The sequence below is a fragment of the Centroberyx gerrardi genome, chromosome 1, assembly GCF_048128805.1.
Source record: "Centroberyx gerrardi isolate f3 chromosome 1, fCenGer3.hap1.cur.20231027, whole genome shotgun sequence".
NCBI lineage: Eukaryota > Metazoa > Chordata > Actinopteri > Beryciformes > Berycidae > Centroberyx > Centroberyx gerrardi.
In genome coordinates, this window is record NC_135997.1 from 23,407,815 (window position 1) to 23,518,597 (window position 110,783).

The 110,783-nt window shown below is 41.7% G+C and overlaps 5 protein-coding genes across 7 annotated transcripts in view; 2 read left to right on the forward strand and 3 right to left on the reverse strand.

The window, feature by feature from the left end:
- The window catches only part of LOC139920934 (ras-specific guanine nucleotide-releasing factor 1), a 28,635-nt gene extending 15,370 nt beyond the window's left edge, over positions 1 to 13,265 (reverse strand). Inside the window, exons 1-10 of the mRNA XM_071911040.1 lie at positions 12,990 to 13,265; positions 7,849 to 7,955; positions 6,266 to 6,413; positions 5,197 to 5,289; positions 4,157 to 4,410; positions 3,958 to 4,037; positions 3,109 to 3,302; positions 1,572 to 1,681; positions 393 to 511; positions 1 to 31 (exon numbers count right to left, since the gene is read on the reverse strand). The exon at positions 1 to 31 is cut by the window's left edge and continues 130 nt beyond it. Of these exons, the coding sequence (XP_071767141.1) occupies positions 1 to 31; positions 393 to 511; positions 1,572 to 1,681; positions 3,109 to 3,302; positions 3,958 to 4,037; positions 4,157 to 4,410; positions 5,197 to 5,289; positions 6,266 to 6,413; positions 7,849 to 7,955; positions 12,990 to 13,265 (1,412 nt within the window). The remainder of the gene's footprint in view (positions 32 to 392; positions 512 to 1,571; positions 1,682 to 3,108; positions 3,303 to 3,957; positions 4,038 to 4,156; positions 4,411 to 5,196; positions 5,290 to 6,265; positions 6,414 to 7,848; positions 7,956 to 12,989) is intronic.
- A 29,577-nt stretch (positions 13,266 to 42,842) lies between these two features.
- LOC139920942 (retinol dehydrogenase 12) lies at positions 42,843 to 49,438 on the reverse strand. Of its 2 annotated transcripts, none has more exons than XM_078283740.1 (7): positions 49,214 to 49,438; positions 48,494 to 48,655; positions 47,596 to 47,787; positions 46,258 to 46,419; positions 45,734 to 45,850; positions 45,351 to 45,555; positions 42,843 to 44,589 (listed from the first exon to the last, which is right to left on the reverse strand). In XM_078283740.1, exons 1-7 carry the CDS (start codon positions 49,284 to 49,286, stop codon positions 44,493 to 44,495), a joined length of 1,008 nt encoding a protein of 335 aa, XP_078139866.1. In that variant the 5' UTR covers positions 49,287 to 49,438; the 3' UTR covers positions 42,843 to 44,492. The 2 variants fall into 2 exon arrangements, with proteins under 2 accessions (XP_078139866.1, XP_071767150.2); XM_071911049.2 differs by having other exon boundaries at positions 42,844 to 44,589; positions 48,494 to 48,634.
- An 808-nt stretch (positions 49,439 to 50,246) lies between these two features.
- tmed3 (transmembrane p24 trafficking protein 3) lies at positions 50,247 to 54,225 on the forward strand. Its single transcript, XM_071911050.2, has 3 exons — positions 50,247 to 50,603; positions 51,086 to 51,331; positions 53,212 to 54,225. Exons 1-3 carry the CDS (start codon positions 50,460 to 50,462, stop codon positions 53,443 to 53,445), a joined length of 624 nt encoding a protein of 207 aa, XP_071767151.1. The 5' UTR covers positions 50,247 to 50,459; the 3' UTR covers positions 53,446 to 54,225.
- Positions 54,226 to 54,866: 641 nt separating this feature from the next.
- Positions 54,867 to 62,934, forward strand: LOC139920941 (isocitrate dehydrogenase [NADP], mitochondrial-like). The gene is made up of 11 exons (XM_071911048.2): positions 54,867 to 55,095; positions 56,595 to 56,686; positions 57,103 to 57,268; positions 58,288 to 58,448; positions 58,552 to 58,695; positions 59,083 to 59,219; positions 59,830 to 59,981; positions 60,711 to 60,823; positions 61,945 to 62,042; positions 62,162 to 62,254; positions 62,421 to 62,934. The coding sequence occupies exons 1-11, from the start codon at positions 54,972 to 54,974 to the stop codon at positions 62,503 to 62,505; spliced, it is 1,365 nt and encodes a 454-aa protein (XP_071767149.1). The 5' UTR covers positions 54,867 to 54,971; the 3' UTR covers positions 62,506 to 62,934.
- A 164-nt stretch (positions 62,935 to 63,098) lies between these two features.
- znf710b (zinc finger protein 710b) lies at positions 63,099 to 93,086 on the reverse strand. 2 transcript variants are annotated; one of them, XM_078283737.1, is made up of 5 exons: positions 92,969 to 93,086; positions 72,204 to 73,790; positions 69,094 to 69,285; positions 68,316 to 68,487; positions 63,099 to 66,923 (listed from the first exon to the last, which is right to left on the reverse strand). In XM_078283737.1, the coding sequence occupies exons 2-5, from the start codon at positions 73,746 to 73,748 to the stop codon at positions 66,742 to 66,744; spliced, it is 2,091 nt and encodes a 696-aa protein (XP_078139863.1). In that variant the 5' UTR covers positions 73,749 to 73,790; positions 92,969 to 93,086; the 3' UTR covers positions 63,099 to 66,741. The 2 variants fall into 2 exon arrangements, with proteins under 2 accessions (XP_078139863.1, XP_071767145.1); XM_071911044.2 differs by lacking the exon at positions 92,969 to 93,086 and adding an exon at positions 75,938 to 75,982.
- Between the last annotated feature and the right edge of the window lie 17,697 nt (positions 93,087 to 110,783).

Here is a 110,783-nt window from a genome sequence, read left to right on the forward strand (position 1 = left end):
TTCTCGCTCATTGGCACCTGGATCAGGGAACCTGTGGAGATCCAGTAACACACACACACACACACACACACACACACACACACACACAGTCACTTATGTTGTGTGTACAATAAACTTACATGATTACTCCAGCAAACAGGACCAATATTTGACTGCATCAATTCTTCTTTTTAGTGCCACTGTTATCATCCTAATAGAAACTGTAGTGTGATACCGATGCTATAGACCAGGGTTCCCTCTCAATTCAATGCATTCAAGAAGATGCAATGTTCAAAAATCTTTTTTTTCATAAAATTATTGACAAAGTATGCTCAGTGTAAATTTAAATGTAAGTTTTATTACACTGAAAATGTCTTCATCCCAACACTGCTGTGCTGTGCAATGTTTCTTACCTTGCCTGACGAACGTCTGGCTGGTGTCCAGCAGAACCTCACAACCCTCAACGATCATGCGCTCAATAGCCAGGTTCTTCCTGATGTTCTCGGTCTCGCTCACCTCGTCATGCATGATTCTGAAGGGGACACAGGAAATCCTCATGAGTTCAGTCACTTCAACATGAAAGTTGTAACTTCCATTCATTTCCTCATGATAGAGTATCCATTCACTGCAGACTGTCAACACTGAATTTTTCGGAGTTTGGCCCATTGGTCACCTTACCCAGTATGTGACGAGAGGATTGGCATCAAAATTATCTCTGTGAGTCCAATAGATATCTGTCTGGAGCGCAAGCTAACGCTTAGCATACAGCATGTTATCGCAGGTGACTAGCATTATTTTAAAAGTGAGAAAATTAGAACTTAGCTGCTCTAAGGCTGAATGTTAGTTACTTTTGTGTGTATTCAAAAATAATTAATTTTCAATGCCAATCACTTTTCCTGTAAGACTTAAAGCATAACTTGTTTTGTTTACACAAAAGTGAGCAAACTTAGCCAGATAGTTAAAGTTTTTGCGCTGTTGATTCATAAAGGACTTCACCAATGATGAAGATTGAGATTTTGTTTTCAGAAGTTATGAATCTAGAGGCCATAGAATAAAAACCAATACCAATTTTGGATTACTAAAAGTTTTTTCTTCATACTTTGGATAATGCTAAAGGCCTATGGTTACTGTATGCTACAGTGTTAGCATGTGCACTGGACAGGGCTATCAACCAGAGACACAGACATGATTTTGGTGCCAATCCTCTTGTCTAATATTGGGTGAGATGACCAATGGGCCAAACTCCCCAACAGTTGGCGTTGGATGTTGCGTAACAACACGTTTCTCAAATATAAATCCTGCTGTAAAATTTGCCTTGATGTGGTATCTTGCTTCCTCAAGAAAGTAGCTTAATTTACAGCCAATGGGCACTCATCAATAGATTTACATATCAGTCTTTTAGCGTGGAATTATTTCCTGATCGGGTAAATCATGAATATCTGTAAAGGAAGTTTGTACAGAAGAGGGTTAAGTCCTGCCAAGCCCAAGATCTAGCACATTGAGTTTCTTTGAGTGTAACAAATGATGTCTAATAAAGTTTTGATTGACTGACTGACTGACTGACTGACTGACTGGTGCTGTGCACAAGTTACCTGGAAAGTTCCTCCAGTTTTGACTTGGCATAGTCCAAACTGTTTCTCTCCACATGCTCATGGGGGGTGTGAGCCAGCAGCTCATGCAGGGTCAGGATGTAACGAGGGATCTGAGAGAGAGAGAGAGAGAAAGAGAGAGAGAGAGAGACTGATTGAACCACTTACTGAGGACTACAATGACCTTCAACAGGTGGATAGCTGGTCATGAAGGCTGTCTGGGGTTGTCTCATCCTGAAAGCTTATCTTTGAAATTAGAAAATTGCATTGATCTAAATGTGTCTTTGATCTTTTCCTCTGCTAGACAGCTAATAATATTGGCACAACAACCACTTGTGTACGCTTTTGCTTCACACATGAGGCTAACCTCACGAACATTACATTTCCAATAATATTCACCACAACAACCACTTCTGTGTTTTCACTTCAAGCATGGGGTAGTCTCAGCACCATTGTTCTGCTAATAATATCACTTTGAAAACCTAGGCCCTCACTTCAACACAAAGAGTATTCTATAATAGTGCCGCTGCCATCACCACTCCAGAACCAGTAAGTGGAGAACAATGTCATCTGATTGCTGAAATTCATCATGCATGGGGCCAGGTCTTCATTTTTTTAAACAGTGACCAGTCAAGTGATTTTATTCCAGTGTCATGGGAACGTGACATCTGACGTGACACGTGACGCCTCTCATTCACAGTGATGGACTACCTTTACCAACCGAATTAGAAGTCTTTAAAACTAGATGGGAGTGAGCCCGAGAGGTATGGCAAAACTGATTCAAAAATATCTTTAACCGTAGCACATACATGTAAAAACTGTCACAATTAATATTAAAGGGATGGAAATGTAAGAAATTAGCAAAAACTCAAATCACAATGGAATTGTCGCGCTATAATTAGGTCAAAATTTCTAACTTTGAAAGTAATTTAGCCTCCTGTTAAAGGCCCTAACACCTGCACCATGAATCCAACTGACATGAAACTTGCTACACAAATCCAGCTATCCATACAAATTACACTGATTGGTCTTATGGGGGCGCTATAATTAAAGGTCGAAATTACAAACTTTGAAAGGTCATAACTGCTACACCACCGATCTGATTATGATGAAACTTGGAGGGATGAGGCATCTTGTTTCTGACTGGCCCTAGGGTGCCTGCATCGTTCTTGGAGGACAACATGTTTACTTGTATTTAAGTATCAAACTTTATACAACCTTAGTACAACCTTCTACATGAAAGGAAAAGAAGGCTGCTGGAGCTGTAATACCTGAGAGGGTGCTCCTTGTTGTATTTCGGAGAATGACTGTGACATGAATACTGTTAGGATCAACAGCAGTACCCAAGTACCCAAATAACATTAAAATCATGCCCAAGTGCATTATGGCTTTTATAAAATGCTGTCTGAAGTTGTTTCAGTGTCATATACATACATAGGAATAATAATAAAAAAACAAAAAAATAACCAGAGGAATGTTAGGATCCATTGTGTGTGCTAATAATACTGCTACCACTAACACTATCCCCTTATAATCTTACTTGAAACATGGGGTAGGTGAGGAAGGTCTCCAGCGTCCTCTCCTCACAGTCGGGCTTGGCCTCGTACTGCTTCAGCAGCTTGTCGAAGTCCCGGTTCTGCTTGCAGTGGGCCAGGATCTGCAGGCTGTACTGGTGGTTCCTCACAAACTCCTGGTAGATGTTCAGCATGGGCAGCAGGATGTCAAACAGGTCAGCTGTGGGGAGAAGCAGGAACTTTCTTGAATATATTTTAACAGCATACTAAATCTAATTCATTCATATGTTACCTGTATACTACTAATAAAATCCTGTTTTTATGTAGCAAAAAAACAGCTATTATAATAACAACCAAGGACACAAATAAGTAATGAGCGAGACATCAGAGCACAGGTGTCCTTGTTCTGTTTGAGAGTCACATAAGACATAAGTCTGAATTCAAAGAAGTGTCAGGTGGTCAGATTATTGCCCAGTAATTCTGAAAATGGCTGCATAGTCCTAATGTAGGCCTCAGTACTCAGAAACAATAGATTGTAATTTGTTTTTGCACTGACCTGTATTCTCCTCTAATCTTGTTTCATCTCATCTCAAGCATGTGTTTTTCATTTTACAAACAACCCATTTTAGAATGAGGCGCTCTGGTGCCTTGATGGGCTTAAGGCGCACCATGAACACATGATGGTTTTGGTTTGAATCCAGCTCACAAGCTTTGCCGCTTATCACCCCCCTCTTGCTTTCTCCAGTACTTTTGTCCCTCTTCATTATATCCTATCTAACAGCACAGCAATGCCTTAAACATCCTAACAGAAAAAAGAACACATTAAAGTGTGAGTTAAAACATTAGTTAAAACAGCGTTTCTGTCCGTCTCTTACCCAGCACCAGTGTCGGCCAGCTGGCTATCCTGGCCTTCAGGCCCTGGTAGAAGATCTGGTGGAGGAACATGATGGTCTCGCTGCAAAACAAACAAGCAAAGATGGAGGTCATGAGCTCTCATTCTGTAAGTTTCTCCCTCCCGTGTCGATTATTATTGGCCGCTCCCACTCTACCAAATCACATCACTATGCCAGCCACCTGTTGAGGAAGATGCTGCTGACGTCGTCATGGGTGATGGGCGGCTTCTTGGAGCTGGCGGCCATGCGGAGCGGCCGCAGGAAGTTGTTGACCAGGATGTGGAGCTGCTGGACGTATTCGGCCTCTGCCTCCAGCATGCTAAACACCACCTGGTTCCTCTTTCTCATGCTCTCGGCATGCGGCGAACGGATATAGTCCTGGATGATGGTTTTCCACTTTCTGCGGCAGATCCAGCCACGCAGGAAACTCTGGACCTGGGGTGAAAAAAGGTTAGCGCAAAAAAGGTAAGGCTGTGTAAGTCTAAGACTAAGTGTTGCCTGTCTGTGTTTTGTGTGTGTTTGCATATATGCATATATTGTATAATTGGCAAAAAAATATTACATTAAAGCAATACTTGCGAGACTGACTCACTGGTTTTCTCACTCACTGGCAAGTCTGTGAAATGTTATATTAGCCAAGAGGCCAACCGCTCCGAACATCAGGGATCAGAGTTAGCCTCATGGTTAGAAAAGCTGATGATTACAAGATAACCAGTTCCAGTTTAAATTTATGGACTGACAGTGAAATTCAGGCTGAGGGAAGTACATGAGTAATGCTCTCTCCACTGTTACTGACAGGAGCTCTTGAGCAGGGCACTTGACTCCCAGCTGCCTCAGTGGAGCTGCTCAGTGGCCAGCAGTAGAAGACTGTGGTTACACTGGGGAGCTCCCCGCTGTGGATGTGTGTGAGCGTGAAGCAGACTGCTGAAAAAGAGCAAGTGTGTTCAGCCAACCTTCCCTGAATAAATGAAGGTTAAAAATAAAGATTGCAGGTGCCCAGAGATGATGTAGTGTTTAAAACCCCCTGTCTCAGAAACCATATGTATCTCTGCTGGCCCAGAATCAAACCCCAGCTCTGCCTTCCCGACTCTCTCCCTCCCTCTTTGCGTTTCTACTGTCTCAATAAAGAAAATTGCTCAGGGAAGTTGAGCTGTGCATTTTCCTTTAAAAAACAAACTGCACACCAGAATTGCTAATATCGCCGCTGCAGACAGATCTCACCTTTTTGATCTTCTTGATCTCAGTGTCGTCATCGCTGGGTGGGACCTCTGGACTTGATTGGATCTTCTCATTGTCCTTGAGCAGTCCAGCGATCTGATATTCACCACAACGAAACATTTCATTTATTTTCAACCAAACTGTGCAAGCTGTAGACATTCCATTGGCTCAGTGGGCTAAGACACATACCACATACTGTCCATGGGTTAAAATCATCATCACTGTCCCTTATTTCTTGTCAGTCTCCACAGTAATCATGTCAGGAATATAAATAATACCAGTTGTTTTATGCCGATTATGCTTGTTTTATTTTATGTTTTCATTTGCGTTTTGTTCAAGTTTGTTTTTCCTTTGTTCATTCTTTCCATTTTATTTACTATGCTTTAGCTGCTTTCCATCTGCATGAGTTCACCAGTCTCCAGTTTGAATGACAACATATACAAGCTGCATCAAACTTCAATATCTTTATCAATCTATACTTATTTCAGTTGTTTCTAGAATGACACAGTATATGAATGAGGATTGACCTAAGGAAAACTGCTTTTAATAAAGGACTAAAATGAAGAAAATAAACCCTAAATCCATTGCTACTCCATATTTTAGCATAATGAGTGAGACAGTGGATTATCATTTTCTGGTGCAGGCTGCAGTATCAGGTACAATGGATGCTGATTCATGAATATTGAGAACATGGATTCAATTGGAGCTAGCCATTAGCACATTAAAGAGAGATGCATTTGATCTGGTTTAGACTGAATAATGAGGATACAAAGCACTCAACACTATCACAGAGGTCTCTAACAAGGACATCCTGGTGGCTCTGCTGGCTCAGGCACATGCCCTGTACTCTCAGCATTGTGGTTTTCAATCTGGGTCATGACCTTTGTCCCATGCCCTCTCTCTCTTTGTCCTCCCTCTGCCTGACCGCTCCTCTCTCTGCCATCTTTTCTCTCTCTCCACTGTGTACAATCCAATAAGACAGAACCACAGAACACACACACACACACACACACACACACACATACACACACACACTCAGGTATTAGTAGCATGAAATTACAAGACAAGTTACCTCTGATTTTAGTCGCTCTATCTCGATTTCCCCATCCTCTATCTGTTGTCGAAGTTGCTTAGCAACCGTTTTCTCCGTCTCCACTATTTGGAGTAGATGGAGATACTTCTGCATGAGGGTCTCATGCTCTGTAGCCAGGTTCCTGTAACTATACAGACACACACAAACAGACATTGTAAGGACCTCATTAATGCACGTTTTATAGGATTATCAAAGCGACAGCAGACTTCTTATCACCATGTGTTTGACCCATAGACCTTCCATCAGCACAGAGCAAAGGCACTTATGCAACCAATTCTTCAGATACAAGCGGGCTTAGCAAACCAAGTGTAAAAGCCGCTTCTGCATGAGCAGTAATTCTGTACATTGCCCACTTCATCATTTTATGTGCATACTAGTGAGGCTTGAATTCAGTGCAGCCTATTCGTTCGATCTAGTGTACAACAGACCACAAACGATTCTGAATTAAATTCTGCTGGATCCTTCCTGACACTTGGAGACCCAGCAAAAGGCTCTTAGCCAAATTCAAAACAACACATTTAAATTTGACTTGCCAATCAAAGGTAGTCAAACTTGAATGTGAGCTGAAATAAAAGAAAAATAAGGGTCAATGTCTCTCATTAGAATATGGCATCCAGATCTTGACAGCCTCCAGAATATAATAGAATATGCAAACACATGAACCTCTTCCTTTCCCTGCTGTGTAGTACATGCTTACAGACCAACTTACTCCTGTACAGTAAGTGCTGCTGCCTTTGAGTGAGCGCAAAAATCAATGTAATCTTCAATGAGTCCATCTAATCAATTGACCTTTCACCATACAAATGTACACGGCTGACATTTACAGTGATAGTATTGCTTGGCTGTCATGACCCTCTTAGTCTGATTCTTACAGGGGCATTTCTCTAATTATACACCTCAATACTATTTTGTCCATTCCTTGGAAGCAATTTATTCTCGGATAAAGGTAACTATGATCTCCAGTTCATGAATTTAGTTTGAATTTGTTGTTTTTTTAATCTTAATTTAGACAACTCAGCGTCCTCCAGATGCCATCAGGGAGAAGATAATGTTACAAAGTTTTGAAAAATGTGTAAGATAATGTAAGAAACGAATCAGTTCTCTATGAAAGTGGCCCTTTCATAACGACAGCACTGTGTGGGACAGCAGCAATCATTCAGTCAGAAGATCAGTCTATCACTTTGTGATTTATCAGCACAGTCAATCACAACATGGTCCGTACATCGAGTCTAAAAGGCATCTACACAAAACTAAACTCAGCTCACCCACCTTTCTATGACTGAAATACACTTAATCCACCTTGTTAAGATGATACAAATTTCTCAGATAAAAATCCATGGTAAATACATTACATTGAAAAGTATCAGGCTATTTCACTGTAGGTTTGAGGTAAATATAACTTATCATTTATTGATTGACTAGTAAACTTAATTATCCCACCACATCGCTGCATTTATGCTTACACAGTAATGAGAATTTTCTTTCTAAAAATGACTTGCTTGTCCTCAGCATGTCCTCGGTTAAAGGTGGAGAGGTGAGAGGTGAGAGGTCATGTGAGGTACCTGGCCTGTGTGATGGCAGCCACCCACTCGTCACAGTCCTTGACGTCCTCCGTGCGCAGCTCCAAAGCCTTCTGGTTGTCATGATTGAAAGTGACGGTGAAGTAATACTGGAAAACAGAAAAGATACAGAAAGACTCAAAATATTTTGTTTAGAATATTTAGAAGGTTTCTTATTTGACCCGCTTGGTTGAGTAACGGTTTTCATAAAAGCATCATTTTACGACATGAGGCAACAACCTAACCACAGCTGTCTGATATTCATAACATAAAACTTCACACCATAATCATCTTTCACCTTTTTTCCCTTCAGTATTCAGTTTGCAGAATTGTGAATTTCCACAAAAGTTGTACGTTTATGCACATGCAAGCCTATGTGTTTGTGCATTGTGCGTGTGTGTGTGTGTGTGTGTGTGTGTGTGAGAGAGAGAGAGAGAGAGGGAGAGATCCTATGGGAGAAGTCCTTGGAAATTCATTATATAGCCTGTGTGCATTCAGTCTGTAACCTGGCAACTCACCTCTGAATTGGTGGAAGCCTCTCCAGTGACTCCATGTTTTGGGTTTTTTTTTGTTTTGTTTTTTGTCTTTTCTTCCAGTGATTCGGCCGCATTTTAGTGACCCCTAGAGTCCTCACCCCGCTTTGTTCTCCCACCAATTAACACCAATGGCACTAGCCTCAAATGTTAAATTATGGCAATTATAGCAAATGTGTGTGAATTTCTTTTCAAACAGGCTTATCAAATAAAATCCTCAAATCAACAAAGTGGTGGTCATTGCAATAATAGCTCAGCTAGCCTATTTGTGGCAGAAATGCATCAAATTATATAACACTGATGCATTGTAAATAGACCCCCACAAATCCAATATATTGGATTTTTATCCCTTCCAAATGCCAAGAGCAAATCATCTGTGAAGGGGAGTAATGTTCCATATTTCCTGATGAGCAGCAGAACGGGCCTTTGTCAATAATGTGCTTCCCATCTCCCGCTTCCTGTGAGCTGGTGTGTCAAGCCTTTTAGGCAGCTATATTTAGCACGACGCCACTACATTTTTTGCCACAGAGACATTATCTCTCAGTGAGTGAGACAACATAGCCCATCAAGCGTTTCCACTTGTTCTGATTTCCAGAAACCGAATGTATCATCCTGCAGCCGACACAGACCCCCCCCCCACACACACACACACACACACTCCCCACCTCCCTTCAGCCCCCTCCCCAACAAGACGCACCTCATATATCTCATATGAGCAAATTTGCAGTATTTGCTAAGCGAAGCACAATGCCGAGCCATGTTGTTGCACATTTTGTTGGCCCCTTCAAATGCACTTTTTCAGATGCAAATAGGGGTTGCCATAGTAACTGTGGGCTTAAACGTAGCTCTCCTTCTAAATGGGGAATAAGAACATTTAAAAAGTAGAACACTCCAAAGAATACAATGAGAAAGGAGAGAGAGAGAGAGAGAAAGGCAGAAAGAGAGAGGGAGAGAGAGAGATGGAGAGAGAGAGTGGGGGAGAGAAAGATCCTTTTGAGGAGTGAGGCTATAAAAAGCGCTATAGCCCTGCAAGGTGGCAGTTGGCTTGGCATCTATTCTCTGCATTGTCCCTCTCCCTGTCACACACAGATAAGATCCAGCACTCACCCGGCCATTCCTCCTGCGTCTCTGACACACACACACACACACACACGCACACACACACACACACACACACACACACACACACACACACGCACAACTAGCACGGTCAGCAGTGGAATCTACTGTGATCTGTACATGTCGTATGTCTTATGTAAGAAATATAGGATCGCCTCACACACACTCTACAGTCATTAACCTGAGCGTCATTCTTTGTTTTTCCATAGTGGAGAAAGTGAAAAGGAAATCTGTATGCCCTCAAACACCTAGACCATGATTGATTACTTTTTCTGTCCTCATCTCACCTTTCTATGGAGCTGCTCAGTTTTATAGATCACTGGCGTCGATGTACGCAGGAGGACACATTGTTACGAACATAGACTTCAAGGAACACACACACACACATACACACACACACACACACATATAGATGTGCAGACGTGCACACATGTATACATGCACATCGGCATGCATGCACACATGTACAGACACACATTTGTGCGCACACATATCCACATTTTATATGCACACACACATTTAAAACACAAACAATTCGCACCCACACACAATACAAAACTGACACAATTTATGCCTGACAAATATTATGTAAGGGGACACGTGCTGAACAGAAGACTGTGTTATGCTGATTAAAGGCTTTCAAATTCATTGAATTCACTGCTGAAATAAATTCACTGGAGCAGCCTGTATGAACGGCTGTCATCTTGGATGTCACTCGGTCCATCATTTCATCCCCAGATTGGAGCGCGGCTCTCGTCTTGACATGGTTTTAAGATGCTCGGCAGGAAATAGGCTTGACAGTGAACAAGTTCTAATGATTCACACCATGTGAGTAACAGGTGTTTGTATATTTTGAAGTAACAAAGCAAGTAGCAAAGGGGTTCAATATCATTCCAAATCCTAAATTCGACTTTATTCTCTCACATGACAGGAAAAATCTTCTCTCAGATAAAATGGACATGCATTTACTTGTCAGAATGGCAAAATTTGTGCTGGCACATCTCTGCAGAGCATTCCTTATGACACTGATACTAATCCTGACAGCTCTGCCGACAAAGAGCAGAGGGCATGGAGTTTGAGGAATCTGACTTGACAGCAGAGTTCAGCACCGTGGACAGCGACACCAGGCAATGTTGCCCATACAGTTGCAGCTAATGAACCGTGCACATAACAGTGTTAGCTGTTGGAGAAGAAGTCCCCCATCATGCATTTACCCTGCATCTATCCTGCATTTGTACATCAAACAATATTTTCTTTCAGGTTATACAGTAAAATCATATAATATATTATATAACACAAAACTTGAGACCGTAAATCAACTAGTAACCAGACAAACTAGTAAGCAACTAGCAACCTATCATAGTACTAACTTCTCACAGCTGGGAAGTTGAGTTTTCCAATCAGGCAAAAGTGAAATTCAACATTTAGCAGATTTGGATAGACAAATCTTTTAGCTGTTTCCATGAAATAAGCCCTGTCAAAGAATGATACATAATCAATCAACATGGCACCTAGGGAAATACATTATATATTCTGCATTTTCAATGGATGTTTATGTATTCAGACTAGGAGTCAGCCATTTTTTTTCTCAGGACCCAGAACATTAAAATTTGCTTCTGGGAGAGCAAAGAAACTGTTGCACCAGTCCTGCAAAGCCGCGCAAACCTTTTCTTGGCCTGCTGTATATTGGGGGTTTGGAAACTTTCTCTGGAATCCAACAAGTTTTTTTTTTCTCGTGATCCAAACTTTATTTTTGCAGGCTGATCTAACAAACTGTAGCCTTGTCAGGCCACTGATATTATTTTCTTACCTTGCACTGGAAGGATTTGACAGAAGTGACCCATTTTAACACTCATATGCTATGCATTTGTGCCACTTAATCAGCTACTTGCAGTATGAAACTTGATTGACTTTAATTTGTCCTGTCAACTTTCATATGAAAGTTTGGTTGGGACAATATGGCATGAAATAAATATACATTATACATTTGGATTTTTGTAAAGCCTAATAGTGTGATAGAGGTTTTACAGCATTGTATTGGGGGAAATGTAACCTCTCACAGGGTGGTAGTCAGAAGTGTAAGTAGTGGGACAGTGAGCCAAAGTTGGTCTTTTCCCCTCTTGTCATTAATGTGTTTTAACATGGAGGACAATAAAGACCTTTCAAAAGCTGACAACCTGTTTGTTTGCCTCATAACCATTGCAAGGTATTAGATGCATGCTTTGTGTATAGATTAATTAACACAAAAAATGACTAACTCGGCTTACTGAGCCATCACTTTGACTTTTGTCTTGGATTCTGTATCACCCATGGTGCAGGGAAGCAGAGACATGCTGCTGTGTGGACTGCAGCTGGCAGAGCAGATTTCAGAAGGTGACTGCAGTCATAGCTCAGCTGCTTGACCACTTCTCTGCCTCTTAAATGCTTTCATACCACAAGCTTTATTTCTTTCAATAGCAACCTTCAGCAACTTATTAAAACTGTTTGGATAAAAACAACCAAGTGTTTTGTCTGGGTTTATTTTGACTGTGTGTCACACTGCTGTTAAAACCGTGCCAATGGTTTAGCCCTCACACATTTTAATCCATGGCACAAAACGACAGAGAAATTGAAATGAAAAGGAGATGTATTGAGTAACAACAACATGCCTAGGAACATCGCTGGTTTTCATTCATGCTTGTCGTTAACAAGCCCATGATAATGAGAGGGCTATCAAATGAACCGAGCCGCTATAAACCGGGGAGACGCAGTTGCCAAGGTAGGATGCTATTAATATCAAGACGAGGAATTAAATCAATACGTCAAAACGACAGGGAAGGGGCAGCTCTCCTCCGCAAGATAGCAACCTGCAAAGTTTGGATACAGTTTAAGTTTACTCCCCACATATTATAGTATTCCCTGAACGCTGTTGATGTATAAAAATAAACTCTCTATGAAGGCTGACGCCAACAAGAAATATTATGGCGATGATGAGAAATGAACTGCCTATGCAAAGTACAGCAGCTTATGTGTTTACAAAGTTTCCATAGACTATTACATTTTATACAGCTAACTTTGAACCACTGTTTATTTTTTGCATTTTATGCATTTGATAAGTTACCTTTGAGCCAGGCTGTGATGCTATTTTAGTGCAGAATCAAGACAATCAATCAGTTAGGATGACGCCATTACGTAACACTGAACGTCAAGTCAACTATAATGCAAAAGCATCTCTGGGAAATTGTTGGCGAGATAAATAGATATTGGAGGGGGAAAAAACCAACTAATCTCGTTTGCATTTTTGCTGTGTCTTCAAAATGAGCAGTGAGATAACTGCTGCTTTAATGAGAAGTCAGCTTAATAAAAATATGTTTCTTCTATAAAGAGAAACAGCTACCCAGTTTCACTCACATAACAAGCATAACATTAATGAGTGGATCCGTTTTGAGAGACGGATTATGTTGACAGTGTCAGTCAGACTTATCGGAGCTCCCTGTGTGATCAATATCTTACCTGCTTCTCTAAGCATTCCTTCGCTGAGAGAGATGGTTTGGGTGACGGCGCCCTGTCACAAACACATCCCTCCAACAGGTACAGTCCGGAGGGGCGTGAGCTGGAGTCATTTTCGAAATAAAACAGCATATTCTGCAACAAAGCGAACCACTTTGCATGCCATTTTGTGTTGTCTGAGCTTTTCTTACTCAGGCAACCTCGCCTCGTACCATCCTTCTTCGCCAAAAGAGCCAGATAGGTGATATGGCCATCATTGAGTCTCATCCCTTTCTGCATTTTGGCTGTGAATCCAAAAGGAACTGGGGGGGAGCCTGCAGATTCTTACATGTTCTTCTCAGCGCCGCACAAACAGAGTCCGACTTGGTGGGCAGCAGCCTACTCCTGTGTGCCCAGCCACAGTTGCCACACTAATGTTTGAAACCGTGGGAAAAAAAGGAGAAGAAGAAAAAAAAAAATATATATATATATATCAGCAAAGAGTCACAGTTACGCATTCAATTGCACAAATTCCACTCTAGAAGCACACTACAGCAAACCCGACGCCGTCTTAGAAAAGCCTTCCTCATGAGCCGAATTGCTCATGATGAGGATTGAAGTGTCCGCGCGCGCGCACACACACACACTCCACACACACACACACACACACACACACACACACACACACACAGCATCCTGCTCTCTCAGAGGGAGGAAGCGCAGTCACGTGACGCGTCCCCGGAGAAGCAGATTTCAGCACCTTGGACAGAGACTCCGAGCAACCGAGACGAGGAGAGCCGCAGCATCAGCGCAGGGACGCCCGCTTCCTCATGTCAAGAACCCCCGGACAGATACAGACCCCCATTTCATAAGATTTTATCCACTGATAACCCCCCAACCCCCCTCCCCCACCTGAGAAGGTTTTTGTAGGTAGAGTTTATTTTTATAGACGAAGAGACAACAATGGAGAGAGTGAAGCCCGTGATCAAAATCGTCATTTTAGTACATTCCTTCACTACACTAACTTTTGGTGCATTAAATATCAGTAATAAATATATTTTATTTTGGACCCCCAGGACCCTTTCAAGGACCCGTATTGGGCCCCCGACCCCACTCTCTAACAGAGAGTGAACATTTTGGCCAGATGGGAAAAGACTCTAATATTTTTTTCATGATGAGAAATCAAGACAAAATACCCCCGCTGACATTGTCACTCTCACTGTAAGCTACTTAAAACCAACGCCACTAAATTGCCCCTACAGAGCCAGGATTTACTTTACTTACTTAGATATAAATGATCATCACTTAGCTGAGTCACTCTGTTATCTGTGCAGGTTTTGGGTCCCTAATAGGCCACTAATCTCCATTAATAAATATGTGACAAAGAAAGGCTTTCAATCTTGTCTCCTGAGAAGTTAGCCCTTCCTTAAAACATTAGACTATCTCTAGGCTAATGTTTTGGACTTGGTAATGATTAGTATTACTATTTATAAAACACAACGTCAGAAAATGACAATTAAATGCATGTTATGCAGTACATTTAATACTCCATGAATTGGCCTTGGGTCTCCTCGGTTCATCAAGGATTCACACTGTCAACCTCTGCTCTATAGACAAAGACTGGCTGTGCATTGTTGACATAAAGCCATGATGAACCATAAAAGTCTGACTATTTGCAAGCATGTCCTGAATCAGCACATTTTCATCTTTGTAGTAAGCTACGTAGCTGAGCGGAGAAAATCTCTCTACACCTCCAGCAGAAATCCCCCTCTTCATCCCTCACCTTCCATGGGAAGAGGAGGAGGAGGAGAGTGTTACAAAAGCGCACTTCCGCTGGCTCTGCCCATGTTCGCACTTCCTGTGTAATTAATAGGCTGAAAAACAATTCAGCACCCTCGCTCTCAGGGAGACAGGTAATTCCCAGTGATGGTGAGTTGTTACTCTACATCAGTGGTTCTCAACGTGGGGTCCAGGGACCACCAGGGGTCCTTGAGGTAGTTCCAGGGGGTCCCCAGCAAATTGATGAATTGTTAAACTTCAGCATTTCCTTTACAAGAAGTTAGAGAATGTAGAAGAATGACTATTTTGATCATAGTTTCACTGTTATTTCTCTATCTACAATACAGATAGTCATGGAATTCTGGACAAAATCATATCTAACAGTAAAAATATTCTCAGAGACAAAATCTCATCAAAAAGGGGTCCGTGGCACTAATGTGGACTAAACTAGGGGTACTTGATATGAAAAAGGTTGAGAATCACTGCTCTACATAACCCAGCAACAGCTAGACGAGATGGGTCTGGGTCAGTTTGTGTCATGCAGAGCTGTGTGTGTCGCTTATGGAGATGTAGGCTATGTATTGACATTTTCAACATTATCTCCACCTTGCTGTAATTATGTTCTCGGCAGGTTAGAACATAAATATCAAAGTTTCATTGCATTTTTAACTTTACTCAAAGACAGTCTCCCTGAGGTGAAGCTAACATCATGGACCTATACAGAGGGAGCTTGCACAGGACCATAGACCTAATTTTAACCCAGCAAGTTTTGTATTTTAAATAATCTATCATTAAACTATCTTAGAGCTTTGGAGAGACTATCTCAAAATAGAAAACACACCTGGTTGAATCTGGTCAATGTAGGCAAACTGGTGCTCAAACAGGAGATCTTCATACTACAATTTATAGGAAACCCACTGATAAAAACACAATTCATCATGCTGATAGTTTTCATCCCATCATCTAATTAAGAATTACCCTTTGGTCAGTTTCAGAAACTAAGATGCACTGTGACGGCGACACAGGCTTTGAACCTGAATCCATTGAGATGTAGGCTATTCCCGTTTCTCCAGACGTGGCTATGGGGAAAAGGTCCTGGAAGATTCATATCAGAGATCCAAATCATTTGACAGAAAAACCCTTTCGCAACAAAAACGGACACCTGGCAAATCAGTGAAGATCTCGTCACACAAAATAGGCCTCTAACAGGCTTCTGGTATTACGTAAGAGTATGATCAAACAGAATTGGGCTGGAAGTGATCCTGCACTAGTGCGCTATTGAATGAGCTCCCCACCTTTGCAAGAAAATTGATTATTGGATGGATCAACTCAATTATCCAATCACTGACATTCTATAAGTGCATGGTGTGTTTGCTCATCTCTTTCTGACTCTTATGAAGACCTGTTTGGGTCCACATTGGTTGGTCATTTTAAATATGGATTCACTACAATAAAGGCTTTTTTTTTTCTTTGTGCCTGCAAATGGAGTGCCTTTGGTTTTTTGGGAGATTTTACATGTTTTTTCACTGGCCATCTCCTGCAAGTTGTAGTTTTGGAAGAGACACCTTTCTGTAATTCTTCATTCTACCATGTTCCTTTTATATTGCCCACCCTGTGAAAAGGACAGAGAGAGAGAGAGAGAGAGAGAGAGAGAGAGAGAGAGAGCGGGAGAGAGAGAGAACTGCATTGCAGTAGCATGATATTATAATCTCTCATTCATGCCCTTTCCTTCAGATCATAACCTAGTCAGCCTAAAACCAGCAAACAGGCCTTTGCTTGTACCTTTGTCCTTGTCTGTCTCTGCTCTGTCTGTCTTTTAGAGCACAGAGAGGACAGAGTGAACAACTGCCTCTCCACACTGTCCACTGCTGGGACATTTACATATCTAAGAGGGCGAGAGAGATACTCATTAGGGTTGGCCCATAATTAACCCAGGATTAGCATATTGGGGCGAGGACACACACAATGGTTTATTTTATCATAGGGTGGCTCACAGTGGGATCACAGTGCTTTGTCTGTGTGGGATCATTAAAAGGATGCAGGGAGGGAACAGGGCATAATTGAACGAGATTCGACTGTTCTCCTTGCTAGATTCAACCTGGGTTTATTTTTTTCAAAAGCAGAGAGGGCAATCCACCTTTCTCAAGTATTTTATTAGTTTTTTTGTGACAGGTACAGTGTAGAGTGACAGGAAAGTGGAGAGAGAGAGATGCAACAGTGTAGATTGAGCCGCAATTCAAACCCATGCAGCCATTAGCTGACTGAGCCACCAGGACGCCCCAGGCTCAACTCTGTTGCCGGGCTCCTTCCATCCCATAATCAGCCCCTCAGACAGGGGTGGTAATGAGGTGGTGATTTTCCTCTCTGACTGGGGGTGATAGTAAAGATTATTTTTATGGCATTCTATTATAGACGGTATAAAATGGAAAGTGACAAGGAAGATGGGAGAGAGAGTGGGGGATGACATTTGACAAAGGTCATGAATGGGATTCAGACCCATGATATTGAACGCACCTGGGTGTGTTGAGCCAGCAGGACGCTCCGACTGGAGGTCATTATAGTCGCTGTGCAACATGATTTTGGGGCAGGATGCTTGTCCATCCCATTAAACCACACAGAGTGCCACTTTAAGGCAATGAGACAATTTGAAGGCTGGAGACACTTTGTTAATTATGCTGGGTTGTTTCTGGGCTGCTGTGTATCTGCTGTGTTGATGAAGAATCACGGCCCATATAAATCAGTGCTGTTGGGACACAAAGCTGGGTTAAAGGAAGATTCACGTAGGCACAAAATATTCTTAGGAAATTGATCATACTGAAGGCTAGGATGTTTTACAATAAGTGTTAATATTGCCAGTTTGCCACTCAAGTCATGTTACTTAAAAACTACTGTAAGAAGCTTAATGCACCCAGATGTCCATTCTGACCATCAGAGCTCAGTTCAGGTCTTAGGTTGGACTGTACTTGAATATGGTTTTAAATATTACAATAACATGCAATGTGTTTGATTTTCCATTCAAAATGTATTTGTCCCATGTCACAAGGTTTAATAGACTGCCTTTTAAATTGTTTTAATTGTTGATACCTTTACAAATGTTTACCATTTCAGTATTTTTCGTTTATTTTTGATTTTCTCATCCTGTTAATGAGGACTGCACAATTGATTGTGTATAATCATGTATTGCAGTTTTAGTTTCCAAATGTAATAATCATGGGATATTGGCTATTTTGGGATATTTTATGGGATTATATGGGATATTTTATTTAATTTACTGTCTGCTGTAGTTGAAGATAGTCAAGATGTTGATATAATATGCCAGAACTGTGGTAAAGTTATTTTCTGCCTCAAATCATCAAGACTTAAAATCATGATTATAATATGTAGCTAAATATTTTTTGCCCTAAATGTGGAACCCTACAATAAATGTTTATGCAGTTCAGTTTTTGTTCATGTAAACTGACATATGAATACTGAAATTATTTGAACTTTAACTTGAACTTGAACTTGAAAGTGCACAGTTGCTGTATTGTCCATGCAGGTCTGGTAATGTGTGTGGATGCAGACCGGCCAGCCAGCTGTCTCCCACCAGTTGTGAAGCTGTGAAGGCCTTGATTCCTCTCTGGACTGCGTCCCTTCAACCACAGTGATTGTCTGAAGTCACATCCCATTAGGGGCCCTGTCAGTCTTCAGGGGACATTGCAGGGATGCAAAGACTCATGGGAATAAGGAAGCTGTTTTGTTGACACTCACTGACATTTGCCTATGAAATACCAATTTACAGCACCAGGGTACGCATGCTTAGATCAGCAATCATCATACACAATTTCTACTGTGGTTTGACATGGGAAGATGTCAGTTACCAGTGTCTAACTGCTTGTTTTGGTCATGTTATATTACTGAATGAAGGAAAGAGCTGGGATTCATCAAGTGGATTAATACTGCGTTGCGTTGCCAAGACATGGCATGCTGAGGCTGCACATTGCACCACATGTAGAAATGAAAGTGCTGGCCAGTAGAAGTTTCTCCCCTCTCTCTATCTGGCTGGAGACAGGAAGATGCCACCATGCATAGAAAACTAAGTTTGTTTCTTTAAAAAAGAGACTATGATGTCACAGCAGACAGTAGCATCCTATTTTGGGGAGACGACAATTTTTGAGAAAAAGACAGTTAGGGACTTGGAAGCAGTGAGTGCAGACTTGTGTTTGTCTTTTTTGGGGCACATCACAATTCAAATCCCTTCAAATCAAATCAAATAAATATTTTTTGAAAAGAACACTTCCCAACACACTTAAGACCTACACAGAGAGTAAAAGTAATGAGGGCAAAATGTAAGCAGCAATGAAAGTTGTTGGACCAAAGAAAATGTTGTGGGTTTTGAAAATGTCTGTTTTTTTGCTTTGATAGAGAGCTTCACAATACGAGTTGCTATAATAATATGCTGTAATGATATACACATTCCTATTTACTATTTCCCAGAAATAGTTTACAAAATACAATGTACAATTATTTCTTATATTTTTAGGTTTTACTGAAAATCAAGCAAAATTTAAATGCAAACTCTGATCCACACTCTCAAAAACAAAATCGGCTTTTTATTTCTCTGCCGGAGTATCAATAGATATCAATGACAGTGTCCACAGCTCGTGTCCCGTATCCCTTGGTGGCAGATTGGCCAGTATGGGCGGCTCTCAGACTCAGGGATTTGGCCGGCGCTCTCGGCACTGTGCCGTGTGCCAGGTGCTGCATGCAGGGTCACCACCTGGTTGCAGCATCCTCAGCCCGCCCAGCACTGAAACTGCCCAAAAGGAATGAGCACAAGCACATCTCGCCCACGTATTACCTCGCCGGTCCCAACAAATACAAACCCAGGAGGAGGAGTGAACTGGCTAAACGATGACTCAGACCTTTACTCTGAAGCGCAACACAACCGAACTGGAAATATGTCATTGTTTGAGGGAGATGGAGAAGATCGATCCCAGCCTCTGATTCCTCTAATTTGTCGGTGCTGGGGCTCTGTAGTTTGAGGTTATGCAGTTGCCTGTTTTGCAGGCGAGAGAAGAAGTGATTTCTGTTGTTTTGAGCAGTGGAATACAAAATTGCTTAGACAGGGAAAAAAAAAACAGTTTGCTAAGCTTCCCACACCCTTTCATTTTTTCGTCCCTTCACTTGTCTCTTTGTTGTTACAATGAGTCATTATTTGTGATGGCACACTATATGAAGGCGCTGAGGGAAGGCATCATGGCAATGGGACAGAGAGATGTGCAGACACAACAAGAAGTGAAAAATTTTGTTATCCTTGAGAGAGCGTTAGAGTGTTCTGGTGCTGATGTCTCATTTTGCCAGCCAGGCTTCATTTGAGTGGAGTTGGAGGAAAACTGCACTCTCTCACCAGCAGGCAGGCAGGCAGGCAGGCAGGCAGGCAGCTGGGAAAATGCTGTGTAGATCAGTAGCCTATAGCATAAACACTATCAGCACTACTGCAGGCTAGCTGTCAAAAAACATCCCATGACATTCTGTAGGTTACAATTACATGTCTTCCTCTTTCATGGCTATATGGATACAGGAATCCATGTTTTAAGATTTTACACTTACCATAATGTAAACACTTATGCAGCAACATAAGTATCTTTTTTTTATTGTAATTTGTATATGTTGTTTACAATTTCTGTGTTTGTCTTGATGTTGCTTTCATTGAGATTCTTAATCTCAGAGGGAGTACCTGCTTTAATATAGGTTAAAAGTATTATTATGTTTAGCTAAAGATATTTGATACATTTCAGACAGACCCAAACAACGTGTTCATTTTTACGCATTTACTGTAGCTTTTTAAGTAATTAAACTAAACCTAAGTTGCTCTGAACCTTTACAGTAACATGACAGATCTAACTCTTAACTTCCCTCAGTTCAAACAGTTCTTGAACATAAAGGGAAGAGGGTTCTCCAACCTTTTTGTGCTGAAGACCCCTGAATAAGCTGAATAAACATGCTTTAGATCCCTTCTGATTTTACCCCAGGTATCATTATTCAAGCAATCTCTACCTGGAACTCCCAATTGGGAAGATTTTCTTTGGTGGGGACATAACAGAAATCAGATTAAACCAACCAAACAAAATCTACTGCTGTCAAAGCAGCAATTCACAAATTGTTTAAGTTCTAAAGGAAATAACACTGAAATTAAATTATTCCTCATTTTGCTATGAACTCTCTGGTAACCCTCAACATTTAGCTTTTTTTCAAGGAGCATCTTAAACAACCAGTGCAACAGGGGATGCACCAGTCCTATAATGCAGCTGAATATATTACCATACGCCCCCAGAGCTGTCTGTGTACACTCTCCCAGTCTCTTTCTCTCTGTCCCCAACTGACCCCCCCCCCCTCCAACTCCCCACCCTGACCCTGCCAGAGTGGCATCTGCCTCTCTGTCTAACAGGTGTCGTTCCCACAAGCTCCCGCACGCTGCCGCAGCAACAAATGGCTGGCCCTGAGATGTATGCTAATGTCATGCAAATGCCATATAGCAGAGCTGGAGGTTAGGCATATTAATGAAAGGCAAAGCGCCATAATCATCCGGAGAAGTGCACTGTCCTTGACAACCGGGCCGCCGCATCTTCAAATGTTACCGAGGGTCACTGGACAGCACATCACTGGAGACCGCCGAGGGTTTAGTCAACATCTGCTGCGACACATGGGCGCACACACACACACACACACCCAGGCACACACACTCATACATCCAAATCCATGCATTTGCACGTACAGTACAGACCCCCCCACCACACACGCACACACACACACACACGCAAACGCAGTCCTAGATGTGGGATGAAGGAGGCTGACTCAGGAAGGCATGTGTTCATTATTATAATATAGTCAGTGTGGGAGAGTCTTTAGCTGAGGCAGTTAATCATATTTCGGATCAGATGGATTTCCTTGATAGAATAATGTGATTGAGTGGTAGATTCTCGCTGCAGCGGGCTCACACTCTCCTTCATGTCCTAAATACACACTCATAGCCCACAATGCGTGCAAAAACAAATGCGTTTCTTCAGAGAGGTCAGAGGGTTGACTGCAGTGTAGCGATATGTAGCACATATTTGGCGCTCGGGGCTTTGCTCATTTGCACTTTGGCAATGTTGGCGGACACCGTGGATGTAATAACAGCCATGCTCCAGTTGTCAGCTCACACCTTGAATACACCCTGCTGTTGGTGACAGGAATCGAACCAACACTCTTTTAGTCAGCATCTGTGCCTCGAGGCTAATCTACCACCTTTGTTTGGCCTCATAGGATCAAACCATAGCAGATTGCAATTTGACTGATATATCTTATTGTGTTAAGACACTTTTTCACCCTGGGACTCACATTAAGTACATTTACCATCACCATGGGATGTAACAGCACTTTTGGGATATGAGGATCTGATAGGAAGAGGACCATTCTTATATGGCAATTGGCTCATTGCTGCCCCTGCATTCGTACCCCTCTGGTGAACAATGTACATGTGCGTGTCTCTCAGAGAGACATGCGATGAAACAACTTCCCAATCACACTGTTTGTAATACTGATTGTTCGAAATTCCTAAAAAAAACTGGCATAGTCTAGTATGGGATGCGACTACATTTGAAGCTCTTTCAGTGTCTGACTCAATTAGAAAATTCACCACATTCAAATGTATTGTTGCCCAGGCCTGACATGGATGTCTCTTTATCTCTGACAGCTATTAAACTTCTCTCATCCACAACCCTCTCTGGCCCTCTGCTAGCCTGTAAGTTATTTCTACGTCTGAAATTAAAAATTGAATTATTCTGAAACTTATTCCACAGACTCCGCTCCATCGAACATTCTCTTACAGTCTTTGTTTATGACCAACCAAAGTCAAATGGTATTTGCAAATAATTAGGTGGAGTTTGCTGCATCAGGATCATTCAGATCAGGTTTCCAATCAATCACAGAAAAGTAATTGACTTGCACATTCTTTGCAGTCTAAAATTTGTGGATCTCATTGTTTTGTCCTATGTGCCAAACCCCATCCTTCTGGCACTCCAAGCAATTTAAAACACAAATTAATTAATTTGCAAATACTATGACCTAGGTCTGTCAACATGTCAGCGTTACTTGCACTGTTGGCTAATTCAAAGCCAGTGAGTCATTTGTCATCAGATGTAACACTGATGCAGTGAAGCACTGAGGATGAACATGTAGGCAAACAAAGAAAATAATATCTCCAAAACAACCTTACAAAAGCAAAGAAAGCCACAGAAGCACAGATGATTGCACATGTCCACTGTGGAACTGTTACTTGCTCAAAGGAACAAACATTTACTGTAGATACACAGGCACAGACATACCCCCCCCCCCCCCCCCCCCCACACACACACACACACACACACACACACACACACACACGCACACACATTTCAGAAAATGTCACCCTCCGTTCAGCCTCACTTCTTTCTTGTTCCTTTTATGGAAGATGTTTGGTGGAGAGGCCCAAAATTCGATCCTGCGTTTTCTCTTCACTGGAGCACTCCATATTTAGAAAATCTATTTGTGGCAGTGTCTCTCCACAGTTGCCTTTGCCATGCCCTGAGGAGAGAGAGGGGGACTAATAAACCTCCCAGAGTATGCCTCGCTTAGTCTCAAAACTGCAGGAGAACTGGCACTCACCGCCCGCAGTGCACAACAGTGCATGAACACACTGATAAACTGGAAGAGGCACGGTGCTGAGGGTCGACATATCTGGAGGAAGAGAGAATCTGACCCGTATAGATTGTTCAAATCCCTCCCACTTGCTGTGTGGTTGCCTGGGGTCGAGCATCATCATCAGCTTTGTTACTTGAAGAGTTTTATTCCAAAATGAGATATCCACCACTTGCACCCCTTCCTCCAGGAAAACAACAGTTGGCATGAAAGTACAACTCACTATTGCCTATTGTTTAATTTATTAGCTATCTTGAGCCCTAAAAGGCAAAAACGGATCAAAATGATCAAACCATTTTTCTGTGATCCTTTATATTCTGCAGGAAAACCAACCATGAAAGAAATACTGTTCTTTTTATGGTTAGCTATTGTGATCTATGAGCCAATGATATTGCCATAAACAAAAACGATTATCTATCTTTTCCCACACAGTTAATAAGATGTTTAAGAGTAGCAGAAATAGTTTTTAACAATGTATGAGGTGACTAATTTGGATTTATAATTAGATAATTTCTGAGGGCATGTTGAAATTAATCTTTCATATCATTCTCTTCTCCCTTCGGGTCATTTCCTATTGTGAGACTGAATTTAACATGCTATATGGAGCAGTGCATGTATAATAAGCCCTTATCCTCACTATACTGAGGAAGAACATAAGGCTTTGTTCACTGACAGGGAACAACCAAGTTTGTCTGATATAATACATTGTCTCAGCTTAAACACAGCTTCAAAACAACTATGAGTACATAAAAACTACAGTATGAGTACATAAAAACAAAACAAAAAATCTCTCATCATTCATTCAACATTCACCAAGTGCATAAAAGGTCTCAGATTGTGGCACTGGTGAGCAAGATGCAGAAATGCTTAGAGAAGTTTCTGTGCTGCTCCTTGAGGCATGGCGAGGTATCATGAGGCACAATGCTCAATACTTTGAACGATCTATATGAGAGCAACTGTGACAGATGCCTCCATGTGATCAAAAGTCCTTCTCACAACTCATTTCAAATCCCCACACTGATCATATGTAACATTCACTGTATATGTCCTCTCCACATTATGAAATGCCTTACTCACTACTCATGTCAGATTCTGTACTAAATATATATAACATTCACTTAAGGAGACCATCCCTCAACTGGAGGACCTGGGTTCGAGTCCCTGTGTCGGCAAGTATCCACCCTGCTGAAGTGTCCATGAGCAAGACACTACTGATAATAACCATAATAATAACAATATACCAAGTGCATGAAGATGGCTTGACATTAATTTGTATCTCTTATGTGCGCCACAGTCCAAAGCTTCCAAATTCAATATCTGCTTGTGCCAGTTCTGGAGCTATCTGTCCATGTTGCACTATGGGACTGGACAAATGACACCAATCTTCAAAAGAGCACCATCCCTATGAAGCCACGCCCATTCAGTGGGTACAAAACAACAGAGTTTCTGTTGAGGCCTTCTAGGTACAGGTATAGGAATCACTGATTTTATTAAAGATTATATTAAGTGCACTCCTGTTTTTAGGACACAGTGTGCAGAAGAGAATGACAGGAAAGAAAGGGGAGAGTAAGATGCAACAAAGACCATGAGCCAGATTCAAACACACAACACCAAGTACATGGCAAGCGCCTAATCCTGCTGTGCAACCAGTCTGTCCCCTCTTGTTATTGTCCTGCAAAAACCTTTCATTTCTAAGAAGACAAGTTTTTGGAATTGAGTAATACTGGTTGATTTCTCTTTTGTGATTTATGTATTGCACTTTTCAATGTATTAGCACTGATGTGGCTTGGCCCTGGGCTCATGAAACCTTCTCTACATACAGTCAGCATCACAGAAGACACAGGGCTCCTGCAAGAGACTGACACCATGAAAGTAAACGCAAACCTCGCCCTCTAGTGTTCAGAAGCTGACAGTGACACTGGAGAGATGTTACATCCCAGTCCGCTGGGCTTGCCATTTCAAGTGCCGGGTCCTGATGTGTGCTGGCAGCCCTCCATGATCACATTTCACCCTTCAGTGAACAACAGGGGTGTAGCACAGCACAACAACAGCAGCAGCTCCTGCTCCGGAAGCTTCACAGAGTTGCTCCTCATCTGTCTGCTGCCCAGCAGGGCTGACAGGCTTGCCTTCAAAGTGTAATCCATTACAGATTACTTATAACATGCTTAAAACTGTAGTCTGTATTGTAATCCATGGCATTACTCCCATGCAGTAACATAATGTGATTACTTTCAGTTACTTTTGATTTACCTTGCCTCCACAATCTAAAGGACCATTGATTTGAATTGACAGACTGTAATTTCAGTAGAGGGACATTATTATTATCATCAATTACTTCAAGATGTGCAAAGTGATGTTTATGTTCAGAATCTCATAATCTCTCTAAAAGCCCTTTTTTTCACTTAGTAACTCAGTAACCATCAATTTTATTTTTATTTTGTTTTTCAAAAATATCTGTAATCTGATTATTGTTTTTACAATGACTATGTAATGGATTACAGATACTATTTTTCACCCCCCCAACCCTGCTGGCGCTCCGTCACTGGGGTTCACAACACAACCTCCTCCTCACTCTGATGAGTACACAGAGCGTGCACAGACAGTATTTCTACCCAAAGAGTGAAAAGTGCACCACGGAACTGGAACACCCACATGTGGGGAAATCAAGTAATGTACAGCAGAGAGTCACACAAACGCACAAACACACAGACGCACTAACAAACCAGTGCACACGCTACAAATGCTATCCAAAATGTGTGTGCGGGCATGCAGCCACACACACACACACACACACACACACACACATACACAGAAAGCTTTAGTTTGTTGTCAAGGACACATTATTCAAAACCCCACATGATCTGTGTCCATGGCAACTGAGTGCTGTTCAGTGCGCCGAAATGGATTGGGGATGGTCTGGAAGTGCAAAGAAACCCATGGATCATATACAGTGAAAAAATTCAGACTCTTTAATCAGCTGTATGACATTTCAGTTGAGTATCTAGCAAACATAAATCAAGTGCACCTCCAGTGATTCAAGTATTTGAAATACGATATAAATGTAGCTTTCCCAGTACTGCAGATTACCCTGCTATAGCTCGCCTCCTGCTCCAGGACTGCATGCTCACATTAGATTTTTTTTCTTCACCTACAGTATATAATACAGATCTGATCTTTCTATGTATTTTTTGTAATATAGACTAAAATATCACATGGATTTTTATCCCACATAATGATGAAAAGAGCAGCTCTTTCACCTATGGGTGAAAAAGTCTTATATCAGCAGGCAGTTAAATCCAGCCTAAGACTCATGCTGAGCTCTGACTGTAAGGGTGGAGATTTAGGCCCGGATGCAGTAACCGGTCAGATCATGTGACCTTATGAACTTCACCACAGAGTGTCAGTCCTGCAAATCTGAGCTCAAACTGTGTGTGTGTTAGGGTGTTCATGAGTATATTTGCTAACCTGAATCCTAAACAAATTTGTCAAAGTCCAAATCCAAAGTGTATAGTTTTTTGTGAGACAAAACCTGACAAAAGTCCAAAGTAGCCAGTATTCTTTGATAACTCACCAGTACATAACATGAGGCCTATGTATCAGCAATTTCAACTCAAGCCTGATACAGTTCAGATCAATTAAAGTGAGACATTTCACTCAAATCATCCCTTCACTTCCATCAAGTCCAGTTGGGTCCCATAAATGTAAAGCTCTACCTTGGAGACAAATTTGTCTCAGAAGTGTTCTCCATATTTTCACATGCTACATGAGTGATGCTGTACATTCAGTTTTAGCTTTTTCTCTAATAATAAATGATAGGCTTTATGAGCATTGTTGTGGGAAGCAACTGTAATCTTTGGATTATAAAATCACATTATTCAAAAAACTAAATGTAATCAACCCAGGAAACGTTTTAGAAACTATGAAATCTGATTACAGGTATTTTTTCACAGGTTTCACAGATTATATGGATTTTTTACAGGGTTGTAGCTGACAGCATGTCAGAATACTTTTTGAACCCATGGATCATATGTTATGTGGTCATTCATGCAAGGAGAGAAGACCATCTCTACTTTGACCCTCATCCGGTAAACAGTATGGATTTTGTAGAAAAGCAGGAAAAGATTTAAGATTTCCAAGAAGTACTCATACATGTGCATGCTTGGGTCCACACCTGCACAAACACACACACACACACACACACACACACACACACACACACAACTTTCTCAGTCTTTTAAGATGAACGGTTTCTGCGTCCATAAAAGAGCGGAGAGAGTGTGTGGGAGATGAAGAGTCCCCCGTGTCTCTCCCACACAACTGCCTTTCATCATTTCACAATTAGTGAGCACATCCTCCAAAGCGGAGATGGGTTTCCTCTTGCGTCGCTGCACTGAGATTCTCAGGCTAAAGAGGAAAGCTTTAAAGGCGCGGTCACACTACGCACCAAAGTGTGTGAAAATATGTTTAGCCACAATTTCCACTGAAAACCACAACAAGAACCACAAGAATAAAAAACATAAGATCTGGTTGCGAAGCAATTTCGCTGCTTTGCGTTCATGCTCTTACAAATCTGCATGGCTGACCAACAGAAATGCTGCTTTGGGAATGTTGAAAGAAAATCCAACATGGAGAAGTCTCTAATCATGGCAGTGTGACCAAATGTATACAATACTGCGCTAGCAGAGCATAAAAATAAGCAAAGTAGAGATGCAGTCATGAGGCAGGACCAGATACATTTCTGCACATATGATTTGATAGATGTTTTTAAGTTACCCGAGCAATACTAACTACTACTCAGCAGCATAGCATTGCATGCTTGCTACTAGCTAACACCAGTTAGCCATTGCCAGTGTCGTGGTTGAAAACTTAAGTTAAAAGATGGAAAAGCATTGTGATCAGCCTCTCAATCAACCTGCCCCTGCAAAGAAAATATACACGCAAACACAAAAAAGTTCAACATTTGAACGCCCTACTTAAATAACAACTGCTCTATTTTTGTCACGAAGAGCAAAGATCATTTGTTGGGTGAAATAAGATGTGACTGGCCATAAGGAAAGTGACATGTATATTTTTTCCGGGCAATGTTGATGGCAACAACAGCAACAGGCAACAAACAGAGAATCGAAGGACAAAAATTCAATTTTGAATATATTGAATAATATTCAATATATTAAAGCACAAGGCTGAGGCAATTCCTTGGCCATTGTTAGATGTTGCCAACAATTACGACCCATTGTAGTTTTTCATCATGCATTTTTTCCTTATTGCCCACTTTGTAATCCGCATTGGCTTCGTCCAATTTGCAAATCATCCAAGCTGAAGGCAATATTGTCCATCTATGCTGCCTCAAAAAGTTCATGGCCTTTAAAGGCTGTGTGCATAATTACTGGACTGTGGGATGAGGAATAAAGAGGTGGAGCACAGCATTAAAAACAAAACAAACGTATGAAAGATAAACTGCCTCGGGCCTCACACCATCACTAAACAGGCTTCAGAAGAATCGGACATGTTTGGATTTACACACACACACACACACACACACACACATACACACACATACACACACGCACACACACACACACACACAAAATACACACACACAAAAAATACACTGACGCACACAAACACACTCAGACGTAATTTTGATGATTTACTAGATGATTATCTTTTGTTGTTCTTTTCTGGCCAAAGGTTTTCATTATTTTGTAAATTATTTTTTAAGTATAATCACATGCATAACTGACACACTTGAAAAAACATTGATTATCCACCCAATCAACCAACTCTCTGACAATTCCCATTACCTGCTCTAGGAGCCCTTTATGTGTCTGTATTTTTGGCATGTCACCACTAGAAGGCATTATACACTGGGTGATGGGTCAGATGGTCGGTGTTTTAAGGCCACAGGTGATAGGAAGTTAATCAATCAGGCAGGTGGCGGGAGTTGTTTACCAAACAAATAACTACTGGATTAATTGGACTACCAAACAACTTTGAATACATGGGGATCATGGAATATCTTATCTCCCTATACTTTAGGGTCCCTTGGGTCCTCAAGCCAACAGCTCTTGGTCCTTCCAGGAACCAGGCTAAAACTAAAGGGTGATCTAAACTTTGGAGCAGCCTTCCCCTTGATATTCTCTTGCTTTTGATTTTGTCAGATCTCTATCTTTGCTTTACTATTTTTTTTTACTGTGTTTACTGTATTGCTATCCATGTTTTACTATTTTACTCAGTCAGTCAGTCAGTCAGTCAGTCAGGTAACGCTTAGTGAGATGATGCGCTTCATCAGATGGCCTCTAGAGGGCGTCTTTGACTGTGAGATGCATGTATATTTGTCTAAGAAACAAATTTCAAGCATTTAAGATCAAAATGGCTTTAAGATAATGAAAAACATAGTACATTCAATCAGGTGGGTCCAATCTTTTGACTGGTTGTGTAGATATAGAAAAACGTATAAACATTTCACTATTTTTACCCAAAAACTGTATGGTTTACGAGTTGTGTTAAGCACTGAGTGTTGATATGTAAGTATTAGCCAGATGAATGCAGGTTAGGTAGATGAATAAAGTAATAAATGAAACTCTCTGTCTCAGAAGACTGGAGTTACACATGTAAACACTGCTAATTCACCACTAAACTGGAAGGCAGTTTGTAACGACTAAACAAAAAGCTGCAGATGACGCACCTTAAATTATTTAATTTCAATATTTCACGAGCGGGTGGGGAGTTTTTGTTCTAAACCAGAATACAGGCTGGAAAAAGAGTTTTGAAATCCTGAAATCTCAGCAGCTGGTGAAGTAATCTTTGGATCCATGGTATGATCAATAACCTGATCAACCCACTGCAGATATACTCTTACCGGCCACTTTATTAGGTACACCTATCTAGTGCCAGCTGATCATCTGTTTTGTTGTAGCCCATTTATCATAAAGGCCAACAGCTTGTGTGTTGTGAGATGCCCATCTGATTACTGATTACTGAATACTGATTTTCTCACTGACAGACATGTGTTTTAAAATTGTACAATGGGAGGTTTTAACAGGGTTATGAAACCACAACACATAAACAACCATGGAGACTTTCAACTTGAGAAAAGTAAAAGAGAAACCCCCAGAGTGCAGCGATACACTATTAGAGAAAACTGATTTGTATAGAATTAATATTCATAATCACCATAATTGTCATTATTACCATCATATCTGTACCAACAGAAAATATATCACAAACTAAATAAATAGAATTGAAAGTTCATCACAAATGAATCCACTTGCACCAAATGAGAAAAGTTTATAAAAGTATACTAGTAAGAATACCAACTGGTTGAGAAAACCATTAAAGGGTTCAAGTTAACTCAAAGTACACTACCAGCATATTTGATGGGACTGAAATATCAACTTGCTGACATGTAACCTTCAGCGGGAGAAAAATCTGGCAAAGCGAGACTGGTAACCGGCAATATTTCTCTGTAGGTACGTTTAATTTATCCATTAGCCTTCATGCCCGGTTTGTCCTTAAGGGCTTCCGTCACCCAGTAGCTTTGCTGTGTGTATACAAATGTGTTGCGGTTTCTGTCACCCTCTAATGGTCAGAAAAAATCACTTAGAGAAAACTGATACTCTATTCGAGAAAACTGATTTGTGTAGAATTAATATTCATAATCATCATAATTGTCCTTATCACCATCATATATGTATCAACAGAAAATAATTACAAACTAAATGAATAGGATTGAAAGTTCATTGCAAATGAATCCACTTGCACCAAATGAGCGACGTAGTCAGGAGCTAAATCATGCATTTATTTGAATGTAATCAATAAGATTGATTATAAAATCAATTCTAAATTCTAGCAGTAGTAAATGTAACAGGGTTCAACTGGAGAGAAGAGTCAGTCCAGATAATTCAGGTTAGAAAGTTAGAAAGACAGCAACACTGAATCAAACTTGGAAAAGTTTGGCTTCATTTTGACCTTGGAATCTGTACAAATGTTCTGAAACTAATTACTAATGGAAGAAATTTCTAAAATTAACAATGATTGATTAATTATTTTATTTTATTAAAGCCAATAGAATTGCCAAACCACATTGCTGATTGGTTGGCTGATTGGCTAGCTGGCAGGTTGGCTGGCTGGCAAATTGGTTGGTTGGAGTAGAGGAGCCTGTGGTTTTCAGATGGATTGCAGGCTGAAGCAGCCGTGCAGAGGGAGATACGTGCCAGCACAGATTGAACGTCTTGCAGAATTAAACGTCCTTGCTCTTCTTCTTCCTCCTAAAACAGCCAAAAAATCGGCTCAGTCCTTTGCGCTTGGTCACTGCTGGGTCAGTCTGAGTTTCTTGGTCCAGGATGTGTCTCTCCTGAGCAGCTGCTGTCTGTTGCTGCTCCTGGATCTGCTGCAGCAGAGCCTTTGCCTCCTTGCAGGACTCTTGTTCCAGGAGGATTTTGTCCTCCAGGTCCTTGGTCTTGCTGGCTTCTGTCTCCTTCAGGCTGTCCACAGTGAGGAGAAGGGAATTGATGGTTTTCTCCTTCTCTCTCAGCTGGATCTCTGCCTCTCTGGCCTTCATCTCAATCTCCTGTTTGTCTCTGCTGCAGTGTTCCTGCAGTGCTGCAGAGAAGGCTTGCAGACCGCTGATGGTGGCGGTCATCTCTGCCTTCTCTTTGTCAGCAGACTGAAGCTTGTGACGAAGGAGGTTGAGCTCAGCATCCTTCTCTTTCTGCTGCACCAAGCCAGTTTCTTCAGCCAGCTTCATCCGGCTCTGCAGCTCCTCTCTCACCTTCCTGTCTTCTTGCTCATGGGCAACTTTGGCCTCAAAAGCTCTTACATCCTCCGTCCACTGCCTCATCCTCTGCCTCCGACGGTTGAGGGTGTCCACCAGAGAGTTCAACATGCTGTTGTTCTCTCTGCGTGGTGTCTCATCCCTCAGCTCTGTCTGTGTTTCCATCTCCTGCTTCTCCTTCTCCCTGCTCTGCTGAGAGATGGCCTGGGCTTCCAGAGCAGCGACGGTGGAGGACAGCTGCTGCTTCTCTGCAGTGAGAGAGCCGATGGTCTCATTGAGGGTGAGGATCTGGGTATTTTTCTCCTGCACCTCTCTCTCCATCTGCTCCCTGTCCTCCAGGGCCTTCACAGTCCATCCCTGCTGGACCTTAATATTCTGCAGGAGAAGATCGATCTCCTCCATCTTCTCTTTGAAGACGGCGGTTCCCCAGTCCACCGCCTTCTTCAGCTTCTCCTCCTCAGTCTCCCCCTCTCTCTTCCTTCTCTCCTCGTATCTGTTGTTTTTCAGGAGGCTCTGGGTTTCCCCCAGAGTTTTCCTGAGGAAGGAGAGCTTTTCATCCTTCTGCCTCAGCTGTGAGGCCCACCAGACTGCATCAGTCCTCCTTCTCTCCTCCGTTTCCCTGATTCTGTTCCTCAGGGTCTGAAGTTCATGGTCTTTGGCTCGGAGTTGAGCCTCCATGGTAGCTGTAGCCTAGATGTTTCACAGGGTTTTCTAATTGTTTTCTCTCTTGTAGGTTGGAAGTCGTTCACCGTTCAAGTGTTGAGACGAACATGAGACAGCTTGCATATTTCGTCAGTATTTAAAGCAGTCAGTCATTGTGACATCACAGTGAGTGGCAAAGCAGTCAGTCATTGTGACGTCACAGTGACGTCACAGTGGCATCACACATCATTCTATTGGGACTGAAAGTTCTGTGCTAGGAGTTAGACCCCCAACAATCTAATAGAAATTTAATTTTATATTAGTTGTTTTATTTTTACTTAAAGCTACACTAAGTGACTTTTTCTGACTACTAGAGGGTTACAGCAACCGCAACACATTTTGTAAACACACAGCAAAGCTACTGGGTGACAGAAGCCCTTAAGGACAAACCGGGCATGAAGGCTAATGGATAAATTAAACGTACCTACAGAGAAATAGTGCCAGTTTTTTCTCCCGCTGAAGGTTACATGTCCCACAATGACAAGTGAAGAGGTAGGTAGCAAGTTTACTACTTGAAAACATTTACTCCCTCGCTTTATCGATTCGCCTTTTTTCGGGCCGACTTTGACAACAAGCTTTAGGAAAGAGATGAAAACAACAACACAGCTGGTCCGCGTGTGTGGCTGTTTGTTTATATCATTACATCTCACGGAAATCTCCACGTAGCACACATTAGTTTCAGGATTGTTTACAGGGTCTGAAATCGCTTATTGCAGGTTTAATTTTGTGTGTATTTCATTTTATTTTATATTAATTAATTTTAATATTTATTTACTCAAATCTTCATTGATATATATCCTATATTACAGCAAAACTGCCAGTGTTCATTTTTCAGTGTTAGTTGAAGCCGACAGAGTTCAGTGTTATTTTAACGCTTAATTTCAAAACTAACACCTCAGGAGTAATTTCCTTCCTTTCAGACTGTAAACACTAGCTGCAGCGCAGAGCTGAGCATAGATTCGGCACCTATAATCTATTTTCTCCGCTCGCATATTTCACAGGAAAACAACATGGAAACACACTGTAGATGGTTATAGCTGCATCATATCAACACAGAAGCATAAATGTATTCAATCAATAGTCAACTTATTTGTGTCTTCACTGTTGTTGTTGATTAATCCATGTGTGGTGCAGATGCAAGTTTTAAATGCAAGACATTTTAGGATGATGATCTTATCTGGTTTTGAATTATCACTTGCCTTTTGAAAATTGGGTTTGTTATTGAATTGCCTCAATGATAGAATTTAGATTTGTTTATGGGCTACTCAATTAATTTAGGCCTATGTTATTATTGAGAGAGAGAGCTAGGCTACATTACAGTAATGTAAAGTATAGCTTATGCAATTTGTAGTAAATGAGCTAAAACATGCGAGACTACCAGTATAGTCCCTTTTAACCATGTGTATTTTAGCTAACTCTAAACATGTGCAAGACATTGTTTTGTAAGTAGATTGTATATGTTTGGTAGTATGTGTTATATTTGCTATTCTTCTCTTTGAAGGTTGTGCGATGCTGGTTCCTGTAGAGTAGGCCTATAAGGGAGTGGGCAAATGGGTCAGGGTACCAAAGACAGAGGATGTCTACAATTACTCAGAATTTTTACAAGGAGGTAATTGAGTGTCATAGCTTTATTTGTGCCTTCAGTGGTTTAACTTGAAATAATGTTATGTTATGGCCCTTAGTGAAGTTATCTTTTCTGTTTTAGTGCTGGCAAAATTCAATTTGCCAGATTTTACTCATCTGAGGTGTCTTTCAAGGCCTTCACTGAAGAGAGCAATGGTAAGAAATTGCAGCCTTGTATTTCTCTCTAAGTGAATTGTTTAATGTAGTAATTTATAGCTAATGTAGCTCTGTTATTAATCTTGTAAGCTGAATTTTGCAACACAAGGCTGTGTGTGTTCTTAGACAACAGTGTTCAGGAGTCTTCTTCTGAGTGCTCATCTTTATCAGAGTGGTCAGCCAGAGGGTCATCATCGGGTTCAGACCAACAATAATACTTGAATCTACCAAAGCTCGGAAAAAACAGCTGATTGAAGGACCCACTGACCCACAGCAACATTGCAAGAGATGTAAGTTATCTTTAAACTAGGGTTTGACTGACAGGGATTTTCAAAAACCGATACAATTCTGTTATTTTTCCCACAGAGCGCCATGTGGCTGGAGCAGAAAATTGCAAATTCAGGTCGGTCACTCACTCACTCACTCACTCAGGTACGGTGCCTGCGCAAATCGTGTTGCAGTGTTTCAGTGCATAGAATTGAACACACGCGCCACGGGTCTGCGCAGGATCTGTGCTTGTTCTAATATCCCATCATGAAGCTCTTTGCAACCAAAGTACCAGTTTAGAAATGTGCTATATAAATAAAGTTTGACTTACTTACTTACTTTGCCTCTTTCACTTCACCTCATCACAGTAATCAGTTTCACTGCAAACACTGTAAATAATCAGACACTGCAATAAATGGAAAACCCACCCATAGATAACTTCATATATGAACATTACTTAATTAGACAACAGGAAACGCATCCAGAACATTCTTTCCACCAATGCAAGTAGCTCAGTTGGAATATTGGTTTAAATTGTGAGTCACTACACCTGCAATACCAACCTACAATATTTTATTCAGGAAGTTATATTGCAGGAAGTTGGGAAGGCTATGGCAACATAACAGAGGCTTTGAAGACCCATTTCTACTGAAAAACACTCATGTACAAGGTGCAGCATGCAAGTCAAAGAGTTTCTCCTTAAGGAGTTCACTAGAAAATCCTAGGTTATGCTCTGTATGATACTGACGCCACATGACAATTGTCTGGTGCTAATTTTAGCCTTTGTAATATGCTGCCACTCTCCAAGGAGCTGTGTCATCATTGGTAGAGCTTCTACGTCACAGCCGCGTTATGAAAGGATGCTTGCAAGCTTTTTACAAATACTATACAACTGAGCTGCTCAGTGACCTTGGCTTATGTGTGTGTGAGTGTATGTGTATGTATTGTACGGCAGGACTCTGTGTTTGCGAATGAATGTGTATGTATAAGGGCATAAGGGAATGCTTGTGTGTCTGAGTTGTGAGGCGATGATTAAAGCTGCATGAGAGAGTCTGTTAGAGTGCGCGCATGTGTGTGTTTTTGTATGCGGGCATTTTGTCAGGCTTTATGGGTGCACTTCACTTCTGCTCTTCCCAAAAATAACTGCAGAGATATTTAAAAGTCTAGGTTTTGTTTTAAGAGACTAGGTCACTGAGCTGCTCCGCATAGTATTTCCTGAGAGGCTGCAAGCATCCTTTCATAACAGGACTGTGACGTAGAAGCTCTGCCGATAATGACCCAGCTCCTTGGAGAGTGGCACTATGTCAGGGAGGCTAAAATTAGCATTGGGTAATTATCACCGCCGAAGCATAGTATGCCTAAATTTCCCAACAGGCAGTGGTGGGGGAAGGGGGAGACTGACGGTCAGGGAAATTGTGACCAGAAGATCAAAGTTGAAATCCTTAGACGATGAGGAAAATCAAAACAAGGGCAGTGCTCTCCTTCGCCCTCAATAACTAATTTTGATATTACTGAGCAAGGTATTTAACCCCCAAAAACTTCAGTAGAGCTACTGATGGCCGTCAATACAAGACTGTAGTTGTATTCTGCAGCAGTGTGTCTGTGCATGTAACGCTCCCTTCCCTTCCATTGCAATTACTCGCCCAAGCTTTTGTGTGTGTATGTGTGTGTTTGTGTGTGTGTGTGTGTGTGTGTGTGTGTGTGTGTGTGGGGGGTTAATAAAAAAAAGATGCATTATCACAAATAAAAAATAGAGTTTATGGCCACCAGATGGCCATGAAAGAGTTAGTAGACAAATATCTAGAATCCAAGGCAGAGAGAGGAAGAATGTGTTTTTTTCATACATATATTTTTGACTGGTAATGAATTACAGTGCCCAATCAGAATATACTGATTGGGCATTGTAATTGTAATATAATTAGTCTTGTGTGTCTGTGTGCACACATGTGGACACACACACACACACACACACACACATGAACATCCCTCCAGTCCAGTGTGGAGCTGAGTGGTGGGAGCCGGGGAGCAGAGGGGCTGGGAATGTGTCCTCCCTAATCCCAGTGAGGGACAGAAGATGTTTTAGCAGATCTCCTCTGGTCCACATGAGCGGCCCTGGTGTCTGATGCACCCAGGAACTCCGGAACTGGATAAAGAGAGGCCGAGGCCTGTTTGGTTAGCGCCAGACTTTCACACCGACGGGAGGAACTCAACTAAATAATCGGCAACAATGCCAGCAGAGACGGCTACAGCCCTTCCTCTCCCAATGGTATGCTAAGACATCACAAAATATCAAGAGCAGAATGTCAAGCCAGGCGGAAGCAGGCCGGGCGGCAAAGCTGTGTGTAGCACTAAATGGAAGAAAAAATGTAATCATATGGGAGAAAAGATATAAGCATATTGGTAATATGCAAGCTGAACAAAAAGAAAATCTCGTTATTTTCATATGAGGAATTTAAGCTACGTTATTATGTATCTATGGATACCTCAAATTCAGTCAGAAACGTCACCAAAATATTGGTGAAAAAAAGCTCTACATACTCAAATAATATAAGACAAATATGTTTTCTTAATTATGTTTTCTCTTTGTGGTACTTTTTGCCATCTTTTCCTTTTTAAATATGAGTTACACAGAGGTAAATACTTTAAAAGCGTTCCATCATGCATCTATCTTACATTAGTAGCACACCTTAGCCTGTTGAACCTACAGGCTCCTGATGTGTCCCATTTTAAAGCTAACACAACTTCTTAAAAGCCTGATTTTTATTTTTTTGGACTACTTCTTTTTTTTTTTGTCTTCATCCCAACAGTACCCAAAGTATGTTAGGGGTATAGAGGTATAACTTATTCCAGAAACTACTTAAAGTTATAAAATATATAAAGTTTTATAGCATAGCAAAGTATTATAAAAGTAATTATGAAACTTTCTAATCAAAATACTACACTCCAATGTGTACAAACAATATAAATGTAATCAAAGCTCAAAATACATTTTGAGCAAATTTTGAACAAATTTGTGTTTAGCTCCCATTTAGCGGTGGTCACTGTGTCGAGCAGAAAATGTCTCCAGTCCTGCATTTTGGATTGCCAAGTTACTTACATTCTTATAAAGGAGTGGGCCTTTGAGTGTCTAAATCAAGACAGTCAAACTATTTTAAAACATTTGGTCTTTTTTAATAGAAACTTGCAAGTCTAGCAGCCGTGACTCCTGACTTGAGGAGCGGATGGGAGTCGTGCAGCGGAGAATCCGGGGCAGTGCAGCGTGTGCTAAGCCAGGCGGACAGCTGACTCAGCACCTCCCCTGTTGTCTGTGTGCTCACTCAACAACGTCTTTATCCCTGGCGACAGAATACAGCCTCGGGGCCTGAACATCCCTCACAACCATCCGCAAATCCTCCCCGCCCGGACCCTGGAATTCTCACGGACACCCCTGATCCTGATCCGCCCTCACTCTCTCCACACAACCAGAATTACGGGACAGGAGGTGGGGGTGTGAAGCCACCAGCACTATCTGAGTGCCAGACTAGTAGCTCATAGGGTTGCATTAATTTACTATGGGTCTGAATAGGCAGAACATATTGAAAAGGCAATGATACACAGGTAACAGTATGAGGCATATATTATATTATATAATATATATAATATATTCAACTTTGTCAAATAATGTTTTGTAAAGTTTTGTCTCATTTGCAACTCCTGCTGAAGGCAATAAATACCCATCTACACTAACTTAAATGTTCTGTGCCCTTAGGGACAAATGTTGGTTAAGCAATACATTGAAGAAATATAAAATGTACTTGATTTATATTACCTTGAAAGTGGTATGTCCAATTTTGAGGCCAAGCACGCATGTAATTCAACACTGAACAGAAGCAGATTCAGATATATTTTTGCTCGGGTCAGATAAGAGAGGCAGTTGATACCTTTCTTTGTTAAAGAAAAGCACTTATTTTCTGTGTGAAATAATTCAATTCAACCTTTCAATAATTCACTGATGACTTAAAATCAGCATCAATACCAAAGATCAGTGTAATATGGTATTTTTTTTTTATATCCAACCTTAGTCATGGTGATCAATATTTTTCTTTCACCTCTAATGCCTGGCGGTCGTGTCTTCTCCCTTTTATTTTAGTGTATGAACAATCATCTCCTTACTCTATACAGCAAATAAAGTCAATGTATAAAAAACACTTGATTGCTGTGGTTCTTTCTATAGTCCTTTTGCTCTATTAGTGTTACATGACTGTAACTCAGAGGATGGTGGAAGCCAATATGGAACATGTTGGTATATTTACACTCAAATCAGTGAGATGTATATTATCCTGCTAAGCCTGCATGCAACCTGCTTAGCTGGATCAGCAGTGCAGGTTTCTGAAGTGAGGTTTATCTAAAATTTTACAATTAGGATGCTTTTGTAATAAACACCCATATCCCCATGGCAGAATTAGTATGATCTGAAAAAAATGAATCTCGACATTATTATTGAAATTTATACCTAAAGTTAATTCTTCACGTCTTGACATGCTGCCATTTCCATGTATTTCATGGCTTGCTTTACACCAGTGTTCCTTATAGTCAGAGTACGGACCCAAAATGGGTCTCAGGCTTGTTTCTAAATTGAGAAATTTCAAGATCGTTTACACCTTTACACCAATAAGACAGTCAGTGAGGACTGAGGAGAGCTGGAGCCACACTGTGGGTAAGTGACTGGCGACAGAGTGGAGCTTAGTCACTGTGGCTGCTCTGATCCAGCTCACCACATGCTCAGACTCGTCCAACGGTAATCATGGCATGGGCTGCTCTGCTCTGCTCAGCTAAAGGCCCATGAATGCTGCAAACCTGCATTCCCGCACCTGCCTTAGGCACACACTGTACACTTCTGTACTCTCTGAGAGAGAAAGAGAGAGAGAGGGACACAGAGAGACATGGAGAGAGATGAAGAGACAGTAAGACGGAAAAAGAGAAAGAAAGACAGAGACAGAGAGGGACCCACAGCGAGATGAAGAGACACAAAGGAAGACGGAGAGGCAGAGAGACACAGAGATGAAGAGACCGAAAGACAAAGAAGGAGAGACATAGAGAGAAAGATTATGACAGAGACGGAGAGAGAGAACAGACTGCATGCCAGAGGGGCAGACAAGACAATCCTCCACTTCACACACATTCTCGTTCAGGCTTTATGAGCTCCAGAGGGAACAAACAGGCGGGGATGATCTGATGTTCTTTGCTGGGGGGGAAGAGCACATGCCACTGCCTGCACCTGTACACTAACTGCCTCAACATGGGGAGGGTTTGCTGTATTACAAGATATAAATGATGGCAGTCTGTAGTTCTTGGAATACTAGGTGATTTGTAAAGACTCACAACTTGTCATCATTCACATATACGCACATAGAGCAGAATTAAATTGACGACAATGCCTTTTGAGGTCTTTAAAAACGTGCTTGTGAAACATCGTTCATAGCGGGTCACAAGTGTTTACATACCAAACAGTTTGGGAGGCACAGAGCAGGCCAAATCATTGGTGACATGCAGGCCCTCTCTGTTGTCCATTATCAATGACAGGGAAGTTTAGCTCTGCCATTCATGAGGTTTTGCTCCTGAATGAAATGTCCACATAAAAGCAACTGGCATCATTTAAGAAAGAGTTGGAAAGGGGTACATATGGGTAGAAAATCGCTTCGTTGTGAAACTGAAATAGGAGCTATTCCCTTCTCCCTCTGCTTGGGCCCCAGGAGGAGGAGAGGGGAGAGCGAGTGGTCAACGGAGGTCTCACTTTCTAGGAGCAGCTGAATACCAGAGGAGCTGACAGGTATGTACATATTGGAATGTGCTTCTCAGCCACACCTGTGAGGAACACGCCCGCCAAGCCTGGCCTCTCTCATCCCACTGGCTGATCTCCCTGTGATTGACAACTGGAAGAACTATTTGGCTCCAGTCCACAGGCCCCAGGGGGCAGGTATGGTGAGTTCTGAATTTGAACCAATGGCAGCCAAGAGATCCCTCGGAGCCAGGCGGGGCCACAGTGAAATAAAACTCATCAATGGGGTGTGTCTCAAAAGGTTGTCGGCAGTCAACAGTGAAGGGCTACTGGTGCAGGGACCCACTTTGGCTAGTCAAATCCTAACTCCTGGCCACATGAGGAAACAAGCGGTTTTCACCTCCACCTCATCTGGCAGAAATGGTAGGAAAAGCCACAGAGGGACTTTTTTTTCACCTCTGCTGTGGCGGCCTGGCTGGCTGAGGGAACTGAAACTCATCTGCTCCGACCACGGAACTCCAGTTTTAGGGCCAAGAGTCGGAGTACATGGATAGTAGCTTCAGGCGGTCTTTGGTGGGGGACTTCAGAACCGCAGAGTCCCTTAGGACTTCTGGGACCCACTTTTGTCCTGAAAGAATAGATCTTCTATTACAGTATTGTAGAAATGTAGTTGCTGTTGTGGCACTATGGTCGCTCACATCTCCTTATCACTTTTCCAGCCCAGCTATCGATTCCGTATCCGTTGGACGGAGAACTGATAAGGGCATGTGCATGACATTACCGACAGATACTGAAGAGACAACACCTGAGTAAGAGAGGCTTTGGGGTCATTACAATGTAGTCGTTTACTGTTTCTGGTTACGTTTTAGAATATTCAGTTTTTTTATTTCAGCTGTTTGCTTTTTAAGCTTCCGATGGTAAATTTATTATCAGAATGACGATTAGAACTGTAATATATTTCTTTTTTATATCTGTAAGAGTTATTGAGTTGAAGTGTGAACTTTCAAATTGAAGAAGTAGCTAATGAGAATTTGTTAAAGTGAGGAGTTCATGTAAGTTCATAACTCCCCACAGAAATACACTGAGGTAATGAGTTTTAACTATCTTATGATTTGTCTATAATTAAATGATCTATAGTTTTTAACGCTTAAAACAGTTTTCACAGTACTGAATGCATCAAGTGTTACCTTGCATCCAAGAATTGAAAAGTGACAATGTTGCATTGACAGGGCAAAAACTTTTGTGTTTGCAAATCCTTTGTGCAAAATGAGGTGCATTAGAACATTAACCGGAACATGGATTCCCTGCAGGCAGCTCAGAGCATATAGATTACACTCTGTGGTTTAAAAACATACATTTACCAATCTCAGAAACTTTTTTTTCCAGGTGAGATTTTAGACAAGATTATCTATTTCCCTTTATTTGAAAGGGCAGTGCATAGGCAAGACCAGAGTTTGTCACAATCTGGTTCAATCTGGCCAAATGTGGGCCATAAAAATCCCATGCAATAGTAGGACAATTAATAAGACAATTAAGAGTAGTATATTTTGTTGGATTAGGCTTCAGAATACCTCTTAAAGTCCATTTTGGGGAGTGACAAAAATATTTAGAAAATTTGGGTTCCCCCAACAGAAAGTTTGAAAACCAATGGGGTTAGATTGAGCTTGGACACACATCCCAAAGTGCTACAGCATGATTGACATAATCCATTAAAACCTGCACTGAGGATGATGCAACTGGTGAACAGGAATACAAGATCAGGTAAGTCATCTCCATATGATGATGCGTGTCAACATAATGCCACGCTTTTCACACCCACAAACACGCAGCCTTGGCATTTCTACTCTGTAATTAGAGCTCAGTGCCAAGGTTGTTTCATATGGAAGAACACCTCTCACATTTAACATACAAGAATAAGCAAGTTGATTCAAACTAGAGATGTGAATATGGCAATTAATGGAAACTATGTGTGTTAAATAAAGTCCTTAGATTAGACATAAAAATCATCCCCACAAATATGTTGATTCATAGGGAAATCCTCATACCTTTGAGTAATTTTGATGTGTGGTTGCATGTGTGGTTGATAATAGCTGAAAGATGCTTTATTTTTCCACACACAGTGCATAATCTAATAAAAAATATTTGAACTCAGATACTTGGTTACACTAATATTTTCCATCATTTGATAGAGGTCTGGGGAAATAGATGATATTGTTACTAGCTGAAGATAAGAAGCTTAGATTTGGTTTAGTTTAGGCCATAACCTGTTTTCCCAAAGATGCATAAACTCCTCTCAAACACAAGATGGGGCTGTATTCACCTTTTTCACATGCTTATCTTTTCCATTAAGTTAAAATGTTATAACAACTTTGTCACAAAAAATATGCAGCTGTATTCACGCGCCAGTTTTTCCATTCAATGTGTCTCTGGAAGTGATGGAATGGCACTGACCAAATGGGTCCATTCAACTAAGTTACAAATGTTGTGGATATTATTCCTAATTTGTAAATAGCCACTATTGTTGCATAAATTCATAATTTATTTTTGCATTCTTTGTCTATGCAGCTCTGTCATCCATTGATAATCTTTGATAAAAAGACTAGAGTACAAGGTTTATCAATATGCTAATTTATTACCAAATAAAATCAACTTGTTTAAAATTGTGCCATCATTTTCAATCTCATCTTCTCATCAGTATATTTCAATATTGTTTTGCAATAATACTGCTAATTGTAATAAAATGCTTGCAAGCCTAAGGTCCCCTGTTGTCGACTTTTTGTTAATTTGGAGCAGGTTCGGTTAGTACCACATGTACACAGTGTGTCTCTTCTCACTTCAACAAAGATAAAGAAGACACCAACATTCCCTTGTCACAATACAACACACGGCATCCGCTAGGTAAGGAAAAACAAACATTACATTCTGTAAGCTCACGAGCCATCTGGATCTCTGCTGGGAGCTTCCTCAGCACTTTCCCCCCCGAGGCATCCACTCCCTCTCTCCACCTGATCAAGGCTTCTGTCTCTCCTTGCTCCTGAGCGCTGGAACGATCTTCTCACCACAGTCGGTACGGCGAGGTCACTTCCCACCCTCCGGGCTACACCTCAGTGCCACCTCACCACAATTTACCTCATCCTGCACTCAAACAGGCTCTGAGTTTTCACTGCTTAACAAATAGATCCCTTCCCATTTTGGTCCTTAGCACTATTTTGTTTTCCCTCGCTTATCTTTATTACTATGGCAACTGCAATGAGGATGACACAAAATATCCTACTTATAATTATTCTATGTTTGCAATTATTGTTTGATGCTCTGAGCGTCAGCGCCTTGAAGGTCTTTGGGAATTTGCGAAACACATTTCATGAGATGAGAAAATGAGAGCTGGTGATCCTGATGGCCCACATGGTTAGCATTTCTCTAAAACAAAATACAAAGTTATATGCATGAAGGAAATCACTCATTATAATGCAAAAATCCAGCCAAGGTTGTGGATAAAACAATTGTCAGTACCAGTATTACCAGTATTACCAGTATTACCCACATGTGCATATGATACTCCAGCATAGATACAATCAACGAAAAGCTATGATTATAATGTGCAGAAGATTGGAAGCCAAATTATATTGGTTTCTGGAAAAATATCTCTTTCTGCAGCTAGAGCTCTTCTCGAGGTCATATGTGTAAAGCCACAATTTTCACCCATGTAAGTAGGGTGTTTGATTTCAGCAGGAGGAATGGTTGATGAGGAGCGGGACAGGCTGCTGTGTTAGGCCAGACCAACCATGGAGGCACTGAGGTCCCACAGCTTCTTGGCTGCGGCATCGTCCCGGGCCTGTGGGGCTGCCTCTTTGGGGGCGCAGTCGCTGTACAACAGAGCACAGAAAAGAGCAGGACATGATCACCTGAAGTCCAATACAATGAAGTCATTTGAAGTGGCTACTAGTTCAGAAGAAGCTTGTGCAATAAAACTTTTATCATGCAATAAAATGTGATTAGATTATTTTATTACACCATGGACATAGAAGAGTGGATATGATGAGATTCAATAAAGTGCTACATTGCTTATTTCAGTCTCAGTTATTACGACTTGTCTAACAAATGGGCATGGTGAATGAAAAGAATCAGCAATGCAAAAATGTATGAAAGGTTAATTCATCCATTTTGAGAAAAAAACGTTACCAGAAAATATGATGAGCCGATCGTCAAAATGTTGCTACTTTGTTGGCAAAGGTGTTGAAATAACTAATAATGTAGATGTGTTTGCTTGATTCGTTTTACTTTCATGCCAATCATTTAATCCGTGTAGCCATCATCAAAATGTGAAAATCTAATTTTGGAATAAAATTCTTCATTCTTTTTGTTCTTTTTTTTCCAAAACAGATTGAATTAAAGACAAGTGCAACTGCAAATTAGTCCATAGTGTGTTTGGGGAACTTGAGCATCAACGTCATCTGAAATGAGCTTAGTCTTTCAGATTGTCGAAATATTGAAATCAGATTATTTTTTCACATCAGAATCAAATAATTCAGTCTCAAAAAAAATGATCCTAACTATTGTATTGCTGTCACTTGACTAATGAAAGTTGTATTGACATTCGAGCGAGGCTTAATGCCAATGCCCTTGCCTGTAGTAGAGGCCGCTGTCGTTTGCCAGGCTCTCCTCCACAGCGCAGTGGATGGTGGTCTGAGCTCCCTCTCTGGGAGTTTTTATCAGCATCAGGAGGGGAAGGGCTATGAGGCGCTTCCACAGGGCAAAGCTAGGGAACAAGTGCCGGCCTAGCTCAGTGTGGATCACCCCGGGGTGAAGGCTGTACGCCGTCACACCGGTGTCTAGTGAGAGGGATCGGTCCAATCAAGTCAAATGTTATTGGCAATGCATTCACAATCATAAGACAATTAACAGAGCAAAAACAGTTACAAGGCAGAGGGAAAGCAGCACCGAGAGGCACAAAGGCTCAAAACAAGAACGACAAAGCAAGAACAAGACAAAATGTATATTGTTCTCTACCTTGCAGTCTGGCAGCCAGTTCTCTGCAGAAGAGAACATTGGCCAGCTTGCTTTGGCTGTAGCTCTTCTCACGTTTATAGTCTTTGTCTAAGTTGATGTCCTCAAAGTGGATATGACCTGTGAAAACCACGGCATTTATCCTTTAAACAGAAATGACGTTTTAAATTCAAGAGGCATGCAAGTTTGATCTGCTGTGGTATAACTGCTGCAGTCTTGAATGAATGAATGAAATAATTTCATGTGGGTCTACTTTGCTGATTTGGAATATCAAGTATCATTTTTAGAAGAGATTTTCAAAACAAAGGTGGAGACTATTTATGTCACCACTATTGGTGTTTGACCTCGTCTATAAAATAAAATATTACAGATATTACTTTGTTTCACTTATAAAGTATCTGATGAAGATAGCAGACTGAAGAGTCACTGTCTTAACTTTTGAAGAGTATTGATCCCAGTTGCTTTCATGGTCTAAAATGTATCTAAAATTAGTGAAATTCATATTCATAACATAACATTCTCTTCACCTCTCTCATGGGCCAGACTAGAGACAATAACAACACGGCTTGGAGTTGATTTCTTCAGCAGGTCAAGGAGGCAGTTGGTGAGGAGAAAGTGTCCCAGGTGGTTGACACCAAACTGCATTTCAAAGCCATCCTCGGTCTGCCACTTAGGACACATCATGATACCTGAAAGTCAACATCGTCATTTACCAACAAGGATGAAACAAACAAAAACACTTATTCGATTTTTTATCTAATAAAACTGACGCACGGCGCAGTCATGAGTCAGCCTCAATTTCCTGGAAAACAGACAACATCCTTCGGCTAAATGGCTGCTTATTGAAAACGCATGTGATGTGTTTAATTTAGCTTACAGGGATAATTTAACATTTTGATTTTCAGTCTGTTTGTTTTTTCCCTCACCACAAGCACGTCACATTCTGGGAAACAATTATCTACATTTGTTCACCAGCTACCTCAAAAACAGCTTATTAACACTATTGAAACCAAAGGTACCAGGTGCATTGTACTACAAAGCTAGCTTGTGGCTAATAGTAGCCATTGGTTTTAAAGAGTAACTAAACCCCAAACACAATCTGTGTAAAGCCTGACATTTAATGGTAAAAAGCATGCTACTGAAATTGCCATCTGCTATTGGCTGATCTTTGGTGCCAGGTGATGTCACCTTCTATAGAATACAAGATGTAATCACATCATCTGGGTTTAGTTACTTTTTAATGAGGAATGCTAACGCAAACGAGTTATTTCTGTTAAAGTACCAACAGACAATTTTCACCTACATTGTGACAAATTTGTGTTACATTGAGCGCACCTCAAGTTGCGTAACATTTGGGGCGGGCAGGGTGAGCTTGAAGGTTACAGAGAAGCAGGCTTGTGACTGGAAAGTCACAATCACTGAATCCTTGGTTAGTCTGGGAAAATCACAGTAACACCCAGCCTTTATACCCTTTACCCTTTAGACTGACAAGCTCATGGATAATAGAAAAACGTCAGGTAAAGAAATTACAAGCCCAGCAGAAAAGGTAACACTCCTAAACATCTACTGTTGAGGTGACCTGGAGCAAGAAGTAGAATCTAGAATCTGCTCCATTGGATCTGTTTAGTAGTTTTAATGTACTTTTAATGTAATGATACACGTACAATTAAATTGCACTAATTTTGCATTGAGTTGTGCTCTGACTTTACAACTTACCAGTGGAATTTCCAACAGGGCTCTTAGTTGAATGCGGATGATATGTTAGATATGTATTTGTCTGTTGAGGGTCATGGACTCTGTATGATGTTTTTGTGATTATTTTAATACTGTTCTGTCTGAAGATAAGGAGAACCACTGTGCGATACCTGCGTTGTTGATGAGGATGTCCAAGCGTTCCTCGTTCTCCTGGACGTCTTTGGCCAGGTCTCTGACAGACTGCAGCGAGGCGAGGTCCAGTTTCTTCACCACCACGTTGCCGTTCCCGCTACGCTGCCGGATCTCGTCAGCTGCTGCGTAGGCTTTGGTCATATCCCTGCAGGCCAGGACCACTCTGGCCCCTAGACAAGAATGAAACGGAAAGGTCATTGTGTTTTAGCTTCAAGTAGTAACAGTGGAAGGAGTACTGTAGTAGCAGTCATGGTAATAACTGTTCATTAGCTAATTTAGGTATGGGCTATAATGAAAAAGTAGGGATGGGACGATATATCGAAATTCAATATTTCGCAATACAAAAATGTGACAATACGTATTGTGGAGCAGAAAAATGAATGGTGATATTAGCTCCATTTTATTCTGCTGTAGTAATCACAAATGAGACGGCATGACAATCACAATTTCACAAGCTCTCCATCCAAATTATATTATTTGCACTTTGTAATGACATTTTTAAATTGTTGTTTACATTCTAGCAAGACAATGCTATTGCTAGAAAGATTTGTGGCTCAGAAATAAACATAATTCTGCACAGTCATACTTTGTTGTCATTGAACTTTTATTTATTACATCGTATCATGGTTGTATCGAATCATGAAACCCATGTCGCATATCGAATCGTATGGTGAGGTAAGCGTATTGTCCCACTCTTGATAAGCCAAAGCATTACACAAACAACACTGTGAGAGAGAGAAAACAGCTCTTCGGCTCATAATCAAGGCTGACCATTGAGGCGATGTGCATGTATCTCTGTAATAGGCCAGCGTCGACACAGGGTCAGTGTTTCTGACGCCACCAGATAGCATCTTCTTCTTATTTACAGGGTCTCACCTCGACAGGCCATATCCAGCGCTGTCTCTTTCCCAATGCCAGTGTTGGCTCCAGTGATCAGGACTGTTTTTCCATCCAGCCTGACCTTGCTGCGACAAACTCCCCCAGCCAGCCACCTGCGCAAGGCCAGCACGCCCAACCCTAACAGAAATGAAGATATTCCTGTTGTGACACAAAGTTGCATATGAGATGTATTTCAGTCAGACATATTGAGCTCCAAAGAGATAAAATGGACATATTTATGAATAGATTTAGACACTGTACTGTTTTGAGAATTTTTATATAGGCTACATAATCTTTGAAAAAACAGTTAACTATAGTGATTCAGTTACAGCAATGGCAATTATTTGTAGATAGATACATAGACTGACAGACAGACAGATAGCAACAGGGATGACTGCCTCTGTCATGATAGGAAAAAACAGGGACATATGTGACATATGTTTCTACAAAATAACTGCTCTTTCTGTTGCTGAATACTGAAGGCTACTTATAACCAAGTCGATTGGCATATGGTCACCAAGTGCACATGCATTGATAATCCATTGCATTCTTATACTAGTCTTATATCAAGTCATCAAGCTTCAGTCTCAATCTCAATCCCTGCACTTGCACTGACAACTAAATTAAGAAAATGTGGAAGCATGCTTTAAAAAAAATAAAAATAAAAATAAAAAGAACATATCCACAATTTACTTTATAATAAGAGCATTGATTCACCTGCAAGGGCAGCTGTGAGCCCGGTAGCATGGTTCTTTGTAAAGTGCCAGATCTCCTCTGTGTAGTTTTGCATAATGTAGGCTGGTAATAATAGTTAAAATAGAAGCTTAGTTTGAAATCACTCTTCCGACGATCTTTTTGCTTTTCCCTAAAATGCTACAATGGAAATTAAATGTGGTATCGTGAGTGAGCGCTCAGCTGTGCGCGCGCTCTCCCTGCCTGTTATCTAATGGCACCGCAGGGATCTGCTTGTGTCATTTAACTTGCAGCTATTCCGCGTTCCACTATTGACATCCCGTAACAGCCAAACCAGCAGGAATAAATGTACTGTACTGTACTTGGCAATGCATGTAGCACTGCCGGTTAGTTTTACAAAATAAAACCCTTATTGGCCGGCATATGTTACGTTTTTTAGGTAACACGAAATACCAACATGAAAGTATTGAATATATTTAAGGAGTAATCTGAAGCAGCCAAAATGAAAACACAATTGTTTTTTTCCATAATGTCCTTTTCATATATATCTGCCACAATTATCAGTGTCAAGCCAGCGAGAATAACACCGGGAATTAAGCCATTTGCTGTCAAAATAAAAGCGTAGAATTTGTTTCTTTTGAGAAAAAAATGAATAGCCTGAGTATCGGGGTGCACAGAACAAAATGCATATGGAAACACTCAAAATACTCACAAATACATTGACATCACTGAAATGCTATTGTACCCGTCCATAAGGACATGAATTCCTTTCTTCTCAGTATCTATTTTACAACTGTAATTTCACTATACTTTTAATATAAAGATTCACACTGTTGTTCTGCGTGCCATACCTTTTTTCCCATATGGTATGTTTTACTGTGAAGTTTTGCCTGGCTAATTTATCTAACTTTTGGTATATGTTGGCGAAGATTATCACGGTGTATCGTGAAAAATGTCCATAGCTCCTGCTATTTTAAAATTTGCCAGGCCGACATGTAGAAAAATACACTTCGTAAGTTGTACTGCTTTTATTTGATCAAATAATTTTCTCGTTAATGACAGTAAGTTCTTGCGGGGAAAAAAATACAAATAAAAACAAGCCTGCCCCGGAAGTGTTTCGGGCGCGTGCCACGTCAGTTGTGGTGGAGCTAAACTTTTCCCCTCTTCCAGCTGTCATCATCAGTTTAATATTTTATATCGTTGCCGAGCTGCATCAGCAACACTGTAGCGTTCAGTTCTATTGCAGGTTTTGGCAAGCCGGGCCTTCAACATGCGGTACATCGGACTGTGCTGCTTGCTGCTGCATGTGCTTGCTGTTTGTGGCACGGAGCTGACATTTGAATTACCTGACAATGATAAGCAATGTTTCTACGAAGAACTAGAGAGTGGCGTAAAGTTTGACATAGACTTCCAAGTAAGTTACTCTTCAAAAAGTTAAAGGTTTCAGGTGTGTAGCCTGTTGTTTACAAAGAGTTGTCATCGTGGGTTTTTGGTGATATAGAAAAAGTTAGTTGACTGTTTTCTTGTTACTTGAGAAGTGTGAAGAACATGCCTAGTTGTAACGGTTTAGGTATCACAAAACACACCTGGTTTTTCATGAGATGTACCCACTTAATAATCCCCATGACAAACTCTTCCACCTCCTTTTCCTCTAGGTTAATAGCACGGATACTGACATCAGATTCTGTGTATTTGTAAACCTTGAACAGTTTGTTGAATGGCCACAGTTTCAACTATTTCTGCATTGCACAGTCCATCCGTTATTCAGTAACCCTCCTCACTCCTCAGGAATTCTCTCATGCATATAGGTCACATGTCCCATAGATATTTCCATGAGGTCCACACACAACCTTTATCTGTTTTTTGTGCTATTGTGTGTGTTTTATGTTCTGTTAGGTCATTGCAGGGGGGAACTACGATGTGGACTGCTTCGTCACAGATCCTCTGAACAACGTCCTGTATCAGGAGAGGAAGAAGCAGTATGACAGCTTCTCTCACACCACAGCCATGAAGGGAGTCTACAAGGTCTGCTTTAGCAATGAGTTCTCGACGTTTTCACACAAAACGGTGTACCTGGACTTCCGTGCTGGAGAAGAGCGACCCCTCCTCCCAGACATGAACAGAGCCACAGCGATGACTCAGGTAAATCCAGTGCACCCTATCTACTAGCTACTGTTGAGGAACCTTTTGGCAAGGCACTTAAACTCCATCTGCACCAGTGGAAAGCCTCAAAGGGCGAGACTGCGGCTGTTACTTGGCAGCTCCCACGTGTGAGTGTGTGCGTTACAGGATTGAGGCAGGGAGTGTGAGGCAGGCCATTGTTGAAAAAGATCAAGTGTGCTCAGTTAAAACAGTCAGCAGGCTGCAAAATCCCAAATGTTCACCAGTGCCAAAGCCCTTCTAGGTCAAGGTTAGGGATTTGTTCAATTGTTTTCATTCTGCTGCCCCGCTGAGCGTGCTGTTTCGTCTCGTTGCTCAATCTTGAACACTTGCAAAGATGCCTTGGTGGGCGGACAAACAGAATAACATGCTAATACAAGACAAACACAGTGCATGTCTGCATATGTCAGATGTAAAACAGCTCAAGGGAAAGTGAGGGGGGGTTTAGTGGACAGCATCTGGTCACAGTGGAGGGTATTGCTCATGCACAGTGCTGGAGAGAGAGAGATGGTGAGAAACTGCATTAGTCAGAGAGGAGTCTCACTGTGTGTGTGTTACACCCCAAATTGTGAATGGCTGTAGTGTAACTGTATCCTTCTGGAGCTTACTTTTTATTTAAGCACAAGGAAAATCAAGAAGGAAGAAGAGGTGGGCAGCTGGGGTGTTAAGATCAACATTTAAGCTTGACACACTTCAGTTTTCCAACACACTCTGCTTCAAAACAATGGACTGAGCCTTTTATTGAAACCTGGCCGTTGTGTTAAATTGACGATGGAAGCCTCAACATTATACCAAAATTTGCATTCTTCAAAATCGTTCAATAAAGGGGCAGTTCAGTGATTGATCACTGATCGTGCCATTTGCAGTTTTTGAGAAAATGACATTGTATACTTTTAAAACTGACTAAGTTAGATAAACTGCTAAAACTGTAGCATATGTTCCTGATGCTGTACTCTCTAGCAGGCTAAACTATCTTATCCTCAGCCAGTGTAGCAATCCAAAGACAGACTAAAGTGACGTTATTGTCAGAAGTGGGACAGTTTATGTTGGTTAAGCCCACTAGGTGGAGCCAGAGATGTTCTGACAGAGTCAAGAAGTCTCAGCGGGTTCAACATACACCTTAGCTGTGCTGCAGCCTTAGAAAGCTGAACTTGCCACCCCTAGTGGACCGTATTGACATGACCAGTCAGAATTGAGGGTACAACATTAGTGCAGTGGCATGCTTTCTCACTTGGAATCAAAAAAGTTTGGACAGATTGGTTAAAGGTCTTATTGCACATGTTACCCTCAATTATTTGATGATACTGGATGTGATGACACAGTCCATTTCTTATTTTTACTTCAAAAGAAAATCTGCTTCCCACCTTGGTTTCGTATTTTTTTTCCATCAAACAGAGGCTGCTGGAATCCCAATCCCTAAAAAGAGACTGCTGGCAACCCGTTTGCATACACAGTGTTTGTTGTTGGCGCTTTTGAGTTTAAGTTTATTGCAGAGGATAAAGAAAGGGAGTGTAAGGTACTCCTCTAACAAATAGGAATAATGTCTAACAAATAGGAATAACATAAGACTGAGCCATCGGCATGAACATTGCAGCCTCCTGGTTTGACATCACTATACATGCCACAGTGTAAAACACCCAAATCTTAACATCTGCTTTTGCCAGCGTGGGAAACCATCAGAAACGCTGAGTGCCAGATGAACAGGAAGGACAGAATGACATGACATGACAGTTCAAGAAGCCACCATCTCTATGCCTTCACTTCTCCATTATGTAGCTCTAAACTTGCATGCTACCCTATACAGAGCTATAGCTTGAGGCCGATTTTAATATGAAACGTTCCCTCGACTTCTCTGTTTTCAGATGGAGTCGGCGTGCCTCTCCATCCACGAGATCCTGAAGGTGGTGTCGGACTCCCAGACGTGGTACAGGCTGAGGGAGGCGCACGACCGCATCCGGGCGGAGGACCTCCACGAGCGGGTCACCTACTGGTCCGTCGGAGAGACCATGCTGCTGTTCGCCGTCAGCATCGGCCAAGTCCTGATGCTGCGGAGCTTCTTCAGCGACAAGAAAGGCACCGTGGCAGCCTCCACCTAAGACCTGCGGCCTCGACGCGCTGTCAAGAAGACTCGTGTAGCAAGCAGTCGTCATTTTCAACACATCAGTGAGTGGATCGGGGATTACTGCGTATCTTGTGTTACTTTTCAGCATAACGTGTTTTGCTGTTAACACATGTTGTATTGAAAAGTAACACCACTCAGCGTTGTGTTGAAAATGAGTGTCATCTCCCAGCCTTGCAGAGATAGATTCTATTTTTTATAAAAGTGTTAAAGAAAACGGGTTCAGTTGGTTGACCTAGTATCTGTTCACTAACCAGCTTGCCTTAGGACTTTTGTGGATTTTCATCTCGGAGATAAAGTTGTCGAACTCAGTTCCATTGCCTTGTCAAGCTGTGACAATAGCTATAGTAATTTCAGTGAAGTATGTGGCACATGGGTAGAAACCAAAGCATAGGTGTTTCTGTTTGTTAGTTTTTATTTGTTTTATAGTGCGTATTAATTTTGTTACCTTAATTTATGTGCAAGATGTTGTACTCACAAGTCTTTGGAGCTCTGTCTCCCTACTGTACTTGTCTCTGTTTTTCTCTCTTTTTTTTCTCTCATGCAAAGTGCCTTGGAAAAAGAAAGCTGAATTGTGTTGGGTTTTTTTTCATTTCACATTCAAGTTGAAGGTTTACTGTTTTTAATTTACCCGTTACATGCCAGCATGTATTTACTGGTTGATTGGAGTCCCAGTTTACATTCTTTTGTTTTGTCCGTAAAAGCTATTCCGTTTTAAATGTGGAAATGTAATGTAAGCCCATGACATTTCATAAAGGAATGTGTTTGGTAAAACCTGTGTCTCTGGCTCTCTATGAGATGGGATGTCTGGGAAGTAATCAATCATTATGTTATGTTTTTTTGGGTCACCGACCGATGAATCGCATGGGTCGGACAAAAGGTCTTTCCGGTCTACTTGGGCCCCCATTAGTAGCTCTATTTCTTTTTCCTTTTAACTGTTGGACTAGAGCAGAGTCTCCCAGACTTCTGTATATCAAGAACCCACAAATATATACACATTAGGCCACAGACCCACATTTGATTAGCTTGTATGACTTATTACAGAATTATAACTGTCTATAGGCCTCCTCTGGATGGGGTAATGACAGTATTGAGGAGAGTGAGATGCATGATCAAAACATTATCTCGTGCTATAACCTCTACGAAGTAAATACTGAATTGAAACTTTCACCTAATTACTCCCTCTGACTCCTCCCACTTTGGCAACCAGTGCACCAGTCTACTGCAGCCTGGTGTGTGAGGGAAGTCAGGTGAAGTAGCGCTGGTTGAGGACAGTGGAGTTGAATCTCGACTACACAGCACTCAAAGCGCATTTCGCTCTGATTGGCCCTGAGCCGCTTCCGCTTTATTTCCAAGCTGACGTGGGTTGAATTCCGAGCGCCTACCTCCGGCGTCACCCACTTACCGGGCTTTGTCGGCCATTCATTAATTTAGCCGTTCATTCATAAGGAAGAAGGGTAGTCAGTAGCCTCGTCGGTGTCCGTAATCAACCCCTCAGTAAACATGGCAGCTTACCTAAGGTCTCTCACTTTCGTGTCGAGGAGCGCTGCTGCTGCTGCGCTATCGGAGAGTCCCGCAGTGCTCGCTCCGGCCGCCGTCTGCCATCACAGGCTGCAACAGAGGAACTGTAAGTCATCGACTACAAAAACAACCATGATCTGACCCATCGTTTATCTCCAGTGCGTGTTTACAACGACAGTTGCTTATTTAATCCGGTCATCGGGATGTGTAATGTGCAATGTCGACTGAGCTTTGTATGAACAGGCTACTAAATAATATACAAGGTAATGGTAACCGCTATGAGGACATTACAGAGGGCGACTTGACATCACTGAATCATACTGATCCAATCATATGATCTTGTGATACAATGTATCACAAGATAATAATAATAATAATAATAAGTATACACTTTGTTTGTCAGCCTTTTAAAACAAGTTTACAATGTGCTTTAAGTCGAATAAAACAGGTATCAGAAGATGAAGACAGAATAGAGGATATAAACAAAACAAAAAATACTAAAATAATAATGATAGTATATAAAATCAAGTCTGTAAAAATAGGTCTTAAGAAGTGACTTAAACGACAATACTGATGTTTTTTGCTATATATAGAAGGTCATTGCAGTGTGGAGGAGGGAGGACCAGAGTTAGAGCGCAGACCTATTTAAATCAGTCTGGGCGGTTTGAATAAATCTGTCACAGGCAAATGCATAGATGTGTTTCCTGCAGATATGAATGCGAAAGCTTGAGTGTTACAATGGTATAGCTCATGCCAGCCAAGCCTTGGCATGTGAGTCCACGTGTTGTCAGGTCCAAAGAGGGCTGGACAGGTAATACCTAACTGTTATCAAAGTTGGTTAACTGTATTCCTAAGGTCACAGTGACTGGCTGCCCGGGGTTAACTGTTTCAAAGAGAATAAAGACTGTAATGAGGGGTGGAAAAGATATAAAAAGAAACACAGGTGTCTTTTTGTTATCAACTTGTTCGGTGGAAGCACCTTCTCTCTCTCTCTCTCTCTCTCTCTCTCTCTCTCTCTCGCTCTCTCTCTCTCTCACTTACTCACTCACTCACACACACACACACACACACACACACACAGATAACATCATTGAACAATTGAACATAGTTTATGTTTTCCAAGCCACAAGTGAGACAAGTACAGTACAGATAACCCTTTTAAGAGTTATCTGTGGCTTTTTGATGGTTTAGCTTTCCTTTGAAGACTTGGACCACAGAACAACTTCGGGGACAGAAATGAGTCAGCTGGACTGAATTCAGGAACCTTATGAAGTAAAGAGTATTACGCAAGGAAAAGATACAAATTATATTTACTCTTTTAAAGTTACCCTTAGGCCAGCTCAGTGTTAGGCAGGTAAGGGAAACACTGACTACTATGGCAAGCGGCAGACACCTCCAGTGGTCGAAATGTGCAAACTGTTTGTGTAAATTGTTTCCCCTGACGTTTTCACTAAAATCTACAGCCAGCCAGGAGATTCATTTAAATTTGTGCTGACAAGGGGGTTCAATTTCGTTTCACCTCCTCTCAAATAGCCTCCCAGGTACAAACAGCTGTAGCCAATACTGTCACAGAAAATAATTAAATTTAAGTTTTACTTTTTCCAGATGCTACCAAGCGTATCAAGGTGGACCAGCCGGTGGTGGAGATGGACGGAGACGAGATGACCCGCATCATATGGGAGTTCATCAAAGAGAAGGTAGTTTATAGGCCTGCTGGACTGATCTTTGAGTGTTTCACATAGCCATTGTCCAAAGAAATTATAAGCCGCTTTTACTGCCGTGCAAATAAGGCTGAGATTGCTTCCTTGAAAGCCTGGTGTCTTGAGAATAAAAATGGGTCATGATCTTCCATCTAGCGGATCCACACATAATATAAGAGGAACAGTGTTTTTTCTTGAGCCTTTTCCTAGCCGAAAACAGGCTTTTGACAGCCTCGTCTGTAAAGAATTCATTAAAACCCTTGAGGAAGATATGAGGGACACATATAATAGAACAGAATAGATCTTTACTATCCCTGATGGTGTTTGACTTGCACATAAAGAAAGTACAGGAGCACAGTGCAGCACCACTCGTATTACAAGATGTATATACTGTATGTCTTGTGTATGCACAGCTCATCCTGTCCAATGTGGATGTTGAGCTGAAGTACTACGACCTGGGTCTGCCCTACCGAGACCAGACGGACGACCAGGTCACCATTGACTCGGCCCTGGCCACCATGAAATACAACGTGGCCGTCAAGTGTGCCACCATCACCCCCGACGAGGCTCGAGTTGAGGGTATCAAGTTTTTTTGCCTAATTATATGCTCAAGCGTTCATAAAAACAGCTGGTTTTCCACACACTGAATCACTCACAGGCTGGTATATTTATCATGTGAATTATTCATAATGCAGATGAGTGACTGTGACAAAGCAGCACTGCACTTTGTTCTTTCTAAATGTTTTTATTCCACTATGGACAATTAAAAAGCAGGTAAAAGTAGTTGAAATCAGTCGGTCTATGAGTGATCAAGTGTGTGCAAACATACAGTTTCTATGGACGTTGTTTTCCTGCGTTTTTCCAGCACGTCTAAGAGCTGCAGTTGTGCACAGGACACTTTGATTATATGCTGAAGTGTCTCTGCACCAATGTCACCATGGAAAATTCCTGTGCATTTATTATACTTGGTGATTAATGTTATTCTGAGTTGCGTTTCACACCTAACCCAGACCCTAAACAAGAGTCCAATAGGTGCTCAGTAGGCCTCCTTGGCCTCTAGGGAAGGGAAGAAAGGAGTGGGGTGGCAGATGTTTGATGTTTTGCTTTAACAAATGTATTGTGAAAGTTTAATTATGTATGCTGATACGCGTTTTCAAATTGAAAAGCGGCCCATATTATTTTGCATCGGTGCCCACCACTATGGGAAACTATTGTGGGAGATATTTGGTGGCATTGCTCTCTTCAGGTTAAGCCAACAGAACACTGGGCCTCATTTATTAAGGAATACATACTGATAAATTTGTGTTGTATCTCAGCAGCAAATTGGACAATTGGAAAACAATTTGGAATGCATGTTTCTTTTATTGGACAAGTTCTTAACCAGCATTACAGCATCCTTCATATGAACAGATGTTTATATTAATAATTGGGTCTGTTGTATGTATGCATATGTATATGACAATGTACAGTACACTACTAATTTTCACTGTTTGGTCTTCAAATGTCAGGAGCACAAATATGTTTTAATGAGCCTTGATCTCTGGATGAGTGGCAACATTTCTCATCTTGGTGCTGGTCTGTATTATTTATTTTCTCAGAGTTCAAGCTGAAGAAGATGTGGAAGAGCCCCAATGGAACCATCAGGAACATCCTGGGCGGCACAGTTTTCCGTGAGCCAATCCTCTGTAAAAACATTCCCCGTCTTGTTCCTGGTTGGACACAGCCCATAACCATTGGCAGACATGCCTTCGGAGATCAGGTAAGCACAGCAGATGTGTGTTTACTCAGATGCTCTCCATAGATGTGGGAACATGTGCAGAAGAACCATGTCACTTACCTGCTCCGTTGTTTTAATCTCACAGTACAGGGCCACAGACTTTGTTGTTGACCAGCCTGGCAAGTTCAAGATTGTGTTTACGCCAGCTGATGGAGGCAAAAGCAAGGAGTGGGAGGTGTACGACTTCCCTGCTGGTGGCTGTGGGATGGGAATGTACAACACTGATGAGGTAAGAATGAGTGTCTTTTTATTTATCCATTTATTTATTTTTGTGATATTACTAAAAATTCAAAGCAATATTTGTAGACAGCAATGTTATCTCTGCAAATAAGAATTCATGTTTTTTGTTTTCTGCCTATATTTCTACTGTTTAGTGTTTTTATGTTTTAAAAGAGCTGAGGAAATAGAAACTTTGAGATTTACAGTAGATCATTTAGATTTTAGTAATGCATTTCCAAAGGAATACTTGTAGACAATGTTAATTCTATGAATTAATAATAGGTTAAGAATCTGTGTTTTAGTGAGTATTTTCTCTATTTTGTGATTTTATCTTGGCTTTACTTTTTATTCAATTCCTTGTTTGTAAAGATTGCACCTTCACATTTTCTTTGAACAGTCCATCACTGGATTTGCTCACAGCTGCTTCCAGTATGCCATCCAGAAGAAGTGGCCTCTGTACATGAGCACCAAGAACACCATCCTCAAGGCCTACGACGGGCGCTTCAAGGACATCTTCCAGGAGATCTTTGACAAGTAAGATACAGAACAACAAGGGAGATTTGGATTTAGTGCACTTTTATACATTTTGTACAATTTTTATACATTTTAGTTATAAAGCGCACTTTACAAAAGATGAAAAACAGATATGTAAAATATCTTGATTGCTTTATAGAAGTTCATGGGAAAAAGTAGGCTCATCGCAGTTTCAAATGATAAAAACAGATGTATAAAAAGTGCATTGTCTCCAGTTTTACTATGGGATGGTATTTTATATAACTATCTTACATTAACTATTTTATAACGGTCAGGCCGTTGGATATAACTGTCACTGCTAAGGTGACGTTAACAATTTACAATTTAGCAGACGCTCTTATACAGAGCCACTTACAATAAGTGCAACAGTAAAATAAGTGAACATTCCTCAAGCATCAGCGGGGTAAGAAGCCAGATATTGACAACAAAAAGTGCTAATACATTAATAAAGAAAAGTAAAGTAAGAACATCCCTCCTTTCAGCAGTTATCTTAAGCCGATAAGCACGTGTAAGTATAGTGATATAACATAAAGACATGTTGGGGCATATGCAGAATATGAACCCTGGTTTGGATAAGGTTAACAGTTCTATTATTCTCTGTCTCCTTCAGGAACTACAAGCCAGAGTTCGACAAGCTGAAGATCTGGTACGAGCACCGTCTCATTGACGACATGGTGGCCCAGGTCCTCAAGTCTTCCGGAGCGTTTGTTTGGGCCTGCAAGAACTACGACGGAGATGTGCAGTCTGACATTCTGGCTCAGGGTGAGCACACTTTCATCACATCGTTACCTTCACTAACTATCCGATTTTTCCTAACACTCTCCACTGTGTGCTATCTACTAAAACAGAAATGTGATAAAGATTATTTAATAAACAAGACAGCCCAGGAGCTATCTGTACTCACAGTAATTAACTGCAGGTAAAGGGTTCCAAAAACATGACCTGACGAGGAATGTGTACAAAAATGGCAGACTAATACAATTATTTTTTTAAGGTTTCATTCCAAAATATTTTGGGAGGAATTTGTTACTTCAAATTCATGCCTAAATATTTAATAAATATAGGTCTTAAGATAGCTGATAACTTAAATGATATTGCATTGTGACTTTTATTTTTAAACCATTTTTTCTGAATGGTGTATCTCATTTTGCAACTATTTTAATTTTTAAAGTGATTAATGTTTCCGTTTGTTCAAATTTGAATCCATAATACATTGAAGTGTTACAATGCATTCAGATCATCTTTGCATATCTTCTTTGAACTTAGATTGAATGCCTTTATTGCTGATCAGAGTCCACCTTGTAGTGATTATAGCTTACACTCAAGACCCAACCCAGTGGATTCAGCTGACTCAGCTCTCAGAAAGGTCTTTTCATGTTCATGCTATGGGGATAATTTTATGATGAGGTATATACACTACTCTTGTTTTGTGATCTGATTGCCCTGTGACGACATATGTGTGTGTTTATGTGTTTGTGTGTGTGTCTCCAGGTTTTGGCTCTCTAGGTCTCATGGCATCAGTGCTTGTGTGTCCCGATGGCAAGACTATTGAGGCGGAGGCTGCCCATGGCACTGTCACCAGGCACTACCGCGAACACCAGAGGGTAAGAGTTAAGACCAATCCACTGCTGATAGTAGTGTGTTTACATCATGAGGAAAGAATACAGTGTGTGTGTGTGTGTGTGTGTGTCTGTGCGTGGGTGAGAGAGAGAAAGAGAAAGAGAGGACTGTGAACTAATTGCCACGGAGCTGTCAAGTGACTGTCACTCAAGTCAATTCATTCAGTGTAATCCTCCAGACTATGGCTGTGCCAGCTCAGTGGCATTCTGCAGTTATTTTACCAACAATTTCCCAGTGTTAGAAGTCAGGGCAAACCCCTCGAGAATGGAGGTTGTTCAAACTAACGAGTTCTTCAAATGACAGAAATGCATTGAAATTCCCGGCAAAAGCTTATTCAGAATATGGAAAGTGAATCTACACAATTTGCAAAAGCCTCATCTGTATTTAACCCATGGAAGTATTATATTACATTATTATTATTATTATATTGATTTAACTGCATGTGTTAACAGGGAAATTGCAGAAATCGGGTACAATTAATAGAACATATTTTTGCAGTGCAATATGTTTTACTCATATTGACCATTCAATTTGGATATTTGAAATTAGGAAATGTGCCACTGTATATAATGTAGACTTTGGTGATTATGTATTTGATATCATGTCATTATGTACTGTTAAACTATGTACTATGTTTTGTCTATGTCTCTACATCAATGTAACCAAGACAAATTCCTGTGCATTATTGTAGTTGACATTGTGATTTGGATATTATTGTCCAATGTCAAAGGAAAAATCCACCTGAAAACACTTTAACACTGCTAAAAAACAGCTTTGGATATCTGGTTGAACATAGACGATGCGACGTCACTTTGAGATATTTCCACCACAGCTGCAATGGTGTTTGATAGTAGAATTTTTTTTCCAACTGTCTAAAACATCAATGGCAAACATCAGGTTTTGATGTCAGCTCCTTGGAATCAAAGAGCAAGAGCTTCTTTCTAGACTCATCATTTTCAACATTCAATAATCATACAGGAAGAAATCCTTCATAGAAGAGGCAGAGAGACCAATTTCTCTACCAACAGTAGCCTCAATAGACCATAATACCACAAGACATGTAGTGTTTTGAATAACTAATGTTAATTCTGTCCTTGTATTATAGGGAAGACCAACCAGTACCAACCCCATTGCTAGCATCTTTGCCTGGACCAGGGGGCTGGAGCACCGAGGCAAACTGGATGGAAACCCTGATTTGATTAAGTAATATCATGTTACCTGAGTAGCTAGTGTCCTTAGACAATAAGCACATGCAAAGTGTATCATTCGACATACGCTTGTGTAATATTACATTTCACCGATTGTGCATTGTTGCTCCCCAGGTTCTCCCAGACTTTGGAAAAGGTCTGTGTGGCGACTGTGGAAACCGGTGTGATGACCAAGGACCTTGCAGGCTGCATCCATGGCTTGGCCAAGTGAGTTTTCATATGCACATGCCTCAGTCATGCTTACCGTTTGTTGCATGTGTATGGTTGGTTTTAAGAAAAATTACAATTATGGCTTTAGGTAAAGAAGGGCATAATCTAGTTGTATATATATTTATTGATCATAAATACTAAACCCTGTGCTGTGATCTTGCAGCTGCAAGCTGAATGAACATTACGTCAACACATCAGACTTCTTGGATGCTATCAAGACCAACCTGGACAAAGCTCTGGGCAAATGAGGAACAAGCACAAGATACTTTGGCCAATGTAGAGACAACCACTTCTTCCCGTCCGTAGTTTTTTAGCTCACAAACCCCTTGTTTGTATGAACCTTTGTATCCAATTTTGAAGGAACTCAGTTTGCTATTCTTTGTGCTATTTTAGTCTTTGTACAGTTCACCGTCAAGCCGTGTTTGTGCTTCTCTGCCTTTCCTATTGCCAAGGGTCCATTTTTGTATTGCACTGTATCTATACTGTATGAATTAATATTATTACTAATGTTATTAAGTTATAATGGCCACTTTAAGGAAGTGTCAAGATATCTTTCACATTTGATTAGAAGACAATTTTAGGAAATACAGTATATACAAACAGTGATAATATATAATAGTCATGTTTTATTATATACAATTGCACTATCAGCATGGTCATGAAAACAAGGAAATAGATGACTGCTAATCACTCAATAATGATTTGTGTGGTTGTCTTTTTTTTAGTTAAGTTGGTGTTTTGCTTCAGCAACTGTGTTCAGGTGTGCAGTGCTGATATATTTTTAACGATGGAGCAGAAAACTCTCATCACTATAGGCTGAAGAGAAAGCACTTCTGGACTGCCAGTGCCTCATGTTTCATAAGTGTGATTAGATAAGCATTCAAAACTCCCTGCACTACTATACTCACTAACTTCATTAGCTAGATAAATGGGAATATTCACGTGCTGGGGGATGTTTGTTAAATTTTAATAAAGGGCTTAGGCGGGCTGGTTAACTTTTTGTTTACTTTAAGCAAATAGGGATAGTTAAATCAGACTGAGTGTAATGGTAAATGGCATCAACATGCAGTTTCATCTTATCTTACACACTGATGCACAGTCTCACATTTATCTCCCATCCACCAGTGCATTCATGTAGCGCTGTGCACTCATTTGCTACAGTAGGTGTCATATGCAGCCTCCAGTGCATGAGGCTGTAAAGGATCTACACACCAGCAGAGGGCCAAAGCTGACGGAGCTGTAGCAAGGCTCTCGGCTGTGGTGGCTCCTGTATCACCAGCAGATGTCGACATGGTCATGGTTAGTCAGCCTTGTATCTGAAAGCCTATACTGCATTCTACTTACAAAAGATGCACTGGTCTAGAACTTAAACATGTTTATGAGTAAATTAAACCTGGGTCAAATTGTAGATGCAAATAATACTTAGTGTTGGTTTCAGTCTGCCTGGAATGCCAAATGGGTGGGGTTTGCTGCATCAGCACAATTCAGATGTCTGGTAAGTTGCCAGTCACAGAAAAATATACTAAATTGACTTTCAAGTAATTTTCTGTGATTATCTAAACTTCCTGGCTTTCATTTTGTTGACCAGTGTAGCAAACTTCACCCTACTGGTACCACAGTAGACTAAAACAAAAAAGTATTTGTAAATACTGTGTGACCCAGGTCAAACCCTACTAAATGGAAGGCAGCATGAGCTTGCAGACACAGCACAAACATCTTGAATGAACAATGGCAGACAACAGGTTTGATATCTTCCATTATTCTTGTGTCTCAGTCTCAATCACCAGATCTGAAGCCTTGGGTTTGGACAGTCCTGACGAAGGTTTACTATTTATACCTGAACCACTGACCTGGGAATAGGCCGGTCTCTGCCTCTCTCTCTCCCAGTCATGGAAAAATAGGAACAAATGGACAAGGTGCCTCTCTCAAAAATTACCAGAAATTAGCATTTAGATTAACTTCTTTTTAAATTTCCTCCTAGGGGAGCGCTCCTCTGGAACCCCTACTGCTAAAGAACCTCCCACCACTTCATATGATCTGCGGCCATTAAATAGACCTATAAAAATATCTTTGGTAACATAATCACCATACATTAGCCTTTAGTCTGAAAAAGGTGTCAGTGCAACAAGAAGAGTTCTGACAATGAGTAGGCCTACATCTCTGACCAATTTGATCAATAATGGCCTGAAAAATGGTTTCCTATAAAAGTGGGACTCCTGCACAGCATAAAGCATCTATGTAAGGCAGTGTAGGACCAATCCAAGGGACTGGTCCTACACAGGCACACTGCACAGTGGCAGGGTCTGTATTGTTCTCTACTGAGAAAGACCATCCCATAACCGAAAGGTCACAATTCAATTCCCACAACAAGAAATATATCCATTTATACCACGTGTCTTGTTGAAGTGTCCTCCTTAACAATAAAGGAGGCTGCCCCATTTACACACTGGCTCCATTCCACAACACTGTAATCTCACTTAATGACTGCTGTGTGTGCACATTTGTTAAGGAGGAACACATTTTATTTAATGTTTAACAAAAGCCCCTCCTCACTTTTGTCCAACTCCTCTCAGAAAAAATGTTCTGGGAAGTTTATTGCTTCCTCAAAACGTTGTTTCATTTCTGATAAGCTTAAAATATGTTGCATGATAGCCGTGTAACCCTTCTTTAAAATATTTTATTTCTTTTTCTTTGCTCACTCTAATTTTTGTACCATAACTCATTGGATATGTAATTAAATTTGTATGGCCTTGAGCAGTGAACGATAATATTATGATACGATGATTAGTTTTAACTAAATTTGGATTCTTAAGCCTCTGAGATAATTTGATAGTAGAAAAATACCCGACTCTGAGGATTAGCCCCAAAATAGTGACAGATTAAAACACAGGCTCAGTCATTTAAACTAGAGAACCTTTATTAAATAAATCATGGTCAATTTCCATGAGGTCTCAGTTTGATATTCCTCATTCCAAAAAAGAACTAGTAGACCATTCCTCTGGTTTAGTGTGCATATCAAGGCTGACCTGCATGGCAGGACAGGGGGAGTTGACTGTCTTCCCCAAAACAGAACTATGAATAGCAGAACTAGTGTCAGCCATTTTCAATTCAATAAATTCAAAATGTAACTAGGACCTCCAACTCATTTGCTACTGATAGAACACTCATGTTTTAATCCATAGATTGGATCTGACAACCTTTTTCAAAGTTTTTTCCAACTCTTACATTTTGGAAAAAAAAAAAAAACCACGCTTCCTGAATTGATTGAATTGAAAGTGAACAGACCCCAGCCCTGAATTTAACAGAGTGCTGAAACTACAAACAACAAAAAACCCAAACTGCTGATTCTCCGTACAAACTGCTCGTTCTTCAATTCGCATTTGAATTGACAACTGTGAAATATCCATATCAACGAAACTGCAGTTTACAAAAACCTACTGAGAAGGCATATCCGTTTGTGTTTAATAATATTGCCGTTACGGGGGCATGGAAGATTCTACGATCTTATTTCCCCCAGCTCTTCTCCTTGAGGCAAATGAGTTCACTCACTGAAGACAGCCTTCACAGGAAAAATGACAGGTTTCAATGAAAAGTGCATTGTACTGTTCACTCGGTAATTATTCAAAACTAGAGCAGTATATTCACTACGGGGGGATAGATTATTAATGTAAAGCTAAACCATGTGAAACAAAAACGGTGGGTTAACACACTGAATGCTGCAGAATCGTTTGTACAGTGGGAGGGCTTTACATGTCGGCAGCATGGTTTTTTCAGTATCAGCCGACATGGGACAGTAGCAACTTTGGTAGCAAGTGCTCTGGCGGGGAAACGGCTCACAATGTCCTGTGCAAAAAAAACACGCATTGCAACACAGGCTTGTTTTGACTGAGGACTGGGCAGGAACGGGTAACTACGATTAGGAATTGTTAAGTAAGAGCATTCAAACCTATGAATATGTTGTGACTATGTATCAAACGTTTGATATACAGTGAGTAAATAGCTGACACGGTGGAAGCTTAGTTGCAAATGTATCTAGCTGGCACTTTAAGTCAAAAATATAAGGGCATACATTGTTTGTGAATGACAAAATGGTAAACAAATTTCTATCACATCAAATGTAACTGTGATGGCTCTGCGACTGCAACTTTTTTTCTTTTTTTTAAATAACTGATACATACACACAACATACAGATTTGACTGTCCGCCAGACAGTTTTTGAGTCGGTAGCGTAGTAATTCCAAAAAGGAGCTCCGGACCACGTCGACGGTCTCAGTGTCTCCGCTATCGGCAGCAGAGCTGAAACGTCTCCTTTGAAGTGCGTCTCCTTCCTGGCCTCTCATCAGAGTTCATCAGTTCTGGCTCTTGAAGGAGGCCAAAACGAAAAGAAAACCCCCACCCCAGAGTCTCCCAAAGCCTGGACAGCAATTTTGCTATTTTTTTTCTGCCTCAGAAAAAAAGAAACATGTTCTCTGGTCCGTCACCACTCACGGTGTAGTGTAGCTGCTTGTATCCTTCCCAAAATTGTAATACTCCTCCATGTCCTCCATGTTTGCTGTAGTGAGTTTAGTGAGGTTTTGGGAGCCACCATTGTCCATATTGTCTGGTGATGTAAAGTTGAAGTTTTGTCCTTCATACTCCCCCTGGCCCTCCATTTCTGGAAGCACTTCTGGAAAATAATAATAAAAAGGTTATGAAGCACATTCCTAAAACCTTCTTCATTACACTCACCAACTACTGTCAGTACAGTCAGTTACTGTCATCAGTATAACTATGTTGAGGAAACGCCTGATGAGATTTTGCACCTGTTAAGGCAGGAATGGGCAATCATCTGCCATAAAGAGTCTGCAGGTTTTCATTCCAACCAAATATTACAGCAGCTGATTAGCGAGATTAGCACACCGTCAACCAGACAGGAAGAACTAATCAGTGAAATCACCTGGTATAGTGTTTGGTTGGAATGAAAACCTGCAGACTCTCTTCCCTTTATGGCACATGATTGCCAATTCCACATTTTGTCCCACATTTTAGAAGACTGGGCAAAAAAAACCCTGATCATAATTTTTGGTAAGGGTTTTTTCAGTTTAAGATATTCCTGGAATGGTAAATGTGGTGCTTAATAGCAAAAAATCCAACCTTGCCCGCCCTTAATGCAGCAGTGTCCAATCATGTGCCATGGAGGGATAAGAGTCTGCAGATTTTCCTTCCAACCAAACACTACAGCAGCTGATTTCACTGATTTGTTCTTCCTTTCTGGTTGAAGGCGTGTTAATCAGTGAAATCAGGAACACCTGCAGACTCTTGGCCCTCCATGGCAGACGGTTGGACACCACTGGCTTAATGGAACAAAAAGGAATAAAATAATCAACAGGTCAGTTAGCTACAATCTGCTAAAAATGAAGTGAAGTCAACGGTAAAACTATTAAAAACAGATGTGATCAGGAACATCACATAAAAAGCAGGATACAATAAGAGAAAATGCATCAAAGAAGTAACCTTTGTTAGGATTGAGAGGGAGTTGCCTGTACAAAAAAACCCTACAATCCTGAAAAAAAAAAAAAAAAAACCTAAAAAAAAAAAAAAATCACATCCCTGATTAAGAGAGCGCAGCTGCATCTTATGTAATTTCTGTCTGCCAAATAACCTGTTTAAAAAAATATGTTTGCTCTGTTTCTATCGTGTCTGGGAAAAAATAACAGTGCACATTATGAAACGGGCCGTGGCAGCCTTGAGGTTGGAGAAGCAGGTTTATGATCGGAAGGTCAATGGTGTGAATCCCAGACCGGCTGGGAGAACATGGTGGGGAAAGAGAGCGACAAACTGTCTTCTTCCCACTAAACTACTGTCGAAGAGCTCTTGAGCAATGCACTTAACCCCCAGGTGTTGCAGCCAAGTTGTTCAGTGGCCAACGGTAGAAGACTGCGATTGTAATGGGCAGCTGTCATTGGTGAACGGGTGTCACTAATATGAGTGTGAGGCAGGTCATTGCTGAGGAAGAGCATGCATGCTCAGTCAACCTCCCCTAGATGAATAAAGATGAAATAAAAACAAAGAAACAAACCTTGTCCGTCGGGCGAGACGTCCATTCCGTGCTTGACCTTCATGTGTCTGCTGAGGTTCCCCTTCAGGTTGAACTTACTGGTGCAGTACGGGCACTTGAAGGGCTTACTGCCGGCATGGAGGTGCATGTGGCCCAGAAGGTTGTACATTCTGTTGAAAGACTTGCCACACACCTGGACAAAACAAAAATAATCCCAAAATATTAATACAGATGAGCACAGACATGGAAAGTGATGCCAACTGTAAGAATATACCTACATTTAGTGACTGGGAGATGAGGATTTCGGATAAAAAATATCCTGCCTGACATTGGTTTCTTATTGTAATATTTTTTTTCAGATTGTTGCTATGAATAAATCCCAACCTTTTTTTAAAGATGGCTCTATTCATTTCCTCATTTAAAGGTAACCTCTGTGGGATTTTCTGTGACGGTTATTGTCAAATTAATTGTGGTAACACCGTTGGTAGCACATCCTGCAGCCCTTATGAGCTGCTTTCTAACAACGTTTCATCATTTCTCCTCCCTGCTGGTTTTGATGCATCATCTAGTTAGTTAGCTAAATCAAGTTCAATTGAAGTTAAATTGGACTGAATAAAAGCATAAAATGGATAGTTGGGGTTCCCGCTTTTAATTCTGAACAAACAATATTTCTGCATTAGAATGTGTCATCACAACTAATTTCACACCAAGATTAATGAGAAAATCTTACACTTGTCATCTTTCAGGAAATATAAATATATATATATATATTTTTTTTTAATCAAGCTCTAATACTTGCCTTGCATTTAAATGGCTTGACAGGCAGGTGGACGATCATGTGGGTCTTGAGCGTCTGTTTCTGGATGAAGCTCTTGAAGCAGACGTGACACTGGAAGGGCCGGATGCTGTTGTGGATGAGCATGTGCCTCTTCAGGTTGGCAGACAGGGTGAACTCGCGGGAACACACGTCACACTTGTGGCCCTTCATCCCCTGTGGAGCCCGAACAGAAGGAAAGGGTCAGTCAGAGCCAGTGGGTGATTTGTCCAAATTTAACAAAGGGGACTGCAAATCGTTCTCTGCCTCACATCTTCTCCTAAAAATGAGAGTGGGAGTGGTGTGATTGTTTTATCTGTGCTAAAATAATTTCATCTCTAAAATCTAATACCTGGCCAGGGTGAAGGTGTAACTTCTCTGTCAACCACGCAGGCCAGAGAGCAGTTTAAACACTGAATTAAAATGAACACAAAAGCCTTTCCCCATTCAAATCAATGTATTTAAATGGTCATCAGGACGGTATGCTCTAGGATAGCTGCCATAGACGTTTCCATCATGTTGTCATGCAAATACAACATGGTACAATGTGCCACGATGGCAAAGAGACTGTTCAGTGGCAGTTGTGCTGAACATTTTAACCTACTGATTCTCATGCCCTGCCCATGAGACGTTTATTTTCCTTAACCATATCAAAATGACATGGCAGCCATAGGTGTGCTAAAACAAATTACCACAAAACACCAGGAGGTTCCCTTGCTACGATATCCTTTCCTATTCTGTGCTTTAAATATTCTCAACCACATGCCACAAGGAAAGTATAAACATTGGGAATCATTTCACGAGAGAAAACAATTCACATCATCTAGGGCCTTGAGGCTTAACCAGGTTGTCTGCATCAATGTGCTGCACTCTGCACTCCACGTTGCAGTCAATGTCAGTTAGTGAGTAGAGACAGTTTAGGACAACTGGGATTTTAGGTTACAGAGAACACGCAGTATGAACTCTTTTGAATTATGGGTCACTAGGAGGCCAAGAGACAGCGTTTGTGTAACCAGACGAGCCTGGCAGACTGTCAGTCCACCCACTGTCTGCACTACAAAAGGTCTGTTCCTTCCTCCACCAGGGGGAGCAGTGAGCGGACGACAGGCTCACTAACAGGCAAACGGAAGCCACAAAAGGGAACATTCTCACCACACTGACAATACTGCCTGCTCACTGTACATCTCTCCCATTCTGATGATGTATGTGGGTTAGGAATTTTCTCCTTCTGTCTCAAAAGTGATTAAATTCAGGAAATTCCCTAGAAATGAAGCATTTTCATATTCAGAACTGTGTGTGATGTAAATTAGGAACTTGATAAAATTATCAGAATTGCTTTGTTAAAATTTGCATACAGTTTGGGTATTTTTATTTATTTATTTTAAACTAATGAATCTAAAAAAAAATCTTGGAAATGTGGCATTCTCCTATTTGTATCTATTTATATCTGTGAGGTATAAAGTAGGAGCATGGCAAATTTCCAAGAGTTGCCTCACTCTAATGATGAAATGATGAGTGTGGTTTCGTAGGAATGCCAATATTTCAGATGTATGCATATTTTAGAATGACAACAACTCATCAAGGCCTCAAACTCATCAAGAGTTCTATGTTTATATTTTTTGTCACTAATGAAAAATTCTCATCTCTGTGCATCTTCATGTCTCTCTTCCTCACCCGTGTGTGAGCAAATGTGTGCATGTGTGTAGAATGGGCGGGGGGCACTAAGCAATTACAGATGTTTCATTGAAATGACGACTATAGTGAGGAGTATATGATAATGCCTGGTACTTTTGACGTATAGCATTAAAAGAAAAAATGCAACATGTGAAAATAAACAGACGTGCCTATTCTACTTCTGCTCATTTCCTTTGCTTCATCTGATGCATACATGCAACAAGGAAAAAGATGCTTCAAAATGTAGCTTGGAGGCACACTTCATTTTGAGATTTTTTTCAATTCCATTTCTCTCAACGCAGAAGATGAAATTTGCACAGTGCAGATTAGGTGGTAAGGCTTTTCCAAACGTACAGTCAAACATCTGTGCAGTGCAAATTTCATCTTATGCAATGAAAATATGTAATTAAAACAGAAAACTTTGAAATTAAACTGATTAAACACAGCTTAGAAGAGAATTCAGGCTATTTGTAGGATCTTGAACAGTTAAATCTTGGTTTGTTAACATGAACAAGCTTCTTCCAAAGCTAGAAACACAACTCTCTTGATGATGCTCCCAGGAGACATCCTGGAGCTTGTTCAGTTGACAGTGAATGGGAGATCAGCTGTACCCAGGGTGAATGCACGCACATATGAGCACATTTTCTGTTCCATACCTGTTAGCACTGCAGTGAATGAATCATTTGGATGTAAACTCTCACACGAACTTTCAACAAAGTCTGTCTCTAACTCGTCAAAGGAGTACCTCCGGGTTTTGTCTTTTAGTGACATCAAAGATTAGAGTCTGTGTTCTGTTATCTAGCTTGGGGAGATGTGCTCATGTTCAAAAATAGTGATAAAACTGTCGAAGATAGAAATAATGGGAATTCTCTTCTAAACTAGACATTCCCTATTTTTATTTTGACATTTTATTTTTAAATCGACATTTTTAGTCTAGGAGCTTTTGTATAAAGTGCAGACCATGTCTTTTCTTGGAATGGGATGCTTTGCTGCTTCTACGCACTTCTATTCAGACCTCTGAATTGGGTTGAGTGCCATGGATTTTTCATTCAGAACATAGATCCGACATGAAGACACAGAAGGACGCAGTACGGTGGATGGATGCCTGCCAGGTTGAGTGCTCTTACCTGTCTACTTCACTCAGATCTCAGTGGGTGAAGGACAGAAGATGAACTGAGGAGAGGCCCTGTGGACAACAGAGGTGTGGTAGCCTCCCTTTGGCGCTCCGAAAGTGCCTCTTTCTTTTTTTGTGTCTGTTTGTTTTTGCTCTCCACTATCATTCTTTTTGGGTTTTTTTACATAACAAAAGAAAAACCTCAACAGTCTAATGAACTATGCACATGATATTTACAGTGTGTCTGTGACTAGAGCAGTCAAGGAGTCTGGGTGGGAGCGGAAGTGCCCGGCGGCGGTGTCAGTACCTTATGAGTGAGCGAGTGCTGCCGTAGGTGGTGGAGCTGCACAAACTCCAGGCCGCACTGGGAGCAGGTGTAAGGCCGTGGGCTCTGGTGCTTCAGGAGATGGTTCTGGAGCTGGCTACGGTAGGCAAACGACTTGTTGCACTCTGTGCACTGGAAGGTGTGGGGGCCTTGGTGGCTGGTCTGGTGGCGTTTGAGGTGGGCGTAGGTGGGGAACTCCATGCCACACTGCGAGCAGACGTGGCAGCGGCCGCGCTCATGCTTGGCCTCGTGGGCCCGCAGCTCGCTGGGGTAGGCGAAGCCGCGGCGGCAGAAGCGGCAGCTGTACGGCTTGACGTCGGTGTGCTGCAGCATGTGCCGCTTCAGGTGGCTGGTCTGGGTGAAGCCCTTCTTGCAGACAGTACACTTGTGGGGCCGCGTACCCTGATGGGTCAGCAGGTGGGTTTGAAGATGACTAGGCTGCTTGAAGAGCTTCCCGCAGTGCGGACAGGCGTGCGGCTTGATGCCATTGTGGCCCAGGATGTGCGTGACCAGGTTGTACTTGGAGGTGTAGGATTTGTCGCACATGCGGCACTTCCAGCGCTTCAGGCCGTCTCCCACATCCACGCAGTACGACTCGTCGATCTGGATGTTGATGTCTAGCCGGTCCACTCTGCGGCCGCCGTGCCGACGAGGAGGCTGGTGGTGGTGGTGCTGCTGCTGGTGCTGCGCTCCCCCTCCTCCTCCTCCGCTCCCGTCGGCCCACATCATGCCCTGGCTGCTGTCTTCGTACTCACCCCCCATGCTCATTTCCCCCGAGTCATAGCTGCCCACCTCACTGGTCTGGAAGTAGCTGCTGATGGCCTCCTCCTGCTGTGTGGGCTTCATCATGTTGTTCCCCTGATGTTCTACCTCCTCCTCGTCCTCCCGGCCACCTCGACCGTGGCCCCCCATGCCGCGCTGGCCCTGCACCCCTCTGTGGCCCTGCTCCCCTCCTCTGTGGACCACCTGCGAGGGAGGAGGGTGCCCGTGTGTGTTGGCTTGTGGCTGACTGGAGGTATCCCGCTCACACTCTGCGCAGTTCTTGTTGTTGCTTCTGAGGCTGGCTGGGTCTACTTGAACTAAACCACCTCTGGGAGCCATATTGTTCAGCACGTGGACGCACGAGGCCAACCCGGAGTTCACCCCTTCCCCTTTCACATGGGACGAGGACCCATCGGCACCTTGAATGCCGTGTCGATCGGGGCCGACCATTTTCGTGTCGGGGTGTTGGGGGGGGCCCTGCTGCCACCTCCTCTGACTGCAGCTGGGTTGCATCTGGCCGTCTTCTCCCAAGTTGTCTCCCAGGTAATCTCCGTTGGCTCCGATAAGCTGGTCTGCGTACTCGTAGTCGACTCCGTCTACTGGGGGCGCGGGGGACTCTTTGGGTTCGCCAGTGTAGAAGCCGTTGGGTGCGATGGTAGCGCCAAACACTTCATTCTGGGAGATGAGACCTAGCACGGCGGCCTGGGCCAAGGACAGCACAACTACCGGATCTGTCTGTGTGCCTGCGTCCACCAGCCTGGCCATTACCTTGGGCTCACATCTACCCAGGCGCCGGCTCGCCTCCTCCTGGAACAAAAACCAACAGACATGCACGCACAGTCAGACAGCAGCACTGTGGGGAAGCAATTAGCAAATATCTTCACAAATAAACATAGTCCGAGGTGTCAACAGCAAAAGGAGTTCATTATTACTCCTTCTACTGCAAAGTATTGTGGAAAAAAATACTTGTACTAGAGATTTCTTCTTTGTCATCATCTTGAGCACAAGTGAGGGTGTCTCTTTTGTTGTTTCAGGCAATTTCTAAGCTTTTGGTTGGTGGCTATCGAAAATGAATGTCTACCATGAACAAAAAAATTGACTAAAATCTAAGAAAACAAATGAAATATTGTATCACCTTCTCTCTACTGATAATTACTCTTATTTGAGGGATTTATAGCTCATGAGAACAGCCCAAACAACAATCAATACAGGATAGACATGAAGACGGGAAGACATGACCTAGAATTTACATAGGTAGAAACTAATGACAGAAAAGTCATGATAAAAATGACAATACTTTGCAATGGCTTTCCCCACTACCAAGGTGGATGCACTACACTGTCCTCCAATGGGAATGTGCCCTTCATTTATCCTAATCCAATAAGGACAAAGGTGTTGAGGCCCATCCTCCAATCAGGGAGTCTCTCTGAGCCAGTTGTCAAGAGAGAAAGAAGGAGCAAGAAAGAGGGAGAGAGAGAGAGAGAGAGAGAGAGAGAGAGAGAGAGAGAGAGAGAGAGAGAGAGAGAGAGAGAGAGAGAGAGAGAGAGAGACTAGCCTATTCCCAGGTCATTGGTTCAGGTATGAGTAGTTTACCTTCGTCAAGACTGTCCAAACATAAAGCTTTAGATCTGGTGATTGAGACTGAGATGCAAGAATAATGGGACTATGACAGACACCATCCTAATCCAGTGTGCTAACCATGTATGACTGGTGTGTGTGTGTGTGTGTGTGTGTGTGTGGTGGGATTAGACGGCCTGATGATCTACACACACACATACAAGTGAGACAGAAAAAAAAAGAAGAGAAAAAAAAAAGAAAAACAGAGCCAGATTAAGAAATAAAAAGAGAATAGAAAAGCAGGGAGGCAAGAAAGACCGAGCAGAGAGAGAAGAGGAAAAACAACAGAGGAGAGCAGAGAGAAAGAACAGAGGGGAAAAAAAGAGGAGAAAGCAGAGAGAGAGAGAGAGAGGGAGGGAGCAGAGAAGCAGGAGAGCTTAGAGAGAGAGAGAGAGAGAGAGAGAGAGAGAGAGAGAGAGAGAGAGATAGAGAGAGAGAGAGACAGAGAGAGAGAGAGAGAGAGAGATAGATAGATACAGGCACAGAGAACAGAGAGAGGAAGAGAGAGAGAGCTTACAGAGAGAAGGGGGGCATAGAAGCTGGGTAGAGAAAGAGAGAGAGACAGAAAGAGAGAGAGAGCAGGCAAGAGAGTCTAGTGGAGGGGAGGGGGGAGAGGAAAAAAGAAAAAGGAGAAAATGAAAGAGGTAGAGGGAGAGTGAAGGAGAGATAAGGAGAAGGGGGGAGGGAGGGAGGGAGGGAAGGAGGAAGGCTGAGAGAGAGAGAAAGAGAAAAAGACACTAGAGAGGAAAAGAGAGGGAGGGAGGGGTAGAGAGAGAGAGAGGCAGAGAGAGGGAGGGCAGAGTGAAAGAGTGAGAGGGTGAGAGAGTGAGAGAGAGAGAGAGCAAAGCAACGAGCAAAAGAGAGCAAGAGAAAGAAAGAGGAGAGAGAGAAGAGAGAAGGGGAGGTGGAGAGAGAGGGAGAGGCAGTGAGCAAGCAAGAGACAGAAGGAGAGAGAGGGAGAGATAGAGAGAAAGAAAATGACAAAATGAAAGCCAGACAAAATGAAAGATAAAATTGTGAAGTGAAAGAGACGAGCGAGAAACAGGAACGGAGAAGAGTTGAAAAGGGCTTGAGGAGGACGTGTCTGAAAGCTGTTGGAGAAGGCGATAATGAGTTAACGCCAGAGACAATTCTTACTTAATGTGAAGCAAGAAACTGAGTACCTGCTGATGGCAACTTTAAAAAAACACAAAGAACATCAAAAAAAAAGCCAATGGCAATTTTCTACCTGTCTGTCAACTCTGAATGTGATCAATCAATGTTGCCCACCACCTTTCTAACCCACCACTTAACATGCTATCAGTAAATGCCAATTGCTGCCCGGCCAATAAACTCACCACGCTCCTCCTGCTGTGAGGTTTCAGGTGCTTTAAGGATCTCATTCTTCAGTGCGAGTGTTGAGTGAGAATAGGCTATGTTCCCCTCCTATTTATACGTGAGGGAAGAGGGGAGGCGGGGCTAGCAGGGCCCGCCCCCTCAACACAGTTTCGGTAGTGACTCTGGGCACACCAGCACAAACACAGTCCAGACACACGCACACACACACACACACACAGAAACAAACAAACAAACAAACAGGCTATTCTCCCAACAAATGTGTGTGGCTAGTAGATCAAAAAAAAAAACAAAAAAAAAAAAACAGCAAACAAACCCAAAAAAAAAAAAGCACATAGAGATCATATATCACTGACGCACATGGCTCCTTGATAGTCCGGTGATAAATGGGCTAAGTCACCTCAAAGTCACAGGATGAAAACACACATAGCCCATACATACGGTGAAAAACACAGAAATAAAATCAACATCATATCAGTCTGAAATTATAGCTCTACCAGGCAGCCTTCATGCCATCCTATTCACTCAGCCTCTTTTCTTCTCTCTCCGTCTATCTTTCCCTGTCTTTGTATCTCTGTCTATCGCTCACTTGTCTTTGTCTATGTATGTTCCATGTATCTCTCTCGCTGTCTCTCTGCCTCTCTTTGTTTCTGTCTGTCTCTCCCTCTCTCTCATTTATCAAGTAAGGTTTATGAGTACAGAAAAGTACTGGAAGATTGTTTCGTGCACAGACTTGGATACAAGTATGCGATAGGAGAGGAAGGAGAAAGAGAGGGGAGGGAGAGGGAGAGAAAGGAGAGAGAGAGAGAGAGAAAGAGATGGAAGGTGACTGACAAGGAGATGAGCGAATGGAAGAGAGAGAGAAGATGGAGAGAGAGAGGGAGAGAGGAGGAGGAAGAGGAGGAGGGGAGAGTGGAAGGAAAGAATATTGAAGAAAAAGAGAGCGGAGGGGGTGGGTGAGCGAGTGAGTGAGTGAGAGAGAGAGAGGGGAGAGACAGAAAGAGAGAGAGAGAAAGAGACGGAGGGGGATGGGAAGAGTGGAGCAGAATGCGGTAAAAGAATAAGAAGAAATGGAAGATGGATGGAGAGAAGAAACAAGACAGAATGGGAGTTGTGGGAGAGAATGAAGGTATTATGCTACCGTTAATGATGCATCAAATAGGCCTGCTAATCACTCTTAGGTTGCCTCCACGATAAACACAAAAGGCCCAAATTAGGACGCTGATTGACAACTAAGGAACCATTGACGTTTGAGTGAAGAAGAACTTTCATCTTGTTTCACGTCATCATGCAACCAACAAACCACCAGTGAAACTATGGATGAGTAGAGAGATGAAATAGCCATGGACATGTGAAACGGTGTCAACACTGGCCAGAGAGAGCAAAAAGGTCATGTAGGTATGCTACCGGTGATGAGATTGGGACAACACAATAATAAAAGCGGCACATAATGGAGGGGAAGGAGGAAAATCGTAATCTTCTATAGGAAGGAATGGTCATGAATGGGAAAATGAAATTTCATCCCATGTTGTCCCCTATGCATGCCGTATTTCTTTTGCCAGAAATTTCCTAACATGATAGCTCACACTGGATGGGATGTGAGACACAGAGAATGGACAGTTGACAGTAATTGTTGATGTCGATGTGAAATATTTATGAGTGTGTGAGCCAGTGTGTCAACAGTGTTTTTTCTAACATTGTACAACCTCAAGAATAACATACATTTTCAGAAAGTGGCCATCGTTTCCCTTTAGGTTAAACATACATTCTCCCCATGACACTAAATCACCACTGGTAACAGCCTGTGTCCACATGTTATTAAGTTACTGCATCGTGGCATACAGACAAGGAAAATTTCTCCAAAGGTCTTTGCATCACTGGTAAATTCACAATATGAACATAGTCTCGTGTTTACGGTGGGCTGGCCAGCTACTGTTTGTTAGAATGCTCCCTTCCAAGCTGGAGAGGTTTTGCTTGGCTCCCTTGAGACTGAAATGCAAGGCAGTACTTTGACTCTTTGGGTGGAGGGGTGTAAGGAAGAACCTACTTGGGTTTAGTAGAAGACCCATCTGACCACTTTGGAGACAAAGGATTTGATTAAAAGAACATGAAAATCTGGAAAACATGGGGAAAAAATGCATGCCAACAGGAACAACAGGAACTTCCATGAGAATTTAATGGATCTAAACAGTCCAAAAAGCAGGAATTCACAATAAATTGTGAAAAAATGTCATTACTGAGAACGTCAAATGTATGATCACTGCTCCAACAGAACGCATGTACAGTAAGAAAATATAGAATGTAGGTAGTCTTTGGAAGGCATTGTGGTTTGATTCATTTACTAAAAAAAGGCAAGGCCTGACAAAGTTAATTAAGGCTGCCTAATTAGAGTGGGTAGGAAGCATCAGGGTTACCAGTAGGTGTTTAGGAAAGTAGGCTATCTTCCCTACAAAAGCTGTTCCACGGATTTGATCGGGACAATACATAGAAGAAATTAAGAAAAGAAACAAGAATCTTATTAATCTTCATTAGAAATGTATGAAGGTTGAGTATCATGTAAAATCCTAAACAAAAAAAACAACAACATCCCTGCATGGTGAAGATGGTTTCACCAGATGGGAGAACTTTTTTTGTTTTTACTTTTAGCACTTTTCCCCTAAAGTGGGCTGTGCTGGTAGAGTGTTTTCATAGACATAATACCTAGATACCTAGAAACAGGTTGGGCTCAACTAAAAAAACAACAACATTATTTTACTAGTTTGTTACAGATAGACAGTACACTGTTTCCTTTGTGCTTGTTTTGCAGCAGTAATGGTTATGGGTAATTTGTGCATTTGGTTCCAAGTCTATCTCTGTTTTGGTCCCAGTTTTGGTTCTAGTAGAGGTTGCATCATTAAAACTATTATTTATATGCTTTACCATTTTTGAATACTAGACCAATACTTGTTTGGAGTGAAATTAAGCTAAATTGTTATTATTTGTAAATTTCACATTTTCTCAAGCACTGGTAGCAGCGTTCTTGCTGTGGTGGCCCACCACTGCTGACTGAATGTCAAGGAAACACTGTAGTATTTCAACCTCCAGCTGAGGAGAAATCTGTCCTGTTTGACCAGTATTTGAATGGGTCCTATGGATAGATGCGGCAGCTAAACAAACTACTGGGCTGGTGGCCAAAAACCTTACGTTTCATCCCTGGCCAGGGCAAGTACATGGATGATGATTTCCGCCCTCATGACTGCTATTCCTAACAGCCAAAAGAGTACAACTTGGTTTCTTCTTGAAGCACTTAACACAAAAAGACAAGGATGGCAGACACTCTCTTCCTGAAATCATTCGCCTTCTGACTCTAACCAGTTCAATCAATGGGGAACTGCTACATGTTGAAGTTGAACATACTGTATATTACTGGTCACATGACTTTATAATCCCAAGACTTTTTTTTGGTAGTTTCTTACACAACGTGCCTCACCATACTATGAGCCTCACCATACTATGACTGCATTTTAAGGAATCAAACCACTGGCCTAAACCCTATTGGTTGGAGCACCATGTTCTACCCATAGAGCTGCACTAAAGGATCACAGGGAGGTAAACTACAAACTTAGCATGGGAACTAGGAATGTAATGATACATTAAACAATTTGGTTCGATAGACTAGGTTCACGGTTCGATATTACCACAATACTTTGAGCAAAATCTTAATGAAGACAATTATGACTGAAATAATCCCTTTTGAGTTCTGCGGACGGAAAACAAAAACTAAAGTGCAAACCATAAACAGGGTGACTAAAGACCTTTTTAATGCCAGTTCAAGTAAAATTTAAGACCAATTTCAACCCCAACCATAAAAAAATCTCACAAGAAAAGTAGTACAAAGAGAAACAGCTACAGTTTTAAGACGTCTGAAACCATATTTAAGGCTCAAACGCAACATTTAATCATACACCGGCGACTGGAGGCTTTCACTGTGATGATGTTGCACATGGTGCAGCCTGTTGCTAGTGTTACTTGTTAGGCAAGGCTCTCTTACAATACTTGACTTTGTCTTGTCAGCTGCCGTTTTCTTCCTTAATCAGAAACCCGAAATGCTGCCACACAGCAGACTTAAAACTGGACGAAACCTTCTCAGTTTCAGTTTCACCTGCATCAATCTTGTCGCCTACTAACCAATGTCTCAACAGTAGGGAGTTCAGCTGGGCTCACTGGAAGTGTGATGACCCAAATTAAAACTTGCTAGCCTTGTGCTACCTAGTGTTCAAACAATGCAAACGATGCATATGGTCAAATTGGGAAATTTCATGTCACAAACTTTCACTACATCCCTAATGGAAACATTAAAGGAATAAGCGAATGGAATAAGTGAATGGAAAGTAATGTGAATGGACAGAATGAGTGATGAGAACCAAAATCTTCCACGAGTCCCTGGTAGATCGCTTGCGATGGTGCTCCATACTAACACTTAAGCATACACTATATTAAGGGACTGTATACACCACATTCACTTGCTATGGAAACAAAACAAGTCACGCTCCAAGTCTCGCGGGAAGAGAGAGCTTTCAACAGGGAAATAGTCACTAGTAGTTCAGAACAGTATCTTTAACTACAATAACTCCGGTTATTTTCAACCTGGGCCCTATTTTCCTATTTTTTGACATCATGATGATTGATTGTGTTCAAAATTTCGCCACTGTAGAGCTTTACGTACTTCCAGTTAGTGAGGAGCGCTGCTCTCCAATACACAAAGGCCAAAGCAAGCTCCATTCTTGCAGTTTCTTTTCACTTTTTACTATCCTTCGCTACTCTCTCCATCTATGTAACCCACAGCTGGAAGCAACAAGTTCACACCCGTTCTCTGGGGGTCGTCGTAAGTCATTCTGGGAAATGTAGGAAATCACTAACTGAAGTTGATGTGGACGAGGCAGGTTGTGGGTGAAGTGGACACACCAATAAAGTAAATTACAACACTTCATCACAAAATAACTCCAGGCATGTACTGAGCATCACAAATCGACAGTATATAGCAGTGCAAGAGTATCTGAGGGTGGATTTTTCCTTTCCTTTAACGGGCAAGTTGACCATCGGGCCGGTGTCCCAAAAACTCTGAGTATTCCTTTAAATATCAGGCATCTCGCTTCCTCCATTCCCTGGAGACGGACAGAGCCAGGACAGAGCTGGCTGCCTGTTCCCTATGGCGTCTCTCACAGAGCCATCGATAGACACTTTGGCCATTGCCGTCTTCACTGGCAGCCATGTTAGCGCCACATTCCTGCCCTACGGCCGTTGCCAAGTAACTTCTGACTCAATGCCAGCTAATTTTTAAAACATTAGGAATCTCACCATAGGGATATTTTGGAGACATATTTGTAACAATAGCTCTTAGTGCTAGAGTAAGGGCAACAACATGCCACTCTCAGCACAACCTCACCGAACTATTACGCCCCCCACCCCCACACAGCTCATCCCAGCTGTGAAGGAGGAGCAGTTCAAATTATGAGGCCGTCCTGTCTGTGAACCTGAGAGGTGAGGCAGTCACCTGGTTCATCTAGTTTACATTCCTGTGAGGCTGACGACTGTCAATTGCGCCTGTTTTCTAGCCTAGCAAGTTAGCCACTTGTTGAATACAGGCTAACAGAGCCACCATGTTGGGGTGAGCTGCTAGCTTCTGGGCAGTTTATTACAGGAGGCAGGCTATTATATTTGGGTTAATGTGAATGAAACAGGCCAGTGAATGGCACCGTAGTCTGTTTGCTTTGATAAGAAAATACGTAATGGTAGGGAAGGAAGCCTTTATTCAAGGTATATAGTTTTTATTATCTAAATATAAATGTTGCTAGTCCCTCCCCACCCCTAACATGTTTGTTCTATTTGTTTTATCTTTGATAAGAAAATGTTTTTTTTAATAAAGTTTCAGTATCATAAATGGCATGGGGGAGCGTGGTAAACAACAGGATAGAGAGAACATGGAGGAAAGAGAGAGAGAGAGGGAAACGGCAGAGGAGAGGACAAAATGGGGGCGTAATGGAGGAAGCAGAGAGAGAGAGAGAACAGGAGAGAGAGAGAGAGAGAGAGAGCAGGAGGGAGGGAGAGCGAGGGAGAGAACAGATGATTGCATGGAATGAAAGAGGGATTGAAGGGGGAGGGAGGGGAGGAGATAAAGAGAACAGGGAAGGGAGGGGGAGTGAGTGAGCGAGTGAGGGAGTGAGTGAGTGAGTGAAATGGTGGAGTGAGAGAGGAGAGAGAGAAAGAGAGAGAAAATGAGAGGCAGCAGCAGTGGGGGAGGGGAGGATGTTCGAGAGCGAGAGAGAGAGACGGAGAGCGAGACAGAGAGAGAAAAAAGACGAAGAGAGAGACAGAGAGAAAAAAGAGACAGAGAGAGAGAGAGGGAGAGAGAGAGAGAGATGGGGCAGGGAGCAACGTGAGAGAGAGAGAAAGAGAGAGAGGGAGGGGCAGTGTGCAACGTGAGAGAGAGAAAGAGAGAAAGAAAGAGAGAGACTGAGGGAGGAGAGAGAGAGCAAGACAGAGAGAAGCAAAGAGAGAGAAGAGGGAGGGGTAGAGCGAGATGGAAACCGAGAGCAGGAGAGGAAAAAAAAAAAGGAGAGAAAGAGAGAGGGAGGGAGGGAGGGAGGGAGAGAGGGAGGGAGGGGGAAGGGAGAATGAAAGAGGGAGAGAGGAGGAAAGAGGAACAGAAAGAGGGGGAGGGGAAAGAGAGCTGGAGAGAGAAAAACAGAAAGAGAGAGGCAGAAAGAGAGGTAGAAAAAGAGGGAGCGAGCAAGAGAGGTAGAGAGCACAAAACGTATCTCGTTCTATTTTGTGGTTTCACAAACATGGCTGCAGCAAAAAAACACAATTGCATTGTTGGTTTTCACCAATTCACTCACACACACACACACACACACACACACAAGTTACCAGTAACATTACAATATCCCAACATCAATTCTATTCACCCATGTAAATCATTCTAGTGAAAAGCAGCTCCTTTCAGGTGTATTTTGAAATCCATGCCACTGAAGTGCTCAGATGGGATGCTAGGCCTCGCTAACTGCCCTCTCACCCGGCTTAATTAAAGGTATATTACGCTCAAAAAGATTTAAGTTGCTCAGACACCATCATATCTCAAAACGTGCTTTGATTTCCTCATGTCACACACACCAGTGTCCACTGGGTGCTTATGATTCAACTGCAAATGAATGGAAAAGATGTGCAGTGGAAATATCAGATGATTATGTGCAAAAAGTGCCCATATTGGAGATTCAAGTGACATTAATAGACCTAGAAAAGAGACGGATAACAAAAGGGCTGTGGTTGGTAGGAACATTTTACACATTTAGACTTTGCAGTTTATGCCTTTAAAGGGCTTAGCAAGGCCACGGGAAGTGATGGAGAGTAGACCCTAAAAGAACCGACCCCTCAGGGCTTCATGTCCCGGGGACAAACAAGAAATGCATTAGGAACGGTCTGAATTGTTCTTCTGGACGCCTAAGGGACAAGAGAGGAAAGTCCTTTTTAGGTTAGCCTGCATTTTAGAGCCAAGCAAACTGTGTCTCTAACATAACCATTATAATACTGTGTCAGGACTGCATTATTTGACAGGTTGACATGTTGATGGAGCAGATTTAAGGAGAAAAGCATGAGTTTCATCTTCACTCCATATGAGCCAGTGAGACCAACAGCAACAGAGCTTGTACCGTAAGTGCTCACTTTCATTGGTGTCAAGATCTTATACGGCTAATGTTAGCTTACTTAGCTAGGTAGCTAAACAGACAGTTAAACCTGCAGTAAGCGATATAAGACCTTATGACCAATCCTGAAACTAATGTGTGCTATTTGGAGATTTCATTGAGATATAATGATATAAACCAATATCCACACACGCGGGCCAGTTGTGTTGCTGTTTTCACCTCTTTTCTAAAGCTTGTTGTCAAATTCCGCTCCGGAACGAAGCTCCTCCCAGTTCATTCAGTAGCTTTTTATTTTTTTTAAACTAGCTTGGCACCTCCCTCGCTGTTTAAAAGCAGCTCTCATTCCTGAAAAGTTTCTCGTAATGGCGATATCGATGAAGTGAGTGAGTAAAGTTAGTAAACTAGTTAGTAAACTACTTGCTACGTACCTCTTCACTTGTCATTGTTTGTAGGACACATAACCTTCCGGCGAGACTTCTCCGTAGGTACGGTTAGCTTAGCTTAGCTATTAGCCTTTAAGCACGGTAGCCCTCCGTAGTGGAGGGAGGGAGTGGCTTTGCTGTGAGCTTGTTTACAAATGTGTTGCAGTTTCTGTCGCCCTCTAGTGGTCAGAAAATTTAACCAGCTAAGCTCTAAGTGTGCCACTGAGTCGAGCTGGTGTTGTGATCGTTGTTTAGGCCAAGTAGGCCGACCGTAGTGGCTAGCAGATTGGGAAGGTAAGGCTATCCTTCACCACATGGCTGTTTGATGGCTTACCGCGTGTCTTGTATCATGTATCATGTATGCAGTATCACAGTATCATTACCCAGCATGCCTCATTATTCTGTGGGAACTGAGCCAGCACAGTTCTGGCATTGTGTGTCTGTTTTGTGTTACTATCTTTTTCTACTGTTCACAGCTAAGTATGTTGTAGCATGGCTAATGCGAACATGTTAACAAGGAGAGAACCGCCCCTCAGACCCCAGTAGGATGTCTAGTTCAGTGGTTCTCAAAGTGGGGTCCGGGGACCCCCAGGGGTCCTTGAGGGGGTTCCAGGGGGTCCCCAGCAAAAAGGGAAATAATTTATTTTCACTATAATTCCATCCATAAGTAACACAATGACAGAATGTATGACTATTTTGGTCATGGGTTTCATACACTTTCTGTAATAAAACATCTAAAAGCAAAAATCCTATCAGATGGGGGACCCTGGGACAAAATCTTATCAAATGGGGGTCCATGGTCTAATTTGTGTCAGTTTAGGGGTCCTTGACATGAAAAAGTTTGAGAACCACTGGTCTAGTTGATGTGGAGGGCGGGGCTAATTTTGGCTCATTTCCAGGATCAGCTCCAGTAGGTGTTGCACTTCAAAAATGTTTCTTATATATTTATATACTGTTTATATATTTATATCATGATAACATGGACAATTGTGCTGTAATTGCAATGGTAATATTGTAAATGGAATTGTTTTTCTTTGGTGGGTTGGGCTGAACAATAAGGCAATACAATACAACACATGATGATTTTTTTCTAGCTGTAAGGGGCCACTGCACCTAAATGAATGTAAAAAAACAAAACACTGCAACTACTTTGTTTAGGCGGCCATTCAACAATATGGTATGTTCCTCAAATTTTGAGGAAGATAGGCTGATGGAGAATAAATTGGGGAAGATGAAAATGGTGCTGGGAGAGCAGCCAGCGGGATTTTCTACATATGAAGAAGTACATATTCTTTTCAGAACATACATTACTACAGAATAAAACTTGTTCTGGGTGTAACAACATAAAACACTCATTCAATCATTGTCCATCGAGCAGCTCCACATTTGATACCTGAAGACATCACATTTGAGTCTAGCCACTTTTCTATTTAAAAAATAGTCATTATCTGTGTTGAACAATGTTTTGGGTACAAGTTTCTTTAATCGATCCAATGAATCTGAATTACTTTTTAAATAACTGACTAGATAATAATACATCATAAATATATATTGATTTATAATACATTAAAATGCTAAAAATGTGATCAAATAGTTGCTACCCTAAAGCAATTAACTAAAAAAATGCTATTAACAAAACCATTTTTTTTATTTGGGACCGTTTGCATGAACTGCAAGACGACTGTCAGGGTCGACTCCTGCATAGCAATTCAGAGAGTCAAAACACAGTACAATCAAATATTTGACCCCACAGATCTTAAATTTCAATGCAAAGCCATACAATCAATACAAATAATTGTCTCTTGTAGCCAGATGTCACAATAACCAGGGTTGTGAGGGGGTGAAGCCCTCTCTTTAAACACACACACAGCCAAGTCAATAGCAGCTCTGACACAGAAATACCCAATTTGTGTCAATTTCAAACGCTGGAATCGAAGCGTCGAATGTCGGGGTCGTGCACCACTGGCCACGGGTCGACCACCTTGCCCTGCAGTTCACAGACCCACAAACTTCTCACTCTTTTCTTGAAATTCCATCGGGTTAAAGAAAAACATACAGTCGAAAGTATGAGGACAGTCAGCTAGAGGTGGTCTTTTTTTTGCTTATGCCATTCTTACACATATTTTTCCCCTATGGAGCCAAAAATCAAAAGCTGATAGCTTGTTTTTTTTTTTACCTCGCACTCAAGCTTTGATCTGAAAGCCATGTTACACTGCCATCTATGAATGTGGCATCAAAGCTGACACCAGGTGTAAATGGTAGATTTAAGGTTGTCTACTAGCTGTGGTTCCTGAGGCAAATATATATTTCATGTAGAGCTGTTCTTTGGGTCCCACTGCACATTCCAAAACATGGTAGTTTAACTGTTCATGTGTGCTGTATTCTCTTTAAATCTCACTGAAAAACAGTAACATGATTTCTAGTGAAAGGGACACACATACACACACGGTCGCACATATTTCTCCGTTTTCACATAATATGGATCTGAGTGACAGAGCAGACAAATCAGGGTTTGTTTTATGTTATGGGGTAATCAATCCAAACCAACCTAACAACATTAAGAATAAACATCCTTTTTGAATTTGATTTGATTCCTTTCATGTTTCCCCTTGTATAGAAAATTCATTTAGAATGGCATTATGAAATATCTAGGTATGAAACTGTCACACAAAACCACTTTGGGTCTAATTATGGGCATAGTTACAATTTAAAATCTCAATAAACGTTGACTCTGCTGCTCAGCTAAATGCTGCTATGGGCGTACCATTTTGTTCCAGTGCTTTGTAACTAACAGTTTCAAACTACATCACTCCTTTCTCCTCCTCTCTCCCATCACTCTTTCCTCATGTTTCCATGGATACCTTCCCCCCCTCTCTCTCCCTCTGTTTCTCCCCCTTTTTCATCACTCTCTTCTTATCTTCTCTCCTCCAGTATCATCTCTACCATTCCTCCATTGCTCTCTTTTTTCCCAATCAACTTCCCTATTACTGAGACCTAGTTTACCATATCTGTAGCACGGTGATCAGGACCCCACCCCCCACCTCCAACCCACTACACACACACACATACACATACACACACACACACACACACACACACACACACACACATACACACATGCACACAAAATACAAACCGGACATAACAGGGAAAAAGGAATTATAAAGGAACGGGAGTATTTCTTACACAACAGCGCCCCTGGAGCTGGTAGGGATTCAGTGTCTTGCTCAAGGACACTTCAGCAGGGCGGGAGCTTGCCAAAACCAGGGCTTTAACCCGAGTCCTCCAGTTGAAGGTTGGTCTCCCTACTCACCACGCCTCCCTGCTAATACTGGTACATCCAGCCATCGTTATCTAAACTGTGGATTCTTAGAAATGGATATCTAGTGGAAACAAGGAATTCTTGAAAAGCCAGGACAAATCATGCCCCTGCATGTACTCAGGAAGATATCCTCTTCCTTTTTCTGCTGTATTTGCTAAATACAGTTGTGATGGTGTTCATGATTAAGCCTAAATGTTTCAAGCTCTCAATTACAGTCAGAGATATCTGGCATCAAGACAGACAGCTGTCACAAGGCCTCACAATACACAGTCTGCCGAGTGCACACAGCAGACTAGCACCTATTGGGCCTATTTAATAGAAAACGCAGCAGAAAAGAACGTGTTATTTGCATAAAGACTTGCAAAACAAAATATGGCACTTTTAGCATTTTCAGCATCAAAGACTGTATTTAAATGCAGCCAAATAATCCCTTAAAGGAATATGCAGATATTTGGGAAATAAGCCTGATGATCAACTTACCATTCGATGAGGAGACTGGTAGCAGTTTCACTGTTGCATGCAAAGTATTTAGTGCACTATGGTGCATAATATGCTAACACTTTTTAGATGATGCTAAACCAGCTTGTATTGTCCACTAAAAATACACAATCCTGAAGCATAAGCATGCACCACTGCAAACTAATTAAGTACTGGCCACACTGAGGTGAAGCTGCTACCAATCCTCTAATTGCACAATGCTAAGTTGATCAAAGAGCTCATTTGCCAAAATGTTGGACTATTCCCTTAATAAGCCTGTTTTACTCTTCTGCCCAATGTACTGACCTTATACAAACACCTCATCAGACAAGAGTAACCTACCAGGCCTCATACTGATTGAAATGGAAAGAGAATTGGATATATTCTCACGCATCTAACCAGTTAACCCATTTCACCAGTCCAACTACTTTTCGCATGGGTCAAAAAATAATCCAGTTGCAGCTTCCATATAAACCAGACATTACCGGTAATGCCTGAGTGATACGAGGTGTCAATCATACCAACACTGTAGTTTCTCTAGTCTCCTAGAGGATAACATCCATAGAGCTGTAGTACAGCTAAACACACATCACCATCTGTAAGGCGACTGAGATAGTGCACCCGGCCCAGCATCACTGGACCAAGTGTTGCACAGTGTCATGACAAAAACCTAGTCACAAAAACAGAGCCAGACAGTGTGAAAGGAAAGAGAGAGAGAGAGAGAGAGAGAGAGAGAGAGAGAGAGAGAGAGAGAGAGAGAGAGAGAGAGAGAATGAGAGAAAGAGAAACAGAGAACAGAGAGAGAGAGAAACAGAACAGAGAGAGAGAGAGAGGCGTAGGTGTACATGTGCACGTGCACACACAAATGCATGCGTGTCTCCACACACACACAGAGCTAAAATTACATTCAGGAGGGCATGAACCAGGCTCCTGCTCTGCACTATGCTGGAAAGTGGTAGTTAGCTAACTGAATAGAGGCATGCAGGGACCTGAAGGCCAGCGCTGACTATAGTTACCTAGCTGACAGGCTGGCTGGCTGGCTGGCTGGCCGGCTGGCCACCTGGCACAACACCATGTAGGCCCTGGTGATTACAGTCCAATCATGAAGCAGGATGTAGGCTAACAACCAGGATGCAATCAGGATACAACAGAAAAAGGAAGAAATAATGAAGGGCAAACAGTCGTCTTCATTAAGAGATGCGTGGGAATTGAATATCCAAATTATGAAGCACGAACAGAAATAACAGAAGTAACAGAACAATTGCAGCCACAAAATAATGAACAGACTGGACAATACTGTATTCTGTTAAAATGCAGCAAAATAAGTTCCACACCGATAATCTTTTTCATGCAGAGAATTTGGCTGGATTTGGGAGGATTGACAAGCCCAAACCAACTAGCCAGACAACTAGTAACAACTTCACACAGCAAAAGCTGGCAAAGACACCATTTAGCCAGACCAGCAGCGAGACCAAAACTGACAGGCATGACTCGCACTTAATAAGCATTACATACTGGGCTCTGTCTATTAAAAATCTCTTCTAAATACACTCCATGAAGCAAATCCCAAGCCAGATTTAAGATTTATAAAAAACTGATCTGTGCGTCAAAATGACCAATTTATATTGCTGTTATTCCAGTCCTAAGTGATATATCAACAGCAAACATAGGCCTATGCAGCTACTGTTGCCAACTGTATGGATTTGGGGGTGGCATCCTTTTTCTTAGCACAAACTAAATGTATCCCCGATCTGAACTACAGATTTTAGGTCAAATGTGAGGGCAAACAGAAATTTGCCTGCCCACCATCACCCTTGTTAAAACATCACTGAATGATGATGACAGATGATTTTCGGATTAAATGAAGAACATAGCCTATTTCATAAATAAGGGCTTCCTCACTAGAGACCAACCTGTCTAGTAAGGCTGCTACTAGTGATAATACTCACAGTTGACAAGACTGTTTTGTTTTGAATCACAATCATCTTTATCCGCTAGGTTCATAACAAGGAATATGACTTGCATTATTAACAGTAATTCAGCAGAACAGTGACACAGACAAACACAAGCACTTCATTAGTGGAGGCGGGGTTTTCAGGTTGGGTAGGAAATTGTGTTAAGCGTTAAAAACAAAACAGTAACCCAACAGCCAATTAATTGGCCCTCATGCACTGGGGAAAAAAACTAATTGCACTAATTATTAACTAAGCTGTATATAACAAACTGTTAACTTACTTAGACTACACAACCAAACTAAAATTGATTATTCATGTTTATTGAACAATTCAGTGCTGCAGCCCTTACATTTCCTTTAGCTCTAAGTACTGTGACATTCAAAACACACATTACATTCATAGACAGTCCATACAAACAAAGAAGCATAACACTCTGGAGGTCATTCAGCATGGCTATAACCAACAGGCCCTGCACATTAGGCCTTTGTGCTTCGAGAAACATCATCCTCTCTTTTTTTTAACCCTGCCTGCAGCACAGCAGAGCGCTGCAATGTGCTGACACCATCATCGGCTGTTCTGAACCTTTTACCCCAGCCATATTCCCACTTCCTATTAGACTTGGTCAAAATAGCAGTTGAATGCAATTTGAATGTAACAAAAAATAAGATTTTCATTTATCTTCACTTAGACGTTATGTGTCTAATTTTCAGTTTCAGGTAAGATAAATCAAGTGTACCTGAATCGGTTCAAAATGTTTAGTATTTAAATATTCTGCGCTATGTATGTCCTGGTCTGCTTTCTGTGCGGCTGGAATGGAGCATAGTCAACATAGTCAGCCTGCCACTGATGATCCATGGGAGAATGGCTTATGATCCCCCGAGTAGCATACAGATGTGTAGTAGCAGCAGCAGTAATAACACATTATTGATCCAAACTTTGGGAAATTCATTCATCACTGTACAACTCAAGCAGGCCAAGAAGTATAGAAATAGTTCAATTAGACTTGGAGGCATCATTTCGCTGACCAAGTACGAGCCCAAAATGTTGAGAGCAAGCCAATGCTTTTTATTAATATTGACAATTGTTGGGCACACTCTGTTAGTCCAGCAAAAGTTGTGGAAACAATTGTACGTACTGTTTTAAAGACTTGGTGATTGTTAAATCAAACAGCATCCTCCCGTCTAAATGTGTAATGCAACTGATATACAAACATAATTCCATCATCATCAGGCCTTCACCACTACAAATACAAGTACTTTGAGGCTGATAGCTGTGATAGCTGATAGAGTGCAACACATATAGCCTAGATCACAATGCACAGCACATAAGACAGACCATTAACATACAGCAAACACAGAGGATGAAGACTCAAGCAGCCAGTGGAGAGACAGCGAGGTCGCAAATTTAATTCAGATTAGGGGAAGATGCCTCCATTCGAACAAAACTAGAGAGGACGGATCATAATCAGTGTTCAAAACAACTGCAATAGAAATGGCCGAGCGGGGCCACAACAGAACTTAGCTGCAGTGTCAACGAAAAGTCAAGAGCCTCAAAGCCAAGTTCAACGAGGCGAAAGACTCCAATCAAAGAAGTGGCCATGCCTGCATAACATGTCCTTTTTACAATCAACTTGACCGGATTTTGGGGCGATAAACCCAGCAGTCACCCCATTTCAGCTGCTTGATAAGTCATGCATGCGGCTCATTTCAGGATGGAGATCTGTGTAAGGATGTGGGTCACTTTCAAAGACGAATGTGAACAGTCAGACAAAAAATAACGTATCAGAGCAAAAAAAATCAGAATTACTCACTAAGGCCTGCAGTGTGAACGCAGCCTATGGAGATTTGTAGCATTTGCATGGCAGTAATACCTTGGTGAATGATGCCAAGCCGCTTGAACATTTCCAGCTCCGTGACCATCATTCATATGACCCATAGACCACAAGAGGGGGATGTCTTTTTAATTATTATCAGCCACTGAAGTGCACTGGCAGTGAATAGCACCAGGACACATCTATAGGCCCCAGGCTGCCAACTGGTATGTAGAGTATGCAGCTGCCTAGGTAAGCAGCAGGCAGGCACACACACAGCATCGTCAATATATGATTAAACACTGCATGACAGGTATGCAAAGGGGTCAGCGATATTAGTAGATCTGGCTTAGCATGTCAATAAAGCAACATAAAATGGCAGTAAAGTCACTCAACACTGTAGTCCACTCTATTCCATATGCAAACCCAGACAGCCATACAGGCCGCTCATCTTCCTAGACATCCAGCGTGAGATGCATTTCCCTCGTTTGTGCAGCGGAGGACACCTGACACACTCAAGTGGCCTATCAATGGTATCTGACAGCCAAGTGACGCGTCAGCCAACTGGTGGTAGCCCGTCTCCCCACCGAGACCGGCGGCTCGGGCTATAGGTTATCTGCTGCATTGCATCTTCCCGGCTGCGGTGTCAAAATATCCACGCTGCAAAGGGGTTGTGACCAAACTGTGGCCTCGGTCGCTCGCCACACCAAAGCTGACCAATTGGCAAAAGCGTGTCGGCGGGTATCAGCGCCGGTTTCGTTTCACAGTGTAATTGTGCACACTTGGCTGCTCATAATAAAGACATATTCTCCCGCACACGCGCTGTATCTTTAAAAAAAGGCCCGACAACTTAACAGGAAAAACTTTGTTCAAGACGGGCCTACGCAAGACATCTTGGGCTCGGCCCCGCTGTTCGCATGGAGGGGTAGGTGTATGTGTATGTAGGATATACATTAGTGATGGACAGACACGGGCTAATGTGGCCTGTTGTAGCCCCTACTCCTTTATGCGTCTCTTTCCCCATTCTCTCCATCCCCCCTCTCGACGCCATCTGTTTGTGGCATGAGAGAATGTGGAAGTAAAAAAAAAAAAAAAAAAAGAAAAGACGACATTTTGACTGTAGTTGCTGACCTACATCGGCCATTTGTTTTCGGTAAAGCGTAAAAACGCAGCGAAACGTGCACGGCCGACATGTAGAGCCAGTAAAATCGCCATACAGACACGCATATATTTTCTCGACTGGTCAGGAGGAATTTAATAAGTTACGGTAGGAAACACTCCGCCTCGCCGGGCCGGACAAGTCAACGCTCCAGCAGCAGCCTATTCCCTCTATTATCAGCAAATGAGAAAAAAATCACAACTCACCTGATTCCAAAATCGGTTTATGGTGGCGACGTGATTGTGATTATTTTTAATATCGGAAAAACAGTTACAACGGTGGGTCCCCGTTGTGTGTAGCAGGAAGGAAGGAAGGGAAGGAGAGAGGGGCTGACGTGAATGAATAAACAACTGAGCTCCTCCTCAACGCCACAAGTAAAGGAGGAATGTGGCTGACTTAGTGGAATTCACCACCAGCCATTATTGGTCCCCTTTTAGCCCTTATCAATTAACACAGATTTTTTTTTTTTTTTTTTTTTTTTCCAAGGTGTAGGCTAAAGCCTGTGCTATCGGCTCATATTTATACTTAAGCCTGACGATATCAATGTACCGATTTAAAAGAGCTCTGTAGTCTACTTTTTGGGGTAACATATCGTGACAATTTTACTGTTTTATTATTACCCCTCTAATTTTATTTAAACAGAAACAGCAACCTAATAGCCTACTAATAATTTTGCTGTCAAGCACATAATTTGTATCACATTAACAAAATCCACCAGATGGCACTATGTGTGCGTCCTGACAGAACTGGATTTTGCATGATGGGCCAAATTCCTTAAGTGCATGCAATGAAATAGCCCTTGCATGTCACACACACACACACACACACACACACACACACACACACACACACACACAGACACACACAAAGCCCTTATAAAAGAATTATAGCAGTCATGTAATAAGAAGAATAGCCTACTATACAAATACAAAGCGAGCAAACAGCAAAACTATAACCTTTACACTGTAACCATTAAGTATGATAAGGTCCTACAGGAATATTATAGGGATTTTTTTGTTAGGGAAGACAATTAAAAAGAAACAATGGGGAAGAAATGCAGAATTTCAGTGGAAATAAATGGCTGCTCTGTACATCAAAAACATGAAAGCCTGAAAAAAAATGTAATAAAATACACCCGTGTTTTAAATTGGTGGGCCATTGATCCTTTCCTGGGACACTAGTAGTAATGATAGTGGTAGATGACTGAGCTGGTCTGGACTGTGGGCTTTCTCAGTCCTGGCTTGGCCTTGCTAGTCACATCTAGTCATAGGGCCCAAAACTCCTAGCAGTGCTCCTAGTCATTTCTTAAATAAGCAGTGTAAGCCTTCATTATTTAACTTAATGTTCACTGAGGTTGGGATTGAACAATGTGTTGTTTTCCCTCACATGTTCTCCCAAAACCTATAGTTAATAAAGGGATGGTGCATTTTGTGTGATCAGTATTATTTCATTTATTCCACCTAAAAAAGTTGTCATCCAGTACCCTCAAATTTTCTGTTCATGATGTTTTAATTAACACAGAATCAGAAACCATGAAAGGAGTAAAAGTTGGAATTGTGCTGGAAAGTTTTTTTTCTACCTGTATTTTGTGATGATATCTTGATAGAAATGCACAACTCTGACACTAGAGGGCACCAGCACTCCATTGAATTTGAGTGAGCAGCTCTGTATGATATGTTTCCAAAGGTGTGTGTCTCATATGATTAAGACACAATTCATTGCTGTTATTGCGGGAAAAAATACACCAGTGCCCCCCTCAGAAATTGTTGTTGGCAAGGTGGCAAGGTCACTGAAACAGCATTAGAACACGTGACACTGACATTTCCCCATTGAAACCAATAGAAATGAAATTATTTCAATGGGGTGGCAGCTCCTCCACCCTGTCTGTTCAGTAGAGCCTCCTCTCCTCCTTTAAAGGGACTTATGTATCATCACAAAAGGAAATGATTTTCAGATGGGCGTAGTTGATTTGTCACTGAAAATTGAAACCTGATGGAGGTCTGGTCTGTAATTCTGAGGAGCAACATGCAGATGTGCTCTTGGTTTCTGTCAGTCTGTCAAAACAACACTGAGCAGTCCTGGTGTACCGCACTATCAGTCCACAGCAGTGGGTGTGCAGTCCCCCTGTTGGCTGTGCCTAATCGTGATATCAAGCCTCAGTGACTGTTCAAACAGCCTGTGATTATCCAGCGTTATTGACAGAATATCTTCCACATAAAGATGCACTTATGCCCTACAGTAATCAGAGGCCCATCGATAGAAATGCACTATGAATCTCAATGTTTGCAGGTCAGTGATCTCAAACGTCAGTTAAAAACTCCGTAGGCAAAATGAGATGAGTCTTTATTGATTGTTATCTAAATGATTCAAGGGTAAGAACATTGTGCATATTGTCAGGGAGACTACAGGGCAAATACACTTGCTTTCCCATAGGTAAAGAACAATTGAAGCATATAACAGACAATGTGGGGGAGTCTGGGAGGCTCACTGGGCTACGATTTATACCATGTTATTAGGCACCGGGCCTTTGAGGCTGTCTCACAACCTTAGGCGTAGCTCTCTTTCTTCCATTTTTCCTGTCACTGTCAGCAAAATGCTGTCTTTCAAAGCAAATATGCTTTCTGAAATAAAGGACAGCCTGTGTGAAGTGATATGCAGCAATTGCTTTGACTTACATTAAAACACTCTCCTTCATTTCCATGCTCACATATTAATATTCTAGTCTGGTACTGTTGGTTCATCATGATGCACTACCATGATAATTTGCCTGCCTGCTTTCGCATTGCAGAATTCTGCGCAGTGGAGTCTTTGAAAATGGCTTTAAAAATGTTTTCCCTGTGGGTGGTTGATTTAATAGCAAGGCCCATCTCCTCCTCGCCTACCTCCTCTCAGCCCTGCCTGTCTAGACTGTGATTACGATCTGCTTCATCACTTTGGACTGTCCACTGTTTACTGTACTTTCTCTTCCTTGCTCTATCTCTCTCTCTTTCTCTCTCTCTCTCTCTCTCTCTCTCTCTCTCTCTCTCACACACACACACACACACACGAAAGATAGCAGGGCTGGGTGGGTATACTTGTCAGCCTGATGTGCCATTAAATCCAGTCTTCTTTCATTCAAAGTGCACTGATTCGGAAATGGAGGACAGCATAAGAGGCTGGGCTCCATGCTGTAAGTACAGTATGACCATCATCCTCACTTTTGATTTCCAGAGTAATGTAATGCGGGGATTGTGCAATGAATGTAGAGTTTATGTCTCCCATTTCTTTCTCAGCCTGAGAAACCGGTTGCACAATGAATAATTTGCGACAGAAATACTCTTAAAGGGAAAATCCACCCTAAAACTGAATTGCCATGTGCTACTTGTGACCTTGGCTTGTTGAGTCCAGATTTGCGATCATATATAATTCTCTTGCAGGTAGACACAGGAGAGCCAATGATAATGTCATCAACAGACAAACTGTGGAACTACTCTATTGACAGTGAATGTGAGACAGAGTTTGTGACACAGTGGCAATACCCAGGATGATTTTACAGGAATCTGGGCAGTTTTTCTGCATCATACCTGTTAGAAAGACAATAAAATGAAGCGTATTTTGAAGTATTTATGAAGCTCAAATAAAAATTCAGTTAGTCCAATTCATTGTTAATGAAGCAGCTCCAGGCTTTGTCTCTTAATCAGGTGACAGATTAGAGCCTTAGTTCACAGGAATCTAGCTTTGGGACAGAGCTCACTAATATTGATTGGACTGTCCAAGAGAAGAGGATGTGAATTCTGTTTTAGGGTTTTTTTTTTCCTGTAATGATTAATTAAGGAAATACTCCTACAATTTAAAAAATCCAGTAATTGTTGTCCATTACAGAGGCTATATTGCTACGTTAGAGTCCATTTGTATCTCTTGTAATGAATCAACTTGACCCAGCCCCCCTCGAAGACAGTGCACCTACTCATCAAACACTCCATCATCCTTAATCACACAACTTGGAGAGGGCGCAGAAAGGAAGAGCTCAGTGTACTCAATTTGTTACTCCATTGGGTTTTAACTGTGGGCTGACAAATCTGTGGGCCGCCATGTGTTTGCTATTCATTCAAGGCGGTTAATGCACTTGCTTTCCTATTCAGTGGACAGCGTGTTTTATTAGGGTGTAACAGTATTACCTCATGCATCCTCTGACAGCCAGCTCCGAGCCCTCAGCCTTTTCCAGGGATGTGCAGGCTGGGCGTGTTGGGGCAACTCAAGTTCACATGTTCAAATCCTAGCCAGCTCCCCTGAGAATCCGCAAGCTATTGCATAAGAACGTGCTTCAAAGAAATACCCTGTGTTTTCCTGGAGAATTGGGAACGGAGAACATTCTGACTGTTTCCTGGACAGTTGCACATGTAGACTATGATGTGACCTGATCTGATACATGGAAAGTTCAGCATTAGCCTAAATATAAACAATTGCATTTATCTAACTATATTAAAATATTGTGTTTTTTGTATGCAACTGTACAAAATGCTAAGATACTGTATATTGACAAGAAATGACTGCACACACATTCCAAAGGATTGTAGGGCAAGCATGCGAACTACGACTGCAGTGTGAATACCAGAGTGGGGGTCAGAATGTCTCAAGAATCCCACTCCAGTCAGGGGGCTTAATATAGCCGAGGTCGTTCTCACCCCCCGATGAGAGGGCAGTAATTAACACAGTGGCATCCCACTCCTACATGACACACTGCCCCACAGCCCATTGGCCAGAGCTACAGTCTATTTCTGCCCATTTCAAGATATATGGCTCCGGTCAGGATTATTCAGGTGTGTGTCTGGGAAGATTGCATATTTTGTGAGCACAGCATGTTGTATAACTGCAGACAGGCTGTCCACAGACAGACAAGAAATGGAAGAGACGTCTTCACAGACAGCTGGGCAACAACCTCAACACATGCAGAGAGGGAGCCGTCATGGAAGTCCAATATCATGCATCTACCCTGCATTTCTTCTCGATTTGTACTGCAGCAGCCGTTGCAGCCCAATCTTTCTCAAAAGTCTCAAAAGAAGAGATAAATAATAAGGCATATTGTGAAACAAAGCTTAACAAAACTGGTCTCTCAATCAAGTGCTTGGCAGATTTGTCATTGTACCTTTTGAAAATTATTTTTTTCTTGTTGGCAGAAAATTTGTTCAGTAGTAATCTACTATTGCATGCAATCCATATAGATCAAAATGGGACTTCACAACATTAATTAGACCTGGGTAAAAATATATCTGAACATTGTTTTGAATATTGCAGTTGATTTGATTACTTGAGTGCTAGGAGTATTTGATTTATCTTCCTCAACCAACCTCGAATGTGGTTACATTATTCACAAAGTAAGATAAATCAAATGCTCCTCATGTTTTCCCAAGTATTTCTGAGCTTTCTTCTGGGCAGTTTGAAGGGTTATGAAGGAAAAATACTGGATCTTGCAATTTACATTGTCTTGTTTTCAGCAAGCAAGAATTATTACAGCCTGTACAGTCTCCCCTATTATTATAAACTATCCAAATTCAAACAAATGATCCACTTGCTAGGGCTTTTAGAGTATACCCAGAAGTATCACATACTCTATAAACTCAGCAAGTGGGGTATCTATTGTTAGTGGGGAATGCAGTCAGTCAGGCAGCATATGCAGACAGACAAGATGGTGGGATTGATGTCTTTTTGGACAACTGGACAAGAGCTTTCCCACACACGGGCAGCCAAACACTGACTAATGCAGTGCGGAGCAGCTGATATTTCAATACATGGTTGTTTCCTTTAATATCAATTTGCATGAAAAACGGATCTTTGCACATTTTACCGTCATGACACATGTCTGACTCCTACATGTGTATATCCACCAAGAGATCAAGGGTCAGCCAGCACTCCTTGAGACGTTAAGGGTTCAGTGCTTTGCTAAAGGGCACTTACAGTTAGTGTGCACTGCTGCTGTAATACCAGCTACTCTCCAAGTGCTGCAGCTAGAATACACCAATGCCCGAGCCTGGCATTGAACAAGTAACATTCCAGTCGTTAATTGGTCTGACTATTCTCTAGACTATTTCTGTTGTATGGGAAACGTTCTCAATGTGATATCTTTTAGAGGTTCTTTCAATTTACATTGTCTTCTTTTCAGCAAGCAATAATTATCACAGCCTATACTGTGTATTGTTGTGCTCTACTTTTTGATAGACTCGTAGCAGACTGGATTCCAGCTAATGTATTTTTTCCCTTTTTACATGTTGAAAGCGGCCTCACGTCTGTGAAGGAAATCCTCATTATATGGTGTTGGACAATGGCACTGACCTGTCGGGTTTCCTTGAAAACGGCAGTTTTAATCAGTGTGGAAGCAAGAACACACTGAACACTTCATTGTTCTTGTAGCACTTTTTTTTCTTTCAGAGCCTGACCATTTTCACTCTTGTCTTGAAGAAAGAAAAAAAAAAGTACCTTTTTTTTTTAGATTCTACTTAAGTCCATTTAGGATCATTGGGTTCAAAACCTAGCTGCTAATGAGAAGTGGCTGTTCTCAGGTCTGAACATGTTTATAGACTCATTTGACCACCAAAGACTGGGGGGATTGATAAGAGTTCAAAGCAATTACCCTTACACTGAAAGGTACCAGTGTTCATTTGGCTGATGCTGGGTTTGCAAATGAGGACCAGAACAGAAGAGATATTTTTGTGAGAGATGGCATATTTTGTGAAATATGAACACTGAGACATTGTGCCATGTCCCTAGGGACTCTAGAGGGAGAGAGGAGCTGTAATGACAGTCAAAGCTGCTATGATGTGTTGTCTGCAGTATCAAACTTCCACTGAATACAGCTAAAACCCAAGAGATTTAATTTGCTTATGGCTCCTTGTCCAGCTGAAGTCCTGGAGGATGCGAGTGCTTCTCTGGAAGTCGTGGGCAGCTTACATATGAGCAAGCAATCTTATTCAGCTGGGAGAAGGGAGAACTCACAGAGGTTGTGGGTGTCTCTCCGGCTCCAGTACAAAGCTTTGATAGAAACCTTGTGATTTGGTGGATGGAAGGATGTAAGCTGTGCACCTGTTAGGGGTTTCTCCCTCGTTCTTTGAAAGAGCATTTTACAGCCCGAGGTGAGCGGCTAGCGCAGGTGCTGCCTTTATTTGATGTAGAGCGAGTCTCTCCTGACTGGGGGAAATCCACCCACCTGTATCCATCGAAGTTATTGAAAACTTTCTCTCTTCTGAATTCAGAGTGGGTTTTATAGGGCCCTCTGACACATAATAAAAGGAAAGTCTTTGGCACATAACAGAGGTGGAGACTGTTCAGAAACATAATGTTGCAATTTAAACTGAGATGAGATGTTAACCTGGAGGTTTCTTCACTACAGGTGGTCTGAAGTTAGATACATTGCCTATGGTTTATTTATATCAAGGGGATCACAGCAGTTCTTAATGTTTTTTTTTTCAGCCTGAGCATCTTATTCAGTAAACAGTCTCTCTCTGGCACAAAAACTAGCACTCTGATTGGTTGGAGACCCACCAGAAACAGGCCATTGTCCCAACTCATAGTTGAAGAAATGTTCCAGTAGGTTGTTCCCTAACAAGAGACGACAACCTATTGCTCTTCTGCCCTATTTCGAACCAAGAAATAGAACACTTTTAAACACAATTAAACATTAAACTAACATTTTCTCCTTAAAAGTGCAAGTAATACACATAGCTAGCTGTTTGTCTAATATAAACAGCCAGTCTTCTGGCATCAATGAAATGTTACCCATCTTGTTCCTTGTGGCTCTCTGGTGATGAGGAAGGCAGGCCTTTTTCCAAGCGCACATCTATTCCAAGGTAGATTAGATACCAAACCAATCGAAACAGATGGTCTGCATTGATAGGCAAACTGTTATTATAAACTAATCCAAGCATAAAGAAAGATATTAGTAATACCTGATCTGTGCCCACATTGTCTGAAGCTAAGCAGCAAGAGCTTTATTGTAATGCTCATTGTTCCACAACTGTTCTACAATTTGCTGCCCTTAACTGTAAGTGATTTGCATATACTGTATGTCTTGTTGTCATGTCTCTCGTTTGTGTATTTTTAATGTTAATCCAAATCAATTCAGCCTCCACTTTTGCCTTTTCCAATTATGAATAAGAATTTGTTTTTAATCTTTGTTTTTAATCTAGTTGCATGGTTAAGCAAAAGTTAAATAAAATAAAGAAATAATTGTTTACCACATAGCAGATCCAATTGTGCTTGGTTTAAGGAAGAACTGATTGTGTTTCAGTGCTTTATTAAGGAAGTGAAAAGCTGGTGGTAAGCTGTTGTGGCAGGTTAGTGTAGTGTTTCAGAGAGGCCAAGTTCACTACACCATAGCTGAAAATATGAGATGGGGCCTTGGAGTGACTTAATACAGCTGTGCTTCATACCCAGGAGATCTCAAGTTTCTGAAGGAACTTGCATAATCTGTCAGTGCTATCGTCCAGCTGTAAATAGCAAAACACAACGGGATTTATGCAACACTACATTGTTTCATCATGCACATTCCAATTCTTGAGTTTCCTCCCTCATGTTTTTAGAGTTCTCATTATTTTACTCTAAATTAACGTACCCATGAAATCATTTCTGAAACTTGGCTGAGTCATGGAAAACCTCTTCAATGGAACTGAAATAAAATTGTCACAGAGATACGAACATGTTAATTGGTCGTCACATGAAAGAGTTTGACCTTATCAGTTTCAGCCAAATGCACATCCATTATAGGCCATTAAAGCACGGCAATGGCAACTGACTTATATGTCATCCAGATGCATTCCTACATGATGCCTCACACAAGCCTATATGGATCAGTTATCAGAAAATCCCATTAGAAAATGGATGAGCCTGGGATGGTGCCTCAGTGCATCCTGCTATTTTGAACCAATGAGTCACTACAACACTGAAAGACCAATTGTATTCATTAAAGAGAAGCAAATTATCCCTGTGCCCTTGTTGGCCACATCTCCCGGCTTTTATTGTGGGCAGTGATGGGTTATTACTCTTCTCTCAAAGTGTCATTAAGCCATTTTAATTCTCCCCACTTCACTTTGATGTTTTGTGGTGTCAGACTTTGAGGTCACAGCATGGTTTAACTATCACTTTGTCTAAATTGTGGCTTTATCTGGTGCCAGGAGCGTGCTGCTCTTGGTCTAGACTGGAGTACCCAAACTCTTTGACATGGAGATGCAATGGGCCAAAATGTAATATGGGTAGTGGTGATTGTAATGCAATTGAATGTTGCATTCTGACCTACTGTGTAGCCCATATTCTAACCTATATCAGTGCCTGTTAATATGCCTTTTGACAAGCATGCCATCTTAAAATCACTCTTCAAATAGCTCTTCAAACTCTTATACTCACTCTTCAAAATACAATCTAATTTTATTAAAACAGGCCAAATATAGAATATTTTATCACTGTCTCAACAAAAAGCTTGTTGCACTTCTTTGGGCTGGATGGGACATTCTGTGTAAAAATAAGGAGGCAACCACTGAAGTCTCCCCACTTTTTAAACGCAACCCTGCTATTCTATTTCTCCAAGTCCAAGAAGAATTGTCTGGAAAACCCTGCAGTTATAATACAACAGGATAGATGCAGGGTGAGGGGACTTCTGCAGTGGAACTGTATGTTTCTGTGACGCTCCACCACTCATGTGCAAGTGCCTGTGACATTTTTTTCAACTATGAGAGCTACTCTAAAATCAAGCCCAGATGTATTTTTTTTGTCAGCTGTGTAGTGTTACATAAGGTTGTTTTGACATATGGATGGATACAGGCACGCCAACCAAATGTGTTTTAAAGCTACACTAGGCTAGATGTTATGTAAAAATACACCTGTCTTATCGGTCTAAATCAAAAAGTGTGGCTGCAATAAAGAGAGTCCCATCCCCTCTAATTGAAATGCTGTAGATTCGCACTATTTGCCCCCGAAACTTAAGAGTGAAATACAAACTATCGTCTGAACAGCAGTGAGTGAGCGCTCCGTCCAGTGAAAGCTGGACTCACCAACCTTAAACCTTTTGCCTTTCTTGTCCCTTTGGTATCCTTCAGTACAAAACGATCACAGATTTGGTAAACAATGAACATGCTGTGTGCTGTTTGCTGACATCATGTCCCATGAGTTCCCTAATGCAGTTTTAACTTCGTATCAAGGGATTAACAAAATCAAAGTTTTGGCATGAAATGGGAATTAGTTGGCAAAATGACGCTGAGGCACAGGACATGACGAGCGCTTCTGGAAAGTGACTGTGTTTATAGTCAAAGCCCATGTCATGCATTGCATCATATCCTGTTTCCCTCTGGAGTGACTGGACACGTAAGAGCTGGGATGGGCTGGGATGGGATGGGCCGGACAGCGATGACTACCTCCTGCTTCTCAGAGGGTCAGAACTCAACAGTGCACGAGTATTTGTTGTCTGCTCTCTCCTCTCTCCGTCTCTCTTTCTTTTTTTTCTTAGATGTGTCAGTCCATCGATGAGTGATGTCTCCCCCTAAGACTTGACTCATCTTTCACCTGCAGCCTGCCTGACAGCTGTTCAGTCGGCTCAGCACGGGCCCCAAACGCATGAACACACGGCTCTGGACGCCATTTCCCGACTCATATAAGCTCCTCAGAGGCTATGTGGTTTCAGAGAGTACAAAGACTGATGTATCGCTCGCCTCTGTCTGTAGATGAATCATTTCCCATCCAATATTTTTCTCCCCACTGGGTTTCTTCCTCTGTGTGTTTGTTTCTTCTTTATGGACTGGGTGGAGATTGGGGAGTGACAGATCGGTCCAGATGCTAGATCGCCTCCCTTTCTGCCACTACATCTTTGTGTGAGAATCAATGCTTTTAGTCAATACGTGCCCCACCCTTTAACGCCATTCCCAGGAGCACAGAAATAAAAAGCCACTTTTCAGCTGCGAAGGCTGTAATTCCATGTTGTCAGAGCCTATTGTATTGTAGAAGCTGCATCTGTTCTTGTCTTATATTGTCTATTGATGGTGTGGGAGCAGCAGACGCCTCAACAGGCACAATTATGCTGCTTCACGAACCAGCAAAACTGCATTTCCCTACACATGGATCAGCATTTTCTCGAAACCAAAGGTGGGGAAAGGCTGAATAAATATGTTTATCCCCTCCTATTCCTCTTCGACGATGGACTTCAAAGCTTTATGCTAACACTCAGCTCCGCAGCGCCTACAGTAACATATTCAGGTTCATGTAAATGTGATGAGCAGGTCATATACCCTCGGCGCTGGCTTAGCCCTGGTATCGTTTCTGTTTGTTTGGCCTTGGTTTTCGGTTTCGGGGAAAGATTACGCTTGCACAAAGTTTTAAACCCCAATCCTCACTTTAAACAGATAGACCCGGCAGTGTTTGGAAAGATGTCGACAGAGCTGTGGAGGGGTAACTTAATCCTTCAAAGATGTGAATGCTATTACCAAAAGTTTCTGATAGTTTCTTGACATTTCTGGAATAAGCAAGTATTTCGTCATCACAAACACACACGGATCAATGATCATTCCACAAAACAAGCGCTGCATATGCACAATATTTACAGAATGTGCCTTGAAAAGAATGTTTGATAATTCATGTTATTCAGCTTTTTTGACCTAGCCTTGCTTCTCTGTTAAGAAAAATTCAGACAATTACGACAACAATAATGAAGTCTCCTTGACGACAATGTGGGACCGACACTGGAATCAGAATTGTTTTTGCTGGGACTAGACAAGCTGTTTTTATCCAAACATCAACAAGGCATGTGAATTGAACTAATGTTCTAGATGGCTGGTCATACGTCCACTTATTGAATCGATTGCTTCCTTGAAAACTGACGCAACCCTCTAATAGTCCACCCAGGGGGAAAACACACTTCCACTGCTTGTGCCCCCCCCCCTTGGCCTAAGAACCTAATGTAAACTACTTCACATTCCCATCAAGAATTACTCGTCTCATTTTAAACAGTTTGTCCGTGTTCTTGCCCCCTTCACTCCCACAGTTGGCTGTATAAAGTCAAGTCATGTACAGTCAAAATGGCCTCCTGGCACACACAGCCTAGAGGGAACATCAAAAGGGAATTTAAAGCAAAGTTTCACCTTAGTAAACCATTTTCATGGTTGAGTATTGATACACCCTCATCAGTTCATCATTACAATCAAGCACTAATATTGGCCTTCTTGGATATCTGTACTGATATCACTAACTTGCTCACATTTGAAAACATCAAATAATCCCTATATTATTATTTTCTTGGGAGCTCAAGTTATGTTACCTCTTTGGAACAACTGATATCAAGAAGAACAACAGATTATCAGGGTCATTGGAAATTGAATCTTGATGAGTTGAGTTACGTTGAGTGTTAAAAAATGAAAACGTTCCACCAAAATTCAACATATTTAACCAAGCGAAAGTACCACAAAAATGTACTTTATTACATTATTGGAGTAAAAAAATACTCTCTTCTCTTAGTGTAAGCCAAAAGCTTCTTTGAAAAGTCTTCCCGACACATGCAGCCTTGAGAGGGACCCGTAGTGGAGCCAGACCCCTGATGGAGCTCTGTTCCCGTTTAGCCAGGAGGAAGTTGACCTCATCAACATGAGAATCCTCAGATGGCTGACATCATGGGGAACCTATCCGCCACACTAATAATCCCCCTGTCACATCTGAAAGAGTTTCCTCTCCCCCCTGTTGGTGTGTATGGCTGCTGTTTAGTGGGATTGGGGAGGTCGAATATGTGTGTGTATTCATTCCTGGACTGGCCCGTGCACAATGCGCTATTGAGACGCATCAGGGGCATCCGCCTCAGGCTCCCCTTGACGTCACATTAGTTACAATAAGCCAATCAATCGCTGGGCCTTCCCCTATGGCGCTGTGAATGGGAGTCTGCCACCGCTTGACAGGTCTTATTAGTTCTTGGGAGTTTAATGCCCTTCACATTTAAACTAAGCCCAGTGTGGCCAAGCTGACATTTGCCAGTGACCCTGACAGATTAGATACAGGCAATTACAGGGGCACCGGCGAGGTTTTCAGGGTGCGTTTCCACTGGGCATGAATATAAATAAATATATGATCTCTCTTGTTATTGGACAAAAGAGTGGGAGTCGTCTTGAATGTACCAAGAGGTCATGACCTCAACCTGTTCAGCGAACATTCAGAACATACAGCAAATGTTGCTGAACTCATCATGTCAACAAAGCTCATTATCTTCTCTCTATCTCTGTGAAAAAAAATTTGGATCTTGAAGCACTATGATATGATGAGAGGAAATATTACATGGTATTAACCTTTTTTGAAAGAGACCCAGTCTCCATCTTTTTTCCCATTTTCCTCATGTTTCAATCATATCATCTGTCTTACTGCTGACTGGCTGATTGATTAATTGGCTGGTTGGCTGACTGCCTGCCAAGGTGACCGACTGGCTGGCTGGCTCCTTTGCTAACTGTCTGGCTGACTGACTGACTGACTGACTGGCTGACTGACTGGCTGACTGCATGGTTGGCTGGTTGGCTGACTCACTGCTGGTTGACTGACTGACTGACTGACTGACTGACTGACTGGCGTTTTATCTTTGTGTTTTTTCAGTCTGGACTAGGAGAGAACATCCAGTCGGCCAAATCATTAGCTGCTTTCACTCATACCTGCATCCCAAATTGAGTTAAAATGAGGGATGAAAAATAGCCACCAAAATCTCTGCATATGGCATCTATGACAAAGGGTTATCTACTGTTGTGCTCCCCACAAAAGGGAGAGAGCTAACAGAGCATCTCTGGGCTTAGGGCAATCAGCTGGATAATATGAGAGGATCAGGATGGTCTAGACTTCAGAATCCCATATAAGGTTTACTTATGTCTTCTTGTTTTTGGAATGATCGTTCAATGAACCTTGAGAGCAAGTCCTGAGTTGTTGTGAGAGATGTGTCAAGTTGATGGAAGGAGATGAAAGGGGGTCAGGAGGGGATAGATTATCTCGTTCTCATAAAGCTTTTCTGCAGTCATTGTTTGTGTTTTTGATGGAGTAATTATCTCATGATGTAACTCCAGCGATTTACATCTTCCATTGCCAGCATCAACAAAACAAGCTGTTCCAAAAGATCTATCTATCACCCAGGGAAGTCACAGTCAGGGTTCTCTTGAAGAAAAGTCCATATTTGTCCCTATCTCTCCTCAACTGCATCGCAGAAGAGGGTTAAGTGATAGTTTAAGGCTGAGACATCCTGTCCCTTCCTCTCTCCCTCTTTCTACTGTCAGCCTCTCCCTCTCTCTCTCTCTCTCTCTCTCTCTCTCTCTCTCTCCTCTTTCAGATAAGACATTCCATCATTAAAAGAAGCATCTGTTTAGACTCTCGCTATGTCTGGAAGCTACTAACAGACAGCTCTTTATACACAGTTTTTGTAACTCAGAACATTTTGAGGTTCAATACCTGCAAGATGCCAGAAAAAGAATGGTTCAATTGCTAAAGACTGTGAGATTACTATTTGTAGTTTTTGTGTATTCTTACTTCAAAAGGTGTGAACTTCCGTCCCTCTCGTTCTTTGTTCCCCTGAGCTCTGAGAGGACCTTGACCTGAGAATCCACTAAACTCGAAGATCTTGTTAAAACCAGAACAATTTGTTCCGCCAAAGGGGGGACAGGCTGATTCCAACAAAACATACACACACCAATGAGTAAAAGTTCCCGCAAGACAAACTAGGCAATTAAAGCCGATGAGTTACAGTTGGGGAGACAAAGTGATGGCCATTCTCTTGACACTTCATTAAATCAGTTGTAGCTGAACATGGGAAAAGGCCCCCCAGTCTGTATATTGCATTGTGTGGTGTTTATGTGCTGGTGAAATGGGACGTGTTGAAGAGTCAAAATGACAGCATCCTCCCTCCAGCCTGTTATCAACTTGATTTCTCTTTTGCTTTAGTCCATGTGAATGCAGTGAAAAAGAAAAAAGCTCTAGTGAAAAAGAACACATTTGGGTTTTTCAGTGCTCAAGAAACCTGTTTAACTTTTATACCGGCACAATATCAGGCAAAGCAATCTGTGCTGGTATTTTCTAGATGTCACTTGGAAGGAGGAATCAATGAATTTTGCCAGCTGGACAGTCTTGGCATTTCCCAGAATTCACGGCCCAGTTCCACGAGACAAGCTATTTGATGGCTTACCTTCACAGAGCAATTACCATCAGACTGACAAGTGTTATTAAAGTCACAATCAAATGAAAAATGAATGGAAAACTTTTGAACATTGTTAGCTAGTTTTCCATGTCATAATATACACCTATTTAACAATAAATGCCAAAATAAATTATACAATTTTTAATTTCTTGTACTTTTCAATAAAATCCTATTACCTTTACTTATTACGGAAGCACGATGCTCTCAAAATTGTGGAAGAGCATTTGGGCAACATATGAAAAAGAATTCTGAATAAAGAGATTAAAGTCAGACAAGAGCCAAAAGATTAAAGTAAAAATTCTGAGGAAAAAAAGCCTGAATTTCAGAACTCAAATGCATTTTTCAGATGTGGCCCTAATCCTCTTCTGTACATAAAAGTGCCATTTCATTGTGATTTTAAAGTCATTTTGTCTGCATACAGAGACACAAATTAGGCAGGTTGATGTTGTAGCACTTCAATTATCTCAATCGATCTTGACAGAGTCCCCTTTCAGTCATATAAAGTTTACTCAGGGTCACTAGAGTCCAAAATATTATCTGGATCTTTTCCCATACAGCTAGACCTTTCTGCTCTGTACAGGTGGCTTAAGATGGATGGGCAAGATATTGGATGAGAGCAACAGAAACACATTTTCTTTGCTCATGCTTTATCATAATAGACACAAATCCATTCTCATAATCTCACAGCACAGTATTTATTTTTTTTCTGTCAGGCTTTCATTCGCAGTTGGAGCAGGCTTCACCCATCTGACCTTGGAGATGAAACTCAATCGCTGTTCAAACAAGCGTTTGACCTTTACAGTGCAGTTTTCAGAATATATCTTAAAAAATTCTTTCGCCGGTTTGAGCGGTTGCTATTCTCTTGTTTGCGGTTGTGCAGGTGTCTCACTGGGGAGAGAAGAGAAGGACAAGCATGTACCTTTTCTCTGCACAACCTCAGTGAATCCTTCAGCTGCTTGAGGGCAAGAACAGAACTGCCTGTGTATAGAGAGAGAGGGAGAGAGAGAGAAAGAGAGAGAGAGAGAGAGAGAGAGAGAGAAATAGAGAGAGAGAGAGAGAGAGAGAGAGAGAGAGAAATAGAGAGAGAGAGAGAGAAGCCTGGCTGGCCATAGGGTTGCCAAGGCAACAGGGAACAGTACACGGCATGGTGGTGAAAGAAGAGGGGGTCTGGGCTGATAGGGATAACTGGAGACGCCAGGGGACACCTTTGTGCATTAAGCTACTCCACAGTCCCCTTTGAGAAGGGGAAAGAGTCGGCCATTTAAACTGAAATAAACTATAACTAGTGGCGGTGAGGCAGTGTCTGAAAAGGAAGAACTCAGTACTTATAATTTTATAACTCACGGTTCGGCATGGAGCATTTTACGGTGCCCACACACCAGGGTCATTGGGTTCTTTGATCTGTTTTTCATGTCTGCTTTATTAGATACATGGCTTGATGTATTGCACTGAAAACAAACTTGACATTATGTGCATTTAATCACAGCATTAAAGTAAAAGTCATCCTATAAGAATTCACACTGCAAAACATATTAATCTTAACAATTCTGAATTCTGAATCTTACTTTTCACAGAACAAGTGAAAAAAAATCTGCTAATGGGGGGAGTTTCATGTGTTTCCAATGCAAATTAACCTGTTTCAAGAATTTTTTACTGTTTTATACCTATATATTTTATACTAGTGGAGTGATCTGCCTTATTCTACCTTTTTCCAAGATGTTGACTTGTTTTTTTTTGGCAGAATTTAGTAAATAAGATTTTAAGACGGAATATGAGACCAAATGATACCCTGCTTATATGGTGTTCAGGTATTGTTCTGTTTTATAAATCTATTCACTGGTATGACATTGGATTCCCAGCAAATGATAACTTCCAGTCTCCACAGCAGGTAGCGGACATACTCTTCTCCTTCGGCTGAGAGGCATGTTGACGGCCACCTCAGCAGCAGCACCACAGGGCCTCCTGTACTCGCGTTCCCTCCAGGTGTGGACAAATGGCCTCCGCTTGGCCTTAAGGTGGCACAAGCACAAGAGGGTGAAAATGTCCAGCCAGTACCTCTTCACCCTCTGGCCTTGGAGGAGGAGGCCATATGTAACCAGGGGCGTTCCTCTGGGCTCCGGCCACCTCACGTCGAGTGGTGCGGCAGCACAAGATGGTGAGGGAGCGATGGAGTGCCCAAGAGAAAGTAGAGCACATAAATATGCTGGGACTTTGCGCTGTGTATTTTGGCTGTGTACAAGTGAAACTGCACTGAAACACTGGATTTATCTCATCGTGCTAGAATTTGTTTTCATTTGTTGTATGAAATAAAAGATTCAATTGCTTGTCAAGATGGATATTTTTTGAAGCATATCTTGTGGCTCTCTTGTTTCTAGCTTCGAAAGATACTTGTTCATGTACAATGTCTAACATCATAACATGTGAATTCTGTTTTAGTGTGAATTTTCAATTCAAAGCCCCAATCCATAAAGTGAAGTGTAGGCGCTGTAGGCCCCTGTTGGAACACTGTCTCCCCACTACTGGTTTTGTTTATGTTTTAATTTATCTGATTGAGGACATATTTCACTCTCAAATTGATTGTCTTGGTATAGGTTTTAAATTATGAGGCTGTTTAAGGTTTGTTTACAATTCTACTGTTTTCAAACACTTAAGTAAAACACACATGTGCTTGTGCGTGGAGTTATGATACATTATGAAAAAAAATAAAAATAAAATAACATTTATTTTCCATCTTCAAAGTCAAACTTGAATTTGTACAACATTCTTAAATGTATATGACCATATAAATTCTGGATTAATATCGTAATAGCGCCTACATAGTTTCATGTTAGCAGAATCTGACACCTCTTACACTCACTGTTTGA

Bases quoted from the DNA above. Each gene is read 5' to 3' on its own strand.
- LOC139920942 (XM_078283740.1), bottom strand. From the start codon at position 49,286: ATGCAAAACTACACAGAGGAGATCTGGCACTTTACAAAGAACCATGCT. The intron at 48,656-49,213 runs GTGAATCAATGC...GTGTCACAACAG, and splicing joins GCTCACAGCTGCCCTTGCAG to GAATATCTTCATTTCTGTTA. The intron at 45,851-46,257 runs GTGAAGAGAATG...TGGTTTTCACAG, and splicing joins TAGTCTGGCCCATGAGAGAG to GTCATATCCACTTTGAGGAC.
- tmed3 (XM_071911050.2), top strand. From the start codon at position 50,460: ATGCGGTACATCGGACTGTGCTGCTTGCTGCTGCATGTGCTTGCTGTT. The intron at 50,604-51,085 runs GTAAGTTACTCT...ATGTTCTGTTAG, and splicing joins AGTTTGACATAGACTTCCAA to GTCATTGCAGGGGGGAACTA. The intron at 51,332-53,211 runs GTAAATCCAGTG...CTCTGTTTTCAG, and splicing joins GAGCCACAGCGATGACTCAG to ATGGAGTCGGCGTGCCTCTC.
- LOC139920941 (XM_071911048.2), top strand. From the start codon at position 54,972: ATGGCAGCTTACCTAAGGTCTCTCACTTTCGTGTCGAGGAGCGCTGCT. The intron at 57,269-58,287 runs GTATCAAGTTTT...TTATTTTCTCAG, and splicing joins CGACGAGGCTCGAGTTGAGG to AGTTCAAGCTGAAGAAGATG. The intron at 59,982-60,710 runs GTGAGCACACTT...GTGTGTCTCCAG, and splicing joins GTCTGACATTCTGGCTCAGG to GTTTTGGCTCTCTAGGTCTC.
- znf710b (XM_071911044.2), bottom strand. From the start codon at position 75,982: ATGAGATCCTTAAAGCACCTGAAACCTCACAGCAGGAGGAGCGTG. The intron at 73,791-75,937 runs GTGAGTTTATTG...TTTTTGTTCCAG, and splicing joins CTCACAGCAGGAGGAGCGTG to GAGGAGGCGAGCCGGCGCCT. The intron at 66,924-68,315 runs GTTTGTTTCTTT...ATTATTTTCCAG, and splicing joins CGTCTCGCCCGACGGACAAG to AAGTGCTTCCAGAAATGGAG.